General features: G+C 42.3%; 1 protein-coding gene and 1 long non-coding RNA gene across 20 annotated transcripts; one reads left to right on the forward strand and one right to left on the reverse strand.

Annotated features, from left to right (window-relative positions):
* Positions 1-1,539: 1,539 nt before the first annotated feature.
* On the reverse strand, positions 1,540-98,905 carry LOC140845334 (T-box transcription factor TBX18-like). Of its 19 annotated transcripts, none has more exons than XM_073219310.1 (13): positions 98,761-98,879; positions 87,944-88,055; positions 85,830-86,080; positions 85,084-85,344; positions 84,158-84,270; positions 59,546-59,710; positions 49,647-49,872; positions 36,430-36,504; positions 35,247-35,358; positions 14,991-15,158; positions 11,807-11,871; positions 5,983-6,077; positions 1,540-4,419 (listed from the first exon to the last, which is right to left on the reverse strand). In XM_073219310.1, exons 9-13 carry the CDS (start codon positions 35,349-35,351, stop codon positions 3,683-3,685), a joined length of 1,170 nt encoding a protein of 389 aa, XP_073075411.1. In that variant the 5' UTR covers positions 35,352-35,358; positions 36,430-36,504; positions 49,647-49,872; positions 59,546-59,710; positions 84,158-84,270; positions 85,084-85,344; positions 85,830-86,080; positions 87,944-88,055; positions 98,761-98,879; the 3' UTR covers positions 1,540-3,682. The 19 variants fall into 19 exon arrangements, with proteins under 19 accessions (XP_073075411.1, XP_073075408.1, XP_073075405.1 ...); XM_073219307.1 differs by having other exon boundaries at positions 85,084-85,349; XM_073219304.1 differs by having other exon boundaries at positions 85,084-85,349; positions 85,830-86,118.
* Positions 98,906-99,208: 303 nt separating this feature from the next.
* LOC140845337 (uncharacterized) lies at positions 99,209-108,582 on the forward strand. The gene is made up of 4 exons (XR_012124118.1): positions 99,209-99,547; positions 100,297-100,421; positions 102,834-102,953; positions 107,990-108,582. It is a non-coding gene; the product is annotated as an uncharacterized lncRNA (long non-coding RNA).
* Positions 108,583-144,179: the final 35,597 nt, after the last annotated feature.

Here is a 144,179-nt window from a genome sequence, read left to right on the forward strand (position 1 = left end):
AATATATATATATAAATTTTTTTTCCAAAGGATGTATTTTAACAGAACTATTTCCTACTATTAAGCTGAATATTGTTTATATGTAAGGTCATATGAACTTGAAATTGAAAGGAATAGTAAAGATGCTAATCCTAGTCACCCCTTTTACACACAAATAAACTGAGTCCTGACGGGTTATGTTTTTGTCCAAAATCATGTTTGGGAAACCCTCTGAAACCAAGTTTCTAATTCCCAAGGAAATATGTTCTAACCATACCAAAATTGCAAAGAAAGGAAATTTGTTTTTGACATAGATGGATACTAACTTTTTATTTACTGGATGTGTCTGTACTTAGCTGTTCATTTCCATCACTGATGTTTTTAAGCTTTGAGCTCCTAAAAGGTTGTAGTCATATATGTCTACTTACATGTTCACACATTCAACCTTACCCTCCACTTATCTGTGCACTAGTTTTAAAGAATGGTCATTAATGAGATTAAAACACTATGCAGTAATGATTTAATACCCAATGGAAGGCTTAAGAAAACTTCCATAGAGATGAGTCAATACATTCCCCAGGAGGAAATCCACAATGGTTACACTTTGAAATAAAGGGTTCTTTACAAACCTGTCTAATTAGACAGCATCGGGGTAGCATCTGCCAACTCTACCATGACTCCTAAAAGAAGCTCATGACATGATTATTTTTAATGGCTTTACACCAGGTTTGGTTAGAGCTCCCTCTTCCCAAGGTAAACTTTTCCTCCCTATCCCAATCTTCCCAGAATTGCCTTACTCCAAGAATTACTCTTTTCTTTTAATCAGACCTCCGAATGTTTTGTTTATCTCCAAAGCTTTTGTTAATCTATTTCACTGCTGATAGGTTTAAATCTGGGGAGGGATGCCTTGAGAGGAATTCACAATTTAAAAGTGAGGTTCCTTTTGCTCAAAATGTCATTAATTGATATAAAGAATGAGTGTGATCCTTTGCTATGTCAGTACCACTGTGCCTCAGCCTCTTCTGCGAGCCACCGAAGTCTCCTGACCCCCTACATTCCAGAAATCAGGGGTCAGCAACTGGGTGCCCTGCTTGTGAAAAGCTGTTGACCTCTGGGAGGGAGCTTGTATGGAACCGAGTGTTAATTTTCAAAATGTGGCTGGTTTTGAAACAGCAGCAACCTCATCTCATCACAAGTCCCTGGAATGTTTCCTAGTCAAGGGGTCTAGAAATGATCTGTCATCACTGGTCAGTGGTACAAGCATCTCATTTTTGTATCCTTGCCCTGCTCCCCTGGACCTGAAACAAAACATACCATTCTGCCCTTCTCTTTTCACATTTAAATTTTCATGTGCTCAACATTTGTCAGAGCTTCACCTTCAATGACATGACTAGGGCACCAAGAAATTATGTTTAACACATGAGAAATGAATACCAGGCCCATTTCTCCATGCCTTATAATCAAAAGCTACAAAATCTGTGTTTGGAGTAGATATATGCGTGCTTATTCTTGCAACAACATTTTATAGACACTTGAAATGATTACCCTCCAAAGTCATAACCGGGTTTAGTAAAACACTTTAATATATAATTTCTAAAGCACTTTTTAAATAAAATACAGATATATAATAATAATTATCAATGCATGTATGTCATTTAATATAATGATAAAAAGCTAGTCTTTGAAGTGACATAGTGATTAATATTTACAGTAAAACGTAAAGGACACAGCATCTGTACAATACTGCTAAATCTAAAAAAGGATTAAAAAATTCTACTAGTATTGTGCTGTCATCTCAAATTACCAACAGCAAGAAGGAAAATGCTCTCCTTATTAACAGATATGGGTACAGATCATTTCTTTCCAGGTTTTCTCAAGATGGAAAACCCTCCTATTCTCCTTGAATTATACCAAGGATGAACGAACTCCTAAGGACTTTTCCCAAATTTCTGTCAAGCTATTATTACCATATACAAACATCTTATACAGGTCTACCTATTAGAAATATTTCATGTCCCTTCATGCTAATCTTAAATTTAAAAATTAATACTAATTTGATGAACAGTTACAGAACCCACAAGGAAATTTATCAGTATCTATAAACAGAGACACATCCTGTGCAAATGCTATTCATATAGTAATCTCTCCTAAATACCTAACAGCCACGCTGTTTTAAGCAAATTCTACCCTTTCCCCATCTGAACTAAGGTTGAGTTTAAACAATTCTCTGTGGCACTGCTTTAGCTTGGTAAGTATGTGAAATGTAGTGAGTCATTGGAGACACATTAATTTCTCAGCAGGTACATGGTAACGCTCCTCATCATGCATTCTTAGCCTTTCCTATTCACTCTTAGCGTGCCATCAAAGTTACTTGTTTCGAAATCCTAAACCATGTATACATTGGATGGATTTTTAAAAAATTAATGTTGTTTTCATTTTTCCAGTTTTAAGGTTAAAAATGCTGTTGAGGTTAAAAGTTTTATAGCTCCATTATCATTAGTATCTTCCTCCTTCGTCCTTCAAGAGGGCCTTTATAATAATGGGCTTTGGCCTTTGCACCACAACCCCAAAAGACAGATTGCTGGAGATAACCCCCTGAAATTCCTTACAGCGTTATTAACACCAAGAAGCCCTAGAATCTGTTTCCGGAAATACTCAGAGGGACAAGGTTAAGGAAGGGGGAGGTTTCAATTTGTAGGAGTTACCAGACATAAACAAGCAGCACAAATGCCTTTTTCCTTACGTACAGACCGTGGGTCAGAAAGCAAGATGGAAAAATAGGCTGAATGAAAAAATCTCACTACGAAAAAATAAGGGATAGTAACAACATTATTCCCCTTGATTTAAAGAGACAGCCATTTTTCTCACTGGAATCAAAAAATTTGAGGTGGATTTATTTTCTTTTTACCATTCCATTCATATCATATACTCCCTCCCTAGTGAAAACTGGAATTTAAAAATATTTATAGAACTTTCTTTAACAGTCTACTTGATAAGCTAAATAAAAGGAGCAAAAAAATCCCCAAATACTGAAAATTTATCCTCTGCAGATGAATAAGCACTTCTATATGCCCAATGGAAATGAAATGAAAAAAATGACAAACTTTTCCTCCACCTTAAGAAAATAATTATTATGGGTTATGGATTTTTTACAGAACCGAGGTCATCTAATATCTGTGATAAATAAAAGAAAGGAGGAACACAAAGCTAATCCTTCACTACTATAAAATACCTCAGAAATAATGCTAAGACCTCTCACACTGTGCCCAAGAATAGCAGAAATCACAGGACCCCGTATGCTGGTTACTGCTGGTTATCCAAACTTGAGTATGACACTGTGTAGAGTGTTTTTCTGATGAATTAAGTTATAAATCTTAGTCTAGTCAGTATTATTGCTAAGTTTTAAGTTTGCTGTTTGGTTTTTAAGAGAGTCTGAGAACTTTGATGAAACAAAGATTTACGCCATTACTCTGTGCAACTAGATGAACCTGGGGAGAAAAGAGCAGGATGTGGTTAACTTGACGTGCTGTGTATAGTATACAGATGCACCACAGATAATTCAGCGTGAGAAAGTCAAATAACTCAGCGAGCCTTCATTTTCTATCATGTGTACATTTTACAAGCTACTGATAGTTTCTTTTCATACTGCTTGCAAGAAAAAGCAGCAAGAAAATGCATTAGAACGATTAGAATGTCATTTAACTTAAAGGCTTCTGCAGACCATATGTGCCGACACTTGAGATGATGACAGAGTTAAGCTTCCTAGGGTCCTAGAGTCAAAGAAACTCTGCTGACCCCCGCTGCTAAGCAGGTGCATGCCTTCCACAGAGGGCAACATCTGCCGATCGGTCATGGTCCCACTCGGGGAGGACCCCAAGAAACTTCCTTGAGAAGAAACAATTTTCTCAGGACTGGCAGCCAATTTGGGGGATGTGGAGAAGTTATATCCATACAAGGCACAGGGACTGTGCAACCGGAAGGTGTTATAGGAACCCTGATGGGTCTGGTTAGTAGTGAAGGCGTTGCTGGACGGTGAGGGCATGATGTACTGGAGCTGCGGAGACATCCCCGAAATCTGCATGGACAAGCTGGTCTGAGGGCAGCTGAAGGCATCCCCGTCAGTGCCACCCATGGACATGTTCACGGAAGTGCTGCTGCTCACGCCCACGTGAGAGGGAGTCCTGGGCGGGGCGAAGGTCTCGCCGGTCTGGCTGGTGAGCCTGTTGTAGGTCTCGGCCAAGGAGGTGCCGTATCGGTTGAGGGTGAGGCTGGCGCGGGCACAGGCAGAGTAGTCAGCTGGGGCCAGGCTACACAGCTGGCTGGTGTTGGGCCCCAGATGGAAGGCAGGTGAGGAGCAAGGTGAGTCGGACAAGAGATGAGGGTGGGTGGCAGGCACGCCCCTCCCAGAACCTTGGAGTAAGGGGGAGGAACTTATATTTCCTATAAAAGAAGTTGAAAGGTTAAGAGCAACGTCCACAGCCATCTTTTCCACTCAATTTTGTAAAAATGAGCTAGACACAGCTTGTTACAAGGGCAGTGACAGAGGTGAAAGAAGATGGTCTCGGCTGTCAAGGAATTATAGTTTAATTGAATTCAGACTGGAATATTTTAAACACAGATTCTCTCAATGTATTTTTTTCAAAGCAAATTATCCCCCCAGGGAATAAATTTTTTTTTTTTCCAGGAGATATCAGGATACTACCAGATAGAATTTCATTCACTTCTTCGGTTAGCTTTCTCAAAGTTTTCTCATTTACTATAATAAATATTATAAATACTGACTCTGCAACTTTATAAAATATAAATTTCATCTTACTCTATATTTGTTCCAAAAAGAGTAGCCATCACCTCTCTTGTACCCACATTTTACCCTCTCTTTCAGCAGAGCTTGCTCAGGATCAATATATTTTCTTGCCAAGAAAAAAGAGGGAACTCACAGGAAAGCCAAGCTGGCAAAGGACTCATCCTGCCACAGACATATCTGCAGCTCCCCACAGAAAGAGGTGTGCACCAGTGACTATGCCAAGCCTGGCTCCCACAATAAAGCAATAGTCTAGAACTTCAAAGATCTCTTTTCCAACCAGAAAACAGGTTGCTGAATCACATGCTAACATAAGAGCAGAGGGCCAGCAAATAAATAGTCCTGTGAAATAGAGAGGGAGGTCAACCCTGCCTGCAAATAACAGTGGTAGTGCGGGTGATTCCCCCTCTCTGGATCTGCTGGCAGATTGATGTTTGCAAACTTGACAGAATTTAGGGGGAGAGGAGAATTCCAATGGGCAGGACAGGCTGTAAAACCTTCATTGCTCTAGCGACAGTGTTTTATACAGCTTCTCAAAATAATCTAAAAGCCCAATCCAACCAATGATAATTGTCTAAAACCCAGCAGGCTAAATTCTCACTGGGGTGCTGGGCAGGATCAGGCATAAAAAGGCTGAGTGCGGAAGTGGGCTGGGAGGCCTACCTACCGAGCAGAGAAGGAAGGGTCATCTCTTTCCGGGCAGCTCCCTCTGAGGAAACACCAGTCCTGGGCTTGTGGGAAATACTCAGAGGTGAGCCCAGGGAAGTCTGCTGGAGTGTGCCTGACCTTCCATCATAAATCCAACAGGAGAACCCTGCCTAGAGGCAATTCTGCCAAAGAAAGAAAAAAGAGAAGCTGGCTAGAAAGAGTGCACTGGGACCGGCATCTGCACTTTCTTGTGAGGGGCACCAGGCATCAGGGCCCACTAATCCACCTCTAATTTTTACAAGAGATTTCGGGTGAGGTGAAGGTCATGAAATACATGAACAGCCTAAAATATACAAAATTTAACCAACAACCACACAGCCACTTTTCCTGGACCATATCCACGCCACACAGGAAAGATATGAATCCTGTAATAGGAGGATGCTGATGAAGAGGTTGCCACTACAGATGGAATAATGCCTTGAGCATTTTTTCAGTGCCTGAGCTTCTAGGCGGGAACTGGCTGTAGATAGGGCCCAGGAAACCTTGTGATTTACCTTGCTTGGGAATTCCAGGAATATCTTCAAAAGTGAGAGTCCGTAGTGAAGGTCTCCAGAATGCGTATGACTCCACAAGAGCTTCCAAACCCATTCTGAACGGAGGGGTCAGGATGGGGGGAGACAAAAGAAGCCTAGTTAGGAGCAGCTTGTCAGGAGCGTTCACCAGTAATAAGCAACGCAGAAGACAATGCTGGAGTCGACAGCGGCCCCAACCCAGGCAGGTGAGGAGATTGGCACAGGCAGAAAGAAATGCTTCGGAAATGGGCTACCATTCTTTCACCAGTAGCACAGAGGGATGGGAGCCACCCGAGATGCCCAAGATGTCCTGCAAATGTCCTGAGAAATCTAAACTGATCTCAGAGGATAAAAATCTGTTCCTTTGTGCCGAAGAGCTAAGGTAACAATCGTGCAGCTAAGGTAACAATCGTGCATCCGAGTGGATGTGAGTCCAAGGCTCTGCTGTGATCTGGGACACACCCTTCCTCCCCCTGTTACCTTACTTCTCCCTCTGATGAGGAAAGCTTTGCTAAGAAGTATGGCCTTGTAAAGCCACATCTTTTCTAAGAGGCATTTCTGCCCATCAGTTGTTGCCTCAGCAGCCAGCCTAGAAGAGTGTTCATCCAGAAAACACTGACATCTTTTTCAGGGGCACCATCTCCCTGACACCCAGGGCAGCTAGGATGGCTCTCCTTCCAGCAACAGGGCATTCAGGGTGGGCAGCCCTGGCCTCTCAGCCCAGTGTGTGGGATAATGCAGGAAGGTGATCTCACAGGGTGGTATAATAGGCAGAGCTAGCACTGGCATCAAACATTATTTTAAAGCTCCTATATACACTTAATGAATGGATACTGAAAGAGTCAGGGTAAGTTGGTTATGGACTATTTAAATGATTCAGTCTTCCCCTTCTTATATCAGATAACTAAGTCCTCTAGGTTCTGAAAATGGGGCCCTTCACTCAACCAGCCCATGCTCAACTTTTCCCTCAATTGCCTTAGCCATAAGCAATTTATTAAAGTAGATAACATTATGCTTTTCATGAAACATATAGCTCCACTGTAGGAAATGCTTGTTTTCTGAGTGTCAGACAATACTCAGACATCTCTTGGGATCATTAGATACAGTTTTATTTAATACAGATAATCTGTATTTAATGTGGACGTTAAAGAAAGGGCTTATCTTTAATAGCTTAGACTAAGCTTGCTGCCTCCTCTGGACTCCTTGCAACCCCAAGTGATGACCTGTGAGTTAGGACTAGAGGAGGTTCCCCCCAAGTCATACCACCTACACAGCATGGAGAAAGCTTTCTGAACACCCATGTCAAGTGATGTGTGCAGATAAAACCTTCTCACATCAGCTGCCCTTCTATTCCAAAGCTTCACACTCTGAATGTGCTTCCTTAGAGTGTTCAGAGTACAGACTATTAATTTGTTGATTCTGTCATGACTCCGTGAGGAGCACGGCTACCCCATCTTAGCGACAGAAGGAGACAGCTATCTGTGTATGAGTGGGCGGTGTGTGTGCATTCCCAGGCTTGCATGTATGAACCATTCTCACATGAATCTGGCCTGATTCACCCTGAGTCAAAAGTTCAGCAAGGTGCTATTCTGAGAGCACTTTAAAGAGCTGTCACAAGCCCCACAAGGCTAGTCCCTGGCTGCCAAAGGGAAGAGCAGCTCACAGAGGGGGCCTGCATAGGCCTTTCCTGGGCTGTACTGAGAGTGAAGGGAGGAATCTGGCTTCAGAGTTGAGAGTGTGCCACGAAGAGGACTACTGAGTAGTAAGGATACTGGACTGGGGAGTCAGGAGAACTGGGCTGTGACTGCAACTCATTAAAACTTACTGTGTAATCTTAAGTAAATGTCTTAACCTCCCTGGACTTCAGTTTCTCACAAAGTAGAATAAAAAAGCACTGCATCCTCTCCTAACTCTAAAGTTATTTCCTACTAAGTGATTTTTCCCAAACCAGATATCATAACTGTGGTTGACTACAAGCCAATCCAAGATTACTCTACTCAGTAATATTTTATGTACATTAAAATACTAATTTGGGGCAGTTTGGCAGCCAGGTCAATTCCAAAACCCCACATAGCCTGCAAGTTGCATTTTATGTTTAACTAATGAATGATAGGTGCTCTTTAGCTGATTACTCTACATTTAGCCTGCACTAAGTTTTTACGACTTTGTAGAAACAAGCTGTTTTGAATGCTAGGACACAATTTTTTACAAAAATGCTTTTTCATTACCACATAGATGAGTTTAAGTTATCATAGTTTTAAATATTAAGAATACTAAAGTGGTCATGGAGTGGTCTCAATGGGTGTTTATTAAGAGGTAATTAATGAGCATTCACTAGGCTTAGAAATTTATTAACTGTAGAGATGAACATTATTTGCTAAGGTAGTATAAACTTTATTATGCTTCATATACAAATCCATAGACTAAATTCTTGGAGAGAAGTTATTATCATCACAAACATATAACCCTTAAGCATTAAGGAGATGCTCTGAAGGTGATGTATCTACAAGTGATCTGATTTGGAGCTATTGATATTTTTCCTGAGGCTGTTGTTTCACACTGGAAGTTCCAGAAAGGATTTCAGATATTTTGCAGGAAACAGTTATAAAATATTTATTAGCTGAATCTGGACTTTTTAAAAAAGGCCTTCATTTTCCCCAGTAATGGAGACTTTTCACATCTAGTTAAAGAAAAGATAAAAGGCACCTCCTGCAGGAGTGTAGCCAAGGCGATAATTTATACAAGATGCCTTTGAACAATTTCCACATTTTATCACCACCCTAATTTATGCTATCAAACGGCTAAGTTTATTTAGTAAAATGGTTATGTTTTTCCTGAAGTATTTAAAGAGAAGAAATTTCTGTACCTTCCTGAGTAAAAAATTTTATAGGGTCAAACCTAAAGCCTAACTGAAGAATGAAACTATTCTCAGCACATAAATTCTCTTTCACAAATGTCTTACAGGAGAGCTTTTAAGGTCTGAAGCTACTGATTCCTATAAAATAGGCTGTAGGACCATAAATAGCCAGGAAAGGATAATTTTTAATTAAAGCAAATTGTTTTATAAAGTTTAAAAAAATCACAAGTCTGTTAATTTCTTTTCCTGATTAATTCATTTATTTCACATATGGGGAAAAGTAGAATTTATATTAAAAAGCAATAGCACAACAGAACCAGGGATATTAAAGAAATACATTGAACTTTTTCTCAAGGGCTTTCTTCTTTATCAATATATAAAAAAAAATCACCCCTTCCCCCAAGCCCCTATCACCAGTGAACCCTCTAAGTCTTAAAAAAAAATCACCCCTTCCCCCAAGCCCCTATCACCAGTGAACCCTCTATAACTTAGCCTCTTTTTTTAAGAAAAATGATATATTAAGTTATAAATCTTTAAAGCTGACCAGATTCTTTCTTCCCCATATAAGGGTCTTCTGCATTCATCAATGGATAATATTAAAATCAGATTTTTTTAATGGGAAATGTTGATTTATAGATATTCAACATTCCAAAATGAGCACCGAAAAGCTTATCTACAACAACCAGGAAAAGTAATTAAAATGAGAAAAAAACCCTATTTCTTTCACTAACACGCAAGCTATGTACAGGCTCACTATGTTTTTCTTGTACTAAGATATTGTTCAAATACTTAGAGCAAAGTTTAAATTTTAAATTTTAACAGAATTTAAGAAGTGTTAAAATCCAATTCATTATTTTCTGTATGTCCACTGAAAACTAAATTTTAGAGTCAGGAAAGAAACAGTTGCAAACACTATGGATGCCCTTCCTATATATTCCCGAGACAGCCAAAGGGAAAGAAAAAAATCGTATCAAACCCAACATTTTGACCTCATGATACCAAACAAAAGACTAAATAGTTTATCTTCACAAATGCCACCGATTTTTTTACTGACCAAATTTTAAAAACCAGATGCCTTTTCATTATGCTGATGTTTCTAGAATTCTTCCTGGAAATTTGTCATACACAACTTACCACACGCTTCTACTTGTAAGTTTATTTATTATTATTGTCTGCCCAAAATATACATTTAAAAGTATTTTTAAATTTATTGCTTTGAAAAAGAACCAGCCGAGTAGAAGCAGCACCATCCCCCAGTGTCAAGAGCAGTGAGGTCTTCCCCAGAGCAATCCTGCAGGACAGCCTGGACGTGGTTCCTGCTACTACTCTCCCAGTGTTCCTGCTGCTCTCCTGGTTCCTTATCTACTCTCCAAGCTTCAGGGATGCCCTCCAAGAGTTTCAGTGAGTTTTAATACATGTATTCTATGCTTTAAAAACATAACAAACTGGAAGTAATTAAAGACTTAAGTGGATAAATAATGTTGGGTTATACCCAGAACGACAGGAAGATTCCATCAAAGTATTTGTCAAGGAAAAAAGGAATCATTCCAAAGGCTGCTTTACCTCACAGTGACCATTTCAGTTACCTAATTATTCAATTTTCAGAAACTCCTCTGAAAAGCACATCTAACCAGGAGCTAATGAAACAGAACAAAAGCCAAGCAAGTTTTTCCTCTCCACACTGAAATACACACCTAAAAATAGTAATTTCAATACAGCCAACAACGTGTAGTAGGTATACCTGCAAATCTTTCTACAGGGTGAAGAATTTCAGAGGGAAACCCTGTTATTAATTAGTCTTGTTGACCACCTCGACTAGGTTAAAGGCTACTCTACTTTCAATGCATTTGACTCCTCACATTGCATGGCGTTTAAAAGCCATTGCACATGAAGATGAAATCAAGTCTGCAAACACTTGAGTGTATTCTAAGTAAAGGTCTCTGTTGACACAGACCCTGCCCAACTTAATCAGAGGAAAGAACTAAAAGTCTGGACTATGACCTGATTGTTTTCTCTCTACAATTTTAAATGAAATTATCCCTAAAATAAGTTAATCGGGGATTTTGACTTCATGTAGACACAGCCTATCAATACCAAGTTTTCAAAGAGTATTAGAATAATTTCTGGAGTAAAGTAATAAAAATTTCTCAAATACTTCCCTTTAAAAACAAAATGTTTTAAAAACATTTAAGTCAGAGCCTTACCCTGAAAAGGCATCTGGAGAACATTAGTCTATTATTACTCTCTATTACTAGCAATAGTTATTTTAGAAAATGTTGCACCAAGCTGTATTGGAATAGAATTATATCAATAAACTCAAGAACCTTTGGCACACGGAACTGGGTGATCTGCTTTTTGATAAAAGTAATAGAGTGGAACTCATTCTTGTAGCTCTCTCACTTAGTACAAATACCATAAATCATGACACAGAAAAAATAAACAAGTGTGTGGCTGTCAGCAGAGCCGAGACATATTTGGAAAATCAAGAACAACAGCTCTCTCGGCAATGGGGAGCAGTTTCATAGTCTAGTTGGGGGAACAAGAGACTCCATCATATTCAGAAGACAGAATCAATAGATAGCTATGACATCATAAGCAAATCCTAAACCAAGAACAAATTCAGAGAGGATATTCAGTTGGGATATTGCTGCCCCTAGGCCTGCAGGAAAGACTTCCTCCAGGCCCTGTGAGAGGCAGCGTGCACTACACTCCCTGACAACTGTTTCCACCCAGCGTCACACATCAAACTCACCTTGAGAATGGGCAGGCCACAACACTACTCCCAAAAATAAGTTACATCCATGGCCCAACACTATTAAACAAGTCTAAATCCTCTTCAGAAATTATCTCCAAACCACATCAGCAAATTCAACTGTTTCTTTTGTAATGGAAAATCCACAATACAAAATCAAATATGTTTATCACAGGGTGTTCCTCACTAAGACTTACCTGTTCCTCCCAGAGTCTCGGAAGCCTTTGGCAAATGGATTCCTATCTATCTTCAGACGAGTTATCTGCAGAACAGGAAAAATAAACCATGTCAAATCACATTATAAATGTCAAGTAAGGTCATTACAAAGAAATGATGGAAGAAGTACAAGTTATTCCAAAATTAACTGTCAGCAGATTCTATTGTGCTCCTCCACCCTATTTCCCAGGTATTTTATTATCTTAGCAGCAAAGCTAGAAGAAAATCTCAGAAATCATCCAGACATTCATCTACTTTGAAAAACATTCCCCATCTCTATTCAAGCTCTGTAAATAAAGTTTGTTTTGCTTTTAATAACCCTAGAGATGGATATTCGAATGGTCTACTGAGGAGCTGTCCTTTGTTTGATAATCTCTCTGAACTAAAGTTCTTCCTTTTAACTCTGTGACATGGTTTAATACTGTTTCTCTTGCAATAGTGGTGATGGGAAACAGCTAATATCCAACGTCTGCTTCACAGCCATTTCTAAGCCTCAGTGTTAAGCAACTATGTATTCTTTTCTTCAGAATTACATGATATATAGTCCTTTAAATGTTCTGCCTCTATATTTTGCTTTGTCTCTCCTTGAATCATCTTTATGGCTTTCATCTGAAAGTTTTATGCTTTCCTCTTTTATCTGTGCAGTCCTGATCTGGTCAGAGCACTACAGTGAATGTCTAACCAGAGGTAACCACTACTTGAAGGTTCTAATGGGATTAAATCTCAGGCATGTAGTTGAAGTAAATGATGCGTTAATTTTAACTACAGCTCTAATTTGTTGACTAAGAACCAGCTTTTTGACCACTAGAACCCCAAGTTTTAGGAGGGAAAATTGTGCAAATTATCTAGTCTCCATTATAAACAATTTTTTTGATATACATTTTGAAATTGACACTGATTTAGTTACACGCATCTTAAAATTGACACTAATAAACAACATCCGGTCTATTTCTTAACAGAGCTCTACTTTGCCTAGAGGAACTTACAGCCTATTTCTAAGAAGCACATCATGCTTTGTTTTCTGTGTTTATTGTCTTTGTGGAATCTATAAAGTTAATGAATATACTTCTGACTGTACCATTTTGGCTAAGTACAAATGAACACTGTTGGATAACACTAAGGCAAAGAAAGACATCTTTGAAGTCTTCTCCAGTTTCCTTATATTTCCTGTGTGCACTCTCAGCCATCCTCTAATTAGTAGTACAACACCTAGGATACATATGTTCCATAGGATATTGCTTACTATGTGGATAAAACTACATTATATATAAGGGAAATAATGTAAGGCTTTGCCAATTAATTCACCATATCTGCCACTTTGTCATTGAATGAATTATTTATTTATAACTTACGATAGCTCAATTCTGTGTTCACTTAAATACATTTAAATAGCATTGAATAATTTAAATGTTCATGTAAAATAGTATTTTTAAAAGAGTTCAGACTTACAGAGTGGTGTCTTGTCAAAATAGATATATCATGATTACTATAATTTTACTACTGACATTACATCTATTGAATGCATACCATTCATGTTATACCAAGAGTTTTATGCATATTATTTCACTTAATTCTCATAGCAACTTACAATAGTTACTATCTCAATATTATGTTTTCTTTTAAACTAAGGCTTAAGTTTCCTACAATGATAAGGTTACTTGGTGGTAGAACTGGGCTGGGAGCTCATGCTGTTAACCATTAGGCTAGGCTCCTTCCCAATTTTCCATAAGTTCTTCAAAATAGTAGCTGGGAAGTTAGAAAATAAACATGATTGTTTTTTATCATTATCAACTTCCCTTCTAATTTTTCCACCCTCTAATAATTGATTTGTCAACATTTGCTAATTGGTATTAGTTACCAACCAACATATACCGAAAGCCCACTAAATCTTATTTATTGTATCACAGAGGCTGGGAGAAAATACACGTTTAAAACAGTTAATTTGTGTGTGTTAGAGAGACAGAGAAACAAGATGGACTGGGTTGTTCCAAAGATAGTAAATACCTCTTTTCTCCTTATGCATTATATTTTTCCTAAAAATAAAAAATCATCATCTGTACTCAACATACTTTAAGAATTATTATTTAATTATCGCCAGCCTTCCTAAAAGTTAATTTCATCTTCCTTCCTAAAAGCCTAAATAAAAGCATGGCAATATGCATGTGAAAGGACAGGACAGCTTTGGCTGTGGGACTGGCTTCTTCTCCACACAGAGGAGAGCAGGTGAATCTCTCAACCTTAAAGGAGGACACCTGGGACAGGATCTGAATCTCCTAAGAAGCCTTAAAAAAACAGAAACCACAACAGAGAGATTAAAAGCCTTAAAATTTTAACTGAGATGTATACAAATCTACAGAGAAGTGGAGACCTTAAGTAATTCTGCTGACCATTGGAATTTATTTTTAAATCTACCCACAAACCACATCAGCCTCCACTACATTGCTATTTCTTATGAAAACCATACAGATTGTGTGGATTGAATAATTGCCTGTATTCAATTCTCTACCTACTTGACACAACTTCTATAATAAAGATATATATATATATATATATATATATATATATATATATATATATGCTTGCCATACAGAGAGAAATATTTCACCTTTCAAATTATTTCTTATTTTATGAAAGGGTCACAACCACAATTGCTAATCTTTCAGACTATAAGCATATCCATCACCCTCTATCACAAAAATAGCATATCTTGAAAGAAATAGCTCTTTTAGTATATACACCAAAATGACTACATAGGATGAATGCTTCTGAAATACTGTGTATAATACATGCACTATAGTTTCAAAATGAGCAAACAAATCCCATGTTCTATGATACAATTCACTTTTCATATTCTACATGTCTACAAGGCAATTTGCATGGTTTCTAATTTTAATTATGACATCATGATTCACCATCTCAAAATGGAGAGTAAACATACACTGTGGTATGAGACACATTCTTGCTTAACAAAATCCTCACTAGAGTGGCCTTACTTGGGAAATCATGGATAAAGTATTGTTATTACAATATATGTGCTCTGAACATCACATATTGCAAATGCCTTATGACAATTCATAACATTTAGATACAGTGAAAAGGAGAGCTAGCTTTCTATATACACCAGAAATGAAAAGTCCAGGAAGATGCCAATTCTGAGAACAATACCTGCTGATTCTGATAGGCAGCAACAGTTGTGAAGACAGTTTCCGGAAAGGAGAATGCTTTCACTCCTTCCCCAGATGGAACAGGCTTGACGGGAGAGAGATCATCTCCACAATCTTTACGGACGACATGGACCCGCAGTTGATATTTGTGAATAGAATGAAGAATAATCTATGGCAAGGAAAGAAAAGCCAAATTTATCAAGAACTTCTGCCCAATATCAGCAGCATGACTAAGCGTTTAATGTGTAAAATCCCAGTTGGAAGTGAAGATTTTCAAGAATGCAGAAGCACTAATTAAATAAAAATATAATCAAAATTAGAGAGAGAAAGTTAGGAAGTTATTCATAAAATATGCATCAAAACACACACCAAAAAGGAAAAAGAAAACCTGAAATTTTAAGTATAACCAGGTTCTGCCTTAAAGTGGCTCACAGAGTCTCTGGTCTGCCAGGATAGCCTAGGGTCTGTGGCCACATCACAATAAGGTTTCTCAAACCCAGATGCCTGGGGATAGAAAACTTGGAGCCCTCAGATACTACTAGAACTGGAAAATATGGTTCAACTCACTTCTACCCAATGATCCTACTTCTGAGAATTTATCTGAAGGAAATAATCCAAATACAGAAAAGCATTTTGTGTACAAAGATATACAGTATACTATTTATGACAATGGAAAAACTCTAAACTACTTACATGAGTAGTTGGTTGGGTGAGTGAAAATCCACACAATGGATACATGTTATTAAGCCATTATTAATGCTATTTGAACACAATGAAATGCTTCTTTTCAAATCTTAAATGACAAAAAAGGATTCAAGTTGTTAATAAGCTTAGCACAACTACATAAAAATAGACATTAAAAGGGACCCATACAATTATATGAACAGTGATCATCTTGGATAGGATTGCTGGTGACTATTTTCTTCTTTATATGTTTTATACTTTCAAGGTTGAGAAGGTGGGGTAAAGAAATAGCCTCATTTAACAGGATTTTCTATTTGCTGCAGAGAGTCCATATTTAGGTATTCATTAATGAATTTAGTTAACAAACCTGTATGTTTCCTGAGCTACATGATTTGAATCCAGGTTCTCGGGTGTTAGGAATTTGAAGGGGAGCTGCTTCCACAAAAGTGTTGGAAACACACAGTGGTTGACCTGCCTCATGTCTTAGGATGCAGGCAGTTTAGTAAGCCAAACTCAGAATCTGTGAGCAGCCCAGAAAACAAAGAGCCTATATCTGAACAATGGGTTTGCTGCCACAAGGAGAAGTCTTTACCCTCTGGCAGTAACCGGTGCTATAGTCAGTTTTGTTTTGTAAACCCTAAAGTTTCCTTTTTATCAATGGAAGAAATGCCTGGATAGCAGATCTAATAACAGTGCTTGATGGGAAGGCAGCATAAGTATGAGAAAAGGATAAGAGGGGACAACAGTTCTCATCTTCACCTGCAGACACATGCACAAATCTTCAATCCTTGTAAGTTTCTTTCCAAGTCTAAGAAAGGACAGAATTTCAGTAACCTAATAGTGACTCACAAAATCCACTTGAAGGGTTACAATCAGAGGTTTTTCAAATCAATACAATTATAAAAGAAAGTAGAAAAAAAAAGAGTGTGCTCCTCAGAGTAAGGAAAGATACCATTTTACAAAACACTGTTTTCTCTGTTAGTGTGTGCATGCGTAACTAGGTCATAACATAGGATGTATGTCTGATTATAAGTCAGGTAAAAAGTCTGAAAAACACACAAACTTTAATTTTAATGATTCCAATGATCAGCAAATTCCAGGACAAAAGAAAAATTAGAAAAAGCTCCATTATACTAAAGGAATTTCAGAGGACTAGAGCAAACTGACTTGGAATAAAGGAAACAAATTGATTTGGGTTTCTGTTTATTAGTCAATGAAAAGTAGGTTCTAGTTTTATGAAGTCTTTGTTCTCTCAAGCAGACTTCTACATACAGCTTTGTACATTTAATTTTATCTGTTTATATACTTACCTAATTTCCAAAATGAATTAAGATGGGGTATATTGGAGTGGGATAAATAAATGACTGATCCCTGCTTATGTTTGCCCATTAAGAAACAACTGCCAATAGTAATCTAGAGTATTCAAGCAAAATAATGTATTTTCAAGATTATCTATAGGAACTTAATATATGCCTAGAAATTTTTAAAGAATGCTAAACAAGCCTCAGTTCTTCCTTATAAAATAACACTATTTGAATTTTAATAAACTATCAAAATTACAATGATGAGTGGTCAATAGTATTTCGCTTATTTAACAGAACAAGTAAAACCAGAAGAAACACTGGCATTGGAAACAAGGAAACCACAACGAAAATGCCCATTACACACACACACACACACACACACACACACATGGCAAGGTCCCAAGTAAAGGAGCTTCTATCCTCCCGGGAATTGGGGCCTGCCATGGTGGCATTTCCGGCGACCTGGTTCACAAAGCATGGAAGCACTGACAGAGAAGCAGGAGATGAGAGAGAGAGATGTGCTCTTCTCACAGGGTTTTGAGAGTGCTTCACTGCAGAGTCATGACTGACTCAGTCGCTGGCCATTGCTGATTCAACCTCCAGCCCTCATCACTTTCTTCTTCCTTCCCTGGGGGCTTGGGGCTGGAAGATCCCACCCTCGAACCACAAGCCTGGTGCCCCGGCAACCAACCTCTACCCTGGGCTAGGGCCCCAAAGCCTCTGCACTAACCTAACAAGATACCCATTGGACCGTTATAGCTAAGAAGAATTCTCAGGAACTGCGGAAGAATAGCAAAAATAACTAGGAAATAAACAAAATATTAGCAAACCAAATTCAAAAATACATTAAGAGGATCAAACACCATGATCAAGTGGGATTCATCCCAGTGATGCAAGGATGGTAAAAACATTTGAAAATCTATACACACCATCCACCACATAAACAGAAAGAAAGAACAAAACCACAAACTCCAGAGATGCTGAAAAAGCATTTGACAAACTTCACCATATTCATTCACGATAAAAACCCTCAACAAAATGGGTATACAGGGCAAGTACCTCAACATAACAAAGGCCACATATGATAAACCCACAGCCAACATCATACTGAACAGCGAGAGGCTGGAAGCTGTTCCTCTGAGATGGGGAACAAGACAGGGATGCCCACTCTCCCCACTGTTATTCAACATAGTACTGGAGGTCCTAGCCATGGCAGTTAGACAAAACAAAGAAATACAAGGAATCCAAATTAGTAAAGAAGAAGCTAAGCAGTCACTATTTGCAGATGACATGATACTGTACATAAAAAAACCCTAAAGACTCCACTCCAAAACTACTAGAACTGATATCGGAATACAGCAGAGCTGCAGGATACAAAATCAACACACAGAAATCTGTGGATTTCCTATACACTAACAATGAACCAATAGAAAGGGAAATGAGGAAAACAATTCCATTCACAATTGCATCAAAAAGAATAAAATACCTAGGAATAAACCTAACCAAGGAAGCGAAAGACCTATACCCTGAAAACTGTAAGACACTCTTTGAGAGAAATTAAAGAGGACACTAACGAATGGAAAATCATCCCACGCTCTTGGCTAGGAAGAATTAATATCGTCAAAATGGCCATCCTGCCCAAAGCAATCTACACATTGGGTGCAGTCCCTACCAAATTACCAACAGCATTCTTCCATGAACTGGAACAAACAGTTCAAATATTCATATGGAAACACCAAGAATTCCGAATAGCGAAAGAAATCCTGAGAAGGAAGAACAAAGTGTGTCTGTGTGTGTGTCGGGTGGGTGCGGTATCTCGCTCACCAACATGAAGCTCTACTACAAAGCCACAATCATCAAGACAGTTTGCTACTGGCACTAGAACAGAGCCACAGACCGGCAGAACAGAACAGAGACTCCAGACATTAACCCAAACATATGTGGTCAATTGCTATATGATAAGGCAGCCAGGGACATACAATGGGGAAATGACACTCTCTTCAACAGATGGTGCTGGCAAAACTGGACAGCTACACAAAAGAGAATGAAACTGGAACACTGTCTAAACCCATACAGAAAAGTAAATTCAAAATGGATCCAAGACATGAATGCGAGTCATGAAACCATAAAACTCTCAGAGAAAAACATAGGAACAAATCTCCTAGACATAAGCATGAGCGACCTCTTCAAGAACATACCTCCCAGGGAAAGGAAAACAAAAGCAAATAAGAACTGGTGGGAATACATCAAGTCAAAAAGCTTCTGTACAGCAAAGGACACCATCAATAGAACAAAAAGGTACCCTACAGTATATGAGAGAATACATTCACGAATGCCCGATTAAAAAATGGGCAGAGGACCTGAACAGACACTTCTCCAAAGAAGAAATTCAGGTGGCCAACAGGCACATGAAAAGATGCTCCACATCGCTAATCATCAGAGACATGCAAATTAAAACCACCATCAGATATCACCTCACACCAGTCAGAACGGCCACCTTTGGGAAGACACACAACAACAGACGTTGGCGAGGATGCGGAGAAAGGGGAACCCTCCCACACTGCTGGTGGGAATGTAAATCTCAGTTCAACCACTGTGGAGAGCAGTATGGAGGTTCCTCAAAAAGCTCAAAATAGAAATACCACTTGACCTGGGAATTCCAATTCCAGGAATTCACCCTAAGAATGCAGCAACCTGTTTGAAAAAGACAGATGCACCCCTATATTTATCGCAGCACTATTTACAAGAGCCAAGAAATGGAAGCAACCTAAGTGTCCATGAGCAGATGAATGGATAAAGAAGATGTGGTACATATTATATACAGTGGAATATTATTCAGCCATAAGAAGAAAACAAATCCTACCATTTGCAACAACATGGACGGAGCTAGATGGTATTATGCTCAGTGAAATAACCCAAGCGGAGAAAGACAAGTCCCAAGTGATTTCACTCATATGTGGAGTGTAAGAACAAAGAAAAAGCTGAAGGAGCGCAACAGCAGCAGACTCACAGAACCCAAGAATGGACTAACAGTTACCAAAGGGAAAGGGACAAGGGAGGATGGGTGGGAAAGAAGGGATAAGGTCCGGGGAAGAAAGGGGGCATTATGTTTAGCATGTATGATGCGTGGCATGGCGGGGCATGGGGAGTGCTGTGCAACACAGAGAAGACAAGTAGTCATTCTACAACATCTTACTACGCCTGTAATGCGGTATGTGGGGGGAACCTGGTGATAGGGAGTGTCTAATAAACATAATGTTCCTCATGTAATTGTAGATTAATGATATCAAAATAAAAAAATTAAAAAAAAAAGATATTGGCTTTGAAAAGGTTTAAAGATGGCAGTGAGAAAAATGAGGCAGTAACCTACTCTGAAAATGCAATTTAAGACGAAAATACAGCAAAAACAACTAATCCTGACAGAGTGACACAAAGATGGCAGAACAGACTGCTTACATCTGGGGAAAAGAGAAAATCTCACAGAAAAGGGTAAAGTACCAAAGCCATGATCCAGAGGGACCCAAGCCCTTTCCCCATCCCAGCTCACAGGCAGGAGGAAGAAAACGGAGCAGGGAGGGAGTAGAAGCCCATGACTGCTAAACACCCAGCCCTGGAGACCTGCTCTGGGAGCATGAACCCGCTACATGGTGCTCTGGAGATTAGGGTGGTTGGAAAGCAAATACAGGCAGAGTTCTCAGAGAGACTGAGATTCCGGCCACTTGTGAAGAATAGGTGTGCACAAACGGCAGCTCCAGGACAAAAGAAGAGCGGGAATTTTGAATGACTTCCCAACAGTGAGAGGGGCGCTAAAGGGGCAAAGGATACACAGAACTTGCTGAAAAGGACAGGTGGACAAAATCATCCCGGCACACTCCGCCCAGTATGTTGGAAACTTTCAGGAGCTTCAGATGCTCCAACCCCCTGGCTGGCAATGCAGTCCCAAGGCCCCCGAACTGCGGTATGCAGCCAGCCGCTCCTTCCTCCAGGCAGACACCGATTCGCACAGCTGCTACCCCATCTAACACGCCAGGCCGCCCAGAGGGTGGCCCCACCTATAGCAGATACAGGTGCGTAACACAGAAGCTCCTACCAGCACGCTTGGCCCAGTGGCCCTGGTAGTGGAGGCAGGCACAGCAGCCAGGAAGCAGGAAAGAGCTCTTTCCTCCCGGCAGGCACCGGTACCACTTGCCTGCGACCCCCACCCTCACTGTAGGTGCAGGGCAGCTCCAGAGAGTAGAGCTTCTGGGCACTAGAAAAATGAAATGGCAAAATAATTTTGTACAAAGAAAGAATCAGAAGAAGCCAGAAAGAGGGCTAAATGAAACTGAAATCTCCAATCTTTTGATAAAGATTTCAAAATAAAAATCAAAAACATGCTCATGGAGATACAAAAAATATATTCACGATCTCACGGAGGACATCAGGAAAGAGACAGAAACTTTGAAATATACAGTACATGAAATGAAACATACAATGGAGGGATTTCAAAGTAGATTAGGCAAGGTAGAGGAGATGGTAAATGAAATAGAAATTAGAGAAAAGGAACACAAAGAAGCTGAGGCACAGAGAGGAAAGGATTCCTAGGAATCAAAGAATACTGAGAGAACTGTATGGCCAACCCAAGCAGAAAAATATTCGCAGTATAGGGTTACCAGTAGAAGAAGAGAGAGAATAAGGGATAGAAAGTCTCTTTGAGGAAATAATTGCTGAAAAATCCCCCAGTCTGGGAAAGAAAATAGTGTCTCATGTCATGAAAGTGCACAAATCTCCCAACACAAGGAACCCTAGGAAGACAACACCAAGACATATAATAATTAAAATGCAAGATCATCATTGAATTTGAAGCGGGGATTAAACAATTTCCAAATAAGCAAAAGTTGAGAGAACTTACCCCTTAGAAACCAACTCTACAAAGTATTTTAAAGAGACTGCTGCAGATGGAAGTGCTCCTAAGGCAAAGTAGCTGTCACGAGGGAAACTGAAACCACAGTAAAAGAGGTAGACCAATTAATTACTAAGCAAATACAAAATTAAATCAGCTACCGAAAAACTCACTCAATGGATACACAAAGAGTATAGAATGATATCTAACATATAAAGAGTGGGAGAGGAAGAAAAAGAAGGGACCAAAAAAAAATGACCTTTAGATTCTGTTTGTAATAGCATAATAAACGAGTTAAGTCAGACTGTTAGACAGTAAAGAAGCCGACCTTGAACCTTTGGTAACCACGAATCTAAAGCCTGCTATGGCACTAAGTACATACCTATCAATAATCACCCTAGATGTAAATGGACCGAATGCACCAACCAAAAGACATACAGAATGGATAAAAAAAACAAGACCCTTCTATATGCTGCCTACAAAAGACTCACTTCAACCCCAAAGATAGACACAAACTAAAAGTGAAGGGATGGAACACGTATTTCATGCAAATAACGGAGGGAAAAAACAGGAGTTGCAGTACTTGTATCTGACAAAATTGATTTCAAAACAAAGAAAGCTGCAAGAGACAAAGAACGACAACACATAATGATAAAGGGGTCAGTCCAACAAGAGGATACAACCATTATAAGTATCTATTCACCCAATATAGGTGCACCCAAATACGTACAACACATACTAACAGAATTCAAGGGGGAAACAGAACGCAACACATTCATTCTAGGAGAGTTCAACACACCACTCACGCCAAAAGACAGATCAACTGGACAGAAAATAAGTAAGGAGACAGATCCATCGGTTCTACTGTGTTGTTCATTGCTGTTAACAGACAGCTACGGAACACTCCACCGAAAAGCTGCGGAACACAAATTATTCTCAAGTGTACATTAAATGTTCTCCAGAATACATCAGATACTAGTCCACAAAATGAGTCTCAGTAAATTCAGAAACACTGAAATTGTGCCAACCAGCTTCTTAGACCACAAAGGTATCAAACTAAAAATGAATTCTACAAAGAAAAGAAAAAACAGCACAAACACAGGGAGCCTTAACAACATGCTCCTAAACAATCAGTGGATCAGAGACCAAATTAAAACAAGGTCAAGCAATATATGGGGACAAATAAAAACAACTCCACAGCCCCAAACCTGTGGGATGCAGTGAAAGCACTTCAAAAAGGAAAGTATATTGCAAATACAGGCTTACCTCAAGAAAGAAAAAAAAAATCCCAAAAGAACAGTCTAAACTCACAGTTAATGAAACTAGGAAAAGAACGAATGAGGCCCAAAGTAGATGAAGGGACATAATAAACATCAGAGCAGAAATAAATAAAATTGAGAAGAATAAAACAATAGAAAAAAAAATCAATGAAACCAAGAGCTAGTTCTTCAAGAAAATAAACAAAATAGATAAAACCCTAGGTAGACTTATCAAGAAAAAAAGAGTCTACACACATAAACAGAATCAGAAATGAGAAAGGAAAAATCACTGTGGACACCACAGAAACACAAAGAATTATTAGACAATACTATGAAAAATTATATGCTAACAAGCTGGATAACCTACAAGAAATGGACAACTTTCTAGAAAAATACAACCTTCTAAGGCTGACCCAGGAAGAAACAGGAGAATCTCAACAGATAAATTACCAGCAATGAAATTGAAATGGTAATCAAAAAACTACCTAAGAACAAAACTCATGGACCAGATGGCTTTACTGCTGTATTTTATCAAACATTCAGAGAAGACCTAAGACTCCTTAAAGTTTTCCAAAAAGTAGAAGAGGAGGGAATAATTCCAAACTTCACTCTAATACCCAAACCAGGCAAAGACACCAGAAAAAAAAAAAGAAAATTACAGACCAATATCCCTGATGAACAGAGATGAAAAAATACTCAACGAAATATTAGCAAACTGAACTAAAAAATACATTAAAAAGATCATTCATCCTGACCAAGTGGGATTTACTCCTGGGAGGCAACGATGGTAAAAATTCGAATATCCATCAACATCATACATCGCATCAAATTAAAGGAGGACGAAAATCACATGATGATCTCTATAGATGCTGGAAAAGCATTTGACAATATTTAACATTCATTCATGATAAAAACTCTCAACAAAATGGGTATACAGGGCAAGTACCTCAACACAATAGAGGCCATTTACAACAAACCCACGGCCAACATCATACTTAACAGTGAAAAGTTGAAAGCTTTTCCTTCAGGATCAGGAACGAGACAAGGATGCCCACTCTCCCAACTTTTATTCAACATAGTACTGGAGGTCCTAGCCATGGCAATCAGACGACACAAAGAAATAAAAGGCATCTAAATTGGTAAGGAAGAAGTTAAACTGTCACTGTTTGCAGATGACATGATATTATACATAAAAAACCCTAAACTAAAGAATCTACCCCAAAACTACTAAAACTAATAAGTAAGCAAAGTTGTACGATACAAAATTAATACACAGAAATCTGTTGCATTCCTATATACTATTAATGAATTAGCAAAAAGAGAAATCAGGAAAACAATTCCATTTACAATTGCAACCAAAAGAATAAAATACCCAGGAATAAACCTAATCAAGGAGAAAGACCTATACCCTGAAGATTATAAGAAACTCATGACAGAAATTCAACACACCATTAATAAATAGAAATACATCCCATGCTCATGAATAGGAGGAATTAGTGTTGTCAAAATGGCCATACTGCCTAAAGCCGTCTATAGATTCAATGCAAGCACTATCAAAATACAAACAGCATTCTGCAACAAACTAGAACAAATAGTTCTAAAATTCATATGGAAAGACAAAAGAGCAATCCTCAGAGGGAAGAACAAAGCTGGGGAGATGATGCTCCCTAACTTTAAGCTCTACTACAAAGCCACAGAATTCAAAACAATTGGTACGGGCACAAGAAAAGACACATAGATCAATGGAAGAGAACAGATACCCAAGATACAAACTCACACATACATAGCCAACTAATATACAATAAAGGAGCCATGGATATGCAGTGGGGAAATGACAGCCTGTTCAACAGCTGGTGTTGGCAAAACTGGACAGATACATGAAAGAGAATGAAACTGATTTATTGGCTAACTCCACACACAAAAGTAAACTTGAAATGTATCAAAGACCTGAAGAAAAGTCTTGAAACCATAAACCTCATAGATGAAAACACAGGCAAAAATCTCTTCGACATAAACATGAGCAACCTTTTCCTGAACACATCTCCTCAGGCAAGGGAAACAAAAGAAAAAATGAACTGGTGGGACTACATCAAGTCAAAAAGCTTCTGTACAGCAAAGCACACCATCAATAGAACAAAAAGGTACCCTACACTATAAGTGAGAATATATTCATAAATGACAGATCCGATAAAGGGTCGACATCCAAAATATATAAGGAGCTCACGCGCCGCCACACACGAGAAAAGCAAATAATCCGATCAAAAAATGGGCAGAGGATATGAACAGACACCTCTCCAAAGAAGAAATTCAGGTGGCCAACAGGCACATGAAGAGATGCTCCACATCGCTAATCATCAGAGACATGCAAATTAAAACCACCATGAGATATCACCTCACACCAGTCAGGACGGCCACCATCGGGAAGACACACAACAACAGACGTTGGCGAGGATGTGGAGAAAGGGGAACCCTCCGACACTGCTGGTGGGAATGTACATCTCAGTTCAACCATTGTGGAAGGCAGTATGGAGGTTCCCCAAAAAACAAAAAAGTACAAGTACCATTGGACCCAGGAATTCCACTCCCAGCAATTTACCCTAAGAATGCAGGAGCCTAGGTTGAAAAAGACATATGCACCCCTATGTCTATCGCAGCGCTATGTAGAATAGCCAAGGAATGGAAGCAACCTGAGTGTCTGTCAGTAGATGAATGGATAAAGAAGAGGTGGTCCATATGCACAACTGAATATTATTCAGCCGTAAGAAGAAAACAAATCCTACCGCGTGCAACAACACGGATGGGGCTAGAGGGGATTATGCTCAGTGAAATGAGCAGGATGGAGAAAGACAAGCATCAGATGGTTTCACTCATCTGTGGAGTAAAAGAACAAAGCAGAAACTGAAGGAACAAAACAGCAGCAGACTCACAGAACCCAAGAGTGGACTAACAGTTACCAAAGGGAAAGGGACTGGGGAGGATGGGTGGGGAGGGAGGGATAAGTGGGAAAAAGGGGCATTACGGCTCGCACACATAATGTAGGGGGTGGGGCGGTGGGGGTGCCGGGGCCCGGGGAAGGCAGTGTAACACAGGGAAGACAAGCAGGGATTCTACAGCGTCTTACGACGCCGACGGACAGTGACTGTCATGGGGTATGGGGTGGGGGGGGGGGGAAGTTGATAAGATAATGGGAGGGGGAGGCTAGTAACCATGCTGCTCATGTAATTGTACATCCACGGTCACAGACACACAAAAATCACAACGAGCTATCACCTCACACCAGTCAGAATGGCTAGTACCAAATAAGAAAAGAAAGAAAAAAAAAAACAAGAAATAACAAGCGTTGATGAGGAAGTGGACAAAGGGAACCTCGTGCACTGTTGGTGACCATGTAAATTGGTGCAGCTACTATGGGAAACAGTGTGGAGGTTCCTAAAAACATCCATAGCGGTATCATGTGACCCAGCGTTCTTTTTCATACACAGCACTGGAAGTCCCTTCAGGATACCGGACCTGTTTCCAATGCATACAACACCAAGCAATTCTCCAACAGCAGCAGGGTTTCTGAGAACTCAACTCTGAGGATATCTGCCTGGACGCAGCACCAGATTCCCCAGGGTAAGGTTTCTATCCTCAAGACTGCCCTCCACCCCAACTCCAGAGCCCGGTTGCCAGGCCCATGCAATTAGCTCGTGCTTGCCACCTACATACAGGCTAGGATTGGAAGTTCCAACGACCTCCCCCTTAGGTCTGCCCAAGTTGCTAGGGTGCCTCAGCAGCTCAGGAAAACACGTTTACCAGTTTAACAAAGAGTATCATAAAGGACAGAACAGCGCACGCGCGCACGCGCACACACACACACACACACACGGCAAGGTCCCAAGTAAAGGAGCTTCTATCCTCCCGGGACTTGGGGCCTGGCATGGTGGCATGTGCAGGCGACCTGGTTCCCCAAGCATGGAAGCTCTGACACAGAAGCAGGAGATGAGAGAGAGAGATGTGCTCTTCTCATAGGGTTTTGTGAGGGCTTCACTGCAGAGCCATGACTGACTAAATCACTGGCCATTGCTGATTCAACCTCCAGCCCTCATCCCTTTCCTCTTCCTTCCCTGGGGGCTGAAAGTTCCCACCCGCTAACCACAAGCCTGGTGCCCCCGGCAACCAGCCTCTACCCTGGGCTAGGGCCCCAAAGCCTCTGCAGTAACCTAACAAGGCACCCATTGGACAGTTATGGCTCAGAAGGATTCTCAGGAACTGCGGATGAGGAGCAAAAATACCTAGGAAATGAACAAAATATTAGCAAAACAAATTCAAAAATACATGAAGAGGATCAACCACCATGATCAAGTGGGATTCATCCCAGGGATGCAAGGATGGTAACAACATTCGAAAATCCATCCACACCATCCACCGCATAAACAGAAAGACCAAAAGCACATGATCATCTCCACAGATGCTGAAAAAGCATTTGACAAAATTCAACATCCATTCACGATAAAAACCCTCAACAAAATGGGTATACAGGGCAAGTACCTCAACATAACAAAGGCCACATATGATAAACCCACAGCCAACATCATACTGAACAGCGAGAGGCTGGAAGCTGTTCCTCTGAGATGGGGAACAAGACAGGGATGCCCACTCTCCCCACTGTTATTCGACATAGTACTGGAGGTCCTAGCCACGGCAGTTAGACAAAACAAAGAAATACAAGGAATCCAAACAGGGAAAGAAGAAGCTAAGTGGTCACTATCTGCAGATGACATGATACTGCACATAAAAAAAGCCCTAAAGACTCCACTCCAAAACTGCTAGAACTGATATCGGAATACAGCAGAGTTGCAGGATACAAAATCAACACGCAGAAATCTGTGGCTTTCCTATACACTAACAATGAACCAATAGAAAGGGAAATGAGGAAAACAATTCCATTCACAATTGCATCAAAAAGAATAAAATGCCTAGGAATAAACCTAACCAAGGAAGCGAAAGACCTATACCCTGAAAACAGTAAGACACTCTTTTGAGAGAAATTAAAGAGGACACTAACGAATGGAAACTCATCCCACGCTCTTGGCTAGGAAGAATTAATATCGACAAAATGGCCATCCTGCCCAAAGCAATCTACAGATTGGGAGCAGTCCCTATCAAATTACCAACAGCATTCTTCCACGAACTGGAACAAACAGTTCAAAAATTCATATGGAAACACCAAAGATCCCGAATAGCCAAAGCAATCCTGAGAAGGAAGAAGAAAGTGCGTCTGTGTGTGTGCTGGGTGGGTGCGGGATCTCGCTCCCCAACATCAAGCTCTACTACAAAGCCACCGTCATCAAGACAGTTTGCTACTGGCACTAGAACAGAGCCACAGACCGGCGGAACAGAACAGAGACTCCAGACATTAACCCAAACATATGTGGTCAATTGCTATATGATAAGGCAGCCAGGGACATACAATGGGGAAATGACACTCTCTTCAACAGATGGTGCTGGCAAAACTGGACAGCTACACATAAGAGAATGAAACTGGATCACTGTCTAACCCCACACAGAAAAGTAAATTCAAAATGGATCCAAGACCTGAATGTGAGTCATGAAACCATAAAACTCTCAGAGAAAAACATAGGCACAAATCTCCTGGACATAAGCATGAGCGACCTCTTCAAGAACATACCTCCCCGGGCAAGGAAAACAAAAGCAAAAAAGAACTGGTGGGACTACATCAAGTCAAAAAGCTTCCGTACAGCAAAGGACACCATCAATAGAACAAAAAGGTACCCTACAGTATATGCGAGAATATATTCATAAATGACAGATCCGATAAAGGGTCGACATCCAAAATATATAAGGAGCTCACGCACCTCCACACACGAGAAAAGCAAATAATCCGATCAAAAAATGGGCAGAGGATATGAACAGACACTTCCCCAAAGAAGAAATTCAGGTGGCCAACAGGCACATGAAAAGATGCTCCACATCGCTAATCATCAGAGACATGCAAATTAAAACCACCATGAGATATCACCTCACACCAGTCAGGACGGCCACCATCGGGAAGACACACAACAACAGACGGCGAGGATGTGGAGAAAGGGGAACCCTCCGACACTGCTGGTGGGAATGTAAATCTCAGTTCAACCATTGTGGAATGCAGTATGGAGGTTCCCCAAAAAGCTCAAAAGAGAAATGCCATTTGACCCAGGAATTCCACTCCCAGCAATTTACCCTAAGAATGCAGGAGCCCAGTTTGAAAAAGACAGATGCACCCCTGTGTTTGTCGCAGCGCTATTTACAATAGCCAAGAAATGGAAGCAACCTAAGTGTGCATCAGCAGATGAATGGATAAAGAAGACATGGTACATTTATAAACAATGGAATATCATTCAGCCTTAGGAAGAAAACAAATCCTACCGTTGGCAACAACACGGATGGAGCTAGACGGTATTATTACTATGCTCAGTGAAATAAGCCAGGCGGAGAAAGACAAGTGCCAAGTGACTTCACTCATATGTGGAGTATAAGAACAAAGAGAAACTGAAGGAAGAAAACAGCAGCAGAATCACAGAACCCAAGAATGGACTAACAGTTACCAAAGGGAAAGGGACTGGGGAGGATGGGTGGGAAGGGAGGGATAAGGGTGGGGAAAAAGAAACGGGGCCTTACGATTATTAGCATGTATAATGTGGGGCGGGGGGGGATGCGCATAGGGAGGACTGTGCAACACAGAGAAGACAAGTAGTGATTCTACAACATCTTACTACACCGATGGACAGTGACTGTCACGGGGTTTGTGGGGGGGACGTGGTGAAGGGGGGAGTCTAGAAAACAATGTTCTTCATATAACTGTAGATTAATGGTAACAAAATGAATAAACATAAAAAAATAAAAGTAAGAAAATAAAAAGTGTTTCCCAGTTTACTGTGTTGTGTGACTCGTATACCAGACACAGGCCCCAACATGAGACCAAAGAGAAAATCTGGGCTGCCAGGCTCAGTCAGAACGTGGCATGTAGCTATGCTGAAACCTCGTGGTCCCTGACCTACGCTTCCTGGGAAGCGAAGAAAGAACCTGCCTACTAGCTAGAAAGGGAAGTCACGCAGACGGTCCCCTCCTCGGAATCTGTCACCCGCCTGGCTGGCCATGGCGGAGAAAGCATGTCTGGCTCCAGGCCTCCCAGAGAAGATGGGAAGGCCCGGGGCGAAGGCGGGCGGCGCCCCGGCCTCAGGGACCGCGGGGGCGCAGCATTGGCCGCCGCACCCCGGGTGCTGAGCGCGTGCAGAGCTGACACCCGGGCGGGCCTAGCTCTGACAGACGAGGGCACTGCGGCCCTGAACAGTCTGCATGGAGGTCTCGCTGGCCCAAACACCTGCACGGCCCTCGGCGGGCAGTCCCGGGGGCTAGGGACTCTACTGGGGTTGGCGTTGAGGCCACGCCCTGTGACACTAGGCCACGGTCTCCTCTGGGTGGTGCTGGTGTGCTCACGGCAGTGGGGGCTCCGTGACGCATCCCCCCCCTGGATGACATCACGGTTGCCCGGGCGGCTGCTCTGTGATGCGTCCCCTGGCTGACCTATCAGAGGCTGCACTAGCTGGGCAGCTCAGGGTGCGCCCGGCCTGAGAAGGAGTTGGAAGCTCTCCCTAGCTTCGTACCCTATTCTCATGCCTGCCGCAAACGAAGGACGTATGGACAAGATGCCGCTGGGGCGGGACTCTGACGTGGGGGGCGAGCCTATGAACACCACGCCGCCCCCGGGGGCAGCGGTTCCACTGCCGGACTCTGATACGGAGGGCGAGCCTAAGGACACCACGCCGCCCCCGTGGGCAGTTGACCTGGGGCGGGACTCTGACACAGAGGGCGAGCCTACGGACACCACGCCGCCCCCGTGGGCCGCTGTCCCAGAGAAGGACTCTGACACGGAGGGCGAGCCTACGGACACCACGCCGCCCCCGTGGGCCGCGGTTCCGCTGCCGGACTCTGACACGGAGGGCGAGCCTACGGACACCACGCCGCCCCCGTGGGCCGCGGTTCCGCTGCCGGACTCTGACACGGAGGGCGAGCCTACGGACACCACGCCGCCCCCGTGGGCCGCGGTTCCGCTGCCGGACTCTGACACGGAGGGCGAGCCTACGGACACCACGCCGCCCCCGTGGGCCGCGGTTCCGCTGCCGGACTCTGACACGGAGGGCGAGCCTACGGACACCACGCCGCCCCCGTGGGCCGCGGTTCCGCTGCCGGACTCTGACACGGAGGGCGAGCCTACGGACACCACGCCGCCCCCGTGGGCCGCGGTTCCGCTGCCGGACTCTGACACGGAGGGACTCTGACACGGAGACTCTGACACGGAGGGCGAGCCTACGGACACCACGCCGCCCCCGTGGGCCGCGGTTCCGCTGCCGGACTCTGACACGGAGGGCGAGCTCTGACACGGAGGGGGAGCCTACGGACACCACGCCGCACGCGTGGGCCGCGGTTCCGCTGCCGGCCTCTGACACGGAGGGCGAGCCCACGGCCACCACGCCGCCCCCGTGGGCCGCGGTCCAGCTGCCGGACTCTGACACGGAGGGCGAGCCTACGGAGACTCTGACACGGACGGAGGGCGAGCCACCACGCCGCCCCCGTGGGCCGCGGTTCCGCTGCCGGACTCTGACACGGAGGGCGAGCCTACGGACACCACGCCGCCCCCGTGGGCCGCGGTTCCGCTGCCGGACTCTGACACGGAGGGCGAGCCTACGGACACCACGCCGCCCCCGTGGGCCGCGGTTCCGCTGCCGGACTCTGACACGGAGGGCGAGCCTACGGACACCACGCCGCCCCCGTGGGCCGCGGTTCCGCTGCCGGACTCTGACACGGAGGGCGAGCCTACGGACACCACGCCGCCCCCGTGGGCCGCGGTTCCGCTGCCGGACTCTGACACGGAGGGCGAGCCTACGGACACCACGCCGCCCCCGTGGGCCGCGGTTCCGCTGCCGGACTCTGACACGGAGGGCGAGCCTACGGACACCACGCCGCCCCCGTGGGCCCCCGTGGGCTGCGGTTCCGCTGCCGGACTCTGACACGGAGGGCGAGCCTACGGACACCACGCCGCCCCCGTGGGCTGCCATCCCGCGGCTAGACTCTGACACGGAGGGCGAGCCTATGGACACCACGCCGCCCCCGTGGGCCGCTGCCCTGGGCTCAGACCCGGATCCGGAGGGCGAGCCTATGGATACAACGCCGCCCCCGTGGGCCGCCGGCCTGGGACCAGACTCTGACCTGGACGGTGAGCCTATGGACACCACGGCGCCCTTGCGGGACGTCTTCCCGTCCCCACGGGCTCGATGCCACACGTGGCACAACCGCCGGACTCAGCCCTACCCCCGACGACGGTGACGCGCTGCACATGCCGCCACCCTTGCGGCCGTCTACCGGTCTCCCCCAGCCCCGTACAAGGCCTATGTCCTTTTGTCAGGGCTTCCTATCCTCCCTGTTATCCATTAAAGAAAGTCTTTCCCTGTTCTTGCTAATATGCCTCTGGCTGTCTTTACTCTTTCACTCTGCTAGAGGAAGAACTCACATACACGAGTGATAATGTTTTGAGCCACACCTAACAATGTAACATGCCCCATGCCCCAGTGACTGGGATGTGGAAGTAGCCGCGTTTTATAACTGTGCGTGCTCAACGCGAGGTCTGCGTGCTGCGCGTTTAAGGGAAAACAGCCCAGGGGGAGGCAAGTCCAGAGGAGGGAGACCGGGTTGGCTAACGAGGTCCCTTCCCTCTTCTCTGACACTGCTCTGAGCTCGCCGCAGGCTAGGGAATCCCTGCTGTGACACAGAAAACCACTCTTTTCATTTTGGTTTTTAAACATGTTTAATTCTATGTGTGTGTGTGTGTGTGTGTGTGTGTGTGTGTGTGTGTGTGTACCGCTGCCCCTGTCGGTCTAAAAGTAACAAAGAAATGCACGATAGAGCGAAAAACTTGCAGTGACCAGAAGGAGTAAGCTTTTCCACTAGCCTCTGGGGATATAGATATCCCAAGGGTTTCTATGCAATTGTAGAAAGATTTTGCTGGAAATGTCGCTGGGACCACTCTGAACCATCACGTTAGTTAAGGCAATAAGCCAGGACAGGCGAGCAGCAAAGAGCACCCACGGTGCGTCTCCTACGTATAAGGCCAAGGGGTACAGGCTTTAATTCTACTACCTCACTTCATCTCACCATGACTGACGTGGGGTGACCTTACGCACCACCTTCGTACAGGAGCAAAAAGTTACTTCAGAATCACTTCCCTTAACGGAAAACAAATAAATGCAAGGACATAAACATTCCTACAATTCCTGCCACCGCCACCCAACTCCTTATGCTCAGCACCCTTCCCATACGAACAGAAAACATAGCTCTAAATGCTACTATTCCATTTCAGATAGACCTCACTCACATCTAAATGCCTAAATGCACTGAAATTCCACCTCCACCTTGACAACAGAGGGGAGCAGTTTCCCCACGAGCTAGCTGGCCTGCCACCTCAGCAAGCCCACGGGCCACTAGCCCACACCAGCCCCGCGTGTCCCCAAAAAGGCGGCTCACTGAACCTGTGACTACACATGCTCTCTGGAGATGGGCAGGCAGCCAAGCAGGGCCACCAAGGTGACATCGGCGCGCAGGCACAAAGACCTACTACTGGGCGTGCACCTGCCTCGGCCCCAGCAGGCCAGCCGGGGTGCTCCCTGTGTGGGGCCTCAGATCTGCCCCGCAGCTCATGCAGCCGCCCCCGGCAGGGCCAGCCCCAGGGCAGAGCACCCGGAGGGCCCCAGCCCGCACTGGTCAGAGTCCAGCCGGCCATCTACACCCAGAGGACTCGGGCCACCTACCCAGGTGTTCCAACCCACGGCCACTCCTCTCAAGACCCAAAGACACAGCTAACTCACAGAAACAAACACAAGGAATCAAGAATGAGAAGGAGACAGAGGAATGACTGTGCGCCTAGTGACGGTACGTTCACAAAAATGGACAAAATAGATAGACAGATAGATAGATAGATAGATAGGTAGATAGATACATAGGCAGATACATTAGATAGATGGATAGATTAGATTAGATTGATAGACTGATAGATAAGATAGATTACATAGATCATATAGATTCATATAGAGAGATTAGATAGAATAGGCAGACAGACAGATTAGATAGATGATACATGATAGATCAGGTGGACAGATTAGACAGACACCTATAGATACACATAGATAGATGACAGGTAGATTGATAAGATGATAGACTAGATAGACGATATAGATACATATAGATTAGATAGACACATTGATATAGATACATATAGATGACAGATAACAGATAGGTGATAGATTAGTTTGGATAGATAGACACATAGATGACAGTAGATAGATGAGAGTGGAGAGATCAGACAGATAAGTTAGATAGATAGATAGATAGACAGACAGACAGACAGACAGACAGACAGACAGACAGACAGACAGGAAAGCATTATACTAAACAATGCTATCGCTCATAACCAGGAGAGCAAGGATGAAAAAGCACAGAGAAGAACTATGAGCAAAAAGAAGAGAGAGATCAAGTTGAAGAAGTGCAATAAGGACACCGCTATCAATTATCACAGTAAAGGGAAAGACTTTAAATGCTCCAAACAAAAGACACAGGGTTGACTGAATGGATGAAAACTCACGACCGCCTACGTGCTCCCTTACAGGAGGCTCACTGAAGATCCAGATCCAAGCACACAGACAAACTACAAGTTGAAGGGGTGGGAAAAGATAGCCTACACAAGTGAAACTGAAAAAGAAAAAAAAAATTAAAGATGGTTTGGTGGGATTAAAGACGGCAGTGTGAGAGGGGAGGCAGAAACCTCCTCCGAAGACCACATACATACATACAATGTGGAAATATTAACAACTACACCAGATCCTGGAAGAGAAGCAGGAGAGAAGGCTGCCGCGGCAAGCTGTCACCTCAAGGTGAAGGGTGACGTACCAAAGCCGTGATCCAGAGGGACCCGGCAGGCCCTTCCCGCACCCGAGCTCACCGGAGGGAGGAAGAGAAATGGAAACAGGGAGGCGGGTGGAGGCCTAGGACTGCTGAACACCCAGCCCTGGAGATCTGCTTTGGGAGCACGAACCTACCTTACATGATGCTCTGGAGGATCGGTGTGGTTGGAAAGCAAAGAAAGGCGGAGTACGTGGAGAGACTTGAGATTCCTGCCACTTGCGGAACACAGGGATCCACATCCGGCTGCTGTGGGATGAAAGAGAGGCGGGCAGTCTGAGAGACCTCCTAATGGCGGGAGAGCTGCTAAAGGGGCAAGGATTGCGCAGAGAGCTTGCCGCTCAGGAGAAAGCACAGGTGCGCAAAACTGTCCGGGTGTAGTCTGCCCAGCAGGTGGGGGAACTTTTAGGAGCTCTGGGCGCTCCACCCCCCTGGCTGCCTACGCAGCTCCAAGGCCCACCACCGTGATGTGACTGATACACAACACGGCCTGCTGCACCTTCCCCCACCGCCAGCACCAGCTCGCAAACCGGCTGCCCCACCATCGCGTCAGGCCAGCGACAGGACGGCCCCACCTACGGCAGCTATGGGTGCAAAGCACAGAGGCTTCTCCCTGCGTGCCCCACAAACTGTCCCTGGCAGTAGAGACGGGCACTGCGGCCGGGAAGCAGGAAAGACCTCTTTCCTCCCGCGGGCACCATCGCCGCTCCCGTGACCCCTGCCTGCCATCACCCCAAGGGCTGAGCAGCTCCAGAGAGGAAAGCTTCTGGGTGCTACAGGGTGCCACCTACAAATACGAAACGTCAAAGTCAAAGGAACCTGGTTAACTGGACTCAATCAATCTTTGTGAAAGGGATCTCAACATAAAAATCAGAAACATGCTCACGGAGCTCCAGCAAAAAGTTGCCCCTGCCTCTTGGGCATGATTCTCTCTCTCTGTCTGTCTCTGTCCCTCTCTCTCTCTCTCTCTCTCTCTCTCTCTCTGTCTCTCTACCAGGAGCATTTTGGAGGCCTTGATCTGAGAGGGACGCTGGGACAGCCCAGCAGGAACGGGCAGAGCTCTCAGATCCAACCCAGCCAGTGCCAGGGCAGCCCCACACGGGGTCTGACCGAACTGCAATGGGGGGACGCCACACGTGTAACTCCGCAGGAAATAACAGTGAGGCATGCCAGCCTGCCCATTAATGGCTAGTGGCTAGGTGGCTCCACCGATAACCAGGTGATGTCCACATCCCAGGCCTTAACTCCGTGGCAACCTTTTTTCCCTGTGAACCTTGAAAGCAGCACATGGAAAGATACTACCAGTCTCCACCATCTCACCTCTCAGTTTAGGCTCGATGTTCCTGTATCACATCTTCTCCTCTTCGTTTCAGTTTTCTTGGTGGGTTGGGTATTCTGAGGAAAAAAAAAAAAAAAATTGACTCAGAATTGGAATGAAATGTCAGGGGGTATAACATTCTGTTTAACCACCATCAGTAGAACAAAGACATCCGACAGTATGGGAGGACAGATTCATAGATGGCATATCCGATAAGGGGTTGACATCTAAAATACGTATTAAGTGCCCACGCATCTCCACACACAAAAAGCAAATAATCCAATTAAAAAATGGGCAGAGGATCTGAACAGACACTTCTCCAAAGAAGAAATTCAGGTGGCCAACAGGCACATGAAAAGATGCTCCACATCGCTAATCATCAGAGACATGCAAATTAAAACCACCATGAGATATCACCTCACACCAGTCAGGACGGCCACCATCGGGAAGAGACACAACAGACGTTGGTGAGGATGCGGAGAAAGGGGAACCCTCCGACACTGCTGGTGGGAATGTAAATCTCAGTTCAACCACTGTGGAGAGCAGTATGGAGGTTCCTCAAAAAGCTTAAAATAGAAATACCACTTGACCCGGGAATTCCACTTCCAGGAATTCACCCTAAGAATGCAGCAGCCCCGTTGGTACATATTATATACAGTGGAATATTATTCAGCCATAAGAAGAAAACAAATCCTGCCATTTGCAACAACATGGACGGACCTAGATGGTATTATGCTCAGTGAAATACCCTAAGCGGAGAAAGACAAGTCCCAAGTGATTTCACTCATATGTGGAGTATAAGAACAAAGAAAAAGCTGAAGGAGCGCAACAGCAGCAGACTCACAGAACCCAAGAATGGACTAACAGTTACCAAAGGGAAAGGGACAGGGGAGGATGGGTGGAAAAGAAGGGATAAGGGCGGGGGAAGAAAGGGGGCATTATGTTTAGCATGTATGATGCGTGGGGTGGCGGGGCATGGGGAGTGCTGTGCAACACAGAGAAGACAAGTAGTCATTCTACAACATCTTACTACACCTGTAATGGGGTATGTGGGGGGAACTTGGTGATAGGGAGTGTCTAGTAAACATAATGTTCCTCATGTAATTGTAGATTAATGATATCAAAATAAAAAAATTAAAAAAAAAAGATATTGGCTTTGAAAAGGTTTAAAGATGGCAGTGAGAAAAATGAGGCAGTAACCTACTCTGAAAATGCAATTTAAGACGAAAATACAGCAAAAACAACTAATCCTGACAGAGTGACACAAAGATGGCAGAACAGACTGCTTACATCTGGGGAAAAGAGAAAATCTCACAGAAAAGGGTAAAGTACCAAAGCCATGATCCAGAGGGACCCAAGCCCTTTCCCCATCCCAGCTCACAGGCAGGAGGAAGAAAACGGAGCAGGGAGGGAGTAGAAGCCCATGACTGCTAAACACCCAGCCCTGGAGACCTGCTCTGGGAGCATGAACCCGCTACATGGTGCTCTGGAGATTAGGGTGGTTGGAAAGCAAATACAGGCAGAGTTCTCAGAGAGACTGAGATTCCGGCCACTTGTGAAGAATAGGTGTGCACAAACGGCAGCTCCAGGACAAAAGAAGAGCGGGAATTTTGAATGACTTCCCAACAGTGAGAGGGGCGCTAAAGGGGCAAAGGATACACAGAACTTGCTGAAAAGGACAGGTGGACAAAATCATCCCGGCACACTCCACCCAGTATGTTGGAAACTTTCAGGAGCTTCAGATGCTCCAACCCCCTGGCTGGCAATGCAGTCCCAAGGCCCCCGAACTGCGGTATGCAGCCAGCCGCTCCTTCCTCCAGGCAGACACCGATTCGCACAGCTGCTACCCCATCTAACACGCCAGGCCGCCCAGAGGGTGGCCCCACCTATAGCAGATACAGGTGCGTAACACAGAAGCTCCTACCAGCACGCTTGGCCCAGTGGCCCTGGTAGTGGAGGCAGGCACAGCAGCCAGGAAGCAGGAAAGAGCTCTTTCCTCCCGGCAGGCACCGGTACCACTTGCCTGCGACCCCCACCCTCACTGTAGGTGCAGGGCAGCTCCAGAGAGTAGAGCTTCTGGGCACTAGAAAAATGAAATGGCAAAATAATTTTGTACAAAGAAAGAATCAGAAGAAGCCAGAAAGAGGGCTAAATGAAACTGAAATCTCCAATCTTTTGATAAAGATTTCAAAATAAAAATCAAAAACATGCTCATGGAGATACAAAAAATATATTCACGATCTCACGGAGGACATCAGGAAAGAGACAGAAACTTTGAAATATACAGTACATGAAATGAAACATACAATGGAGGGATTTCAAAGTAGATTAGGTAAGGTAGAGGAGATGGTAAATGAAATAGAAATTAGAGAAAAGGAACACAAAGAAGCTGAGGCACAGAGAGGAAAGGATTCCTAGGAATCAAAGAATACTGAGAGAACTGTATGGCCAACCCAAGCAGAAAAATATTCGCAGTATAGGGTTACCAGTAGAAGAAGAGAGAGAATAAGGGATAGAAAGTCTCTTTGAGGAAATAATTGCTGAAAAATCCCCCAGTCTGGGAAAGAAAATAGTGTCTCATGTCATGAAAGTGCACAAATCTCCCAACACAAGGAACCCTAGGAAGACAACACCAAGACATATAATAATTAAAATGCAAGATCATCATTGAATTTGAAGCAGGGATTAAACAATTTCCAAATAAGCAAAAGTTGAGAGAACTTACCCCTTAGAAACCAACTCTACAAAGTATTTTAAAGAGACTGCTGCAGATGGAAGTGCTCCTAAGGCAAAGTAGCTGTCACGAGGGAAACTGAAACCACAGTAAAAGAGGTAGACCAATTAATTACTAAGCAAATACAAAATTAAATCAGCTACCGAAAAACTCACTCAATGGATACACAAAGAGTATAGAATGATATCTAACATATAAAGAGTGGGAGAGGAAGAAAAAGAAGGGACCAAAAAAAAAATGACCTTTAGATTCTGTTTGTAATAGCATAATAAACGAGTTAAGTCAGACTGTTAGACAGTAAAGAAGCCGACCTTGAACCTTTGGTAACCACGAATCTAAAGCCTGCTATGGCACTAAGTACATACCTATCAATAATCACCCTAGATGTAAATGGACCGAATGCACCAACCAAAAGACATACAGAATGGATAAAAAAAACAAGACCCTTCTATATGCTGCCTACAAGAGACTCACTTCAACCCCAAAGATAGACACAAACTAAAAGTGAAGGGATGGAACACGTATTTCATGCAAATAACGGAGGGAAAAAACAGGAGTTGCAGTACTTGTATCTGACAAAATTGATTTCAAAACAAAGAAAGCTGCAAGAGACAAAGAACGACAACACATAATGATAAAGGGGTCAGTCCAACAAGAGGATACAACCATTATAAGTATCTATTCACCCAATATAGGTGCACCCAAATACGTACAACACATACTAACAGAATTCAAGGGGGAAATAGAACGCAACACATTCATTCTAGGAGAGTTCAACACACCACTCACGCCAAAAGACAGATCAACTGGACAGAAAATAAGTAAGGAGACAGATCCATCGGTTCTACTGTGTTGTTCATTGCTGTTAACAGACAGCTACGGAACACTCCACCGAAAAGCTGCGGAACACAAATTATTCTCAAGTGTACATTAAATGTTCTCCAGAATACATCAGATACTAGTCCACAAAATGAGTCTCAGTAAATTCAGAAACACTGAAATTGTGCCAACCAGCTTCTTAGACCACAAAGGTATCAAACTAAAAATGAATTCTACAAAGGAAAGAAAAAACAGCACAAACACAGGGAGGCTTAACAACATGCTCCTAAACAATCAGTGGATCAGAGACCAAATTAAAACAAGATCAAGCAATATATGGGGACAAATAAAAACAACTCCACAGCCCCAAACCTGTGGGATGCAGTGAAGGCACTTCAAAAAGGAAAGTATATTGCAAATACAGGCTTCCCTCAAGAAAGAAAAAAAATCCCAAAAGAACAGTCTAAACTCACAGTTAATGAAACTAGAAAAAGAACAAATGAGGCCCAAAGTAGATGAGGGGACATAATAAACATCAGAACAGAAATAAATAAAATTGAGAAGAATAAAACAAGAGAAGAAAAATCAATGAAACCAAGAGCTAGTTCTTTGAGAAAATAAACAAAATAGATAAAACCCTAGGTAGACTTATCAAGAAAAAAAGAGTCTACACACATAAACAGAATCAGAAATGAGAAAGGAAAAATCACTATGGACACCACAGAAACACCAAGAATTATTAGACAATACTATGAAAAATTATATGCTAACAAACTGGATAACCTAGAAGAAAAGGACAACTTTCTAGAAATATACAACCTTCCAAGGCTGACCCAGGAAGAAACAGGAGAATCTCAACAGATAAATTACCAGCAATGAAATTGAAATGGTAATCAAAAAACTACCTAAGAACAAAACTCATGGACCAGATGGCTTTACTGCTGTATTTTATCAAACATTCGGAGAAGACCTAATGCTCCTTAAAGTTTTCCAAAAAGTAGAAGAGGAGGGAATAATTCCAAACTTCACTCTAATACCCAAACCAGGCAAAGACACCAGAAAAAAAAAAGAAAATTACAGACCAATATCCCTGATGAACAGAGATGAAAAAATACTCAACGAAATATTAGCAAACTGAACTAAAAAATACATAAAAAAGATCATTCATCCTGACCAAGTGGGATTTACTCCTGGGAGGCAAGGATGGTAAAAATTCCAATATCCATCAACATCATACATCGCATCAAATTAAAGGAGGAAGAAAATCACATGATGATCTCTATAGATGCTGGAAAAGCATTTGACAATATTTAACATTCATTCATTCATGATAAAAACTCTCAACAAAATGGGTATACAGGGCAAGTACCTCAACACAATAGAGGCCATTTACAACAAACCCACGGCCAACGTCATACTTAACAGTGAAAAGTTGAAAGCTTTTCCTTCAGTATCAGGAACAAGACAAGGATGTCCACTCTCCCAACTTTTATTCAACATAGTACTGGAGGTCCTAGCCATGGCAATCAGACGACACAAAGAAATAAAAGGCATCTAAATTGGTAAGGAAGAAGTTAAACTGTCACTGCTTGCAGGTGACATGATATTATACATAAAAAACCCTAAATTAAAGAATCTACCCCAAAACTACTAAAACTAATAACGAAGCAAAGTTGTATGATACAAAATTAATACACAGAAATCTGTTGCATTCCTATATACTATTAATGAATTAGCAAAAAGAGAAATCAGGAAAACAATTCCATTTACAATTGCAACCAAAAGAATAAAATACCTAGGAATAAACCTAATCAAGGAGAAAGACCTATACCCTGAAAATTATAAGAAACTCATGACAAAAATTCAACACACCATTAATAAATAGAAATACATCCCATGCTCATGAATAGGAGGAATTAATGTTGTCAAAATGGCCATACTGCCTAAAGCAGTCTATAGATTCAATGCAAGCCCTATCAAAATACAAACAGCATTCTGCAACAAACTAGAACAAATAGTTCTAAAATTCATATGGAAAGACAAAAGAGCAATCCTCAGAAGGAAGAACAAAGCTGGGGAGATTATGCTCCCTAACTTTAAGCTCTACTACCAAGCCACAGAATTCAAAACAATTGGTACGGGCACAAGAAAAGACACATAGATCAGTGGAAGAGAACAGATAGCCAAGATACAAACTCACACATACATAGCCAATTAATATACAATAAAGGAGCCATGGATATGCAATGGGGAAATGACAGCCTCTTCAACAGCTGGTGTTGGCAAAACTGGACAGATACATGAAAGAGAATGAAACTGATTTATTGGCTAACTCCACACACAAAAGTAAACTTGAAATGTATCAAAGACCTGAAGAAAAGTCTTGAAACCATAAACCTCATAGATGAAAACATAGGCAAAAATCTCTTAGACATAAACACGAGCAACCTTTTCCTGAACACATCTCCTCAGGCAAGGGAAACAAAAGGAAAAATGAACAAATGGAACTACATTAAACTAAAAAGCTTCTGTACAGCAAAGGACACCATCATTAAAACAAAAAGACCTCCTACAGTATGGGAGAATATATTTGTAAACAGCTTATCCAATACAGGTTTAACATCCAAAGTATATAAAGAGCTCACAATCCTCAACACCCAAAAACCAAATAACCCGATTAAAAAAATGAGCAGAGAATCTTAACAGGCACTTCTCCGAGGAAGAAGTTCAAATGGCCAAAAGGCACATGAAAAGATGCTTCAAATCGCTAATTATCAGTGAAATGTAAATTAAAACCACAATGGGATATCACCTCACACCAGTTAGGATAGCCAACATCCAGAAGACTAGAACAACACATGCTGGCAAAGATGTGGAAAAAGGGGAACCCTCCTACACTGCTGGTGGGAATGTAAATTAGTTCAACCATTGTGGAAAGCAATATGGAGGTTCCTCAAAAAACTCAAAATAGAAATACCATTTGACCTGGGAATTCCACTCCTAGGAATTTACCCAAGAAGACAACGTCTCAGATTCAAAAAGACATATGCACCCCTATGGTTATCACAGCACTATTTACAATAGCCAAGAAATGGAAGCAACCTAAGTGTTCATCAATAGATAAATGGATAAAAATGTGATACATACATACAATGGAATATTATTCAGCCATAAGAAGAAAAATCCTACCATATGTAAGAACATGGACGGAGCTTTGGGGTATTATGCTCAATGAAATAAGCCAGGAGGAAAAAAAAAGTACCAAATGGTTTCATTCATTTGTGGAATATAACAACAAAGCAAAACTGAAGGAACAAAACAGCAGCAGACTCACAGACTCCAAGAAGGGACTAGCAGTTAACAAAGGGAAGGGGGTTGAAAGGGTAGGTGGGGAGGGAAGGAGAAGGGGATTAAAGGGCATTATCATCAGCACACACAATATACCTAGGTCATAGGGAAGGCAATATAGCATGGCAAAGACAAATAATGACTCTATAGCATCTTACTATGTTGATGGACAGTGAATGCAATGGGATCTGCGGGGGAGTTGACAATATGGATGAATACTGAAATCACAATATTGCTCATGTGAAACCTTCATTAAGATTGCAGTATCAATGATACCTTAATTAAAAAAAAAGATGTTGGTTTCGTACTCAAATACCAGTAACATAGTGTACATCTTCATGCTTTAAATTAAAATATTTAAGATGCAAATATATCACTTGTTAATGATTCCCCCCATGATATCCTGTTTTCTTTGATTCCCTAACTCAACTGTGAGTTTCATAAAAGGGCAAATACAATATGGAAGAGAGTAGTTTATAACTCCAGGGGTTAAAGCTAGGAGCAAGAACAACTTTATTTAATACAAGATAGGACTTTCCCTTTCTAATAAAGAAATGCTGTATGATTAGCATCATTTGAGGTGCTGAGCCTGTTAAGGATATTAAGAACTGATTCTTTCAACATACATTTTCTAAAAGTCTGCTATGAATCAGGCATTGCACTGGCACAAAATATTAATATAGTTCCTTCTCTCAAATACTCACATTCCAGTAGGAGACACAGACCTACAAACAAATAAAAAGAACCGTATTACAAATGCTCATGACAGAGTAGTGGTTATAAATTCTCAGGGAGCAGGGTGGGCAGCTCAGACCCCTTTGAAAATTTGATGAAAGCTTTAACCCTTTTCTTCAAACATGCATTCCCACATAAACTCTGCATAGTACTTAAAGGAATTCATGGATCAGCAATACCAATCCATGAATTCGAAGCAATATAAACATTGCTGGGGGGTAAAGTGTTCACGGACTTCAGAGAGGCAGTAACATCTCAGCTGACCTCTGGAGGAGCTCTCTAGGCAATGAAACGAACTAAAGGGCTCCTGGGTGGAGGAAACCATATGAAGTGGGCACCATATCTGTCTAAGCTGCCACTGTACTCCTTGTGTCTGGCACAGAGCTGGACTCATAATGTAAGCTCTTAAATATTTGTTAAAGGACTGAACAAGCATGTTCTGACAACTGTAACACACAAGGCCCCTAGTCGGGTCTGTTGCATACTGACATGAAAGAGTTAGCAAGCCTTTTCCACCGCTGCTTTAGAATGTGACCTCTGGTTTAACCACCTAGCTCTGTTACCCTGGAAACCAGGTAGATGGCAGGTGTCAATTATATTGCTAGGCAACATTGCTTATGGTAAAAATGATCCTGACAGGTAAATTGCATCTGGACCGGGAGGAAGTATGAATAAGCTGTAAATACCTGATAAGGATCCATGTTTGGGACTTCCCTGCATGCAGGCCTATGTGAAGAACCCTAGGAACTATGCCAAAGAATCACCACAAGGATACTGGCTGGTCAGGGCACGGGACTGCTTCTCAGCATAGCTCTTGCACCAGCTTGATGCGGATCTGGAGCCGTGTACCTGGAACCGTGTACACAGGGAGACAAGAGTCTGCAGACGAACATGTGAGCTCTCATGGCTGGAAGTGAGACAGGACTCCTACCAAGAGGAATTCCCGATGCTGTCCGACCGGCAAGCTGGCGAGACATGCGACCTGTGCTTGTGTCACACACCCGTACCTTTGGTTGCTCAAGCAGACCTCTGGTGGGCACCACACACACCCAATTCCATGTATGCTCCCTACAGCTGTGTGAGGTAAGAGTTTCCATTCCCCTGTTACAGAGGAAGAAAGGTAGGCTCAGAAATGTGAAATGATCTACACAAGTTCACAGAGCCAGAGGGGATGAGTGAAGGCAGGATCTTAACCCAGGTGTTTCTGGCTCCAAAACTATAAACTCTCATTTGGAACATATTCCCTCCCCTGGCAACGCAGAATGCCAGTAAAGAAGCCTGGGTGCTGGCAAACAGTGTGGGGTACTACATGTGCCAACCTAAGGGGCAGGCATGTGGTTCTACAGGTGGGTGGGATGTGTTACAGAATTTTAAGCAGGAAGTTATAGGTCACATTTGAATTTTTACAAAGAAGAGGAAGAAGGAAAAGAAAAGTGCCTGTTTAGAGTGGGAGGTAGGCCTAAAAAGGATCCTAGATCTTCTCCATTACTAAGATTATGTCTTGTGACATTTTGCATGTAGTGCCAACAGATTCTCAATACAGTGCAAAAGACAGTAATGACAAAATCTCATACATGATCAGAGATATGAAAGTGCATCAAAATTTACAGAGATCTGGGAGACTTGACGCACGTTCGCACAAAATGCGTTATTTCAAACTTAACTTGAGCCTGTATCACAGTGTATAAAAGTTTTAACATATCCCATAACTATCGACATAAGACATCAGGAGCAAGAAAGTGCCTAATTCACAAACCACTGCAAAGATCAAAGTGTCTTTATAGCAGAAAGAATTGTTTCTGATGATTTGAAAAAACATAAAATCTTTAAGAACAGAAGATTATTTTAATCACAGGTCTACTGAAAGTAAGTACTGAAAACGCTAAAACTTTGATATAATCTACTTCCCAAGAGAACTTTCAAAACAGAAAACATTTTTTTCAAGGTAGTGTTTAGGTAAAAAGCTCATAAAAAAGAGTCAAATGATTTCTTGAATTTTCTTTCAGCTTAGGATTCTATGACAAACAGCAATATATGTTTATAATAAATTGAAATTTGCTAGTTATTTTTAATGCATGAAGTATAAGCTTTTGAGAAAAATAATGTAAAATGTACTTCTAATCAATGCTATTAATTATGCTTATTTAAAACTTAAAGGTAGAGACAAGAAAATGAAATGCCCCTTAACTTTAAAATCAATTATTGAAAACAGTGGTAATAACATGAAGTTCTTATAGATTGGATAACAACCTTCCGGACATTAAGAATTTTAAGGATATCAAATATCTAAAGCTCAAAATATGGCTGCTGGAATTCAGATAAATTGAGCTGATATTATCCAATTGGTGAGCTACAAATCCTATGAACTTGGCTTTGCATTTTATTAACATTGTGTACATAGTATCGTTAGACCCATAAAGTATAGTGATTTTATTCCAAAAGTCTGTACAGTGTTGCCAACAATCCTTATTCTTTTTCACTTCTTTGTTCTCTTTCACAAAGAAGATTATATTCAGGGGAATAGTTACTTCCAGAGACTACAGCTGGTCTGTCAAGTGGATATATTCTGACATGTCCTATGTTTCCAGAAAGTCTATTCTGCTCATTTCCTTCTAGAGTTTCAATGCCCTCACGAGCTTCTGGGCTGATTCCTAGCTCAGCTGGTGTACGCAGAATGGGGAGGCCTGTCCAGAGACCTCAGGAAACTTCTCCGATGGAGTGAAAATCGAAAGCCTTGCTTCAAAGTCTGGCAACTGATGTAATTCAGATCTGACATGAATTTATTCCTAGGAGACATAACAAATTCCAACATAATGACTATTTAAATGTTTCTGAGACTATTCACAAAGAAGTAGATTTTGTTATTATTGTTGCTTAATATTAGAGCCTGTTAGTCTCAATAACAGCATAATCACAAACTATATATATATGTTCAGATAATTTTTGTAGAAAAACTCTGCTAAATTGGTGAAAATGTAAACTGGAGAGTTTTGTATTAAAGAAGCATTATTTACTTTCAAATAACCAAAACAAATAGGTAAGAGCATGTGGTTCTAAATTAGCAAAAAAAAGACTGTTGTAATTAGCAGATTTCTTACACCCTGGTACTAATAAGTATTAAAAGCCACTAATGAGTCTTAATAAACAGTCCCCCACACCTTATTTCTACAATTTGCCTGACACATTTTATTTTGTTAAAAAAAGAGGAACAAGCATTCGTCTTGCATTACCCAAACAATCATGAATCATAGAACCTAAGGTACAACTTCATGAGATTCACCAGTCACAGAATTTTCATGCCAGCAGGGCTCACAGGCTTACCTAATCTATCCTCCTCACTTTACAGATGAAAAAAACTGAAGCCTAAGGAATTAAAGTGACTTGTTCCCACATAACAAGGCTAGTCAGCAAGTAGATTCTAACTCTGCACCATGGCTGCTATTTGAGGAGCTCCCAGTACAGATAAATCAACATATTCCTAGGTACCCTCCTGGGAAAATGGCTTACAATTAATTAGTTGATTTTTGATTATAGCACCTACAAGCCTCTTCTGAAATAGCTTTGTTTCATTTTCTATTCAGTAAGCACAGAGGTCCTTACCACCCGCATAAAACAGATAACTGAGGGAGGAGTGAGAAGACCACCAGGCTAATGAAAACAGTCAAGATAAAATCCTTGTGCAGATACTGCAGGATGCTTTTTTTCCCATAAAATAGTCAGGGGGTATGCTGCCTAAGAGGGAAACGTAAGCAAAGCCTCGGATCACTTACTAAGGGGTTTTCTGCATTGTTCAAGAGGCAGTCACATGCCAGACACACAGGTGTGACAGGAAAAGGCGTGCGGGTAAGTAGGCCTTGCCTAATTGAGGCAAGGGCTAAGTCAACTCCACAATTTGTCTTCTCACTAAGAAAAAGGGGGAAAGGTAGGTGATTTCCCTGACACACTTGAAAAATAAGAGTTCTGAATCATAAGATCTGAAATACTAACAAACAAGATAATTTGTTAGTCTGCTAATAAAACCGATTTGGAAAACGGATTGGAAGGCGTCTCTAAAACCAATTAAGAGACTGTTAAGCATTTACTATTATACATGTTACAGACTTAAACTTTTCTGGCAAGTTTGGGAAACAGGCCTGCCTTACTGTGCTTACTTAAGAGGCTGGGCAGCATATGGACGAGGCTCCCCAGCTACTACGTGTAAAGCTGCAGGTCACTCCCCATTCCTGCCTCTACACCACATGGCCTCCTGATGGCCTGGGTCAGGGAGAGGGAAACTGTCCTTGGTGTTGGCCTCTAAGAGCCCTACTAGTTATCAAATCCATAATCATAAGAAGGATTTTTGTGTCAACAAAACAGAAGATACAGTTCCTGAATAGGAAAAATGGGGGCTACACATAATGACTTCACATCACTCTTTTCCACAGAGACACAAATTTCATGAATGAGCCTATCATTTACTGTAAGAAGCACCAGGAAATACTGTTATGCTGAACGTAACTTGTTCCTACTGTATCTCTTAGGTCACCTTATTTGTAGTATAGACGTGCATGTTTCAGCAACTTTATATGAGAGTTAAACCAAAGCCTGAAGTGGACTGGGAAAAGGAAAAATCTGTACATTGGGATCCCTTGGACATTTCAGGCTATGGTGGGCCTTCCACAGAGAACATACTCTACTGCAACTTCCGCCCTCAGGTAATCTGAGCAAGGATGTTCTCCTCTCCTTTACAGCTGCTGTTACCTCATTTCTTATCCAAGATAATCATTCAGAGGATATGCTGTTCACAACGCCCCACCCAGGTAACTTTCCGTGATCTCACCTACCTGGGACATTGCCAGGAATTACAAAGCAAGCATAAGAGGTTGGTGGAGGGCCAAAATAAGCACCCTCACATTTACTCAATTCAATCCAGCAGTAACTCACTGTGAGTGCGCTGTTCACAATCTGCCCAACGCTGGAGATGATGAAGATGGTGATAGTGATGATGATAAGAATAATAATCGTAGCAGTGGCTATCACATCGCTCACCATGTGCCAGGCACTGTTACAAACACTTAAAAACTCATTGGATTCTCCTAGCAAGCCTATAAGGTACCTCCTATTGTTACCTATATTTTTATAGCCGTCAGCAAAAATCCTCTCAGTCAGAAGCTTACCCCACCTGCCTTAACACTGATGTTTCCTCTTAGTAATTTCCAACTACTAATCTCCTTAAATATAAATTCCTACTTTTCCTTGTATTCAGTGCCAAGCCCAATCTCTCTCCCCTGCAAAGCCCCATTGCAGTGGTTCCTAAATCTATCCCAGCAGTCCCCCTGAATAAATTACCTTACTGTCTTTAACAAGTGTCGTGAATAACTTTAACAGAATTACATTATTTTTCTTTAAAACAATCAATAAACATGGAGAAAAAGTATAACATCTTGAGTCTCAAACCTCAGTATCCTCAAATTCCCTTTCTAAAGCTTCTTCAATATGCATATCGACTCTACAAATATACAAAATATCTGGTATGTATATGTATATACCAGATATACATTTAGCATGTTATGTGTACCGGAAGATTAAGTGGAATTTACTTACTCCTTCATTCTTCATCTCTGGCTCCTTCCCATTTGACTGATGTTCTGGTTATCCTTCCCTTGCCCCCACCTCTCCTCACTGGCAGGGTATTGTGGGGATGTAAGAACCTCAGCCCCTCCTCTCTGCCAAGCCCGTGTTTCTGACCCTGTCCCATCACTTGGATCTTCTGCCGAGGACTTCTCTCATGGCTCCAGATTCTCTGGTTTGGGATGGTATCATCTTCAGCCTGCCATTCAGACAAAAAAATGGTATGGGATTCATGCTGGTAGACTTCCTATGGCCTCATCATCACCCTGTTGTTGAAAAAGATACCTATATTTATTTGAGTGCGGTGGTTTTACTTATCAAATATTTGCTTATCAATACAGGCATCATTACTTAAAATGGCCAAGGGCAAGCCTAGGCGAGCCTTATGAAGGATCTGACACGGGAGGCCCCTCTGGCTTCCAGATCCCTCGGCCTTTCTAGATCCTTGTAAAGGGCAGGATGCAATTCCCTTGCAGCTCAAGCTTAACTCAGATTGATCTCTGATTGTGAATTTAGCTAGAATGTTTCCTTCCTTTCCTTTTTTTATTCTTTTCCCTGGTCATTAGTTTAGTGTGTCTGTTAGATACTCTCAGTGATATCACTGTGTTTTTAATTTCCAATTGTAATGTAATTCAACCTGCTTAATACAAATAGATTTATATTTATTTCCTATCTCTACCCTCAGTTTTTTATTTATTTTGAGTACAATGAGAATGAAATCACACTTCAGAAATTTCCTTTATCTTGTTTATCTTACAGTGACAAGAAGAATCTGTTTTTGCCTGGACTACTCATTTTGATGAAATTTCTAAATGTATTAGATTTCTGAATAGATATTTCCATTCACTATAAATTCCTAGTAGGAAAAGTATTTGGGAATATCAGCAAGTTGCAAATGATTATATAATAATACGTTGCTCATTAGCAGAGCCAAACTCATAGTCTTTATCTTGTGTTTCATTTTCTCTTCAGTTTCTAAAACTTGCCATTTTAAGTAATGATGTCTATATTTACAAATGTCTGGGTCAGAAAAACTACCACAGAATTTTGGAGGGGAAAAAGGTGAAGGAGCAATTTATGTGGGGTGGGAGGGGGTTCCATGTTTTTCTCTCATTTTCTTGCAACATTCCCCTCATGGGTGGGCCTAATCTTGGAGTTAAGTAGCAGTGGTGGTACCAGAGAATAAAAACCCACAGAAACTTTCTCTTTCTATCCAAAGAATAGGCAGCAGGGCCTCTTTTTGTGCAAAAAACTCTTTTTATGTTGAGGGCAGAATCCTGTTGTTTTTCCACCTTTCCTTCTGCACCTTTACTGAGCCACCAGTAACAGAGGTCCTCATGGCAATGGTATGCCCATCTAAACTCTAAAAGAAACTACAACTGTCAGGCCAGAGTACCTAGCAAAAAATTACCATCACGGGCTTGAGAATGATAGTAAAATTCCAGAGAGGAAAAAGCTCTAAAGAGTGCCAGTAATCTTTTATGTGGTCCTTCACAAGTCTGGGGTTCAGCCCTGAGCTGAGCATGTGGGAGAGACCCAAAGTATCACAACAAAGGCACTGGGAGATTTCAGCCTCTCTGTGAATGTCATGTGTGCGTGACAGACCGAAGCAGCAGAGCCGCTGCCAGCACTTGATAAAGGTTAAAACCACCAGTCTGAAAAGGGAGTGAGAGAACTCATGGTCTTCAAAGCTAGTGTTTTGATTGCCTGAAAACAAAACAAAATCAAATCAGGAAATGAGCAATTATAACACCATAAGTGGACCAACTATGCTCCATGAGTTTAAAATTTTAAAAATTAGTAATAAATTGAGGAAACTTCTCAGCAGCCAAATAAAAACCATAGCAAATAATCAGATGGGAATTTTAGAACTGAAAAATATAATATCTGAATTAAAAAACTTATTGGCTAGGCTCATTATCAGAATGGAGATGACAGAGGAGACAGTGAACTTGAACAAATAACCAGTTGAAAGGATTCATTCTGAAGATCAGAGAGAAACGGGAAAGTAACAAAAGGTCTAACACCTGTGTCATTTTGAGTCCCAAAAGAAGAGTAGAAAGAGATTGCTGCAGAATAAATATTAGGGAAAGTGGCTGCAAACTTCCCAAATTTGGTGGAAGATCCACTTATAAAACCGAGAAAGCCAGCAAATGTCAAACAAAATAAACTCAAAATCATGTTTAGATACAGCATAATCAAACACCTGAGAGCTAAAGGTAAAATATATAGACAGACATACAGATCTAGATTAGATAAAAAATATTTATATGTAATATGTATTTCTTTATATCATTCTAAATGTACATCTGTGTACATGAATGTATCTTGAGAGCTCCTAGAGGAAAATGTCACTTTATATAAAGGAATACAGTGATTTGAATGACTGAACACTTTTTAAAAATCCAATATGGCACCTGAAGACTGTAAAACAACAGTTTTGATGTTCTGGAATAAAATACATGCAACAATCAAAAAAAATATCTACCCATAATTTTATGTCTAATGAAAATACATTCAAGAATTAAGGCTACAAAATACATTTGCAGAGGATGGAAAACTAATGAAATTACTCACCAGCACGCTTGCTGTTAAAGAAATGCTAAGGCAATAACTGGAGAATGAAAAGAAATTATAACAAAGGGAAACTTGGAACTCCAGGAATGCATAAAGATCAGTAGAAAGTATACAAATCTGAGTGTGTATAAAAAAATTAATTCTTCTTTCTTCAGTTTTAAAAAATAAGTCTGAAAACTGTATCAATTCAACATATTAATTATACATTTAATGTAAACTACACATTTTCTGTTAGCAGTAGTATAATATATATGTTTAGCTTTGTGGGTCATGTGGCCTCTGTTGCAACTGATCAACTTTGCCACTAAAGTTCACAGCAGTCATAAACAATATGAAGTGCATGGATGTGATCAGGTTGGTCTGCAGTAAGCTGGATTTGACCCACAGGCTGTAGTTACTATCCTAGGTCTAAGCATAACAAAGAAAACACAGTGTTGACACATTACATAAAAAACACAATGCTCAGTTATGCTCTCTACAAGAAACTTGTCACAAATATAAATAAATAGACTAAATGATGATCAGTTGCAAACAAAATCAGAAGAAAGCTGGAGTGGCTATACTGATAACAGACAATATACACTGCAGAACAAGGAATATTTCTAGAGGCAAATCATCATGATAACAAAAGATTCAATTTACCAAATACTCGTAACACACTAAATGTGTATACAACTAAGAGCAGATCTTCAAACCAAAAGCTAATAGAACTGAAAGGGGAAAACAGATACGATTGCAATCATAATTGGGAACTTTTGTCTTCTTCTCTCAGCAATAAATAGAACAAGTAGAAAGAAAATCAGCAATACAAGAGAAAAACCAAACAAACCTTAATAAGCTTGACGTAATTGACATTTATAGAACATTCTATCCAACTACAGTAGAATGCACATGTATATAAATCATCTCGATGTTCAGCCTAACAAGTTGTAAAAAGAAAAGCAAATCAAAAGAAGCAGAGGAAAGATAAAAAGTGATAAGGTACCAATAAAGTTGAAATGGAAAAACAATAGAGAAAAACAACTAAACCCTTTGAAAAAGATCAATAACATCGATAAAACTTTAGTCAGACTGATCAATTAAAAAAAGGAAAGACCATAAATACAAATACAGGAATGAGAGAGGATATAACTACAGACTCTAAAGCCACAAGAAGGAAAATAAGGGATATGACAAACAACTTTTTGCCTTTAAACTTGACAACTTAGAAGAGCTAGACTAATACCTTGAATGACACAAACTCTCAAAGCTCGCTATTTAAAGAAAACCTCATTATTTCTAACTCAATTTAAAAAATTGAATTTAGAGTTAAAACCCTTGCAACAGTAACAACAAAGAAAACAAATCTTAGCCTCAGCTATGTTACTGGCATACACTGCCAAACACTTCAGGGGGAAATAACAATTCTATATAAATTCTTCCAGAAAAGGGAAGAATCAGAAACACATTCCAACTCATTTTATGAGGCTCTGTTCTTGTGGTTCCAAAACTTGACAAAAATATTACAAAAACTGAAAACCAAAAACCAATTGCCATCATGAAGAGATGCAGAATGCCTTAAAGTATTAGCAAATCTAATCAGTAATATACAAAAAAGGATAAAAATATGGTGGCAAAATGCTGCTTATCCTTAAGAAGCTAGGCCGGTTTGATTCAACATTACAAAATTAACCCGATGTAATTTATTACATCGAAAGACTAAGAAGAAAAAGCATATGATCATGTTAGTTGATGCAGAAAAAGCATGTCACATAATTTAATACCCACTTATGAGAAAACTGACTAGAAAGGAATTATTAAACATGACACTGAACATCTACAAAAAAACCTACACCTACTGTAGTATTTAAAACCAGTGTCGTCCTTAATAGTGCTTTCCTCTAAGACTGGAAACGAGGCAAGGATGTTTATTCAGCCTTATACCGGGGATCCCAGCCAATGCAATAAGGTGATAAAAAGGAATTAAAAAATAAAGATAGGAAAATAATGGATACAAATGCCTCTATTTTTATTTATTATTGCAGACCACATGATTCCCTAAGTAGAATAACCCAAAAAAATTTACAATAGAAAAGAACAAAACAAAGTGACTAGAACAAGTAAGTGAGTATAGCAAGGTTTCAGGATACAAGGAATAAAAATAAATTCTATTTTTAAACACTAATAATAATCAAAAATTTAAAAACAAGTGTCATTTTTAATAGCTAAAAAAAAGAAAATAATAAACATGTTGTACTTTGTTATACACCTAACAAGTGTGAAGGATCTGGATGCTGAAAATTACTCCAGCAGGCAGTCAATTAGCTTGGCTTCACTATGCACAGATTTCAAGTATCATGACTTGGTTTAATAATGCCAGTACCCCCAAACACTGTCAGATTCATTTGCCACAGTATATCAACAGTGACTAATTGCATAAAGTATAAACTTCACTGCTACTTCTTTAGTTCACAAATTACTGTGTAAATACAGATCTGCAGCATGATCAGCGACCAATGATGTCATCTTTCGAACTCTGTTCATGATTGGTCCCTGTGCATCTGTTATTTAGTTCACACTCACCAAAATGTATAGTTGTTTTATCTCGTCTCCCCGTGACAAATCCACATGACATTTTACAAAAATAAATAATCAAAAGACGGAGTGCCCAAAAGAGGGAAAGTGCAGCAAAGGATCAAAAAGTGATCATGCTGGAGGTGAAGTTATACTCAAGCATGAATGGAGTTACAGGAGTAGCCAAGGAGAATGCTGACAGTACCGTTTGAGAGCCTCTACCTAAGCAGCTGGGGGAACTCAAAACAAAACTTACCAAAAGAAAGAAGAACATAGTGAAAAAGATGAAGACATCCCAGAGGAAGTAATATTGGCAAGAAACTTCCTATCAAGTGAACTCTTGAGAGAGATTTTATACACCATAAGTACCAAATACAAGGATGGAAGCCAATCCAAGCTTACAAAGAAACGCGACAACTCACGAAAGCACAGAAAAATGCTTGCTCCGTATCGTTACTGATATGACAAGAAGTAGGCATGGATGTTCAAACATCTCCAAAATTGTGGCAAGAACATAAATCTGTAAAAGTAAACATGAAAAGTAACGCAGCTTGCTAAATAAAATAAGATTGCTACTTACCTTTGCCATAGCATGTTCACTGACTTTTCTATGATATTCCTCACATTTTTACACTTATTTTATGTGATTATCAATTAAAGTGATATAATTATTTCTTGTTCGTTTACTGAGCAAAGCACCATGGTCAGTGAAATGTGTTTAATTTATTGTAATCAACTTCAGCAGAATATGAGTTCAGAATAATTTTATCAAATCTGCTAATGAAATTCTTTTTTATAAATTGCTTTCTTTTCCTTCATGGTTTAAACCATCAGTACCACTACAAATCTACAAACTGTAACAAAAGTTAGAAGAATGTTAGAAAAGATGTTATTTTAAATATCAATAGACTACACTTTATTTTTGCTCTCCATTATTATAATTCCACAATATTTTATATTCTTTTAACTAAAATCAAACTCTAAAGAAAAAATCAGGAACAGTTCTTTATAAATACTCATTTCTCTGATAATATTCTCCCCTGCTATCTGTGGAAAGGTCCTTTAATGGTTTCCACAAACCTCAAGGACTGGTTTTAGTTCAAATAATTCATCTGATAGATGAATCTAATGGTAGATACCATTAGAAATATTCTTTCAATGGTTTTGAAATTCATTTACAAAAAGGACAGTATTTTTAACTCATTTATTGACTTTGGCATTCATCATAGTTCAGAACCATTTTCGGTTCCTATTGATTTGTTTATTTTGAGGCAACCAACTACCGTGTGTGTGAGAATATTTGGCATATTCAGACACCCTGGAAGGGAATACCTCATTGTTTCAAAGCCATCAACAGAAGGTATCACCACCACCATTACCAAAAAAATGTGCTTGTTTCCTATTATTATTTTCTTATAGGCCTTGGCCTAAGCACTTCAGAAATTTTAACTCCCTGAATCCATACAAAAGGAACTGTTATTATTTCCCCTAGTCTACAGATGATAAGACAGAGGCACAGAGAATCTAATTGCTCACTGTAGCACAGGCAGTGGGGAAGCCAAGAGTCAGACCTAAGCATTTGGAATCAGAATTCATGATCCTATCCACCAAACTGACTTAGGACAAGTCTTGGGAGGAAGTCCAGTGCAGGTAAAATGCATTTTCTCTGCCACTGACATCAGTGTGATCTCAGACCAAAGTGCTTGCTCTCAGTCGAGTTCATTTCCTATAAAGTGTGATGTTGGACTGAAGCACTATTGATGACTTGAACAGCTATTCTTTTACTTGTAGATGATTCTGTTTATTGTGGCTGGTTTGAAGTTTCTTTTGAGCAGGTCATGCTATACAGACCTTGCAGACTATCTTGCAAGCAAACGGTTAAGCACTTCATGTTTATTTTCTTGAAACCAGAAGGATGAGTAGATAGGAGTGCACAAGAATCTGGATGATCTTCACTTATTCAATGATGAAATCATGTGGTTGAACTGATGAAATATGAATATTTCTCTCAGCACTATGCTCTCACCCATCCTGTCAACTAGCATTGGAGAAACCCTTACTATACTTTGAAATGCATACGTATATACACATACTGAAAACCCACATGAAATCAAGCATAAACACAGAAAATTATATAAGAGCCATACAAAATTTTATCTGTTTATGGAAGACATCTGTAGTTAAGGGAACAATGTCAAAGAAACATTTATTTTTCTGATGGTGTCTCCTTAAGACTTCTCTTAGGGACAGATCAACTACCAGATGAGGGTGTCCTTAATAGAGGTGCAGTTGGAGCATATGACCCCAAAATTCTACCTAATGTAGAAAATATAGTTTATTGGTCAAGCCATGTCAGTTGTGTAAGTATGAGTAAGTCAAATCAATGTCACCTTCACAAATTAGTCAAACAAGGTGGCTGGCATTCTGTTCCCTTATTTTCCCTAGGCCAAGCACTTCTGTGTAGGGCAAATACTGTGCAAACACATTTGACAGCCCTAATCAAGATTAAAGGGCAGGCTGTTACACTGTCCCCAATATCAAGAGTTCTTTTTAATTTTTTTTTTAACAATTTCAAGTGAACGGAGTAGCAGCAAGCAGATATCCATCTGTGACTTCAATCAATAGAGACCAATTCCTGTAACACACAGGTGACATGGCAAAGGTCAGTGAGGTCTTATCGATCAATTTGCTAAAAGAAGCTGTAGTCAAGCAGAGCCAGGACCTAAACTATTTGCTAACATTTGAGAAGAATTATAGAATGTTAGAGCAGGAAGAGTCTTATATATGATCATATGTAGCCCTTTATTAAAAAGATGAAGGAAATTGAACTTAAATACATTTGGAAACTTTCCCTAAGATCAACTGTACCACAAAGGCCTTGCAAATGACTGACCCAAGTATACTGTAGAGAATGCATGTATAGAAACATGAGTAAATTTAGTATCTTAAATCTTTCCCCTTTTGTGGCAACAGTAGTCAGTTTTTTCTGCAAATAAGAAATGCAACAAATGTGAGTAGTGGTTTCACTTACTGATAGATATTTAGTAAGTGCTTACCAGCCCATTCACCTTGCTTTTTATACTGTAGATACCACTTTAAGAAAAAGGAATCACCAGTTAAAGATTGGCCATGTTGATTATACAATATAAGCCTTCTGCCAATACAATAGAGCTTATCTGCGCAATATAGTGCAGTTGGTTAACATATGGCCTTATTCATCTGTTCCCACCCTTATTTCTCTTTCTTCACAATACAGCATAGCAATCTAGAACATTGTATCTCTCATCATTTTCTGGTCTTCCTTCAGAGTCAAAATTGACCAAGATTCAGCTATTTCTAGACTCAGGGAGCTCTGTCAGTGCTCTTTCTAGACCACATCCTAAGTCAGATCAGTGTTATTACAACCACTACACTTTTCTAGTAACTATGCTAACCTACAGCATACTTGAAGAGAGACTGTAAGTATTCCCCTTCATTTAAGTTTGATCATGAGGTTTCCTTATCTCAGAATATTTTTCATTTCCTTTTCTACTTTTCAATTCCTAAAAATAAAATTATTTTTGAGCTGTGGGCGAAAGAACTAATCTTTAGCATATAGTCTCCTCACAGACTGTGACAGTGTTATTTCTCTGCATCAACCAAGACTCAGTAATTACTCCTTCCATGAGTTTGATTCTCTGTAGGGAACTAGAATGAAGGAAAATTTGAGGTGCGTATTGGCAGTAAGCAAAGATGCCAGAGTGATCAGAATCTTTAGTTTTCCCAAACTTCAATCTTTAGTCCAATATTAATCTCTGACTGAGCCATCCTTTGTCCTGTTCTTTTTCAGAGTTCGGAAGCTTTGCTGACTAGGTGCTAGACTGACACTTTTGCAGAGAAAGAGGCATCGTTTCCTCTTGCCTCTGGCATCTTCAAATGTCTATCTGTACTATGTGAGGATATGCAGTAACTGACCACCAAGGAACTACTTAAAAGTGCACAGCATGCCACTTTTGGAGGATCTGCCTCGTGGTTCCCACAGGGCTTCGGCTTTGGAGTCTCTGCCCTGGGAGCCCCCGCGCCTTGTCTCTCCAGTCTTTGGGCCAGTGGTTTGACTGGTGTCCTCCTCTTTTATGTACCAAGTAGAGTTTTTATTTTTCAATCTGTTCAGCTTTCTACTTGCTGTTAGGACATAGTGGCAACTTTCATGCTCCTTATATATAGAATCAGAAACCAGAAGTCATTATAAGCATTTTTAATTCATTTTAGAGTGAATTAAAAAAATAATACTTCTTTCAAACTATTTCTATTGCAGTTTATGTCATTTTATGTTCATATATATTATAAACAATACAATGTATTCAAATTTATAACACTTTTTAATAGATTAAAACAACTTCCAATTTATCACTGCCTCTTTTGTTCTTAGTGGTAAAGATCCCTTTATCTGGCTATTGATCGAATTAATATATATCACAGCTTACTCTCTTTTTCAGTGAAGAGTTGGCATTTTGACAGAATTCTACTTAAAACTATTGCATTTAGCTTTTCAAAACTTGTAATTGCTAAGGTAATAGTGGATTAGCAAATACTAGACGATTAAGACAATGCCACTGTCAGATGTTATGGGGACAACACATAAGCAAAGGCAAGCATTAGCATTTGGTGTCTCTCCCATTGATTGTCTCCATAGTTTCCGCGTGATTTTGCTTTTTTTTTTCTGCAGTAGATGCTGCTTCCCTCTCTGGTTGTTCCATTCTTACCTCATTCTGTAGTTTTCTTTCAGTGAGACTGACTGAGAACATCACAACTGTATGCATCTGAAGTCAGCAGACCGAAGGCCAGGGCACAAGTATGACCGTCCGTGTCAAGCTGTCCTCTCTGCGATATGACACATTGGCTGAAAGGTCCATAGTCTTCAACACAGACTTTAAAGAATGAGGAGAAAAGAAGACCACAATAATACAAACCAATTCTATTATTCACAGAATACTGCACACATATAAATAATAATTAAGTTCATAATCATGATGAGAAGAAGAAAGAGTGGGAAGCTTGGCTCCTCAATGAACTGGCTACAAAATGATAAAAAGGAGGAAAATCAATCCAATGATAATTAAATTATAAGGGAATTGGTCAAGAGGTAAAATAAGCATTCAAAAAAGTATGTGAGATACACCCTAGCTTCAAGCATCCCTAAGCTTCCCTGCAGGAGCTCATCCCCTAGGCTCCCCAACCAGCCTCCCCCTAAGAAAAAAAAAAAAAAAATTACGTGAGAGCCTGGACAGCAGAGACAGAGCAGGATGTTGAACCAGACAGTGATACTGGCTTTGGATTCTCGCTCCGTTCAGTTACTGCCCAGGGTAAGGAGGTTTGTTAAGTATTTATTATGCCTTGCATTTATATAGTACCTTATAATTTACAAAGCATTTTCATTTTTTTGGCACATTATATTCTCATTTTGCATATTAAAGCATATTAAAAAGAGAGAGATATAGGTTACATTTTGGTCTAAAATTCATTGCTAGTGACAGAGGTGGGCCAAGACCTCAGGATATTTGACTGTGCCCAACATCTGTTACAGTACACATCATAATTTTATGCCTAATTCTTCCTATTTATCCCCACCCATCGCAGTCCTTCAGTAAATTCACCTCCTATTAAGGGCAGCTGTTTAGAAAGGATCTGGGCACTTGTAAAGCAATCTGGATCCACTGCCTCTTTCTCACCCTCCTTGTCATCTGTGAAAGAATTCTGATACCATGCAATCAGTGCTTGCTGCTGATAGTTTTGACATTACTTCTGAACAGGAAAATTTGTGTGCTATTGAGTATCTTGAATAATTTTTTATACTAGTAAATTCTTGATATCTAGTAGCTAAAATGCAGAATAATTATTTTTACTATCTTTAACAGATTGTTGGTAGATAGAAATTTAAATTGGGGTTTCAGAGACTAAGATATATTTATAGATTCAGAATTGCTAATCTAGCATAAAGTGTGCATATAAATTCAGCTAAAAATTAAGGTAAGTATTAAATCATTAGACTCAAACAGCTTCTTCACTATTCCTCACACATCTTTAAAAGAGTTAATAAAATAGTGTCATCATGGCAATTTTTTATTCAAGGACAGAAATGACTAGAACAATTTGTATTCCCCTGTCGCTAATTTTCGAACTAAGACCAAAAATCTTTTTTAAATTCATAAAACTCTTCCATTAATTATTTTTAATAAATACTTACTTTTGGAATTTTAAAAATCATTTAAAAAATCATTTTAACTCACTACAGTTTTAAACAAACCATAATTCTATTTGTAATTACTACTCTTGTGAGTCAACCAGGGCCACCAAACTATAATTTACTGACAGATTGTTTTCTAAAGACACAGAAGAGTTTCAGATTAAGCAGAGTAATGAGAAGACTCTAAAGTAAAGTAGGCATAAGACACTGGCTGCAGACACAAACACTTTTCCATATATACTATCATAACACTCAGATAACACAGGGGAAAAAAATCTTATAGGGGTAGGACTATAGTCACATTTTGAGTTTTAATAGACGGGGCATAACTTATAAACAGCAATTACTTTTGAAAAGAAAAGTAACAGCCAAAGTTAATTTTGGCATTACTATGGACTTTTTCAACTATTCAAAGTACACTGCATTACAGAAATCAGGAAACAGACATATGTAATTCATCAGTATATTAAAGAGAAATCAAAATGGTTTTATGTGATAGCTTTAGCACCTTTACAATCTCATATAAAATGTTTACCAATGTCACAAGATTGGAATCTGCTGAAAAAGAAAATAAAATATCATTATATTATACTTTAGAAGGAGTACCTCAATAGCATATTTAAAATGCTAGTTTCTCTGGGTCTTAAAAAAGATTTCCAAACTTCCCAAAGACTGTTTCTGGAAATCACACTGTAACATATTTGTATTTAAAGGACTAATTTCAAATAATATGTTATGATAGCAGCTCTGAAATCTAGGAACATAATAAGAAGTCAAAACTCATCTCATCATGACATATTAAGATCTAATCCTAATATATACCTGGGAATATCGTCTTAACATCCTTGTCAGCTGTCCAAGGAGTCTTCCAACTTTGAAAGACCCACGTAGGAAAATGCATCTCTGGTTATTAATTTATGGTTACATAAAAGCTTTTGCCTAAAAATGGCTTTGTGGGCAGTAAATGAGTATCTCGAAATTTATGAGTATGATTATATAATGGTGTACCCTGAATGTCCAAGTGAAGTAACCGAAATTAGAAAAAAAAAAATTCAGTAGACTTGAAATATGCAAACTCTTTATAACAAAAAATTTTATGACATAGTAAATATATAATATAATGGAAATAATACAAATGATAAACTACATAGAAATACATTTTTAAAAGTAGTAAGAAGTTTTTCCATTGTAAATATTACAAAATTGACTAGAAACGTAAGAGAAATCTAGATGAATTATAATTATGTAGCAGTGTATTCATGGATAGGCAAGCCTCACTACTGTTAAGACGTTTATTCACAAAATAATAAAGAATATTTTGAGGGCAATAGGATTTGTATCCCACTAAGACTAGTGTGTCTATGTTATACTATTTATTTATTTATTTACCTGCTGAATTGCATTGTAGATGTAGAATGTCTCAGCTGTACTTTCAGAAAAGGGTCTTCCCCACTGGAGATTAAAGCCTTAGAAGCTCATTTAAGGGTAAAAAGAACAAACTCCTAGGCCAAAACAAGACTCACTGCTACAAGATAGTGCAGCTACTCGCGAAATTATACCCACTTAAAATTTCTTTATGAGGATAGGGGTGGAGCCAAGATGACAGCAAGAGTAGAGCAGCAGAAATCTCCTCCCAAAAACATATATATATTTGAAGATACAACAAATACAACTAAATTCCAAAAAGACAGACCAGAAGATACAGGACAAGAGCCAGACTACATCTACACCTGCGAGAACCCAGCACCTCGCAAAGGGGGTAAGATACAAGCTGCAGCCTGGCGGGACCTGAGCGCCCCTTACCCCAGCTCCTGGCCGGAGGAGAGGAGTCGGAGCGGGGAGGGAAAGGGAGCCCAGGCCTATTAAACACCCAGCCCTAGCCATCTGCACCAGAGCGCAGACACACAGTGCGTGGGGTGCTGGATATTATGGGAAGGGGGCAGCAAAATCTGCAAGCGGGTCCCCGCAGCTAGTGCCCCTGGGACAAAGAAGAAAGAGTGCCCTTTGAAAGTCTTACAGGACGGAGGACGGAGGCATCCTGGCACAATCAGCTCAGCAGCTGGGAACCCAAGGAACTCCAGGTACCCTAAACCCCTGGGTGGCAGCACAGCTCCGAGGCCCCTCACGGTGATAAACAGCCTCCCACCTGTTCCCGCTCCGGCACGACCTCGCCATAGCAGAGACCACAGCAAGAACAAGCAGAGCTTCCTGCACAGCGGCCGGGCAGGAATCAGAGACCCCATTTGCGCACAGCTGCCCAGGACAAGCCGCTAGAGGTGGCTGTTCTCCCAGAAGAGGAAGGCCACAAACTAGCAAGAAGGGACATTCACCCCACTGACACGTGCCAACAAACCATGACTATCTCTATCGCCATGAAAAGGCAGAAGAATTTGATACAGACCAGATTAACCCCGACAGTCTCCCTTGAAAAGGTATCTGGGGAGATAGACCTAACCAATCTTCCTGAAAAAGAATTTAAAAGTAAGGTCATAACCATGCTGATAGACTTGCAGAGAAATACGCAAGAGCTAAGGAGGGAGAATACAGAAATAAAACAATCTTTGGATGGATTTAAAAGCAGAATGGATGAGATGCAAGAGGCCATTGATGGATTAGAAACCAGAGAACAGGAATGCATAGAAGTTGACGAAGACAGAGATAAAAGGATCTTCAGAATTGGAACAACATTAAGAGAACTGTGTGACCAAATCAAAAGGAGCAATATCTGCTTTATAGGGGTGCCAGAAGAAGAGACAGAAAAAGGGATACAAAGTGTATTTGAAGAAATAATTGCTGAAAACTTCCTGAAACTGGGGGAGGAAATAGTCGCTCAGACCACAGAAATACACAGAACCCCCAACAGAAGGGACACAAAGAGGACAACACCAAGACACATAATAATTAAAATGGCAAAGATCAAGGACAAAGACAGAATTTTAAAGGCAGCTAGAGAGAGGAAAAAGGTCACCTACAAAGAAAACCCATCAGGCTATCATCAGACTTCCCAACAGAAACCTTATGGGCCAGAAGAGAATGGCATGATATATTTAATGCAATGATACAGAAGGGCCTTAAACCAAGAACTCTGTATTCAGCACAATTATCATTTAAATACGAAGGAGGGATTAAACAATTCCCAGACAAGCAAAAGTTGAGGGAATTTGCCTCCCACAAACCACCTCTACAGGGTATGTTAGAGGGACTGCTCCAGATGGAAGCACTCCTAAGGCGAAATAGATGTCACCAGAGAAAATAAAAACACAGCAGAGAAAGCAGACCAACCAACTACAAACTAAAGGCAAAAAATAAAATCAACTACCCACAAAGGCAGTCAAAAGAAAACACAAAACAGCACAGAATAAAACACCCAACATATAAAGAATGGAGGAGGAGGAATAAGAAGGGAAACAAATAAAGAATAATCAGACAGTGTTTATAATAGGTCAATAAGCAAGTTAAGTTAGACAGGAAGATATTAAAGAAGCTAACCTTGAACCTTTGGTAACCACGAATCTAAAGCCAGCAATGGCAAAAAGTACATACCTTTCAATAATCACCCTAAATGTAAATGGACTGAATGCACCAATCAAAAGACACAGAGTAATAGAATGAATAAAAAAGCAAGACCCATCCATATGCTGCTTACAAGAGACTCACCTCAAATCCAAAGACATGCACAGACTAAAAGTCAAGGGATGGAAAAAGATATTTCAGGCAAACAATGAGGAAAAAGAAGGTGTTGCAGCACTCGTATCAGACAAAGAAAAGTATCAAAACAAAGAAGTATCAAAACTCGTATCAAAACAAAGAAAAGTAACAAGAGACAAAGGACATTACATAACGACAAAGGGCTCAGTCCAACAAGAGGATATAACCATTATAAATGCACCTAACACAGGAGCACCAGCATATGTGAAACAAATACTAACAAAACTAAAGTAGGAAATAGAATGCAATGCCCTCATTTTAGGAGACTTCAACACACCCCTCATGCCAAAGCATAGATCCACCAGACAGAAAGTAAGGACACAGAGGCACTGAACAACAAACACACTAGAACAAATGGACCTAATAGACATCTATAGAACTCTACATACAAAAGCAACAGGATATACACCCTCAAGTGCACATGGAACATTCTCCAGAATAGATCACATACTGGGCCACAAAAAGAGCCTTAGTAAATTTAAAAAGACTGAAATTCTACCAACCAACTTCTTGGACCACAAAGGTATAAAACTAGAAATAAACTGTACAACGAAAGCAAAAAGGCTCACAACCACATGAAGGCTTAACAACATGCTCCTAAATAATCAACGGTCAATGACCAAATTAAAATAGAGATCAAGCAATATATGGAAACAAATGACAACAACAACACAAAGCCGCAACTTCATGGGATGGAACGAAAGCAGTCTTAAGAGGAAAATATACAGCAATCCAAGCCTATTTAAAGAAGGAAGAACAATCACAAATGCATAGTATAACGTCACAAGTATCAAAATTGGAAAAAGAAGGATAAATGAGGCCTAAACTCAGCAGAAGGAGGGACATAATAAAGATCAGAGAAGAAATAAAATTGAGAAAAATAAAACAATAGAAAAAAATTAATGAAGCCAAGAGCTGGTTCTTTGGGAAAATAAACAGAATAGATAGGATTCTAGCCACTTATTAAAAGAAAAAGAGAATCAACACATCAACAGAATCAGAACAAGAAAGGAAAAATCACAACAGACCCCACAGAAATACAAAGATGAGAGAATACCATGAATACCAATACAGTAACAAGCTGGAAAACCTAGAAGAAATGGACAACTTCCTAGAAAAATAAAACCTTCCAAGACTGACCAAGTAAGAAACAGAAAATCTAAACAAATCAATTACCAGCAAAGAAATTGAATCAGTAATCCAAAAACTACCCAAGAACAAAACCGCTGGACCACATGGATTTACCTCGGAATTTTATCAGACATACAGAGAAGATATAATACCCATTCTTAAAGTTTACCAAAAAACAGAAGAGGAGGGAATACTCCCAAACTCATTCTATGAAGCCAGCATCACCCTAATACCAAAACCAGGTTAAGACACCAACAAAAAAGGAAATTATACACGACTATCCCTGATGAATGTTAATGCCAGAATACTCAACAAAATATTAGCAAACCAAATTCAAAAATACATCAAGAGGAGGATGGCCGCGTGAGTAGAGCAGTGGAAATCTCCTCCCAAAAACACATAGAGCTATGAAAATATAACAAAGAAAAGTCTTCCTAAAATAGAGACCAGAGGACACAGGACAACATCCAGACCACATCCACACCTTCAAGAACCCAGCACCTTGCCAAGGGGGTAAAATATAAGCCCCGGCCCGGCAGGACCCGAGCGCCCCTCCCCCCGGCTCCCGGCGGGTGGAAAGAAACCGGAGCGGTTTTTTTTTTTTTTTGGTGAGTGCTTTTTGGAAGACTTAAAGGGACAGGGACCCCGTTGCTAGGGAGGCAGGGCGGCGGGACGGGTGAGCGGGTGCCTGGGACCGGTGCCTGGGGAGAAAGATTATCGCGCGTTTTTCCCTATGGGACCCGGTGGGCGGGTGCCTGAGACCAGCACCTGAGGACGGAGGAAATCGCGCATTTTCCCCTTTTTTTTCCTCTTTTTGGCGAGTGCTTTTTGGAAGCCTTAAAGGGACAGGGACCCCGTTGCTAGGGAGGCAGGGCTGCAGGACCAGTGAGGAGGTGCCTGGAACTGGTGCCTGAGGACAAAGATTATCGCACATTTTTCCCTACGGGACCGGTGGGCGGGTGCCTGAGACCGGTGCCTGAGGACGGAGGAAATTGCGCGTTTTTCCCCTTTTTTTTTTCTCTTTTTGGCGAGTGCTTTTTGGAAGCCTTAAAGGGACAGGGACTCCGGTGCTAGGGAGGCAGAGCAGCAGGACCGGTGAGCGGGTGCCTGGGACCAGCGCCTGTGGACAAAGAATATCACACGTTTTTCCCTGAGGGACCGGTGGGCGGGTGATTTTTGGAAGCCTTGAAGGGACAGGGACTCCGGTGCTAGGGAGGCAGGGCAGCAAGACCAGTGAGCAGGTGCCTAGGACCGGCGCCTGAGGGAAAAAAAAAAAAAAATCGCGTGTTTTTTCCTTTTTTTTTTTTTTTTCTGTTCCCTCTCTCATTGTTGCTGTTCTTCTTTTCGTTTGGAGAGTGCTTTTTGGAAGTCTTAAAGGGGCAGGACAGGATACTTAGACAAGAGGCAGGGAATCTGGGGATCTCTGGGCACTCTAAACCCCTGGCCAACAGGGAGCACAGACGCCCCTTACGGAGATAAATAGCCTCCCAGCCGCTCCCCCTCCAACGGGGCTCCACCACTTTGGAGGAGCAGCCCCAGCCAGGCCAAGCCCACAGCAACAGCGGAGATAAACTCCATAGCAAATGGGCAGGTAGCAGAAGCCCTCTCTGTGCACAGCTGACAAGCATAAGCCACTAGAGGTCGCTATTCTCCCAGGAGAGGAAGGCCACAAACCAACAAGAAGGGAAGCTCTTCCAGAGGTCACTCGTACCAGGTCTGCAAACTATCTGTCACCATAAAAAGGCAAAACTACAGGCAGACAAAGATCACAGAGACAACACCTGAGAAGGAGACAGACCTAACCAGTCTTCCTGAAAAAGAATTCAAAATAAAAATCATAAACATGCTGACAGAGATGCAGAGAAAAATGCAAGAGCAATGGGATGAGATGCAGAGAAAAATGCAAGAGCAGTGGGATGAAGTCCGGAGGGAGATCACAGATGTCAGGAAGGAGATCACAGAAGTGAAACAATCCCTGGAAGGATTTATAAGCAGAATGGATAAGATGCAAGAGGCCATTGAAGGAATAGAAGCCAGAGAACAGGAACGTATAGAAGCTGACATAGAGAGAGATAAAAGGATCTCCAGGAATGAAACAACACTAAGAGAACTATGTGACCAAGCCAAAAGGAATAATATTCGTATTAGAGGGGTACCAGAAGAAGAAGAAAGAGGAAAAGGGATAGAAAGTCTCTTTGAAGAAATAATTGCTGAAAACTTCCCCAAACTGGGGGAGAAAATAATCGAACAGACCATGGAATTACACAGAACCCCCAACAGAAAGGATCCAAGGAGGACAACACCAAGACACATAGTAATTAAAATGGCAAGGATCAAGGACAAGGAAAGAGTTTTAAAGGCAGCTAGAGAGAAAAAGGTCACCTATAAAGGAAAACCCATCAGGCTAACATCAGACTTCTCGACAGAAACCCTACAGGCCAGAATGGCATGATATACTTAATGCAACGAAACAGAAGGGCCTTGAACCAAGGATACTGTATCCAGCATGACTATCATTTAAATATGATGGCGGGATAAAACAATTCCCAGACAAGCAAAAGCTGAGGGATTTTGCTTCCCACAAACCACCTCTACAGGGCATCCTACAGGGACTGCTCTAGATGGGAGCACTCCTAAAAAGAGCACAGAAAAAAACACACAACATATGAAGAACGGAGGAGGAGGAATAAGGGAGAGTAGAAAAGAATCTCCAAACAGTGTATATAACAGTTCAATAAGCGAGCTAAGTTAGGCATTAAGATACTAAAGAAGCTAACATTGAACCTTTGGTAACCACGAATCTAAAGCCTGCAATGGCAATAAGTACATATCTCTCAATAGTCACCCTAAATGTAAATGGACTTAATGCACCAATCAAAACACACAGAGTAATACAATGGATAAAAAAGCAAGACCCATCTATATGCTGCTTACAAGAAACTCACCTTAAACCCAAAGACAAGCATAGACTAAAAGTCAAGGGATGGAAAAACATATTTCAGGCAAACAACAGTGAGAAGAAAGCAGGGGTTGCAGTACTAATATCAGACAAAATAGACTTCAAAACAAAGAAAGTAACAAGAGATAAAGAAGGATACTACATAATCATAAAGGGCTCAGTCCAACAAGAGGACATAATCATTCTAAATATATATGCACCCAATACAGGAGCACCAGCATATGTGAAGCAAATACTAACAGAACTAAAGAGGGAAATAGACTGCAATGCATTCATTGTAGGAGACTTCAACACCACTCACACCGAAGGATAGATCCACCGGGCAGAAAATAAGTAAGGACACACAGGCACTGAACAACACCCTAGAACAGATGGACCTAATAGACATCTATAGAACTCTACATCCAAAAGCAACAGGATATACATTCTTCTCAATTGCACATGGAACATTCTCCAGAATAGACCACGTACTAGCTCACAAAAAGAGCCTCAGTAAACTCCAAAATATTGAAATTCTACCAACCAATTTTTCAGACCACAAAGGTATAAAAGTAGAAATAAATTCCACAAAGAAAACAAAAAGGCTCACAAACACATGTAGGCTTAACAACATGCTACTAAATAATTAATGGATCAATGAACAAATCAAAATAGAGATCAAGGAATATATAGAAACAAATGACAACAACAACACTAAGCCCCAACTTCTGTGGGACGCAGCAAAAGCAGTCTTAAGAGGAAAGTATATAGCAATCCAGCAACACTTGAAGAAGGAAGAACAATCCCAAATGAATAGTCTAACATCACAATTATCGAAACTGGAAAAAGAAGAACAAATGAGGCCTAAAGTCAGCAGAAAGAGGGACATAATAAAGATCAGAGAAGAAATAAACAAAATTGAGAAGAATAAAACAATAGCAAAAATCAATAAAACCAAGAGCTGGTTTTTTGAGAAAATAACATAGATAAGCCTCTAGCCAAATTTATTGAGAGAAAAAGAGAATCAACACAAATCAACAGAATCAGAAATGAGAATGGAAAAATCACGACAGACTCCACAGAAATACAAAGAATTATTAAAGACTACTATGAAAACCTATATGCCAACAAGCTGGAAAACCCAGAAGAAATGGACAACTTCCTAGAAAAATACAACATCCCAAGACTGACCAAGGAAGAAACACAAAAGTTAAACAAACCAATTACGAGCAAAGAAATTGAAACGGTAATCAAAAAACTACCCAAGAACAAAACCCCAGGGCCGGACGGATTTACCTCGGAATTTTATCAGACACACAGAGAAGACATAATACCCATTCTCCTTAAAGTGTTCCAAAAAATAGAAGAAGAGGGAATACTCCCAAACTCATTCTATGAAGCCAACATCATCCTAATACCAAAACCAGGCAAAGACCCCACCAAAAAAGAAAATTACAGACCAATATCCCTGATGAATGTAGATGCAAAAATACTCAATAAAATATTAGCAAACAGAATTCAACAGTATATCAAAAGGATCATACACCATGACCAAGTGGGATTCATCCCAGGGATGCAAGGATGGTACAACATTCGAAAATCCATCAACATCATCCACCACATCAACAAAAAGAAAGACAAAAACCACATGATCATCTCCATAGATGCTGAAAAAGCATTTGACAAAATTCAACATCCATTCATGATAAAAACTCTCAGCAAAATGGGAATAGAGGGCAAGTACCTCAACATAATAAAGGCCATATATGATAAACCCACAGCCAGCATTATACTGAACAGCGAGAAGCTGAAAGCATTTCCTCTGAGATCGGGAACCAGACAGGGATGCCCACTCTCCCCACTGTTATTTAACATAGTACTGGAGGTCCTAGCCACGGCAATCAGACAAAACAAAGAAATACAAGGAATCCAGATTGGTAAAGAAGAAGTTAAACTGTCACTATTTGCAGATGATATGATACTGTACATAAAAAACCCTAAAGACTCCACTCCAAAACTACTAGAACTGATATCGGAATACAGCAAAGTTGCAGGATACAAAATTAACACACAGAAATCTGTAGCTTTCCTATACACTAACAATGAATCAATAGAAAGAGAAATCAGGAAAACAATTCCATTCACCATTGCATCAAATAGAATAAAATACCTAGGAATAAACCTAACCAAAGAAGTGAAAGACTTATACTCTGAAAACTACAAGTCACTCTAAAGAGAAATTAAAAGGGACACTAATAAATGGAATCTCATCCCATGCTCATGGCTAGGAAGAATTAGTATCGTCAAAATGGCCATCCTGCCCAAAGCAATATACAGATTTGATGCAATCCCTGTCAAATTACTAGCAACATTCTTCAATGAATTGGAACAAATAATTCAAAAATTCATATGGAAACACAAAAGACCCCGAATAGCCAAAGCAATCCTGAAAAAGAAGAATAAAGTAGGGGGGATCTCACTCCCCAACTTCAAGCTCTACTACAAAGCCATAGTAATCAAGACAATTTGGTACTGGCACAAGAACAGAGCCACAGACCAGTGGAACAGATTAGAGACTCCAGACATTAACCCAAAAAAATATGGTCAATTAATATTTGATAAAGGAGCCATGGACATACAATGGCAAAATGACAGTCTCTTCAACAGATGGTGTTGGCAAAACTGGACAGCTACATGTAGGAGAATGAAACTGGACCATTGTCTAACCCCATATACAAAGGTAAACTCAAAATGGATCAAAGACCTGAATGTAAGTCATGAAACTGTTAAACTCTTGGAAAAAAACATAGGCAAAAACCTCTTAGACATAAACATGAGCGACTCTTCTTGAACATATCTCCCGGGGCAAGGAAAACTACAGCAAAAATGAGCAAGTGGGACTACATTAAGCTGAAAAGCTTCTGTACAGCGAAAGACACCATCAATAGAACAAAAAGGAACCCTACAGTATGGGAGAATATATTTGAAAATGACAGATCCGATAAAGGCTTGACATCCAGAATATATAAAGAGCTCACACACCTCAACAAACAAAAAACAAATAACCCAATTAAAAAATGGGCAGAGGAACTGAACAGACAGTTCTCCAAAAAAGAAATACAGATGGCCAAGAGACACATGAAAAGATGCTCCACATCGCTAATTACCAGAGAAATGCAAATTAAAACTACAATGAGGTATCACCTCACACCAGTAAGGATAGCTACCATCCAAAAGACAAACAACAAATGTTGGCGAGGCTGTGGAGAAAGGGGAACCCTCCTACACTGCTGGTGGGAATGTAAATTAGTTCAGCCATTGTGGAAAGCAGTTTGGAGGTTCATCAAAATGCTCAAAACAGACCTACCATTCGACCCAGGAATTCCACTCCTAGGAATTTACCCTAAGAACGCAGCAATCAAATTTGAGAAAGACAGATGCACCCCTATGTTTATTGCAGCACTATTTACAATAGCCAAGAATTGGAAGCAACCTAAATGTCCATCAGTAGATGAATGGATAAAGAAGATGTGGTACATATACACAATGGAATACTACTCAGCCATAAGAAGTAAAAAAATCCAACCATTTGCAGCAACATGGATGGAGCTGGAGAATATTATGCTCAGTGAAATAAGCCAAGCAGAGAAAAAGAAATACCAAATGATTTCACTCATCTGGGGAGTATAACAACAAAGGAGAAACTGAAGGAATAAAACAGCAGTGGAATTACAGAACCCAAAAATGGACTAACAGGTACCAAAGGGAAAGGAACTGGGCAGGATGGGTGGGCAGGGGGGGATAACAGGGAGGAAGAAGAAGGGGGGTATTAAGACTAGCATGCATGGGGGGGAGGGAGAAAGGGGAGGGTGGGCTGCACAACACAGAGAGGACAAGTAGGGATTCTACAACATTTTGCTAAGTTGATGGACAGTAACCATAATGTGGTTGTTAGGGGGGACCTGATATAGGGAGAGCACAGTAAACATAGTACTCCTCATGTAAGTGTAGATTAAAGATTTAAAAAAAAAGAAAGAAAGAAAAGGGGGATTACTCCTTGATAGGATAAAACTATTGGTAAATCAAACATCAACGCATGCTTTAAATATCCTTAATGTTGATCACTTAAAGGGTGTCAGATGATCAGCTATGGAGGTACTCTTTTCTGATAATATTCCTTTCTCTAAATAAAAAAAAAAAAAAAGAAGCAGTCCCTGTGTGCTGACCTCCAATGAGTTCTGCACAGTGGTATACAGGGCATGTCAAAGTGTGGGCAAAGGGTCTGTTTGTTTCTATGCAGAAGATCAAGGCCTAGCTTGGATACCCAGAAAATGAAGTAAGATACAATATGAGGAGGAGCTTCCGGCATCAGCACTCTCTGGACGACTCGTGCCGGGGGATGGTCATCAAAAAGCCTCCACAGGGATCCGGGCGATGCTGCGGTTGTGGCTGTGTCCACCCCACCGTTTCCTGGACTTGCCACTGGAATGAGGAGGGAGATGTCTAGGCTGGCATGTGCATACAGTGAGACAACGAATTTGACCGGATCTGTACTGTTTGAACTCAACCAGGAGTTGGGAGGGGTGCAAGTTGTAGCACTCCAAAATCTTATGACTATAGACTATCTACGGTTAAAAGAACATATGGGAGGTGAACAGATCCCAGAAATGGGCTGCTTTAATTTGTCTGATTTTTCTCAGACTGTTCAAGTACAGTTGGACAATATCCATCATATCATAGACAAATTTTCACAAATGCCTAGGGTGCCTAAATGGTTTTCCTGGCTTCACTGGAGATGGATGGTAATTATAGATTTGCTTTGTTTATGTCACTGTATTCCTATTATGTTAATATGTGTGTGCAAATTAGTTAGTAGTTTAAAACCTATACATACTTAAGGTACTCTACAAGAAGATATGTCAAAGAAATAATCAATCCTCCCATGTTTTCTTCCATATGCTACCTCTATAGCTTTTCTTCTTCCTTCCTAATTACAACCCTTAAATAGAATTCGTGCCTCATATCGAAGTTACCGAGCATCATAATTCCTCCAGGTGGTAAAGATACCTCGAGACAAGTGCTGGGCATAGAAGCCACAGGGCAAAAATATGCAAAGAAGTAAAAAGCTAACCTTTTCAAACAATATGGCTTCTCTTTCACTTACCAACTTTACATTTCCCTGTATGGCCCCGGAAGATGACTGGTTAGCCAGAGACGGGTAAGATTCCTCAAGGGAGGAACAACCTAAGACAGGCACAGTCGCAGGGGGGCCATCAGGTGAGAAATTGGGGATCAACAGAGGTGAGGCTCAGAACCTCATCCCCCCAGCTTTGAGAGAAATCTTTTGCATCCGTGGATGGTTTATTGCCCTTGTCTAGCTTGGATTAACACATAGTCTACAGGCACACACCTGATCATCTACAATTGCTCTCTTACAACACTAAACTATGTTTTCTACCTTTATCTTGCATCTACCTACCACTTCAGCATTTTATTAAAAACAAAAATAATAATAATAATAAAGGGAGAAATGTGGTATCCACATATAAATCAAGTATAAAAATCAAACGAATATTCATATTTGACCTGATTGTTTATAGTTCATAATGCGTGATCAAAACCGAAAGTTTCTGTGATGAATGCCCTTGTACTGTTCACCATGTAAGAATTTATTCACTATGTAAGAATTTGTTCACGATGTAAGAACTTGTTCGTTATGCTTCAGAAGATTGGAGACTGAACGCAGTTAGGCTTGAGATGGATTCATGATTGTACATTGAGCATTGACCCCCCTATACTGAATTTTATTGTTGTTAACAACCATTTGATCAATAAATATGAGAGATGCCCTCTCAAAAAAACAAAAAAAAAATACATCAAGAGGATCAAACACCATGATCAACTGGGAATCATCTCAGGGATGCAAGGATGGTAAAACGTTCAAAAATCCATCATCATCATCCACCACATCAACAAACAGAAGGACAAAAACCACACATTCATCTCCACAGATGCTAGAAAAAGCATTCAACAAAATTCAACATCCATTCATGATAAAAACTCTCTCAACAAAATGGGAACAGAGGGCAAGTAACTCAACATAATAAAGGCTGTATATGACAAACCTACAGCCAGCATCATACTGAACAGTGAGAAGCTAAAAGCTTTTCCTCTGAGATCGGGAACAAGACAGGGATGCTCACTCTCCCCACTGTTATTCAACATAGTACTGGAGGTCCTAGCCACGGCAACTAGACAAAACTAAGAAATACAAGGAATCCAAACTGGTAAAGAAGAAGTTAAACGGTCACTATTTGCAGATTACATGATATTGTACATAAAAAAACTCTAAAGACTCCACTCTAAAACTACTAGAACTCATATTGGAATACAGCAAAGTGGCAGGAAACAAAATCAACACAGAAATCTGCGGCTTTCCTATACACTAACAATGAACTAATAGAAAGGGAAATCAGGAAAACAATTCCATTCACAATTGCATAAAAAGAATAAAATACCTAGGAATAAACCTAACCAAGGAAGTGAAAGACCTGTACCCTGAAAACTGTAAGACACTCTTAAGATGAAATTAAAGAGGACATTAACAAATGGAAACTCATCCCACGCTCTTGGCTAGGAAGAATTAATATCCTCAAAATGGCCATCCTGTCCAAAGCAATCTACAGATTGGATGCAATCCCTATCAAATTACCAACAGCATTCTCCCACGAACTGGAGCAAATAGTTCAAAAATTCATAATGGAAACACCAAAGATCCCGAATAGCCAAAGCAATCCTGAGAAGGAAGAAAAAAGTGTGTCTGTGTGTGTGTGGGTGGGTGCGGTATCTCGCTCCCCAACATCAAGCTCTACTACAAAGCCACACTCATCAAGACAGTTTGCTACTGGCACAGACCAGTGGAACAGAATAGAGACTCCAGACATTAACCCAAACATATATGCTCAATTAATTTATGATAAGGGAGTCATGGACATACAATGGGGAAAAGACAGCCTCTTCAACAGACTGGTGCTGGCAAAACTGGACAGCTACACATAAAAGAATGAAACTGGATCACTGTCCAACACCATACTCAAAAGTAAATTCAAAATGGATCCAAGACCTGAATGTAAGTCATGAAACCATAAAACTCTTAGAGGAAAACATAGGCACAAATCTCTTGAACATAAGCATGGGCGATTTTTTCCTGGACATACCTCCCTCAGCCAAGGGAAACAAAATAAAAAATGAGCAAGTTGGACTGCATCAAATTAAAAAAGCTCTGTACAGCAAAGAAGATTATCTGCAGAAAAAAAAGGCAACCTACATATAGGAAAATATATTTCTAAATGATTTATCCAATAAGGGGTTAACATAAAGAATATAGAAAGAACTCATATGCCTCAAGTACCAAGAAAAGCAAATAACCTGATTAAAAAGTGGGCAGAGGAGCTGAACAGACAGTTCTCCAAAGAAGAAATACAGATGGCCAAGAGGCGCATGAAAAGATGCTCCATTATCACTACATACCAGGGAAATGCAAATTAAAATCACAATGAGGTATCACCTCACACCAGTTAGAATGGCCACTATTCAAAAGACAAACAACAACAAATGTTGGTGGGGTTGAGGAGAAAAGGAAACCCTCCTACACTATTGGTGGGAATGTAAATAGGTGCAGCCACTAGGGAAAGCAGTATGGAGGTTCCTCAAAAAACTAAAAATAGAAACAGCATATGACCCATTAATTTCACTTCTAGGAATTTGCCCAAATAAAACAAAATCCCTGATTCAAAAGATATATGCACCCATACGCTTTTTGCCACATTATTTACAACAGCCAAGATATAGAAGCAACCAAAGTGTCCATCAGTAGATGAATGGCTAAAGAAGATGTGGTACATATACTCAATGGAATACTATTCAGCCATAGTAAAGAAAGAAATCCTGCTATTTGCAACAACCTGGATGGACCTGCAGGGTATTATGCTCAGTGAAATAAGCCAGGTGGAGAAAGGCAAATACCACATGATTTCACTTATTTGTGGAATACAAAAACAAAATGAAATAAAATGAACAGCATAGCAGTAGACACATAGAACCCAAGAGTGGACTGACAGTTACCAACTGGGAAAAGCACTGGGGAGGATAGGTGGGAAGGGAGGGATAAGGGGGGAAAAGGGGGCATTCCAATTACCACACATAATGTTGGGGGGGCGGGGGAGTGTTGGCACACAGGGAAGGCATTACAACACAGAGAAGACAAGTTGTGATTCTATAGCATCTGAGTACGCTGATGGACAGTGACTGTAATGGGGTATGCGGTGGCGACTTGAAATGGGGGGGAGTCTAGTCACCATAATGTTGCTCATGTAATTGTACATTAATGATAACAAAAAAAAAAATTCACAACAAACTATCACCTCACACCAGTCGGAATGGCTTGTACCAACAAACAAGAAATAACAAACGTTGATGAGGATGTGGAGAAAAGGGAACCCTCGTGCTTTGTTGGTGACCATGTAAATTGGTGCAGCTACTGTGTAATACAGTGTGGAGGTGCCTAAAAATATTCATAACAGTATCATATGACCCAGCGTTCTTTTTCATACACAGCACTGGAACTCCTTTCAGGATACTGGACCTGTTTCGAATGCATATAACACCAAGCAATTCTCGAACACCAGCAGGGTGTCTGAGAACTCAACTCTGAGGAAATCTGCCTGGACGCAGCACCAGATTCCCCAGGGTAAGGTTTCTATCCTCAAGATTGCCCTCCACCCCAACTCCAGAGCCCAGTTGCCTGGCCCATGCAATTAGCCTGTGCTTCCCACCTACACACTATGACTGGAGGTTCCAACGACCTCCCCCTTAGGTCTGCCCAAGTTGCTCAGGGTGCCTCAGAAGCTCAGGGAACACGTTTACCAGTTCAACAAAGAGTACATACCATAGGCACACAACAGCCAGATGAACACACACATAGGGCAAGGTCCCCAAATAAAGCAGCTTCTATCCTCCAGGTGCTTGGGGCCTGTGCAGCGTGGTGGCCTGTGCAGGCGACCTGGTTTCCCAAGCATGGCAGCTCTGATAGAGAAGCAAAAGTTGAGAGAGAGATGTGCTTTTCTCATGGGTTTTTCTGAGGGCTTCACTGCACAGTCATGACTGACTAAATCGCTGGCCATTGCTGATTCAGCCTCCAGCCCTCATCCCTTTCCTATTCTTCCCTGGGGGCTGGAGGCTGAAAGTTCCCACCCTCTAACCACAAGCCTGGTGCCCCTGGCAACCAGCCTCTACCCTGGGCTAGGGCCCCAAAGCCTCTGCATTAACCTAACAAGACACCCATTGGACAGTTATGGCTCAGCAGGATTTTCACGAACTGTGGATGAGGAGCAAAAATACCTAGGAAATGTATTTTGGTCATCTGAATTACCAAATATTTACTTCTTATCAATCATTACATCACAGCCGGAGTCTCCACGTACCGGTAATGCTGCAGGAACCTCCCTCTCCCCGAGAGGAGGCACAGAGCTCCCCACTTCCACTATTATTTCCTTCCTTCTTATGTCACTGATCTGCACCAAAGACGATCCCTTTCAGGAAAATAAAGTCAAGGCTTCCGGCATATGCCAAGGCCAAGGCCCTTCTCCCCAGGGACATGAGCAGAGAGATGGGAGAAATGGCTTCAGGAGTCTGTTTTCCTGTCAGCTGCTCTCCCCTCCCCCAGCCTCACCTGTCACCTCACCGTGACCCAGCCTTACACACAGGACCCTATGAAGAACAAAATCTTGGAGTCAGAGCAGCTGAACAGCTGCCGTGTGTGCTCAGCTTTGCAGTGCAAGGGGCTCCGCTCCTCTCAGGGTTCAGATTGGAAAAACCCGACAGGGAAGAGGAGGTGGCCCAGCGACTCCCCGTCGCCATGTCGAATGGGGCAGCGCAAGCTCCACTTCCGCTGGAGATGCTTCCTGGCTGTCTGAGCACTTGCAAGGCAGCACGATAGGGTGTAGTTAGGGGGGGAATTTCCCAAACCTAGAATTTTAATTTCCTGACTATGAGCAGACTTTATGCTGCTCTGACTACAATGGAGCACAAAGAATATCTAAGCAGCAAGTCCCACTTCTGAGTGACAGCACCCACGTCACCCGTTCGCAGCTGCCTCGGGTGACCAAGATGAGAACTAACTGGATGTTACTGGGAAGTTTTGACTGTCAAAGAAAGTGCAGAAGTTTTTGAGACACCTTCTCAATCCACTCCCTGCATTCGCAGTGACACAGAGCAGGGAAATGGGATGAGGGTCGTGCCACTGTAAAATACACTCAGCCTAAAAAAAGCCCACTTTATACTTTAACTTCATCTACATGCTGTTCTGCTCTTCCAGCCCCTCTATCAATTAAGGAACATTGTAACCACGATGGGAGAGACCTGAGAAGGGCTAATGAACCTAGGCGGATAAAAAATGCTGAGAAATGGATCAACACAGTCCCCTGAATAACTCTACTCTTAAGACAAAACTTCAAAGGAATTAGGAATCAGCTGTATGCAGCATGCCTTACGCCCAGAGCTACCCAAAAGGCCCTTAACTGCGCCTCCTCTCTCAGGTCACCTCCATTCCCATCTGGGTGTGTACATTGTCTGACAGAAATGAACCTTCTTGTTGCACAAGCCAACTGGACTTGTCTCTGAACTATTTACCCTAAGACAAAAACCCTCTGACCTCCACGTCCAGAGGTAAATGTCTCTGTCACTTTGCTACTTTATCCAGCTTTCTAGTTTTATAATCCTTTTCTCTCTCCCTGTTTTATTTAAGGCCAATGGGGAAGCAGTAGTTCTTAGGACATAATCTCACTCCATCCAGTGCTCCATGGCTCCCCAAATTCTGGGACTGTAGGGATATAATTCTCACGCCATGCAGATCAAGTGGACACCGGATGCCAGGAGTTGCCAAGGAATATGCCCTGTGCCAAGCAGCAATTCAGTGAACTTTTTTTTCTCCCTCTGCTCTGCCTTGCTCTCTACAGCCTGCACAGCTGCTGACATTCGCTTTCTACTCTTGCTTTAATGAATTCCTTTCTTCCCGGCGCACATTTGACCTGGTCTAGAATTCTTTCCCTATCAGAGTCAAGAAGTGTCCCTGATTCGGGGTGAGGTTTCACCTAGTACCCAGGGAGAGACCTGCCCAGCAACACCAGCATTCAGCTGCTGCTGTATAAGAGAGGGACCCACATGGGCTGAGTCTACACCCACAGCCACATTCCTGGAAAAGCAGGTGAGGCCACGCTTCCACTCCTAACCCAGGGCCTTGGGCTCCTGAATTCTCTCCAATTCCCCTTTCCCGTCCGTCCCTGGACAGTGTCTGCCACTGCCGCACCTTCTATAGCACTGCAGTCCATCTGGCTCTCTCCAGGTCTCCCTCAAGAACTCCAAATAAAAATACTTGCTATAATTCCTATTTTAATGAAAAAATTCAATCCACGATCTATAGAGGCAACAACAAAATATTTCCTAGTACGAGCTACCGCCCGCATCTATATCACTAATGCTAGCCATCACTACCAATCTCATATTCTATGGACAATGAGCTATTACAAAAATGTATGATACCATGGTATCTATCATCATTACCACAGCCATAGCCATAAAACTGGGAATAGCCCCATTCCACTTCTGAGTTCCAGAAGTAGCACAAGGAACCCTGCTGTCATAGGGCATACTACTATTAACCCGACAAAAAATCACACCCATCTCAGTTCTGTGTCAAATTTCACCCACAGTTAACATAAACTTAACACTCTCAATTTTAATTGGAGGCTGAGTGGGTCTAAACCAAACACAATTACAAAAAATTACAGCTTACTCCTCAATTGCCCACACAGGTTGAATAATAATAATAACAACATATAACCCAACTATTACTATTCTAAATCTCCTAATGTATATTATAATGACCCTATCAATATTTGTAATGCTAGTACACAACTCATCGACAACAACCTTATCTTTGTCTCACTTATCAAGTAAGACACTGCTAACTACAACGATTATGCTCACAATCCTAACTATCACTTGGATGCCCTCCACCATTATCCAGATTTTTACCAAAGTGCATGATCATTCAAGAGCTTAGCAGAAACAACAACATAATATTGCCACTAATAGCAGCAATAGCTCTACTAAACTTATATTTTTATATGCACTGACTTACTCCACAACACTAACAATATTCCCAATAACCAACAGCATAAAAGTGACAATTTGAAACTATGAAACACATAAAATTAGCCCCACCCCTAATTATTCTATCCACAATAAATACTTCCACCAATTCCGACCATATCAATTCTAAACTAGAAATTTAGATTACACAGACCAAGACCGTTCAAAGCTCTAAGCAAGCATAAAGCACTTAATTTCTGATCCTAAGGACTGTAAGACTCTATCCTACATCACTTGAATGCAAAGCAAACACTTTGATTAAGCTAAATCCTAAATCCTCACTAGAGTGATGGGATACAAACCAATGGAACTTTAGTTAACAGCTAAAAACCCTAATCAGCTGGCTTCAATCTACTTCTCCCGCCATAAAAAAAAAAAAGGGTGGCAAGAGAAGTCCCGGCAGAATTGAAGCTGCTTCTCTCAATTTTCAATTCAGTATGTAAAACACCTCAGGACTTGGCAAGAAGAGGACTTTACCTCTATCTTTAGATTTACAGTCTAATACTTATTCAGCCACCTTACCCATGTTCATCAATCGTTGATTATTTTCAACTAATCACAAATACGTCGGCACATTATACCTTCTTTTTGGCACTTGACCTGGAATAGTGGGACCTGCTCTAAGCCTCCTTACGGTGCTGAACTAGGCCAGCCTGGGACCCTCTTAGGTAGTGACCACATCTGTAACGTAAGCATAACCGTGCACACCTTTTTAATAATTTTCTTTATGGTGATACCTATTATAATAGGGGGCTTTGGAAACTGACTAGTGCCTTGAATAATTAGTGTCCCAGACATAGCATTTCCCCATATAAATAATAACATAAGCTTTTGACTCCTCCCTCCCTCCTTTCTTCTTCTCCTAGCATCCTCTACAGTCGAAACAGGAGCTGGAACCCGGTGAACCGCATATGCCCCCCTTCGCAGGTAATTTAGCACATCCAAGGGCCTCAGTGGATTTAACCTTCTTTTCTCTTCACTTACCAGGTGTCAATTCTAGGGGCTTTAGTAACTGCATCACAACTATTATTAACACAAAACCTCCCACTATAAGCCAATATCAAACTCAACTACTTGTGTGATCAGTTCTAGTTACAGCCGTACTCCTACTACTGTCTCTACCATGTTCTAGCTACCAGCATTACTATGCTTTAACAGATCTCAACCTAAACACATTTTTGATCCTGCTGGGGGAGGGGATCCAATTTTATATCAACACTTATTCTGATTTTTGGTCACCCCAAAGTATATATTTTAATCCTTCCTGGCTTTGGAATCATCTCTCATATTGTAACCTACTATTCTGGGAAAAAATAACCTTTTGCGTATATGGGCATAGTCTGGGCAATATGTCCATTGGTTTTCTAGGCTTCATTATATGAGCATACACATTTACAGTAGGCATAGATGTTGATACACAAGCCTGTTTTACATCCGCCACTATAATTATTGCAATTCTAACAGGTGTGAAAGTATTGAGTTGATTAGCAACTCTGCATGGTGGAAATGTAAAATGATCCCCGGCCATATTATGGGCCCTGAGCTTTATTTTCTTGCTTACAGTAGGGGGCTTAACTGGTATTGTACTACTTAATTCACCATTAGATATTATTCTTTATGATACTTACTATGTACTACATTTTATTTATGTGCTCTCCATAGGTGCGGTTTTTGCTATTATGAGGGGATTTGTACATTGATTTCCTCTGTTTTCAGGATATACCTTCAACCCTACATGAGCAAAGATTCACTTTGCAATTATATTTGTAGGTGTTAATATAATTTTTCCCCCCTCAACATTTTCTCAGACTTTCAGGAATACCACATTATTCTGATTACCCAGATGCTTACACAACATGAAATACTGTGTCGCCCAGAGGATCCTTTATTTCACTAACTGCCGTTAAAGTTTTTATAATCTGAGAAGCTTTAGCTTCTAAATTGAGAAGTGCACATAGTAGAACTAACTAATACCAATCTTGAATGATTACACAGCTGCTCCCCACCTTACCATACATTTGAGGAGCCTGCCTTTGTCAACTTAAGCAAACAAGGAATCAAACCACCAAAAAATGCTTTCAAGCCAATATCATAACCTCTTTCTCAACTACTGAAGTATTAGTAAAATTTACATAACTTTTTCAATGTTAAATTATAGGTCTAAGTCCTTCATACTTCCATAGCATGCCCCTTTCAACTCAGGCTAAGGCCTTGGGAGCCACAAGCCTAGAGGGAGAACGAACTCGATGCTACCTGACATTTACCCCAGGAAACTGACCCTCTGGCTGGGCTTCCCGGTGCTCATCAGGGTCTGTAAGTAACGCCAAGGAGAGGGGGACCAGGAGTTTATGTGTGCTTCAGGCCTCCTCACCTCCTCTGTCCAAAAGCTACCCTCTCTTTTGATAGCACCATGGGACAAAATTTTAACTCCTATACTGTACTTCATTATTTATTAATTTTCTAATAGCATGCACCAGATTGGGTTGCATCAGCAAGCAGGAATGACCACTTCAGTAAGTAGCCTGCCTAGACAGCTGCACGACAGAAACTACCCACTCCTACACCCACGGATGCATGTATATTAGAGCAGCCCAAGTTCACCTCCACAGAGTGCCACAATACACGGTGTGTCTCTCCAACACTGACCCTTGTCAAAGGACCATAATTTTTGTTCTTAAAAAAACTTTACACCGAAATACATACAATAAAATGCACAAATCACAAAGCTCGATGAAGTCTGATGTATGTACACACATCACCATCGCCTAGATCAAGTTATCAAATGTTCTCATTTTCTCACCCCTCACCTACTTCAAAGACATTTTTGCCATGGAGGCATACAGATGGCCAACAGACATAAAAAGATGCTCAATATCACTCATCATCAGGGAAATGCAAGATTAAATCCTATGAGATGCCACGTCGCATTAGTCAGACCATCCAAAATCCAAGAGACAAAAAATTACAGGTGTTGGCAAGGATGTGGAGACAACGGAATGCTGGTGGGACAACGGCTGCAAGTTGATGCAGCCACCACAGAAAGCAGGAGGGAAGTTTCTCAGAGAACAGCTGTGCTCTCTGTAATGCTATGGGATGAGGAAGGACACTGAATGGTGGCTTGCTAAGGATGCTAAAAGGACTTACCTACCTGCCTCGTGTAACCCTGAAGGTAGGGAACAGCAGATGTTTGCAGAAATGGATCAAGTAGAACTTTCATGAGTTGACCTCAGACAGACGAAGTTGTTCCCTGTGGAGACCTTATAGGGAAAACAAAAATGTCACTAAGAGGGTGAACCTCACCCACTGGGCTTCCCCACTAAAAAGGGACAGTCCACTACCAGATGGCTTTTTCGGAGGCAGGGGCAGTGGGTCACAGGGGAAGCCCTGATTTGCAGGCAACCTGCCAGGTGGAAGGGGGTGGGGAAGGATGCTCTCGCCTATGACTATGCATGCTCCAGGGGCCTCCCTGCTGAGGCCAATCTCCCCAGCAGCCCGCCCCCGTCTCCCCACCTGACTTCTCTGCTAGGCAGTTATGGAAAACCAGCTGCCTTCCTCAAGCTCTCCTAGTGCACAGGCACCCAGAGACACAAACACTGTCCCAGGCCGCACAGTGCTCTCACACAACACCACACGTGCAAGAGCTACCGCGCGCGCACACACACACACACATGCGTGCGCGCGCACAGACACCAGAGCGACACACTCACCAGTGGGCCAAGCTGCCACCACGCAGCCGCAGGTACCTTGACACACTCCCTGGACTACTGGCCTACTCCCGCGCTGACCCGTTTGGGAGCACAGGAGACCCCCCCGAACCCCGCGGATGCACCCTCGCAGCAGCCATGCCCGCGTATCCACGGACCAGACATCCGAACCATTACCCGAAGTCAGAGAAGCTGGCGGGCCTGGGGAGCTCCTGGCTGAGACCCAGTCACCTTCCTGGCTGGGTAGGTGCATGCGCTGCCCATTGCTTTCCAATGCCCACCCACAGCTTTCCACTTTCCTCCCAAGGACCATGCAACATCCCCAAACTCCCTGATAGAAAAGCCAACATGGGGGTGGCTACTTACTATGAACTGAGGTTGCTGCAAGGCGGTGAGGCCTGCATGGGAACCAGGGAGCCGGGTCCCTGGCAGGGGGGCCCCTGCTGGCGGTGGTACGAGTCTGAGGGATCTCGCAGTGGAGGGCCATGAGCGCTGGCGAAGGCAGCAACGTCGGCATCAGCGGAAGAAGGTATTGGAGGGCGGTGGTAGCGGCAGGCATCTAGGGCGGGTGTCAGCGGGAGGCGCCGGCAGGCAGGGCAGGAGAGAGGCGGGCTCCAGGACGGGTAGCTGCGCTTTGGTGGAGAGAAGCGGCGATGGAGGCCAGTGGCTTTGCCTGGCGCGGTGGGGGGCGGGGGGGGGGGGCATGCTGGGCGTTGGCTGCGGCCGACTCCGCCCCCAGAACCGACACCATCGCCAGCCATGGACGCTGCCCTCCCACTGCCAACGCCCCCGTCGCCTTGCTCTCGTCTCTGGCTGCGCACCTGCCGACGGCAGTCTCGGAAGTCCGCCTCGGGCACAGACACCCGCGCAGCGGACGCCACGGCCCACCATGGAGCGCAGCCTGTCCACGCTGCCGCCCACTGGAGACCCTGCTCCCCGCCACCGCCTCTGCCACCTCTCATGGCGCACCTGCAGACGGTGGGCTGGACTCCGCCCCCGGCCGCAGACCCCGCCACCGAGAAGCAACAGCCTGCAGCTAGCCGCAGCGGACTCCTTCCCCGCCCCATCCTTCCCCAACCCGAAGCCGCCTGACCCTGGGGATGGCTGCTTACGGTGAGCTGCCGCTGCGAGGCCAGGCCTGCGTAAGAAGGGCGCAGGGACCCTGGCAAGGTGGGGCCCTGGAGCCGGCGGTAGGCAGCCGCTGTTGGAGGGCTCCGGCCGGCGGTGCAGGGCTTTGGCGAGCGACGGTGACATCAGCGGGAGGAGGCCTTGGCCGGCAGGGACGGTATGAGCGGGGAGCACTGGCGAGCGGCAGGCGCGATCAGGCAGGAAGCTTCCTTCTCTGCAGCAGGTGATGGCGCAGCTGGAAGGACACGTGCCGGGCACCGGAAGTAGGTGGCGCTGGCCGGCGGGAGAGGCGTGAGCAGCAGGCACTGGGAGTGGGCGGTGCTAGTCGGTGGGACTTGTGTGCGTAGCCTTGGTTGCGGGCAGACCCCGCCCCGCTCAGGCGCTGCCCCCAAACCCCAACGACAGAGCACGCACATCAATCCCACACTCCCCTTTCTGTGCAGCATCCATGTAAAATAAAAGATGGTACTCACAGAACCCAAGAATGGACTACAGTTGCCAAAGGGAAAGGGACTGGGGAGGATGGGTGGGAAGGGAGGGATAAGGGGGAAAAGGAGGCATTACTATTAGCAGACATAATGTAGAAAGGGGCACGGGGAGGGTTGTACAACACAGAGAAGACAAGGAGTGATTCTATAGCATCTTACTACGCTGATGGACAGTGACTGTAATGGAGTATGCGGGGGGTCTTGGTGATAGGGGGAGTCTAGTAAGCAATGTTCCTCATGTACATTGTAGATTAATGACACCGAAATTAAAAAAACAAAGATGGCATACAACAAAAATTCAGGAGCTCAAAATAAGTTAGCAGAAACAATATTCTGGGAAAATCTTGGTAGCCGGAGTCCAAGCTTCATGCCAAAGCCTCCTCACCATGTCTATATATATGGAGAAGCTGGAAGGACAGGGTGGGAGGGTAAAATATGGGAACCGGAGACAGTACTTGCACTGAGCTGACGGAATAGACAAGTATACTGGGGACGGACGGACGGATGGACACACACACACAGACACACACACACACAAGTATACTGGGGACGGACGGACACACACACACACACACACACACACACACACACACTTCCCCTAGAGAAACCTAGTCAACAAAAAGGAAAGGTAACTTAAAGGCCATTAGCTTGGGGTTGGTTTGGCCCGTCCCCACAGCTCAGCAAGGCAGGACGTGGCTCTAATAGGGCAGGGGGATGTTATCAGGCCAGCCCAGAAGGCTTGGGAATGGCTCTCTCAGGAAGCCAGCTCCACTCAGACAAGGCACACGGACGCCCACACATGTCAACAAGCATCCCTCGGAGACTTCAAGCCCCAGTTCAGTCCCTGCCCTCGGAAAGTATGATCTACAGGGAGAAGTCTCAACAAGTCCTGACCTGGGGTGTGGACAGGCCACCAGGAAACTCAGAAGGGTGTCAGAAGGAAGTGAGGTCTGAGCCGGGCTTGAGGAATTTCTCCAAGTGAGACTCCAGGCAGAAGGGAGCCTGGACACAAGTGGTGTGTGTGTGGTAGGGCAGGGGCAGAGGCTACCACAGGACGTGGGCAGCTGTGAAGGGACTGAGGGACCCACTTTCAGAGGCCTCCAAGCCCAAGAGCGGACTCCCTTGGCCCAGTGGACAACAGGAAGGGAGTGGTATTTACTGCACACCCCTGGCTTGGCACCACCAGCAGTCACCTCACTGAGTTGGACGCTCCCCCCTACACCCAGCTGCCTTGATAGAAAACACTGCTTCCTTGTTAGGCTGGATCCGACAAGGGTCAGAGAGGGCAGGTCTCAGGGAGAAGGCCTCACAGCAAAGCGGCTGAGCCACCCATATGTGAGGAGAGCAGGGCAGGAATGGTCAGCAGAACATAGGAGGCCCAGAACACCCCTGAGAAAGGCTGCTCAGCAAGGGTGCACCCCACAGTGCACAAAAGACATGGGGAGAGAAGGTCACAGGCATTCAGTCAGCCCAAATAGCAATCCATCAGCCACTCAACCCCAGGAGGGCAGGGCCCCACACAGTCCCCCTAGGGATGACACCAAGAGTCCTAGCATCTCGGGTGACCCCACAGCCCTTGTCCTCTACCACTGCAAGCCCTGACCACATACATGTATGCCCAGCCTCGGTGTCCTAGACTTGAGCATAAGGATGGTCTTCGTGATCACTGCATTCCAGGTCCTCAGGACAGGGGCTGACACACAGTGGGGGCTCAGCAGGTATCTGATGAGTAAATGAACCCAAGTTAACTCCTTAAAGGCTGAGGCTGAGTTGTTCCTTTAACAATTAATTGAGAACCCACTGTGTGCCGGACATGTTATTGGTGCTTGCTACATAACCATGAGCAAAAGAGCACAAGAGCCCTGCCCTCCTGGGGCTGACAGCCCAGTGGCCACATTCACCTTTGTGTCCACATCACATCACATGTCAGAGCATCCCCACCCTCTATGCCAGGCTCACTGAAGCAGAATGAATGGACTGTGGGAGGTGGGGTGTCTCAGAACTGGGTTGAAGCCCTGGCTCTGCACTGACTAGTTCTGAGCCCAGCTAACACCAACTGTCATCAGACACAGGCGGTAAGCAGCATGCAGTGCACCAGAAGCCCCATCCGCATCCACACTCCCCACCCCCACCCCCCCTGCGGCCACTGCTGCCCTGCCGGCTTCCTCCCCCTGTACAGGACTGAGTATCTGGACCTTTCCATCAGTCAGGCTGCTTCAGACAACACTGATGCCCAAAACATGGCTCTCTCAGGAAGCCAGCTCCACTCAGACAAGGCACACAGACACCCACACATATCAACAAGCATCTCTTGGAGACCTCAAGCCCCAGTTCAGTCCCTGCCCTCGGAAAGTATGATCTACAGGGAGAGAAGTCTCAACAAGAGAACCTTAGGCCCCCCAGGAACCCAGCTGCACCCTGCAGTCCTGGAAACGATGCTGTCATTGCTCTCCTCAAGGAGACATTCTGTCCGACCACTTGGACAGTCATGTTCACAGTCTAGTCCTGGAACTCCCGGAGCCACAACCACCTGGAAGCTAGTTAACAATCCTGCTTCCTGAACTCCAGCCGCACAAAGACCTCCCAAAGCAGAAGACCACCCTCCACTGGCCAGCATCACTCCTAGGCCAGGTGCCCTCATGGCCACAAGATGGCTGCAGCTCCAGGCCTCAAAAGTGAACAACATTCTCAGAGGAAAAAGACCATCCTTCTTCCCTCTTAGGCATGTACGGTGCCCACTTCTACCACCAATGCCTCTAATGTCTCACTGGCAGGAACTAAGTCACTCAACATGCTCATACCTCAGCCAATCCCAGGCAAGGGAGCGGACCCACGAAGCCAGAGCCCAGGGCCACTGTCTCGACAATAGGTTTCAACCCCGGGCAAGTTCGCTATGGATTCAGCGTGACCAAAGAAAATGACAGCAAAACGTTCTTGGGGTGAAAAGGTTATACCCAACTTTATTTCCAGGTGGCAAGTCAGTCACTAAAATCCTGTTCACTCAGAGCGAGTCTGCATGCAGCAAGCTGGTCTCTGCCTCTGGGCCCCTCTGTCCACACAGCTGTCCACTGGGCCCCTCTGTCCTCACAGCCATCCTCAGGGCCCCTCTGTCCGCACAGCCATCCTGCACAGCCGTCCTCAGGGCCCCTCTGTCCACACAGCCATCCCGCACAGCCATCCTCCGGGCCTCTCTGCACAGTCGTCCCCCAAGCCTCTCTGCACAGTCGTCCCACACAGCTGTTCTCTGGGCCTCTGTCCTCGGCACTGCCACCACTCCAGCCTCTGCTCTGCTCTCCTGCAGCCCTGCAGCCCTGCCACCGTGTCGCACGCAGAGCACTAGGCGGAGCTCTTTATATAGAGTCAACAGCCATGTATTGCCCACAGGTGTGCAGTGAGCTTAGTCAACAAGGGCCAGGTGAGAATCCTGGCCACAGGAACTCTCATTTTATCCACAGCCACCAACAGTGAAGCAGAAGGCAGGCAACTGGAGAGGCTGAGAACTGAGCAAACCTGGGCTCAGTCTGGAAAACAGTGAGTGCAGTGGAAAATGTTGGACTGACAACCAGGGGGCCTCTGGATGTCCCCAGGCCACCTGACAACAGCAGCCCCGGAAGTAAATACCAGTCCTCGCAGGACACCACTTCTCAGGGACAGCCACTACCTGTACTTTGGCCCTCACTTCCATTCCAGAAGGCCCTTGGCCTCACTTCTCTAAGCCTGTTCCGACTGCTGAGGCCTCTAGAGAAAGTCCTGTGGGCCAGTTCAGCATGGCACACCAAGTGTGAGCCTGACAGCTCATGACCACACGAACAGCCCTCTGTCCTCTCGACACCGACCACCTGCGTGAGGAGACAAGGCGCGCACTGAGATAGCCAGTGTCGGGGAGAAACAGCCCTGAACTGGGAGACAGGAGAGGGGACGACAACATCCACCAGAGACAGTGGCTGAAGGCTCACCCCGCACAGGCATCTGACTGGCACTTACAGGCAGGGGTGCTGGTTGGGGTTTTTCCTTCCCACTCATCTGGCCTTTACAATCACCCTAGAAGTTTGGCACTATTATTACAGGTTCATGATCCCTTATCCATAATTTTTTAAATCCAGAACTCTCTAAAAACCAAAAGCTGATTTTGTTGTTAATTGATTGGGCAGCAGAGCTTCAACTGAACCAACACAAGACTATGACCTATCTACCCCTTCTGCAATGACTGCTCATACGTTTTGAATCAGAAATAGTGACATGTTTTACGCAGTGTTGCCCCTAAACCCCACCAGCAGCGCCATATAATCCAGTATATGTTCCACATTCTGAAAAGTTCTGCATTCAGAAACACATCTGGCCCCAAGGGTTTCAGAACAGGGACTGGGGGTGTGTATTACTACTCTACACAAGATAAAGTAACTCTCTTAGGAAAAAGCAGAACCGCACTTGGAACTAAGCAACTGAACTCACAGGCCAGAGCTATGACCCACTGTGCTTCCATCACCCACCCACTGGTGATTTTAAGGAAGACACCCCCCCCACCCCACCCCACCCCGTAGACCTCATCTGTCTTCTCATCCATAAAATGGGGAGCTTGGACTAGATCAGCGGGTTTCAAATGTGGTTTAAAGCCGATTGGCCCTTCCTTCCACCTTAAGGAAAAGTGTCACTGCTCCAGTGAGCATGTTCGCAGCAGGGTTCCTCAATAGCACAGTTTGAAAACTGCTATGCAGTGATCTTCTTCTAGGGCCATCTGGTTTCTAACATTATATGGTTGTCTTCTCAAGGCAAACAGCCTTTCCCATGAAAGAAGGATACCTGGAAAGAACTTGAACCAGACCCTGACGGACAGATAGGCTTCTGACCTGCAGAGAGGACTCCAGAGCCAAGCAGTATGCATGCAGGTCGGAAGACCGTAAGTAAGGTATGTGAGAGGTTCCGGGAGGCCAGGACAGCCAAGGGGGTTCCTGGGCCAAGGTGACAGGAGGACGTACATGCTGGAAAGGTTGCTGATCAGCCAGATGAGTGTCAGGAAGCCTCCTCCCTACCCCTATGGAGCCTGAAATTCTTCCTAACAGGAGGCCAGGGGACAAGTTGGGCAGTCCCGGCCCCACTGTGTGCAACCACAAATTCACAGTCCTGTCCTCACTATAGCAACCAAGAGCCTCAAAGCTTAGTTCACAGTCATCAATATGTTATTGTCAAATAAGTGACTCTTGTGATTCCAAAAATCAAAGCATATGATCTGCCACAAAGACACATCCTTCAGAGGACAACAGGACAGAGTAAGAGCAGGACGGCGGCCCTGGGCAGGCCAGAATGGAGGGTCACCAAGGTCCCACTGGTGTCCTTCCCACTGTCTAGGGGCAGTATGACTCCCAGGAGTCTGTAGCAGCCCAGGAATGTCCACAAGCCATTCTCAACAACAGTGCCGCCTTCTCGCCTCAGCCCTGCAGACTCTCAGGCTGTTTCCAAAGAGGCCCTTCAGGCCAGTGGGCAGCCCCCCAGTCCACCATTAACTCTTCCCTCTCTGGGAAGGCTCCAGAGGCCTTACTGAGACCACTACCACATTCCTGTCTCCCATTTCTGGGTGCCATTCTTCCTGCTTTACAGACAGAGGGAACAAGACTCGGCTTCCTAGGTCGCTTGGTAACTTGTCTTAGGGCAAGAGAAGCCCAGAGGCTATGAGTATCTGTAACAGTGGGGCTGTGGGGCCCAAGGAGAGGCAGAAAGGCTTCCTGGAGGGATGGAGGAGAGGTTATCTACCCTAGACTTACCTGATTCCCAAATCCATGCTTTCTCTAGCCCCGCAAATTAGAATACATCTAGAAAGGAGTAAGAGGTCAGCAGAACTGCAGACCTACAAGAAGTCCAAGAGATGGGGCCTGGAAGAGGCAAAAAGTCAGACAGAATGGAGCCACTGTGACCCTCAAGGTGGGCTCTCTGCAGACCATGTGAATGGGAATGAGACCGGGTGGGGGATATGTGGGAAGGAACAAGAGGCTGTAAGCACCGATCATGTGTTTGAGAAGAGTGGCCAGGAAAGGAAGGAGGAAAATGCTTAGGGGTAGTGGGTTTGTGTGGGGGCTTTACTTTTTTGTTCAGTTATAAGTTTTTTTGGAAGAGTAAGAAGGGTATGAGAAATTGATAGTATCCAAAAACAGGACTGTTTTCCTGACCAAAGATCAGAATGGAATAATCACAGGCTCCTGGCAGAGGGTGAGGAGGGAGGAACTTACTTGGCAGGGTGCTCACCCAAGTGAGAAAGGTGGGTTTGAAACCGGTATTTGAGGAAGAGGCAGGAAAAACCTTGACTGAAAAAGAGGAGCCAAATGCTGTGGAGACTGAGTAGATAAGGAAATGGAAGCACCGCCAGGGTAGCAGCCTGGAAGCCTGTACAGGAAAGAATAGGATTAAATCTCATGGCTCCGTATTACTCTGTAATGTGGCTATCACAGAGAATAGCCAAAATTCAAATAATTGTATTTGATAAATACAACATCTATTACTATTGAGTGTTTCCTAAGTGCAAGCTTACATGTATTACCTTTCTGCATGGCATTCAAATGAAATGAAACTGAAGTTTCAGGGAAATTAAGTTAATTTACTCAATTCATACAAGTTTGCATAACGAGAAAGTTGCAGTCGAAACTCAAACCCAAGTTTGTCCATTTCCTAAACCATCAGCCCTACTGAGTCTTCAGGCTGGCAGAGATGACCTGAGGGAACATATCTGGATGGAAAAGATGAATATCAATAAGAATTCCTTTCTGAAAGGCAGTAACCAACAGAGGCAGTAAAGAATGAACTTGGGACGTCTGGGAAGAGGTATATCTGAGTGGGGATTCATACCCTTGGGGACAGAGGTTGGGTGGTGAGTCACTGGACAGGAACTCATCATAGGAGAAGCTACAGGTTACAGGTTCTTGGCCCTTGAACACTGTGGATAGGGAAGATGTGGCTTTCCTAACATGGATCTCAAAGCTGGTCTAATAGAGGCAAGACAGAATAGCTTCTTCTACCATCTTCTGAGCAGTAAAAACCTCATGTACTATACTATAAAGCAGAGCTTCAGATTATTTCTTGAGTTTCTCAGTAGACAATTCGATCTCCCGAAGAATACAGACGGCAGCAAAAGAAAATCCCATCTTGTGCTGAATTCAGCTACTTCAAAAAGAACTAGTTGTGAAGTGGAAGGAAAGGCACTTTGGGGAAATGAGTTACTTCATATGAGCCAGGCAGATCATACATAAACCTGGACGTTAAGAAGGCATATTAAAAAGCAGAGAAGATTTAGGCCAGAGACTGTAAAGAGAGGATAGCTTGAGACCAAAAAGTTCACAAAAGCAAAGTTGTGAAGACACAACCACAATCAATAGGCAGAAATAAGTAGAATAAGGAGAAAATGGACATGCTGGCATATGTATTAGTAGTTTTTCAGTCACTCGGAAATGGCAGTTGTATAGTGGTCAAGTTATTGAAGATCAGAGATGGATTTCCAAGGGACAGGCACCATGAGGGAGCTCTGGAACACAGGCAAGATTATGACATGATTCCTAGCTCTGAGTTGTATACAAAAGTGTCTCTCTCAGTACTTAAAACAGAGTAAGGACACAAAAAGTGTTCAGATCAGCTTGGGGAAGAACCAAGTGAAATTCTATAAATCGATTTTATTGTGCTGAATCTGATAAAAAGATATTGTCAGTATTACAACAGCCATCATTTATTAAGTGGATCCCACATGCTAGGCATTGTTTGAACTATTTTCCATGCATTTAATATTTACAATAACCCCAAGAACTAGGTGTTATTAATATCCATATTTTATCCTCATATGACGATAAAGAGTTGATTAACTTGTCCTGTAGAAGGTGGATTACAGTCATTACTGTAAGTGAAAGTGTTACCTTCACCAAAGGCTGATTCTCTTTGAATGATATTCAGGAATCCTACTGGAAGGGATTTCATTATGGTGGTTTCTGTGTCTGTTACTGCATCATATGGATCCTGCTTTACTCATGGTGAGACACATATCCTGTTAGAAGAGAAATTCTGCTTTCCAGATTTGTTCTCATTGTTGAGTCAGTTGACTTTGATGCTCAGCTTCTATGCTGTAATTGTTCCTGGGGATCTGAACAGTGCAGCTGAGGCACAGTGGTCCTGGAGGAGGAAGACTTGGCATACAGGGCCTGCCCTAGAACTTGGACAGGTCACCTGACACCATGGAGACAATCAGCAGCAAGCTTAGGTCAGGACTTTGGTTCATGGTCAGTTCTGTCTCACAGATGGTGAATGACTGTGCAAGTTAATGTCAGCAACACAACCCCACTGCTATGGGCTGGAGTGTATCCCCCAATTCATATGTTGAAGCCTTAACCCCCAGTGTGACTATAATTGGAGTTTGGGCCTACAGGGAGGTCCTTAAGGTTAAATGAGGTCATAAGCGTGGAGCCTCATCCAATATAACTGATGTCTTTCTAAGAGGAAGACAAATTAGAGATCTCTCTCCATACATGCACAGAGAAGAGGCCATGTGAAGACACAGCGAGAAGGCAGCCACCTACAAGCCCAGAAGAGAGGCAGGCCTCACTGATAATCAACTTGAATGGCACCTTGATCTTGGCCTTCCAGCCTCCTGAACAGTGAGAAGATAAATCTGTTGTTTGAACTGTCCAGTCTCTGGTATTTTGTTATGGCAGCTCTAGATGATTAACACACCTGCCAAGCCTGCTTTCCTACGAGGTGGGGATTAATGATAATACATACTCATAGCCCCTGTCTGCACCTGTGGTCTAAGAAAGGCCATGTAAAAAGCTGAAGGTAGTGCCTTGTACACAGTAAGAGCTTGATGATTTTCAGTTATGTTATTAATACTGAAATACAGTTCCTTCTCCAGTATCCTGGACATGACAGTCCTACTTCCCGCACAGTAGTTATGGGGATGCAATGAGATGTGTTTCTTAAGTCTTCCTTCCCTGACAACAGTCCAACAGGAGACAGTGCACACACCCACCTGGGGACAGGGGCGTGACAAGAAAGGTCTACTGGAATGATTTTTGGTCTCATGTTTTATCTTAAAAACACATATGCATCTTGCACTCTAATTCATATATAGTCATGTTTGCTTTAATTCGTAAGATGTTTGCCGTTATTTATCAGGTAGACAACTTATGATCTAGATAGATAACTTTGGTCTTGTACACCCTCACCCACATGACCACTTCATTCAAAATTTAAGAAGGCCTTTGCAAGTCACAAAGAACTGTCCTGATGTGAGGGATTTAGTTATCATTTTTGAAAAATCAACATTGCAATTAATTAATTTGGGGGGACCCATAAGGTGTGTTTCATATTACTAATTAACTAACTGAACCAACCACTGTTAGTGAGCTTCTACTATGTGCCAGCAGAGCAACCACACAGATCCATTCCCAGCCTTCCATTAGCTTACAGTCAGGCAGGCAGGTGGACACCAAACACACAGTCCAATAACTAACTGTTAAGAGTTATGGCACATCATGACAAAAGCTGTGAAGGAAGAATGCTAGGAAAGCCTGCAGCAGCAAGGGAGATGGTAAGAGCCCTATAACATTCTGAGTATGAACAGATTCCTGGGAAGTCCAGATTCCTAAGGAGAATGCTCTGGAGGCAGCCTCCTGAAGTGAGGTGTCAATTATTACACTTTCAAAGCTCAGTTATTGTCACCCTTGATTTGTCTAAGGAGGATATTGTTTCCACAAGTCTGGGAAGGCTAGGTATGAATTTTTATACTGGGGACCAGACAGCGTGATATTTGACAACTTTCAGGGAGGTGATGGACTTGGGGACAGTGCTCTTTGCCTTAGATGTATGGTATGATGTTGGAGGTGGGAAAGTAGGTTTGAGGGACATTAGAGGTGCCTCCTTTCTCTTCCTGTTTTTCTTCCCTAGTGAGCGTGTATGCACTTTGCAGACTTGTCCAGGAGTCACTTAACACATGAGAACTGCTTGACAGATCACAGTCTTAGTACCCGAACAGCCAAACAGAAGAAGCCCCATCCATTTCCTGCCTGCCCTTTCAGGCCCTGAAAGAAGGAGGTGTTTGCAGTATTTTGTTGGGATTGGGGAGGGGGGGACGTTGTCGCCAACATATTGGACTGGAAGCCAGGGGTTCCCTACAGAACTCCTGCCGCCTGGCTTTGCCTGTACTAGGAGTGCAGGGAAGCTTATGCCAAATCCTGCTCATGTGCTCATCCCTGTCACCAGCCCTCCTGTAGCTTCCACATCCCCGGTCAGTGCGTGTTTCCTTCCTGGGGGCCTCAGCACAGCAGAGAGGCAGATGGAAGAAAGGTGTAAAATTAATGTAGGGAGGGGGAGGGACTTTCACAACATTTGGCAACAATGCTTCAGTATGTTGGCACAGCACTCTACAACTTACAAGTACATTCACACCTGCTTTCTGTCTGGCTCTCAGAGGTGGGCACTGATCCCCAGCCTTAGATTCTGCCTCCCATTTCTTTACAGACACATGCCCTTTGAGATGTCTAGGTCTTTTCTAGACCACAGTCCCAGAGGAAGAATGAATTCTTTCCTCATGTCAATTCCAATTTCTGCAAGCCCTCACCACTTCTGTGAAACTTCTATCAAACACATTTCTGAAAGAGTAGGGGCAGGAAGGGACTGCAGAGACTATCTAATCAAACTTACTCACTAGCACAAAGAAGAAAAGTGACTGAGCTAAGGCCCCACAGCCAGTCAGGAACCCAGCAGGGCTCAGACACCAGAAGGTAGACACGCACACGTACACTGCCCCCATTCTCCCAATGCCTTACATAAGCTGCAAACTTCGCCCTCCTGGGGCTTCTCACGGGCGCACAGTGGGTGCTTCCTAAGTCGGGGTGTTTGGGAGTGTAACCTGTCAACCTTATTTTACCCTTCCTGAGGGGAATGGGGTGGGAGGAGCTCGCCATTCTCAGGGATCCTGTAGGGAATTCTTTTACAAAATGAAGACTCTAGTATGAAAACTGGTTTTGCACACAGGAGGCGACTCAGTCCCGGGACTGAGGGACTGACACACACGCGGGCTGCCCTAGCAGGAGGCACCTGTAAACACAGCATCCGGCCTTCCAAACCCTGATCACGCGACCCCTCTGAACGCTGCTCAGCCCCACCCCACTGCCACCTCTCCCTTCCACCTCCACCTCTCCAGACAGTTCTCCCAAGGTGGGTTGAGGTCTTAAACGTCTGTTTGCTGAACAGTAAGTTAAGAATCTGACTTCTTAACTTCCTGGGTGTTAAAATGCAATCTTATCTTTAAGATGGGATCCATTCTGCCTTTTACTATATATTGTTTGTGGCTGGGCTTACTTGCTATATTAATTGCCCAGGTTATACATTACTTGATTAGGGGCTGGAGGAGGAAAAGCAGCATCTAGGCAAAGTTAAAGATAAACTGGGACTTTTAGCAAGCTAAAGTAAATTTTACAATAAGCTCATTTAATTGACACAATGCAGACATGGGCTAGGCAGAGGTATTTTCTTATCTGGGGGATGTTCAAACATTCCAGGCCAGGTTACTCCTGGCATTTTAGTTTTAACTCATCTTCACGGAAGAATGCTTATACGACCAGTTTGATATTTTACTTTAGAGAATTAATGTGACTCTGACTCTGCTGAATTGTTTAATACGGAGTTTTGGTAAGGGTCTTTTTCCAGAGGCCCCCACCCTACTCTGACTACACCCATGGTCCCTGTCTCAGAATCCCTGTGGCTAGTTATAAGTTAGTTACTCAGCTGCAGATTTCAAACCGAAATGACAGAAAGATACTAATTTCTAAATACAAGAAAATGAACTGTCAGTTCCCAGATCAAAGTAAAGAAACTTCATTACCAAATAAAAATTACGAGAGATACCTAATGAAAAAGATTTTAATTTTAAGGGCGCTGCTTCCAGGCGGCCTCTCCCCCGCCGCGGGTCACACTTGAACTTCAGTCGGCCCGGCCCTCGCCGAAAAAACCCACACACGGCAAAACGCCCGCCGGCCTCCCCGTCTGCGCGGCCCCGGCCCGGGCGGCGGGAGCAGGTCGGCGGCGCGACCCCGGGCCGAGCGGACGCGCGCCGCGGGGCGGAGCAGCCACCCTCACAACCCGGGCCGGGACGGAGGAGCGGTGGCTCCGGCGGGCCCCTCCCCCCTGCCACGGCGAACTTCGGACGCACGCCCTGGGCGCACCTGCTCCGCACCCTCCCTCCACGGGCGGCCCCTCCGGCGGAGCGCATCAACTCCCGGCCCCGGCCGGGCCCCAAGAACCCACCACCCACGTCGGCCCCTTCCCGGCCCCGCGGGCCACACGCTGCCCGCCGAGCCACCTGCACGGCCGCCCCCTCGTCCGGCTCCACCACGCCCTCAGGTGGAGGCAGGGGTCCCCGGGCCCCATCCGGGTTCCGCCGCGCCCCGCGGCCACGTACCTTCCACCCCGCAGGGCTGTCGCCGTCGCCTTCACCCCTGAAGTAGGGCCCTCTCTGGACCCTCCACTGCAGATCTGCGACAGAGGGAGCCGCTTCTCGGCCGAGCTCTCTTAAGTCCGTCCGGAGCAGCGGCTCCAAGTCCGGGTCGATCGCAGCCCTCCGCCCGCCGCGGGAGACCCGAGAAAGGCGAGTGCGGCACCGGGAGCCCAGCGGGCGCGAGGCGGCGATCCGAGGCCGGGGCACGAGGTCAGTGCCGCCCCCGCATGCGCGCCGGGAGGATGGCGCAGCCGAACACGGCGCGGGTCCATCAATATCTGGTCTTCGCAGGGCCCGTTGCGCGGACAGGACGGCACGGGCCGCACCTGCCCGGGCCAGCGGACCGAAGCACGGAGAGAGCAGCCGAAGATGCCTCGCCCGCTGCGCTCCAGACGCTACTGACTTAAATATAGCGGTAGCGGAGCCTACAGCTACTACGCAGCCGCAGGACTTACGCGCCTGCGCCCAATGACTGCCCGCCCCCGACTGACGGCCCTTGCTACCAATGAGAGCAGGGCGGCGCGGCGCAGGCCCGCCTCCGACTGACGGCCCTTACAGCCAATGAGCGCGCGGCGCCGCGGCGCTGGAAGACGGGTGTGTCTATTCCCTACCTTCCAGGACCCACCGAGACCTGGGGAGCCCTGTGAATCAGGCACTCAGGGGCTGCGATTTCCTTGTGCGGTTCCAGCCTTGCTCTAAATAACACCACACATTACCAGGCAGGAAGACAGGCCCTTCTACCTACAATGTGGTATGAACCCCATTAACATCTGCTCTGACCTGCGCTGATTCCATCGTTAGCCGTACATACATCTCAAAATCTCCCTAATGACAAAAAGTAGTAATGAGCGTCTGCCATGCTTGTTTAGTGAGTCGTAAAATGAGCCAGTGGGACCATGTGTTTCTTCCCATCCAGCCCCCAGCGAAGTAATAGCCAGGAACTGGAAGAAGGGCAAGATGCACCAGACAGTAGCTCAAAGCGTTGGCTCTTCTAATCACAACTGATTAAAAGGCAAAAATATTTACATGCACATACTGTTTTCCATTACCTTAAAAAAATCTCAGTAATTACTTCTCCATCATCATTTTGGGAGAATGTTAACAACATTGATCTTTGATCCTTTAATTATGGTAAGCCCTGATACGAGAATCCTAGGGGCTGGCTCCTCCCCACCCCCGCTCCTCTACTCAGACCGCTCCTGCCTGCCTCACCTGTGTCCGGCTTCCCTCTGCGGTCCCCAGTCCCCAAGGCCGTTCCAGCTCAGCAGGGATCCCCTGACCTGAACTCCCTTCATGTCTTATACTTTAGCAAATGCTGACTTTTTGTGAAAGAGAAATTTGAGATGAAAACACACCCATAATTCTTTTACTGTACAAATTCGTGCTCCCATTTGCTCACATCCACTACCATTTTCATTACTAATGTGGACGTTTTACGTGGTCTCTCCCTAGTGCACATATCAAATTGTTTTTACATCTACTCGGCACTATTTTCTCAAGATCTAGGTCTCTGAAAACGACCACTGTATGAACTGCATCATATCCCAGCACCCTTGGAGCCATCATTCATCTTCCATCCCGCAGGTGCAGACATCGTTCTTCTCCCCCCATGTGAGCACTCACAGGTAAAGCCACCAGGGTCTCCAGGAACGCGAGCCTACCTCTTGTTGTTGTTACTAAGCTTTCCTTTGTTTCTACAGTTGATTTCCTCGTGGGGTCCATGGGGATGAATAGCTTTGTGGGTCTTGATTCCCAAGGAGGCCATGCAGATCTGCCGTGACACCTGTGGCACCTGGGTGGGTTTCCCAAGGACAGAGCTGGACAGAGCCAGGTGACAGGCTCACAACAGGTGACTCGCAGGGCTCTGTGTCGGATAGGGTCCCCTCCCTTGTGCGTGGCCAGCCCCTAGGGACTGAGTTCTAATAGGCGGGTGACAGGACAACGGCTCTTCCTGGGGCATTCCATGTCTCTCTCCTACCCTCTGCTGCTCCAGGGGCACTGCAGCTCCTTTGTCAGGCTGTGTGACAGACAGCGAGTCTCAGAGTGCTGGCACCGGCCACTAGCCTCCCTGCCTCAGGCCTCTGACCATGCAGCCCACTGAGAATCTACCATCTGGGGCCCGATGCACATCCCTGTTCCTCATGGCCCATGACTTCCTAGTTCTCTGTGTCCCAGACTCAGGGCAGGCCAGGCTCCTCAAAGGCCTTCCAGGATGGCTGCTTAGTGAGCTCAGGGTCAGGGAACCAGATGCAAGGCCACCGTGAGCCCCAGAGGATTACTCCCAGCGGCCCACAGTGCTGCCATGGGCCACCAGGAGCTGGTGGGTCTGGGATCTGCAGGCAGGCTTGCCCCCAGTGGGTCACTGGACATCCTGTTGCGGTGCCCCTCCCATCTGCTTTCCAAGGGTCCAGAAACTTGGCTCTGCCTGAAGCCAAACGATAGCTTTGAGACCTAGTAGGGGGAAGAGAAGAAGTGCTTGGTGGAGACAGCCCTTTCCTGAGCCGTACTCCAGTGACCTGGGACCCGCCCAGGTGGTTCTGAGCCAGGCAGGAAGAGCCCTGCAGTTCTGTCCTCTCCGTTATTCATCTCCGTGCAGCGGCTCCAGGTGGGGGCTGACGCCCAGCCTCATGCGGTGGGAGGAGCCGGGGTCTGGCTGGGGCCTCCAGACCCATCCAGAGAAGTCCTGTTTCTCCGGGCCTGGGGACATGGCATGTACATACATATATGAGTTCACATGTACATACACACATATGCACAGAAGAGACTCCCAGGTGTGTCCCTCATCTCTCAGCTCTTCCCCCACAGGGCTCATCCTAGCTTCTTTGTGCAGGGGTCATGTCTAAGTTCTGAGCTCTCGGAATATGCTCCAGAAGGCACCTTAAGGAGCTGGGGCACCCGTCGGGGCAGTCCTGTTCCTTCCCCCTGCCATCAGACTCTCTGCAGCCAGGTCTCCCTTCTGGGCCTGCATTTCAGAAGGACCAGTGCGCACTGTTCTGAGGCCTCTCTCCATGTGTGACCTTGGTATGTGCCTGCCCTGGCTTGCCTTAGTTTACCCACTGGTGCAGTGAGCAGGTGAATCAGAGCATCGCCAGGGGCTACTGTAGCCTTGCTGGTGGAGGACTTAATGCCGCATTGCCCCAGTCCTGGCCAATTCTCCCTGCATCCTGCAGTTTTCTGACAGTGGGGGGCATGTAGCACTTGAAGTGTTCTCACATCCTGCTATTTTTGCAAGAGGCCTGAACACAGTTGTTAAAAATAGAAATAATGAGGGAAAACAGCCACTTCTGACCTTGAGTCATGAGGCAAGGACAGGATCCCAGTATCCTCTCTGGCTCCTGATGATAAATGATCATCGCACTGTGTCTGCCCTTAGCTAATTTATCCTTGGCCCAGAGAGAAGTTTCTGCATTTTTTTTTTTTTTTAGAAATCTGGGAGTTTCTCAAAGCCTAACAGCTTCACCTGCTCTATTCTGTGTGTTCTTTGCTGGAATGCCATGAGGAGCCTGTTCCCTCTGCTCTGGGGCATTGCCAGAAGCCAGCATGGTCTGGCAGACCTGGATGTGCTGGGGTGATGCCCCTGCTCCTTCAGTTGTGTCTGGCACCCTGCAAAGGGGCCCAGGAGGCAGGGCTTTCAGCACCCTCGGGGAGACTGTGTCAGAGGAGCTGCCAGGGCAGGGTACATGGTGTTCCAGGCCCCCATCCTCTGGCTACTGTGTGTACAGTGTCTCTTGAAGATGCAGAATTCCGCACCTAAAAAACCCTTACCATCTGCCCCAGGTGGCTCCTCCTGAATCCAGGAGGATTCAGGTGTTGGTGTCTCTTTTAACTCCCCACACACACACTGCCACTCCCTGCGCTGTGCTGTCGCTCTTCTGATCAAGAGGAACCCCAAGCGCCCAGGACCCTCAGAGTGTGGAGGAGGTCATCAGAGAGGCTGGCACCCACCTCCAAGGCACCCAGAAGTGAGGGCAACACTGCCTCCCCTGGCCTTGGGCTCATGGTCTGCACTGATATCAGCTTCAATTTTTAAATTCCAGGTAGCACTAACAATGGTGCCTTCTGTCTTCAGAGTGCTAACCCAGGAGAGACTCAGGAGGAGACAGACTAAGACTCTCCTGGAAGTTACAGGGAATGCATGCACAGCTGGGCAGCAAGAGGTATGTCCCTGGTCCACAGGGGTGCCTGGCCCTTGTTAGCACCCCAGTGTGTTTGGAGAGGGGGCAGGTTAGCCTTTTGTCCTTTATAGTTTACTTCCAAGGGAGGTTTGGGGTCCATGACAGGAGCTACCTAAACAGTTGCTTCTGCCCATCTGCTGTGTCTGCTGGGACATGGACATGGATGTCAGCCTGCTGTCATACCTGCCTTGCATTTGTGTCCATTCACAGTTCTCAGTGTAGTTCCTGCTGGTGCAAAGAGTGGGTGTGGAGCTGTACATATATGTGAGTACACAAACAAGTGCATGCACATATATGTGAACATACACGCACACGTGTGTGACATACATGCGTGTGTGCACCTACCTATCTCCTGTGTGTGCACATAGGCACATGCTAGATGTGGAAAGGCATGTGCAGGTGTGTGTGTATATCTGCCCAGCCACTCAGTAACACTCTGCCCTAATTCCCTGGGGCCTTGCAGTTGACAGCTGGCTGGTAAGTCCTGGTGAGCCCGTCCTTGGCTGGCTCGTCCTGCTGCTATGACAGAGTAGCTCTTATACTAGATGAGTAGGAGCTGAACTGCCTACTGGGGATTCCCAGGGTTTCTTCTGGTCCACCAGGAAGATGACAGCATCGAGACAACCTCATACAACAGTGATGCCTAACGTTTGCATAATCTTTCATGTCATTCAAAATAATGTAAAAATAGTAGCGCAGAAGATTAAAGGGCTAGCCCAAAGTCACACAGCAACTCAGCAATACAGCTGCTCCCAGGAAGCCTGCCCTCACAGCACAATTTAACTGGCCAGCTTTCAGAGAACTTGTGACTCCGATAGAGGCCCAGGGAAACACACCCTGTGCCAGTGAATTCCTCCATGTTCCAGGAAATGATGCACAGCCATAGGCTCAGCGGCTTCCCAGGTAGGGTATGGCATGCACCCCCAGAGCCCGAGGGTGGGTGACCTGGCTGCCAGTGGGCTCGAGGGATAAGGGGAGGTTAGAGGGCCCAGGGGTCTTGCTTTGAAACCAGCATCAGCCGCTCAAGATGGACAGGAAGGTGGTGCCAGGTGGGTTCAGAGGAAGACAAAAGCCTGCAGTCCTTGTGGGGCTGAGAGTCTGTGACGTGACCCCAGTGAAAACTGCTCTGTGCTTTGTGCCCGGCCAACCCTCCTGTCTGACTCCACAACCACCACGCCAGAACAGCACATCGAGAGCACACACGACCACACACGCCTGGGCCCAGCCAGCCTCATGGGCAGTGCCCAGTGCTCTGTCTCCACTGGGCTCTCTGGGAGGGCCGCTCCCTGAGGGCTCACAGGCAGACGTGGTCCAGGGGAGGGTGGACCTGAGTGGACTCCAGCAGCATGGGCTGGGTACTCCCGGGAGTGTCCAGGGCCTGACACTGTCACCACGTTAGCTCCTGCCTTTCCTCCTCAGGACAGGGAGGCCCCACCTGAGGCCCTACGGCTACTAGACACCCCTGCTATGCTGCCTTCACTGGTTTCCTCACTTTCAAAACCTCTCCACTTCCAGAGCACAGCCCAGCCACCCTTCACGGGCTCCTCTAACGTGGCCATGCCTCCCATGGGCAGGAACCCTGTTCTGAGCACTTTTGGGCATGCCACACTTCACACACCCGCTCTCCAGGCCTGCTTAGCTTGTCATTTCCTCCTGTGCCCTAAAGAGGAAACTGAAGCTTTGTGCCACAGAGCTGGGCTGTAGGGTCTGGGGTCACCTTACTGCCCAGGACGCCAGGTAGCCTCAGAGAAACGCCAAGATTGGCTGTCCCACAGGCCACGCACCTGTTCCCTCCATCCATCCATGGCGGAACCTGCAGCACCAGGCCAGTACAGGGTGGCACAGAGGTGGCAGCAGAGGGATGTGAGGAGAGTCCTGGAAGAGGGGCAGTGGGCACATGGGCACACGCCTGGGTGTGAATCCCAGCAGCAGCATCATGCCCAGATTTTAGAAACGGGCAGATTTGTTGGGATGAAACCCCCACATTGCTCCTCACTGTAACTGTGAAGATTCTGAGGATGGGGGGCCAATGCTCTTCCCCTCCGCAAAGGTCAGCCAATGAAGAAGGGTCTGCCACTCACCCTCCTCATCGCCTGGACCCACCTTGTGGTGTCTCTGCTTCCACACCTCCTGCTGGGGATGGGGCCCACCTGTGGGTGTCGTGGTGATGAACTGGCACCAACACTCAGCATGTGCTCGGTGGCACTAACTCCTGGGTCCCCAAGTCCCCGGCCTCCATGACCCTGGCCCCCACAGTCCCTCTGCCAGCACCTTTCCCAGGCTTGAGCCCTCCTCCAGCACTGCTGGTCTCAGCTCCCTTGTGAAGAGGCCAGGCCAAACCACGCCCAAGTGAAGATGGTGGGCCACCCGAACAGTCAGAGAAAGTGGGGAGGCAGGAGCTGGAGGAGCAGGGAGAATCAGGCCCTGCAGGGAGGGGTCCCAGGAGCAGGGACACTAGAGAGGTCTTGAGGCACGTGTAGGAGTTCACAGGAAGAGGGCCAGTGTGTCCCCAAGAGGACTGGGTCTGCTTTGGCATCCTACCAGGATGCTTTCCCGAAGCTCTTGCACCAGTAGTTCAGCAAATTCACCCTTTATGATTTTTCTACTTCTAGTGGCCAGAGCTACAGGGTTGTTAGGCTTTCAGAAATATGGTGCTTTAAAGCCCATGTCCCAGATCAGTGTCCTCCAAAGAGCAGGCCTGTCTGTGTGGACAGGGAGATTCTGGCTGTGGTGCTGAGAGGGCCCAGCCACATGGGAAATGCCACCCCCAGCCCACCCCAGGGAGGGAAGGGTCAGGGAGAGAAGTAGGACAGACCCCCAGGTCAGGGACAAACCCAAATGGCCCAAAGAGCTCCCCTGAGCACACTGTCCCTCTTTACTCTGCCAAGACCCCGCAGAGCCCTGAGTCAGCAGCACTGGGAAGGCCCCAGCTCCAATGCCTGCATGTGGGCGCCCTTGAGCAGCCGAGGCCCTAGGTTTCTGAGGAGCTGGCACAGCTCTTGATACGAGACCCAGAGTGAGCAGGGTTTGACCTGGAAAACCACTGCTGCTGACACATGCAGCACCCTGGGCCCAAGGGGCCTCATGCTTCACTGGTGGCCCCCTCCTTGGCCTTGGTGGTCTCTGGGGGTTCCAGGGTGGTCTCCTCACCACAGCAAGAGTGGCCAGAGGCTTGCAGATGGTGCAGGGTGGGCGACTGTCCCTTTCCTGGGTGGGGCATCGGCAGAGGTATGGGGCGGCAGGGTGGGGGTGTGGCCCGCAGTGCTCTCATCCTGCAGGAGACTCCTCTGGGGTGCCCTCTGGGTTCTCCCCCTGACTTGCAGCCTCCCTGTTACCCTGTCCTGCTGTCCTAGGTCTGGGTGCTTCCGTCCCTTACCCTGTTTACATAGTGGGTGATCAGGATGCGGCCAGTCAGGCAGGGCCAGTCCCCTTCTAATTTATGGTGGATTTGGGCCCTGGGATGAGATTTGACCCCAGAACATTTCCTGCACCACTTCTACAACAGACTGAGGACTCGTGTCCCCCAAAGCAGATCCTAAAGCCTGACGGGGGGGCCATTGATAAGTGCCTGAGTCAGGAGGGTGGAGCCTCTGTGAGTGGAATCGGTGCCCTTGCATGAGAGCCCAGAGAGCTCTTTTGTCCCTTGGGCCATATGAGGACACGGTGAGCAGACAGCCCTCTAGTGACCAGGCCCCAGGCCCCAACCAGACACCAGATCTGCCATATATCAGATGCCCAGCCTCCCAACTGAGAAGTGAACACTGGCTATTCAGACCGCCCTGCCTCTGGTGTTTGAAATCAGCCATGACCCCACACTCCCTTTGTTCTCTGTCCAGCAACACCAGAACGCCCGTGCACTGGGCTCGCCAGTGGGCTGTTCCCTGGGCCCTGGTCTGCTGTCCTGCCTGGCCCCCTCTGGGGCCTCCATGGTCAGGGGCAACATTAGAGTCCAAACGCCCCTTGGGTACCTGGGTTTGAAAGCTCCAGGACCCAGAGGACCTGCCCGGGAGTTTGGGAATCTGCGCACCCCAGAACAGCCCTGGCCTCTGTGCCCTGTCGTGTTGGCCCTGTGTGGGCCCTGAGCCCACAGCAAGGACAACTCTGGAGCCCAGGGGCAGCTGTCTGGGCAGGCCATGCCCACCACGGGCGACATGGGCCATCCTGGAACACAGAGGAACATGGGCAGGGCCGGGAATGCAGCCCTGGAGGAGGAGGGCCTAGAAGCCAAAGTGGAATGTTCTAGAAAGTTACCCTTGCTTTGGCATCACTGTGGGCACCCAGTGTATTTCCATCCTTTGACTCCTGCTTCTCCACTTCTCATTATGACATATTTATAGTCCAAATTGCTGAAACCTCTGAAAATATCCAAATCTTCACACCCGTGTTCTCACCTGAGGGGCCAAGCTAAGAAGAGAGAAGTGAGGGCAGGGACTCAGGAACAGACCACAGAAGGAGGGGCATGTTCCAGGGGAAGTCAAAGGCAGCCTGGGGCCATCTCCATGGGGCCCCCTGAGGTCTGGGGCTAGCAAGGACTCAGTGTCCCTGCAGCCTGTGTATGTGCTTGGGGTAGTCCTCCCTGGCTCTGCTGAGGCAGTGAAGACACGGCAACAGTGGGGAGCAGGGACCCCAGCGACCTGGAGCACACTCTGCTCAGAGTGAGAGACACCACCTGGCCATGGGGTGGGGAGGCTGGCTTGGGAGGCTCTGGGCTGGGGCGTCAGTGTGACGTGGGACCCGTGGGGCCCTGGAGAAATCCAAGGTGGCCCCAGTGCTGACGGGCTCTTCCTGGCCCAGATAGACTGCTGCTCCCCCCGGACAGCCTCCTTTCACCGCAGCACTGGTAGTGGCTCTCCTGAGGGAAGAAGCCAGTCCTTAGAGTGCCCTGGGCACCAAGACCCCCACCCCCAGCCTGTGCCCCCCTCAGGCTAGGACCCAGCATCACCACAGCAGGTGAGGGCAGACTGGAGCTTCTGGGCTGGGCCTTGACTCATCCCATCCCTGCTCCTCACCTCATGCAGCGAGACCTGCTCAGAAGGCACTGGATCGGCTCTGTCCCTGGGCTTCTTCCTGGACTTCTGGTGTCACCAAAGCAGCCCAGATCCTCTGTGGCCACCATATGGGGAGCCCCACTCAAGACCAGATGTACAGGCTCTGACTGCATGCACCACTCAGGTGCTCACGTCTACAGGAGACTGCCAGTCCCGTTCCCACAAATGAAAATGCGAAGATGTGATAAAAGCCACCTGTCAATCATAGAATTAAACATCGCCTTTCTGTAAAGCCATAAGCCATCTGGGCCTCAGCCTAGAAATGGCCTATAAAATCCTGAGTAATGACCTTTCCAATATAAAGAATATTATAGGCAGCTGTTTCCAGGATTTATCTGTGTGAGTAATTTTATGCCCCAACCTATTATGTGCTCAGTGTCTGATGCCCTGTTCAGCGGCTCCTACACATTTTATTAATTCACATCTTCATTTGGGCATTATAAATATAAATACAGGTAGAATAGAACATAGTGCAGGGAAGACTCAATGTGGGATTCATTTTGTGTCATCTTATGGATTCCTTGCATTGCTTGTACTGAATGTGATTAAGGCACAAAGTAAGCTAGGCCACTTGTAATAAAACCTAGATTAAGCATGGAAATGGGTTGGTTCCAACTTGGGGGTGATAGAAGGACTCCCTCACCATTGCCCGTTCTGTTCGGAACAGTAGGTGACGAGTGACAGGTTTTGCCTAGGTTCTCTGTCCCTATCCAGTGTATCCGTAGTTCCAGGTTATCACATCCTCTTTACCTTACCTTTATAATTTTCAGATTGCAGGGTACAAATGAGGAGTTGAAATGAAGCAAAATGCAGTGGTATTTTTTTCCCTCTGATTTTTCAACAAACCTAAGTAGATAAAAGATTTCATTAAACTTGTTTTTCTTCTATATATGATACTTCATGCTGAGAAAAACAAATGAACTTGATAAAGGCTTTCCAAGAAGCCTATCTTACATGCAGAGAGAATGATGGTAAACTGTCCTTAAATTGTGTTATTAATCTGTATATGTCTCTCTGCTTACTACACGTCTACATACATCCTGGGTAACTATGCCTATTTAGCCTGAACTATCTCTTCAAACATTAATTTATAAACTTCCATCAGTAGGGAATGCCCCTCTGTTCTGTTTTGTTTTTTTTCTGGCTTATCAATATTTTATTTCATGGTTCATACTTTTTTGTCTTATCTGAAAAATCATTTTTTTAATTTTGGTATCATTAATCTACAATTACATGAGCAACATTATGGTTACTAGACTCCCCCTCCCATAATCGAGTACCCACCCCATACCCCATTACAGCCACTATCCATCAGCATAGTAAGATGCTACAGAATCCCTACTTGTCTTCTCTGTGTTATACTGCTTTCCCAGTGCACTGCCACCCCTGCTGCCACACCCCCTACAATTTGTGTGTGAATCGTAATGCCCCTTTTTCCCACGTATCCTTCCCTTTCCTCCCATCCTCCCCATTCCCTTTCCCTTTGGTAACTGTGAACCCACTCTTGGGTTCTGTGAGTCTGCTGCTGTTTTGTTCCTTCAGTTTTTGCTTTGTTCCTACACTCCACAGATGAGTGAAATTATTTGATGCTTGTCTTTCTCCATCCTGCTTATTTCACTGAGCATAATACACTCTAGCTCCATCCATATTGTTGCAAATGGTAGGATTTGTTTTCTTTTTTTCTTGTTGTTTGTTTTTTTATTTTATTTTGGTGTTATTAATCTACAATTACATGAGGAACATTATGTTTACTCGATACCCCCCATCACCAAATCCCCCCACAAACCCCATTAGGGTCACTGTCCATCAGCATAGTAAGATGATGTAGAACCACTACTTGTCTTCTTGGTGTTGCACAGCCCTCCCAGTGCCCCCACCACCACATTATACATGATAATCATAATGCCCCATTTCTTCCCCTCCCTTATCCCTCCCTTTCCACCCATCCTCCACAGTCCCTTTCCCTTTGGTAACTGTTAGTCCATTCTTGGGTTCTGTGATTCTGCTCCTGTTTTGTTCCTTCAGTTTTTGCTTTGTTCTTATACTCCACATATGAGTGAAATCATTTGGTACTTGTCTATCTCCACCTGGCTAATTTCACTGAGCATAATACCCTCTAGCTCCTTCCATGCTGTTGCAAGTGGTAGGATTTGTTTTCTTCTTATGGCTGAATAATATTCCATTGTGTGCATGTACCACATCTTCTTTATCCATTCATCTACTGATGGACACTTAGGTTGCCTCCATTTCTTGGCTATTGTAAATAGTGCTGCTATAAACAAAGGGTGCATATGTCTTTTTCAAACTGGTCTAGTGCATTCTTAGGGTGAGTTCCAAGGAGTGGAATTCCTGGGTCAAATGGTATTTCTATTTTGAGTTTTTTGAGGAACCTCCATAATGCTTTCCACAATGGTTGAACTATTTCACATTCCCACCAGCAGTGTCAGAGGGTTCCCCTTTCTCCACATCCTCACCAACATTTGTTCTTGTTTGTCTTCTGGATGGTGGCCGTCCTGACTGGTGTGAGGTGATATCTCAGGGTGGTTTTAATTTGCATTCTCTGATGATTAGCAATGTGGAGCATCTTTTCATGTGCCTGTTGGCCATCTGAATTTCTTCTTTGGAGAAGTGTCTGTTCAGCTCCTCTGCCCGTTTTTTAACAGGATTATTTGCTTTTTGTTTGTTGAGGTGTGTGAGTTATTTATATATTTTGGATGTCCACCCTTTATCCGATATGCCATTTATGAATATATTCTCCCATACTGTAGGATGTCTTTCTGTTCTACTGATGGTGTCCTTTGCTGTACAGATGCTTTTCAGCTTGATATAGTCCCACTTGTTCATTTTTGCTTTTGTTTCCCTTGCCTGGGGAGATATGTTCATGAAGAAGTTGCTCATGTTTATGTCCAACAGATTTTTGCCTATGTTTTTTTCCAAGAGTTTTATGGTTTCATGACTTACATGTAGGTCTTTGATCCATTTTTAATTTACTTTTGTTTATGGGGTTTGACAATAATCCGGTTTCATTCTCTTACATGTAGCAGTCTGGTTTTGCTAACACCAACTGTTGAAGAGGCTGTCATTTCCACATTGTATATCCATAACTCCTGTATCATATATTAATTGACCATATATGTTTGGGGTAATATCTGGACTCTCTATTCTGTTCCACTGGTTAGTGGGTCTGTTCTTGTGCCAGTACCAAATTGTCTTGATTACTGTGGCTTTGTAGTAGAGCTTGACATTGGGAAGCCAGATACCCTCTGCTTAACTCTTCCTTCTCAGGATTGCTTTGGCTATTTGGAGTTTTTTGTGGTTCCATATGAATTTTAGAACTATTTGTTCCAGTTCGCTGAAGAATGCTGTTGGTATTTTGATAGGGATTGCATTGTATCTGTAGATTGCGCTAGGTAGGATGGCCATTTTGACAATATTAATTCTTTCTATCCAAGAGCATGGGATTAGTTTCCATTTCTTAGTGTCCTCTTTAATTTCTCTTAAGAATGTCTTGTAGTTTTCAGAGTATAAGTCTTTCACTTTCTTGGTTAGGTTTATTCTTAGGCACTTTATTCTTTCTGATGCAATTGTGAATGGAATTGTTTTCCTGATTTCTCTTTCTGCTAGTTCATTGTTAGTGTAGAGAAAAGCAACAGATTTCTCTGTATTAATTTTGTATCCTTCAACTTTGCTGAATTCAGATATTAGTTCTAGTAGTTTTGGAGTGGATTCTTTAGCACTTTTTATGTACAATATCATGATATCTGCATATAGTGACAGTTTGACTTCTTCTTTACCAATCTTGGTTTCTTGTATTTCTTTGTTTTGTCTTATTGCTACGACTAGGACCTCCAGTACTATATTGAATAACAGTGGGGAGAGTGGGCATCCCTATCTTGTTCCCAATCTTAGGTGAAAAGCTTTCAGCTTCTCTCTGTTAAGTATGATGTTGGCTGTGGGTTTGTCATATATGGCATTTATGATGTTGAGGTACTTGCCCTCTTTACCCGTTTGTTGAGAGTTTTTATCATGAATGGATGTTGAGTTTTGTCTAATGCTTTTTCAGTGTTTATGGAGATGAACATGTTTTTTTTTGTCCTTCTTTTTGTTTATGTGGTGGATGATGTTGATGGATTTTCAAATGTTGTACCATCCTTGCATCCCTGGGATGAATCCCACTTGATCATTGTGTATGATCCTCTTGATATATTTTTGAATTCGGTTTGCTACTATTTTGTTGAGTATTTTTGCATCTATGTTCATCAGGGATATTGGTCTGTAATTTTCTTTTTTTGTGGTGTTTCTGCCTGGTTTCAGTATTAGAGTTATGCTGGCTTCATAGAATGAGTTTGAAAGTATTCCCACCTCTTCTATTTTTTGGAAAACTTTAAGGAGAATGGGTATTATGTCTTCTCTATGTGTCTGATAAAATTCAGAGTTGAATCCCTCTGGCCTGGGAGTTTTGTTCTTGGGTAGTTTTTTGATTACCAATTCAATTTTGTTGCTGGTAATTGGTCTTTTTAGATTTTCTGTTTCTTCCTTGTTCAGTCTTGGAAGGTTGTATTTTTCTAGGAAGTTGTCCATTTCTTCTAGTTTATCCAGGCTGTTAGCATATATGTTTTCATAGTATTCTCTAATAATTCTTTGTATTTCTGTGGGTTCCATTGTGATTTTTCCTTTCTCATTTCTGATTCTGTTTATGTGTGTAGATTCTCTTTTTCTCTTAATAAGTCTGGCTAGGGGTTAATCTATTTTGTTTGTTTTCTCAAAGATCCAGCTCTTGATTTCATTGATTTTTTTCCTATTGTTTTATTCTTCTCAATTTTATTTATGTCTTCTCTGATCTTTATTATGTCCTCCTTCTGCTGACTTTAGGTCTCATTTGTTCTTCTTTTTCCAGTTTCAATAATTTTGACTTTATTCATTTGGGATTGTTCTTCTTTCTTTAAATATGCCTGGATTGCTGATTACTTTCCTCTTAGAATTGCCTTCGCTGCATCCCACAGAAGTTGCAGCATTGTGCTGTTGTTGTCATTTGTCCCCTATATTGCTTGATCTCTGTTTTTATTTGGTTGTTGATCCATTGATTATTTAGGAGCATGTTGTTAAGCCTCTGTTTGTAAGACTTTTTGTTTTCTTTGTAAAATTTATTTCTAGTTTTATACCTTTGTCATCTAAGAAGTTGGTTGGTAGAATTTCAATCTTTCTGAATTTACTGAGCCTCTTTTTGTGGCCTAGTATGTGGTCTATTCTGGAGAATGTTCCATGTGCTCTTGAGAATGATGTGTAACCTGCTGCTTTTGGGTGTAGAGTTCTTTAGATGTCTGTTGGTTCATCTGTTCTAGTGTGTTGTTCAGTGCCTCTCTGTCCTTATTTTCTGTCTGGTTGATATGTCCTTTGGAGAGAGTGGTGTGTTGAAGTCTCCTAAAATGAATGCCTTGCATTCTCTTTCCTCCTTTAATTCTGTTAGTATTTGTTTCACATATGTCGTTGCTCCTGTGTTGGGTGCATAGATATTTATAATGGTTATATCCTCTTGTTGGACTGCCCACATTATCATTATGTAATGTCCTTCTTTGAGACCTGTTACTTCTTTGTTTTGAAGTCTATTTTGTCTGATACAAGTACTGCAAACCTGCTTTTTTCTCCCTATTGTTTGCATGAAATATCTTTTTCCATCCCTTCACTTTTAGTCTGTGTATGTCTTTGGGTTTGAGGTGAGTCTCTTGTAAGCAGCATACAGATGGGTCCTGCATTTTTATCCATTCTATTACTCTGTGTCTTTTGATTGGTGCATTTAGTTCATTTACATTTAGGATGATTATTGATAGATAATTATTACCATTGCAGGCTTTGGATTCGTGGTTACCAAAAGTTCAAGGGTAGCTTCTTTACTATCTAATCGTCTAACTTAACTCTCCTAGTACACTATTATAAACACAGTCTGAATTATTCTTTATTTCTCTCCCTTCTTATTCTTCCTGCTCCATTCTTTATATGTTAGGTATTTTAATATGTACTCATTTGTGTTTCTTTTGTCTGTGTTTGTGGATAGTTGATTTTATTTTTTGCCTTTAGTTAGTATTTGGTTGGTGTGCTTTTTTTTTACTGTGATTTTATTTTCTCTGGTGACATCTATTAAGCCTTAGGAGTGCTTCCTTCTAGAGCAGTCCCTTTAAAATATCCAATCAAAAGATATAGAGTCACTGAAAGGATAGAAAAACAAGACCCATCTATAGGCTGCCTACAAGAGACTCACTTCATACCCAAATACTTACACAGACTGAAAGTAAAGGGATGGAAAAAGATATTTAATGCAACTAATGGGGAGAAAAAGGCAGGAGTTGCAGTACCTTTATCAGACAAAATAGACTTCAAAACAAAGAAACTAACAGGACACAAAGGACATTACATAATGATAATGGGGGCAGTCCAACAAGAGGATATAACCATTATAAATATCTATGCACCCAACACGGAGCACCGACATATGTGAAACAAATACTAACAGAATTAAAGGAGGAAAGAGAATGCAATGCATTCATTTTAGGAGATGTTAACACATCACTCACTCCAAAGGACAGATCAACCAGACAGAAAATAAGTAGAGACAGAAGTGCTGAACAACATATTAGAACAGACAGACTTAATGGACATCTACAGAACACTCTGTCCAAAAGCAGCAGGATACACATTCTTCTCAAGTGCACATGGAACATTTTCAAGAATAGATCATATACTAGGCCACAAAAAGTACCTCAGTAAATTCAGAAAGACTGAAATTGTACCAACCAGCTTCTCAGATCACAAAGGTGTGAAACTAGAAATAAATTACACAAAGAAAACAAAAAAGCCCACAAACACATGGAGGCTTAATAACATGCTACTAAATAATCAATGGATCAATGACCAAATAAAAACAGAGATCCAAAAAAAAACATATGGAGCAATATATGGAGACAAATGACAACCAGAATTCAATACCACAAAATCTGTGGGATGCAGTGAAGGCCGTGCTAAGAGGGAAATATATTATAATATAGGCCTACCTCAGGAAAGAAGAACAATCCCAAATGACAGTCTTAACTCACAATTAATGAAACTAGAAAAGGAGAAACAAATGAGGCCCAATGTCAGTAGAAGGAGGGACATAATAAAGATTACAGGATAAATAAATAAAATTGAGAAGAATAAAACAACAGAAAGAATCAATGAAAGCAGGAGCTAGTTCTTCGAGAAAATAAACAAAATAGATAAACCCCTAGGCAGACGTAACAAGGAAAAAAGAGAGTGCACACACATAAACAGAATCAGAAATGAGAAAGGAAAAATCACTATGGACACCACAGAAATACAAAGAATTATGAGAGAATACTATGAAAAATTATGTGCTAACAGCCTGCATAACCTACAAGAAACAGACAACTTTCTAGAAAAATACAACCTTCCAATGCGGACTGTGGAAGAAACAGAAAATCTGAATAGACCTATTACCAGCAAAGAAGTTGAATTGTATGATATTGGAAAATATTCAGCATATATTTGCAATCAAATGCATGTCACAAAGAGTTTCTATAATTTGATTTTAGTTCTTCAAAAAGTGTTTATAAAACACACAAGTAATGTATCTTGCAATCTATCTTCTAACTAGGTGTATTTTTCTTTCTTTCATCATCTCTATCATCTGCCTATTTGTACCTATAAAGAAAACATAGTGGAGAAACATAAAAAATTTAAGAGTATTTCTCCCTGAATTAAGGAGTTATGAGCTATTTTTCTTTCTTATCTACATGTTTCTGCATTTTCTAAATCATCTACAATTCATGTCTTTGCTTTGCATTTTTTTGCATGTATCTATTGACAAAAAAAGAAATATGCATTAAAAAGGATAAATCATGTATGATTTCTCCTTTTAATCTCTTAGTTGATAAAATGAATTACCCGGGTTTTCTTCAAAAACAATGAAAAAATTGAAGAAATATATGCCAATATTAGATCCTATGAGATTCTGTTTGACTTAATCCCTGCTCCTTTGCAAGAAGTAAATGTCAGCTAACTCCAAAACGTTGCCAGATGTTAGGTGTTTATGCGTGCATATTTGCTCATTTGACAATATTAGCTCTGGCTTAAGTCAAATGCTATTTATAGGGGAAGGAAAAACCATTGATATTTAAAGCATCCTCACCTATATATACCAAACACACACACACACATTTTCTCTATTTCTGTTTAGATCATATTCAGTTCCTTCTTCCCTGCCTCCTCTTCAAATAATATTTTGAGGGTATTCCTTGCAAGTTATTCTATATAGATCCTACCATCTAGGTAGTGGTGAAGTGCCACAGTTTTGGTCGTGTGACCAAACTATGGATTTCTAGAATTGAGTTTAATGATTGCTACTGAGATTAGACAGTAGACTTGATTGTTTTAATTCTCACAAGTCTGTACCACTCCTCTGCCCCAGCCAGTAAACTTTAAAAAGGTCCCACGGACAAATGGAGCTTCCACAATTCTTTTAATCGGTATACTTAATAAATGTTGTTCCGCTGCTCTCACGTGCTTCAGCCACAACCATGCTGAGCCCCTTCTTTCAGCACAGGTGAGTCCGAGGGCATGCCTACGCCGGGTGCTATTACTGGCCCTGGAAACACGCGCAACAGGAGGGGACCCGAGACATCATGAAACTCTCATTCAGCTTTCCCTAAAATAATGCCACTGGGATATCTAGAACAACAGCTTTGTATTCATGCCTGTATATTCATTGTTTAATTAAGCCTTGCGTTGCATTTGGCTCATGAAGAAAATTTCTCTCTTCTTCCTTGAAGAGTTTTAAAGAAAATTTAAGGTGGTCTTTTCATTCATGAAAAGAAAGAAAATCTATGTTTACATTGTCTACTCTTTTCCAAGGGTTAATACAAATTTCCAAAATAATACTTGAAGACACAGTATAAATCACATTTTCATTTAGAAAGATGTGTGCCCATATAACCCAAAGATTTCCTATCACTATAAGGAAAATTTGGGTATCATCATTTCAACTTAAGCTCCTTCATAAAGCTTAAAGGTACTATAGATGACTACAGATGAAATGTAAACTTGGACAGAGGCTTTGGACTGACGATCTGTATTCGCTCTCACTGGCTGAAAAGGCAATCAGATATGCGCTCTGATGTGAGGACAGATATAAGTTTGAATATATCCTGTCAATGACTAGTACTATAACTTCTGACAAATTACTTTGTTTTAAGTAATCTGGGGCAGTAATAATCACCTTACAGAATGTGGGGAGGTATTTAACTGAGAGAGCATATATACGAGTTACTACAACATCAAAATGAAAGAGCTCAATAAATGGTAGTTTCTCTCTCTCCTTCTATAAACAGTGCAAGCAGTTTAGAGGAACTTATTCTAGTGTGTAGGGGGATGGAAACAGAGCCCCTTTCAGGGCTCGAATCATATCCTCACCACTATGATACTTTGGTGTCCTAATTTTACACATCACTTTACTCTTAGAGATGGTGAAAGGATTGAATGAGTTATGCTATATAAAGAACACTGGCTGAAGTATAGTTAGTAGCTTTTCTTACTACTGTATTATTATTACAATTATATTTAAGGAATAGAAGGAACCCATCTCACGCTCAGGGCTAACCCATGTGTAGCTACTCTGTCTGCAAATTTGGTGAGATACATGTAAGGAAAGAGTATTTCTTCAATCCCTGAGCTAAAGAAGTTTAAGAAATCAATCAACATTTGAACATGATCAATTCCCCTTTATTCAATTCTTGGTACTTATAACTTGGGAAGCTCATGAAAGTACCAAACCATCTTGTAATTATGCATGGGGAATAATTTTCCTGGTAGAAAAATGACTTCATAACCAAACCAGAAAAAACAGTCATCACTTCTTGGAGTCTTCAGCACCCTCTGGAATTCCCATATGTGTGCCCAGGACATTCCAACTTACTCTGCTTCAGTGTATAATTAGCTCAGTTTCTCTCTTGCCCTTCTTTCTCTCTCCTCTCTCCTAAGGAGCCAATTTCTCAAGATTTTTTGAGCATTCTTTCTTCCCTAAGAGTTATATTTCAGTCTGCCCATCTCTAACTAGTTATTTTATAGCCTCTGAAGATAGTTACAGCTTTTGATAGTCTTCTTTAATTAAGACTTAAGCTATGAGTAATGTTTGCCAGGTATCTTTTATTTACTTGACAAATTCTTAAGAAAAATACTCTTGAGTGTTCTATTATTTTAGATAGACAATAAGAAGAATATATCTGTAAAATTATTTCTTTTCCCCGCTTTATTTTGAAAAATAAGAATTGTAAAAGCACGGAAATTGTAATATGTGTGTGTATTATGCATGTATATATATTATATGCAGTATAATAAAAATATATATAATATTGAACCAATAACCCTTAAAAATATTTTTCTCTTTTTTTCTACCCTACAAACACAGCTTTACCTGCTAAGCATATTTTCTAAATAACAACACACATTTTTAGGAATGAATATGGAAGATAGAAGTTGCAATGTCTTAAACATGGAGTTAGTTGTGAACACTCATATGTATGCATGTGTGTACACCTACGTCCTATTTTTATTGTGCATTCCTTACTTCAGCCTAATATCCATCCATGTCAAACCCTTGGTTGTGTAAAATGAGGGGAATGAGATTACTGACTGACGCCTTGGCAATAAAAGCACAGCACTCTGAGGACTTCAGGAAAGCTTTTTACTCAATGCTTCTCCCTCAGGAGTTTACATTTTCTGTTTTATCTCTGAGATTGAGTTTAGTGACAAGTACACATTGAAAGTCTGTGAGAAATGCCATGGGAACTGCTTAACAGCACTCAGATGAGGAGATGGCATTTGAGTCCCCAGCATCTGGCCTGCCTCTTTTGCATTAGAAATCTTAATCAGGTGAACTCATAGGGTAGTCAGAAAAGAGACCGTCTACATACCTGTTTTCACCAGTAAAAAGATGCATCCTTAGTTTTGAATCATATCTAAACGTTAGACACTGGAATAATTTTCATTTTGATTGGCATGCCTAACGGTAATAAAGTGGCTGGTTCTTTGAAACAACATGTAGAACTTACATTTTACTACAATCGTTCTACGATGTAGAACAGTTTACAAATTGACCCATTTTATAAATCATGTATTTTGCTACAGTCCTCTGCTCTGGGATTCTGCTCAATTTAGTCTACAATTAAGTGGCCAACATGTTTCAAATTATACTATTGTAGTATTTGTGTGGCATTTTAGAGACAAAAATTAAGCTGTTGACTGGTAATCAATAGCAAGCTTTATATTTAATTATATTTAATACTCAGAGCTTGAAATGGGTACACATTTTATTTCAAATTGTAATTTAATTGAGTTGTTGCAGTAATCCTTCCTCCATTAAATATTTCTAGAATTCCAAGTCTGAGCTGTACAGTGTAATGAGCAATGAAGATATTTTTCTCCTTCATTCAGTGACTAAGTAAAATGTAATTCATTCAATAGTGTGAAATTTAAAAAGGGACAAGAAATGAATATAAAAGCAAATGACTGAATTGGAAAAGTAATAAAAATCTAATTACTGAAGCTGTTGAGGTAAGGTACTTAACAATGTTAGTACTCTGAACTGTTACTAAAATATAAAATAATTTCCATTTTGCATGATATTGAAAATTCAGGGAAACCAATTGACTTAAATTTGAAATCTTTGAAGTACAAAGAATTAACCTCACCTTCCAGACAATATACTTGAGGTTAAGTAGAATAGAAACATAAATATGTAAGTCTTATTAAAGGAGAAATATCTGCAGTTTCTGAGTTAGATTTCTTTCAATCAAAAACTCCCATTCTGAAATGCTAGCATTCTGACATGGTGACAAATTGCTGGAACAAATACTAACTAGTTAAATGGACAGGTGATGGATGGCCTCATAAGCCTTGCAGGGCAGCCTGTGTAAGATACTAATTGGTTCTGTGGAACTGGTTTTAGTCAATAAATACACTTGAGAGATTTTTTTTGTGTTAGACATCTTTAAAGAAGGCAGTGCTGTAGGTGACAAAACCTGTAAAATTATTTCTTTATTACACCCAGCTGTGCATGGCATTTCTCTTCTTTGTAGATCCAGCCTACACTCAAACACTAACATTCAATATTAGTGCCCAGGGGAGGTTCTGTATGGGTTCTCAGTTTTACCATCTGACCTTTTGAGACTACTTACTTTTGTCACTCCCAAAGATTTCTTAATTTTTTCTTCTTCCAGCAAGCACCTCAGGCTTTCTCAACTAAAATTTAAGTGATAAAGTTTTAAAATTTTCCTATAGAATCAGAATGCAAAGAATAATATTTTTCTTCCAATGTATGTGAAATCTTAGTAGATCTAATATTTTTAGAACAATTTGAATCTCTTCTTTTTAAAAATAATAAAATCATGTACTATGTATTAAAATTCATTTTCAAATTTCCAGAATCTTATTTAATGGAAGGAAGGTAGAAAGGGAGGGAGAGAGAAAGGGAAGGAAGGGAGAAAAGGATTAATTTCCAAAGGAATACTGTGGCTTTAGGAAGTCACTGAGAAACTAAACTAAACTTTCTTACATTAGGAGAAATAAATACTAACAAACCAATTTGTTCATTTTTTGCAACTGCTTCAAGTCTTTTCGTACAGTAACAGAGAAGGTCAGTTACCAATTCCAGTGGTCCAGCATAGAAGAAAGTTCTTGTGAATCCCAAACTGTGATTCCATTTTCAAAATATTCCAGACAATCCTTCCTTCAAGACTGAGCCAGGACTATGAATTAGAATACTTGTTCTGCCCACAAATATCCCACCTTTGCCAAAACAGAAATGAGACACTTTGTATATGACATGCAAATAAGCTCTGCTGAGCTGAAGAACTGCATCCATTTAAACTTACTCTAGGATTTACTACTGTGTGACCTTGAGCAAGTTACTTTATCACTTTGTACCTTAGTTTCCTCATACATAAAACTGGCAATAGTACCAGATTCATAAGTCTGTAATTGATGTGTGTATAAATTACTAATACCAGCATCCAGAACATAATAAGTACTCAATAAATTTCAGCTATCATTATTATAATTATGATTATTATTCTGTGTATTTGTTTTCATCTCTTTAACAAACCTAGTTTTATAAAAATTCTGTGAAATGGAGTGTTTAATGTAGAGATTTAGGCTTAATATTATTACAGTCATTATAATGTGAATAGGAAACAGGATATATATTAACCTACAAAATATTAACCGTAAACCAATGAAATACTTGTCTTTCTGTTTTAACGATACATTTTGCAGCATGCCCAAGTATTCTCTCTGTATGTATGAGACACAGCCAAAACTGTGCTAGCAAAGTAAAATGGAAGTTTATCAATTAGCTCAGAAATTTCTGACAGAATGTTGAATTGTCTTGGTAACCCTTATTCTACTGACCTGTATTAACTGATTGCTGTTTTGATGTTATGAATTTTCCCAGCAAATCACCACTTTTCCTGCTTTCATGAACAGTGTAAATCTAACCATAACCATTATACAAAATAAAATTTGCTCATTGAAATAGCCAACCTGAAACAAAATAAAGAAAAAGTATTGTAGAGGTTAAAAGTACATTTAGCTGTCTAGAACAACATAATATCAATAAGAATCAACTTGACCTACAGTGTCCTAAACAAATAGGAGTCAATATTTCTCACAGATGAAGAAATAAGGAAATAGGTAGCTTGTGACATTAGTTTGAGCACAAATGTATATCTATGGGTGGTAATGGATGTTACCTAGGCTTATTGCAGCGATCATTTCACAATATCTCAAGACTCAATATCACAGTATCTGAGTCATTATGTTGTACACCTGAAACTAATATAATGTTATATATCAACTATATCTGAAGAAAAAAGGAACTCAATGATATTGGTCTTGGAATCTTGGAGTTTCTCTACCTTTTTGTCATGGTGGCATGAACTATGCAGCAGCTCTAAGCCTCATGTATGAGTTTAAGAGAACAGACATGAATGGCACCGCTGCATCTGTTCCTATTTTAGGAAATGCAAAACCCTTCTTCAAAGTTTTCAGTACCTTCTACTTGCAGTTCATAAATCAGATCTGTGCCCGTGGCCATACCTCACTGCAACAGAGGTGCAAAAAATGACTAGGTAACCTTTCCAGTCCAGAGAGTAGAGGTGGCAGAAAAGAAACGTGGATCTGTGTCTGGTTAGCCAATAAATAGTATCAGCACAATAGTATTATTTGTATTTATAGAAATAAAAATAATATTGATAATACTTTTTCACCTTTTGATAAACTGAGCTTTTTGAAAAATGGTTGTCATCCTTGATGTTTACTATATCAAAATTATATTGTACTTTGGTACATTAAAAACATTTTTTAAAAATTAGATGAAAATGAAAGTAGTTTATTAAGCTAAGAATTAAATGGACCAATAGAGATCAGAAAAATCATTACTGTTGTAACAAAGTTAATCAATCTGTTCACTAATTTATATGTAATAGATTAAGTCAAGAAGTTTTATATATGACTTTGCTAGAATGAATATATTGACAAATTGATCATATTTTGATATATAAAATTGTGAATTTATCTCCCCGTTATTCACACATTTCTCAGAAATAACATATTTCTGTTACTCTTAGAAAAATTTCACAACTTTTTCCACCAGACTATATACAACTATATAAAATTATAGAACTGTATTTTGGGAAGCAAAAGTTAAAAAAAGTAGAATATCAGAAAAAAGGTTAAGCATTCAAATTAGAAACATTTCTTCAGTAACTGAAATTAAAATGGTGATGCATATAAAAGCCAAATCTGAATCATCAGTTTCTGACACATTCAATAATAAAATAGTTTTAATTTAATCTTTAATAGTATCAATCATATTGATGTTAATGGCAATTTGATCTGTTCTTCCAGAAACCAGCATTGCATATTTTGAGCACTCATTTCATTTTTCTCATTTATTTATTCAACAAGAAAAAAAAGTTGTATTTATGACAATGTAAAAGTCATGTTGGCGGTAATTGTAGTTTATTTAGTATCTAGAAAAGGAGAAGTTATCATCTGATATTTGTAAACTGAATATATTTTAATCCTCTTTTCTCACTTGGTTTTTCCCCTCCATATAAAAAATATAGTTAAATAAACATAAGCCACATAATAATAAAAATAAAGCTATAATAGTAACAACAATAGACATGTTAATCTCTAAATCTATTTTTATTACAAGATTATTGTGGAAAATGGTTTATGTAAACTGGCAAATTATCTAATAATTTTTTTGTTCACTTGGAAACATCATGTGATATTTAGCTATCAAGTGAATGAAATTTAAGGGAGGGAAACATACATTGAAGTAAAATATAATCTTTGTGCTGTTTTTAAGAAAATCAAAGTCATTATGTCTATATACTATAATCAGAAATATACAGGAAAGAAGCCTATATCATGTAAATATTTGACTAAAATTGGAATTTTACCTCTATATGTAATTAACAGACAGTAACTTACATTACAGTGGTTTTCATGAAAATTAACAAATTAGCCTGAATATCATGATGACTAATTATTACAAAGAAGATTATTTTAAGCTTAATAATTTGCTATCCTTCACTGGGGACATCTAAGAAACAAAGAAGCATAGATAATATTACCCGATACAATACAGGAGTGCAACAAAATTTTAAAACTGGTAAAATTTAAGCAATAAGTAACATTCCAGCAGGAGCTGGAGGAATATTCTTAATATATTAAATTCAAATTTTATACAAATATCTCCAACTTTGTATCTTAGAGGCTTTACATAATTCAGATTCTTCTTTATGCATTAGACCACTGTCAAAAAAATTACACCAATTATTTTTAAACAGACTGAAACGTAATTGACATACACAAAATTTGACATATTTTAAGTGCATGTTTTGATGTTGTATGTGTTTATACATCCATGAAATGACCACCAAAAGCAAGAGAGTAGCATGTTCAACACCTTCCTTGCAGTTCTCTCCTGCCCGACCCTCACCTCCTTCCCCAGTAGCCCTCTTACTTTCCTTCTTTGTCACTGTAGGTTAGTTTGCATTTTCTAGAGTTTTATATGAATAGAATCATAAAATATGTGCTTATTTTTTCCTGACTTTCTTCACTCAATATAATCACTATGAGATTTATCTTGTTTTGTGTACCAATAGATCAGTCTGGTTTATTGCTAGTACTATCCCATTGTATGGATATACACTGAATTCTTAGTATTTGAGGTCGTTATGCTCTATAAATCCGAGCAAAGACTAAATTAGCAGATACCGAGTCATTGCCCCTAAGAAAGTACAGGATTAGGCTCCTGCCAGTCTCCGGTTACATTTTCATCAATCAATCCATTCATAACCCTGTTTTTTGTGTGTTTCTGCTTAAAGGCACTTTAATATACATTTTAATTCATTAACATTGAATTTACAGTCAATAGCACTATAACTTATGTCCCAAAGCAGCTTATCTGGCACATATTTTCTCTATAAGGCAAGCACCAGAAAATGCTTCAGCAGTATGTTTGGGGTCATTTTAAACAAAAGTCACCAACAAAAATCACAAAAATGCAAAAACATGACATTTAATGTACAGTAAAAAAAAAGGAGACTTCTTTACTAGTTTGAGAGCTGAAACAAGACCTCAGAATATCACCTTGTTCTTTCTCAGCCTGGAAAATATGTGTGTTGAGTGATTCAAAATTTACACTGTTCTGTGCTCTCTCATGCCCTCCCAGGGCCCATGAAAGTGCTGCACGTTTTGATTTGGGGGTTACAAACAAATCTCAGCTGGTAGCAGAATTCATAAATGAAGAAATCTTTAGTACAGAATTAGTCAATAATGAGGACTGAACTATTTGTTTATCCATTTGTGCATTGATGGGTATTTGTGTTGTTTTACAGATTAGCTATCATTATCACAAAAAATGCTATGATGAAAATTAATGTATAGTAAAATTGTTGATATGGACATATGCTTTCTTTCATCATAGGTCAATGCCCAAGAATGGAATGGCCAAATCATATGGCTTGTGTAGGTCTAACTTTCAAAGAGTTTCTAACTTTCAAACTGTTTTCCAAAGTGGTTGTAGTATTTTACATTCTCACCAGAAGGATATGAGACTTTCAGTTGCTCCAAATCACTGCCAATACAATCAGTGTTTTAAATTTTACCCATCCTTGTAGTTGTGAAGTATCTCATTGAAGTTTTAATTTGCATTTTTCTAATGACTAACGGTGCTGGGCATTTTTCATGTGCTTTTTGCTATCCTTAATCTTCACTGTTGACTATCTTTCAAAATTCTCTGCCCATTAAAAAAATTCAACTGTCTTCTTACTGTATTTTGAGATTTTGCATACATTCTGGACACAAGAAATATGCTTATTATTTTCCCTCAACCTTTGGCTTATTTTTTTATTTCCCTTTTAAAAGCATAAAATTGTATTTTTAGAAAGTCAATTTCACCAAAGATTTTCTATAATGAATTAATCTTTTGATGCTGTTTTTTTAAGGAACTTGAGCATAAACCAAGGTAAAAAATTCTCCTGTTTTATTTTAAAATTGTTATTGTTTTAGACTTGACATTTACATAAATGATACATTTAGAGTTAACTTTTGCATATAGGGCAAAGCACAAATTGTTCTTTTATGCATACAGATTTTCAATTGTTCCAGTACCATTTGTTGAGAACAGTTACCTTTTTCCTCCTCAATTCCCTTTACAACATTTTCAAAAATTAGTTGTTCATATATCTGTGCATCGATTGTAGATACTCTATTCTGTTCTTTAATCTATTTGACTATATGCCACAAACCATACCTTTTCTATTTTTTATTCTAGCCTTGATTTTTTCCCAAAGTTATTTTAGCTATTCAAGATTCTTAGCATTTAAACAAAAGCATTTAAAACAAAAGTGTAAATTCTACAAACAAATCCTCCTAGGATTTTTATTAAGGTTGTGTTGAATCTATAGACAGGAAAATTTTATACCATAAGGAATGAGTGCTCTGAATCAGCAACACAGTAAAATCTCAGTGTTTACTTGGGTCTTCTTTACATTATGTCAGCAATATTTTATGGTTTTAAATGTGTAAGTCCTAACACGTATTTTGTTAGATTTATCCCACAGTAATCATATTTTTATTCTATTGTGAATAAAATGAATCTGTTCATTGCTACAACAAATATGTAACAGAACTTCTTTTTATATATTTGATGTCCTATCCCGAAACTTCTAAACTCACTTATTCTAGAAGCTTTTCTTGATATAGATAATAATGACTAATACAAATAAAATTTTATTATTCTTAAAAAATTTACCCTGATTGTTTGTGTTTTTCTTGTCATACTTTATATGGTTTGATGTCAGAGTGATGATGTGATGACGATCTCCTAAGGTGAGCTGGGAGGTACTTTGACTCTTGAATTTTCTGGAAGGGTTTGTGAAGAATTGGTATTATTTCCTTTTGTTTAGTAGAATTAATCGTTGAATCATGTGGGCCTTGAATTTTCCTTACGGGAAGATTTTCCACTCAGTTATTTAATGGATATTGGCCTATTCAGTTTACCTATTTGTTTCTGAGTGAGTTTTGGCATTTAGTATCTTTTAAGCAATTTGTCTACTTTGAGTTAATAAACATATTATTATAAAATTGTTCATAATATTATTCCCTTATCAACCTTTTATGTTGATAATTTTTGTCTTTTTTTTTCCTGAACAGTCTGGCTAAGTTTTTATCAATTTTATTAATTTCAGAGAAACAGCTTCTAGTTTTATTCATTTTCATTATTGCTTTTCTGTTTTCTGTTCATTTGATTTTTCTGTCTGACCTTTATAATTTTCTTTATATTGTTTACTTTGGGATGAATCTGCTTTTATTTTTCTGTTATTAGAGTGGAAGCTGAAGTCATTAATTTGTGACCTTGCTCCCTTTCTAGGACTAGGCACTTAGTGCTCTAAATTTCCCTCTGAGAGCTAGGTTATATTTTCATTGTCATTCAGTACAAAATACTTCCCAATTTCCTGTTGACTTCTTCTTTGACCTATAGGTTAGTTAGAATTGTGTTTTTGGTTCCTAAAATGTTTGGAGAAATCTTTAGAGATCTTTTTGCTATTTATTCCTAATTCAGAGAACACACTGTGTATGGGTTGAATCTTTTTAAATGTACTGACACTCAATTTATGGCCCAAATTTTGGGCTACCTTATCCTATGGCTTTTAGGTTGAATGTGTATTCTCCTGTTGTTGGGTGGAATATTCTGTGAATGTCAAATAGGTCAAACTGGCTGATAATGTTGTTTAGATATTCTGTATCATCAATGATCACTGCATTATATGCCTAGCTGCACAGAGTAAGCAGTAAACTACAGTGACAAGAATAGAAGTCTCATCTTTGTAACTCGTTTGCTTAGTACAAGACCTGGCACATAGTTGGCATTGTTAAGTACTCATTAAATGAATGAATTAAAATAATTTTAGCATTCAGTATTGGTGAGATTATGAAAGAACTGATATTTCTACATTGCTGCTGACATAAACTAGAAGAAGAGCAATCATGGAACAAGCAGTATTGCCCAGTAAATACACAACGGTAAAGGTGTTCATACTCTTTCACCTTTTCATTGCCGTTTGAGGATTTCCGCATAAACAAACTTTTTAGCATTTATTGAGTAAGAGATTTTACCTACATTGTTGCTGATCTTTGCACTGGCCCTGTAAGGTAGGTTTTATTTATATCCTAGTCTTGAGGAAAATGAATCTTAGAGAGGTAGAATGATTTGACCAATTATGGGTATTTTGAGTATGTCCTCTTTCCAGTTATTTTGTATTTAAATTAAAATATGAAATGTTAAAGCTAATACATACATTTACTGAGTGACTAGATAATTTGGAGTCTGATTTTTTTCAGCGCCACATCCTTTGGACAAATTTTTTAAAATATAATTCTATCGTATTTGCAGCCCAACATTTATGAGAGCAACATATTGCCCTCTCTGAAATTTCCTCCCTTTGCTGGTCCACTCTTTCATATCATGTATTTGTTCCCAATTTTCAGAGCTTAGATTCTGTACCTCAAAGGGAGCTACTGTAGATATCATCTCAGGCACCCTGGGAAACATCCTTGTGCAAGTACAATATTCCCAACTATTGTAAAGTGGTTTGAGGAAGCATTGCTAACTCACTGACTGATGCATTTTGTCAAAAATCTATTCATCCTGACTGCTTTACCTCTACCTCTTGCAGTTCCTGAAATTTGAAAATTGCAGCCTCTCATCCAGAGCATTTTCCTGGGCTTTAACTGCTATGATAATATGTTTGAATATTAAAGAACCGACTAATCTTAAATGAACATTATATTCTTCTAAAGTAACCATGCTAGACTCAAAGGTAAGAACATTGTCTCTTTAAAAATATGCATAGAATATATATTTTTTTAAAAATACATTTTTGAACCAGTGTTATGCCAATTAAAGATGTATAGGAATGAAATTTCTCATGGTGGATGATATTAACATGACTCAGAATTGCAAATAATAAATGTCAATAAGAGCAATCTATTTTCATCAAAAGTATCTTGAATTTAAAACTTACTAAAATGGAATTATTATTCAGTTAAACACCCATATAATTTGATTTGAAGTCAAAGTAAAAGCACACTGCTGATTCATGTGTATGTGTTTTATATAAATGGGAGGTTTATCCTGCAGTTTAGTAATTAAAGACATACGCTAAATTGAATCGATTTGTAGTTGAGTTTTCAGGTACACTTCTCTTGTTTCAGTGCTGTGTTCAAATAGGGGACATATTACAGGAGTTAAGAGCTAAGCTGTAAAGAAAATGAGCTGAATTTGTAGCCACCTGAGAGCCTTTGGTCATGCTATCTATTTCCTTGCATTTTATCAGACTGTGTGGCTCCTCAATATAGGCCATGGGTCTCTTAGGAACTGATCTATAATAAATATTTAATTTTATTAATACTAAGAACTGTAGCCATACACCAAACTGGACAAACAACTGTTATGTGATTTCCAATAAAATGCTTTACATGTATATGTCATAAAAGCCAAGGGTAGACTTACCTAGAATATTGAACTATCAGCTTAACTACTGAATCAAATATAGCTGTGAGATAGAAATTGTCTAAATAAGTAAAATAATTTTATAGAAACACTTGCCTTAGATTTTGTTATTTTTATAAACTCTTGCCCAGGATTTGAACTATTTTAAAATTCATAGATTCTAATATTTCCACAATCTATTCAAACTCAAGCTTGGCAACTAATAAATGTTTCTTTATAGTGAGATATAATGTGCCATTTCCAATTAGCTTTTATAAAATTGGGGAATACCAAGTTCCAATAATGCTATTGTTTTTTAAGAATAATATCATAAGGCTTTTTTTCTTTAGAAATTCATAATAATTTGTCTTTACTATTATTCCCATAGTTAATAATTGATGTCAGCTAGTACAAAACTAAACCCAAGTAAAGGCTCCTGAAAAATTAGGATTTTAATATAAAAATGTAGCAGATAACGTTAGGCAGCATTTAATGGTTAGCGTTTATCCATAAGAAACAAGGTTTGTGGGTTCTTCTGGAAGATAAGCTTACAATAAACATTAACCAAAGTCTCCAAGTCATGTTAGATTTTTGGAAGATATAAAAATGAAAATTACCTAGAATTTACCATTCTTTTTCCTCCCCACAAATTTCCGTGGCTTTTCAGCTATAATCGTTGTTAGTTAATAATAATCATGGGAGACTTACTTTCATGTCAGTGACTTTTAAGGAAAATTTAAGTTAACAAAAATGAATGCAAGTAGCTAAAAGATGATGGGTTTGAAACTGGAGAAAATAAGCTAATACTGCTACTACATCATAGTAATGTGTTTGTTCTTTCTGCCTTTCTGGTCATTATAAATGAAGAAAAGGTATACTTTCATGTACTTGATTTTGCTTTGCTTATTATTAGCATTTTGCTTTTTACTAAAAATCATATCCAAAATTACAGTGCATATACAAAAGTATTCTCTAAAAGGAAACAATGATCAGTTTGATATTTTTAAAGAATATAAAAATATTTGTGAATTGCTTTTCAGCTGTAGTGGAGAAAGTCGTGCCAAAATCCAGTAAGTTTTTCATCTTTGTTTTCCAGCTAACATGTTTAGGGTGTTATCAAAGGAATTACAGGAAGTGGAGGAAGCAATAAGGGAATAAATGGTGATGATATGCTTTGGAAGAAAAAGGTGATCTAAACATCATTTCTTTGTGCTTGTCGTATCTAAGGCCCATCCATAAGCCCCCATCAAATTTACCAATTGCTGCCTTAATTATGCTATTCAGAAATCCAAGACAAATAAAAGCAGTGGTGTCACAGTCATTTTTCTTCAACATTTAACTCTTCATAACTGGAATGTCTCCTGAGAATGCCAAGCTGAGTTTACTGGGGAATATTTCTTGAGAGATACTACTGAGGTCAATACAGAGATTGCAAACACTGTACTGCTGGGCTAAATATATCAAAGCCATGCTGAGGAGATAAAGTGTATTTCTTCTCTAAACTATGAGATCAACTGTATCTCAATCCCCTTGAGCCTTCTAGCTTCTATCATAGTACCCACAATGCACCAGGGGCCATTTGATACACTGACTTCAAACTGTTACTTGGGAGGTTAAGTAGTAGAGCAAACCTTGAACATGCAAGCAGACCACACTGTAAAAGTTCGAAGTGGGGCTAATAAAACTAAGAAGCTGGAATGGTATGAAGGAACTGGCACTGGGGCAAAATATGAATGAAGAGAATTCTTATCTTGAAATTCAAACAGCAGCATTGCTGTGACTAAGCAATCATGGGATGTTTCAGTGAAGAGCTTCTGATTCTACCTCTGTCTGTGCTGTATATAATTAATAATGAGGTTATGGTTTCTTTACATTTTCCTCACCATACAGCCCCAGTGAAATGTCCTAGTCAAGTTAGGCTTTATAGTTGGTCCCATAACCCAGAATAGTATCCTCTCCCTTCCCATTGCATCTGTCTCTCTTAAAGAAGGTACCAGCTGGTTCCTCCTCTCCCCACAGTTTCCAGGTTGTGGTCTGGTAGAGTGTGTGTGTGAGCATTGGGAAGACAAGGGGGGAAGGGTCTAGGAAATGATTTGAGGTTTTCTGTGGCTGTGCTTAAGCAGAGCCTCCTTTCATCAGAGAAGGAAGTGTGATCTGGCAGTAGAGACAGTGGAAGACAGACAGATAGAAAACAGGACAGGCAGGTACTGTGAGAAATCAGCAAAAACAGAAAAAGACAAAGGGGTGTAAGCACAGACAAAGAACAGTGAAGAGAAAGAAAATCTGGGAGAGAAACTGAGTAAGAGAGGCAGAGAGGGACACCTTTGGGGATACTTAAAGTAATGAGTGTCTACCTGCCATTATTTTAAGATTGGAAGGCCTGAGAAGATTTTGATTTTGATTTACTTTGTAGAGATATAATTTACATATACTAAAAGCCAGCAGTTTATGTGTATAATTCTACGATGGCTGACAATATACTGAATCATGTGACCACCACCACTCTCAAGATGTAGAACACTTCCACCAAAGCAGCACGTTCCCTCAGACCCCCTTGCGGTCAGTCTTCTCCCCCACACGCAGCCTAGACCTGGCTCCTATCTTTTGCTATTAGTAGTCCTTTATTATAAAATAATTTTCAGCATGAAAAAATATATAAGGAATAATGTAAAACTCTGCCTACACAGTTACTGCCTGGCTTCCTCAGTCTTAGCTTTCTTTTTAAAATCAAATAAAGATAAATTCCATGCTTACCCCTTGCAAATTTCTTTCTCCTGTCTTAATTTGGCATATATCTTCCCTCTGCATATTTTTATTAATTTACTATGCACCCCAATGGGCATAAATTATATATGATTATTTTCTGTTTTTAAAGGCCAGTATAGGTAGCACACTACTGAACATATTATGCTGTTGTTTTTGCTCAACATTTGTTTCGACATGTATTAATTATACCTGTTACTATAGGTCATTCACTTTATCCCCTTTAGATTATTCTACTCTACTCTCATTTTTTATATTAATAATAATTCAGGTTATTTCCAATATTTTATTATTCTAATCTATGAAATAAACATTCTTGCACATATATTCTTGTACAAAATGTAAGAGTTCCTCTAAGATGTGTATGTGGTAGTAAGTAGCTGATCCACAGAATATATTCCTCCTAAATTCTCTCATATTTTGATAAATAACTCATAAAAATTATTGAATATACTTACACAAACTCAAAAGTATATACGTGTACATGTTATTCCATTATTTACTAATGTTGATATTAAATTTTTCTTAGTGTTCTGACATTCTAATGGGTATGAAAAAGTATTCACTATACTGTATGTAAGCCATTATATGTTTTCTCCTCTTTGAAAGGCCTTCACATTTTGCCATTGGATGTATCATCTTGTTCTTATTGTCTTGCAGCATTAAAAAAATGTATTGTAGACATTAACTGCAAGCTATTCATGTGAGTCGCATCTATTTTCTCTGAGTCTTTGGCACATTTTGATTTTTTCCCCCCATGGAATTGAGGGAACACAGATGATTGTCCCCAGAGGTGGTGGCACCAAGTGTTAAATAACATGAAAATGTCAAGGAAAAATGCCTCAACCACTGTTGGCATTATTACAGTCCTGTTGGAAGACACTGTATCAGGCCACAATATTCCTTTTCTTTTTTTTGGTAGGTGTATACACAGAACAGAGTTCATCTAATGGTGAAAAATGAGATTTCCTAGGCTCTGCTATTAGAAACTATGCTACAATGAATAACTGTGTGCATATATCATTTCATGTGTGCAAGTACATGAATACACCATTTTTAAATTTTTTTTACCTTTTCACCCTTTCACTTGATTTTTTAAGTATAAAAATATTTAATTTTAATGCATTCTTAATGCACATATATATCATCCTTTTCCTTTAAGTAATATGTCCTTTTAGTATATAGTTTTAAAATCCTGTATTCATGAGTAGTTATAAATAGATTCTTCTAGGTTTTCCTTTAGGATTTTCATTTTAGTTCACATTTTTCAGTCTTTAATTCAACTGTAGTGCAACTAAGTGTAAAAGAAAACATGAGAAGTCTTTTTTCCCATGCAGATAAAAACTTTCCAAGCCCCACTGACTGAATATTTAAAGTACAGTCTTTTCTCAATGAATTGCAGTCCTGCCTCTGTCTTGTACTTGGATTCTCTATGTTCATAGGCCTGACTTTTGGCTATTGTTCCTCTTCCACTGGCCTATTTCTCAAGACCACACTGTCCTAATTATCAAAGCAATTAGGACAATTTCTGATATTTCATAGAGTAAATCTGCATCTCATTCTTCAGAATTCTTTAAGATATTCTTGATTTTTTGCTCACAAACACACACATTAGATTTTTATTAAGAATTTAAAACATTTTGTTGCTATTGTATATGATATCTATTAAAATTTTTTTTACTAAGGTATTATTGATATACACTTATGAAGATTTTACATGATAAAACAATGTGGTTATTACATTTACTCATATTATCAAGTCCCCACCCTTACCCCAATGCAGTCACTGTCCATCAGTGTAGTAAGATGCCACAGATTCACTATTTCCCTTCTCTGTGCTACAATGTTTTCCCCGTGACCCCCCACACCATGTGTACTAAACATAATACCCCTCAATTCCTTTCTCCCTCTCCCCTCACCCACCCTCCCACACCCCTCCCCTTTGGTAACCACTAGTTCCTTCTTGGAGTCTCTGAGTCTGCTGCTGTTTTGTTCCTTCAGTTGTGCTTCATTGTTAAACTCCACAAATGACGGAAATCATTTGGCACTTGTCTTTCTCTGCCTGGCTTATTTCACTGAGCATCATGTCCTCCAGCTCCATCCATGTTGTTGCAAATGGTAGGATTTGTTTCTTTCCTTTGGCTGAATAGTATTCCATTGTGTATATGTACCACCTCTTCTTTATCCATTCATCTACTGACGGACACTTAGGTTGCTTCCATATCTTGGCTATTGTAAAAAGTGCTGTGATAAACATAGGGGTGCATATGTCTTTTTGAATATGAGAAGTTGTATTCTTTGGCTAAATTCCAAGGAGTGGGAATCCCGGGTCCTATGGTATTTCTATTTGAAGTTTTTTAAGGAACCTCCATATTGCTTTCCACAATGGTTGAACTAGCTTACATTCCCACCAGCAGTGTAGGAGGGTACCTCTTTCTCCACATCCTTGCCAGCATTTGTTGTTCTTAGTCTTTTTGATGCTGGCCATCTTTACTGGCATGATGTGATACCTCATTGTGGTCTTAATTTGCATTTCCCCGATGATTAGTGATGTGAAGCATCTTTTCATGTATCTGTTGGCCAGTATATGATACCTATTTATAGTTAAAATTTCTAATGCTTACATGCTGATTTGTAGATAAAACTTTATAACTGATTATTAGTTTTGTATCATGAAACCTTATTAATCTCTTCTATTGGTTCTAGTACTTTGTGGTTCTGTGGGACTACATGGGCTATCATTTTATATGCAATAATGGCAATTTCTTTTCTCCCTTTCCAAATGTTGCATACCTTTTTTTTCTCAGTGTGTCATTAGAATTGCTAACAGTATTAAAGAGAAATGGTACTGCTAGCCATCCTGCCTCATTCTTGATTTTTAAAGGAACTGTTTTTCATCCTTCTTTGAAAATGAATTTGCTGAGATACAGTAGATCAATTTTATCCAGTGAAAGTAATCCCATCTATTACTAGATGGTAGGAGGATTTTTAAAAATTCAAAGTTATTGTTGTATATGTTGATATCTCTTCCACTTATCGGGATGATCATATATTTTCTCTTTTTTAAATTGCTGTATGTGTGATTTAGCTTGATTATAACTTTAAACAAACATATGTATAAGTCTCCATTTATATGTACTTACATGCACATAAATGTGTACAGACACATTTCTGCATTTAGTTTTTTTAATATTTTGTTTATAATTTTTGCATCCATATTTACATGTGATATTGGCCTGCTGTTTTCCATTCTTCTTGTATTTATGCATAGTTTTGGTACCCAGCTTTTACTATTCACATAAAAGTGATTAGGAGACTTTTATTCTCTGAATTAGTTTGTATAAGACTGAGTTTATATGTTTAGTTAACATTGGTGGTATTTTGCCTGTAATATAGATAAGGGATGAAATATATGTATGAATCCTATAGCCTAAAACTCATCAGCACTCACCTTCTAACCTGCTCTTAATGTTACCAGCAAACCAGAGGGGTTATTCTGTTGGTTTCCCAGTGAAACTCCCTTTGCCATTTTTAAGGTGAGATTTTATACATTTCTGGTTTCTCCTGACTGATTTGGAGCTAATCTCTGATACCAGTTTCAAGTCACTAGTAACAACCTAAACCATTTCTGAATGTTTACTCAAACAATACATAATAAATCCATTTTAATGTGTTCACTTATTTGATGTACCAGGCATATGTTAAATACTTGATAAATATTATTTCATTTAAATATGAAGAAAATTTGTGAAGCTAGATAAAGAAACTGAGACACAGATAGGTGAAGTAATTTCCTGTAACTCCACAGGGAGGTGGGGGGGATGGCAGGAATATGTTACCTGCCTGGTGCAAATTACCTTTGAAGCTGAAATCATTCAAAGAGAGAAATGAAGAGGGAGAAACCCATTTGTGACTTACAAGCAGTTGTCTACTTCTGCTCGCCCACCCATGTCTCTCACAACCCGACTGCAAAAAGGGACCCCACTCAACTTCTCTGGTCCAGGTATGCCCTGCTCTGCCTTAGAATCACCTATTGATATGGAGGTGCACTAAGGCCAGGCCAGAGATTCTGGAAATATTGCAATTTTAACCACACTTCCAAAGGTCATACGGCTAGTGACAGAGACAGGATTCAAACTCAGGCATTATGTATCCTTAACCGCTGTTTATCTCCACAGGTGATGTGCCTCCCCTCTATTTTCCAGGTACAGTATTCCCCTAACAGACCCTGACTTTAGTACTTCCTAAAGGCTAACTTTTGATACTTAATAAATGTAAGATGAGGTACCATTATGTTTTCCAAATATTAACAATTACTAACAGAAAATTAATAGTAAATATATATATGAAAAGCAAGATACTATATGTTTATATGTGTGTAGATTATAAACTATAGAAATGAAAACTTTGCTTTATGCAAAACTAGTGCACTTAGGTGAATCCAGAAAGCTAATTGTATTTAGAACATTCTGAGCTGAGAGACTGCTGTTCACAGAGAAGCATATTGAGGAAATTAAGAAATCAGGTACTTTACATAGAACACATTGCACATATTTGTGCTTCTGTGAATTCTTATGACTTTAAATGGCAAGTACAGTTCTGAGGCCTCTGGAGTTGGCTATTATTTGTCGCGTGCCCTGTCCTCGCCGGCAAGAACAGCATGCAACAACAGCAGGATTCTTCTGCAGAAAGCTTTATTCTTCAGCTCTTTGTGAAACAAATGAGTTGGGCAGGACCCAGAGGGGAAGGAGAGGCTTGCTTATATAGTTCTCATGCTCTGACCTGGTTGGTGCGGCTCCATATGCCTTATTAGCATAACCATTTGGTGGGTCTCATTGGTCCTTATGCCAAGGCGCAATTAGCATGTAGTTTAGTGGTGTGGGATGATTTGTCATTAGGAAGTTCGGGGCCTTCCGGCTGCCCTGCATTGGGCGCTATTTTCTGAGCGCGGCTGCCAACATCTCCCCCTTTTTTGTCTAACAGAAGCTCAAGGCGGAACTTGCCAGCAGAGGCGGAGACAGAGGCCTGACCTCCATCATACTTCCTGATGCCCCCTTTTTGGAGAGGGGTTCTGGGCATCTACCCCTATGCAGTCAGGCATGCCTCTCAGAGGGGTCCAAGACCTCTTGCAGTGCTTTGCCTCGCATCCTCTGGCTGGCGTTGGGACTGCTTGGTACAAAGGGTTTGGACCTTTTTTCTCAACCCTCTTGCACCATGAGCTTCTTAAAGAAAGCTGTGATTAAGCATTGAGGTATTCGGGCCTGGTGCAGTGCCACATGGGCTCAGGGTGCAAGAGCTACCTCAAGCTAAAGCCGAGCTTCCTTCTTAAGCATGTTGAGCCACACTTGGGGAGAGGCACCAACGTCTATCGCCATTAGGGCTTGAGCAAGGATCACCTTGTCCTGCTTATGTTGGTTGCGGAGTCTGCATAACAACCAGAGTAAGAGCATGAGACCTCCAAGCAGGAACACGCCCATCCCAGCCATGCCCGCCCACTCCTTGACATGGGAGAGAGCTCTGAGGAACCAGGAAGAGAGTCCTTCCGCTACGGAGATATCTAGACGGGTGGAGTTGATGTGGATAATTTCTCGCCGCAGCTCTTCTAGTGTCCCATCGAAGTCTTGGGACCAGTTTCCTGAAAGAAACTGGGACAGGTCTCGTGACAGATTAGCTGCCCGTGTAAAATTTTTATATTGAATGCTAGTGATGCAGAGGGCATGATATTTCCGCTCACATCCCAATTGGGCCATTTGCCAGAGCACCTCTATTTGTTCCTCCACGAGATCTATGCGTTGATTGAGGATCATTATTCCTCCTTTCAGTTTGCCATCAAGTGTGGACTGTTGGTCCAGGGCAGAAGCTACTGAGGCTGCAAGGTTATTGAGCTCTGTAGCCGATTTGATGGAGGTGTCTAAAGCTATACCAGCGGCGGTGGCTGCGACCGCGGTCGCGGAGATCAGGAGCACTATGGCGGCTGTAACGCCGAAATCGCGCCTTTCTCGAAACAGAGTCATGGTGTTAGGGGCGTCTACGGGAACAGGGACCCAACGGGGGATGCGGACTACCAAAGCATTGGTAAAGTTACGCGCATCCCAACACTGAGACAGAAAGCAGGTTTCATTGGAGCAGGAGTCAAAGCTACTATTGGATAAGATAAACAGAAATGGGGGGTATACGCATACTGGAGAAGGTGGAAAAAGGGAATTAGGTGACTCTGGACCTGATTTTGCTGAACACGTGTAGTTCTCGTTGTTATGGGTCATGATCATGCTCCAGTGTGCGCTCATGTGGTTATTCTCGCACCAAAAGGTGATATTTTTTACACCGATTCCCCCACCCTGGAGGGCGGAAAAGGGGGAGAGGTCAGTACACGAGCCATTGACTCCACACAGCATCCATTTATGGAAGGGGTTCATGCTCAGCTGCTGACGAAACTCGCCTTCGAGCACCTTTACTGGCCACCAAGCCTCATTGGCTGGCCGTCACTCCATATCTGGGGAGATGGTAAACTCCTGCCTCTCAGTTGCCCACGTTACTACAGTTGACTGACAGTCAGTCCAGGGCCACAGCTCTCCCTCATAGTCGCCCACACAATGGGAGGCATATTTGGGTTGACGAGGCCTGTCGGTGGAATTGTTCCTGGAAGAGTGTACAAATGTGCCATTGATCCAGAGAACCATCTGGTGGATAGTCATGTTCTTATAGGGCGGGCTCCCTTCCTTATTAGGCCCTTCAAATTTAGCTGACATAATGGGGAGGCCACTGGCCTCTAGAATTATGTCACTGAACCATCCGTATTTCCTCCGTTTCAGGGAGATACAGCCAGCTAGATTCTGAGTGGTGAAGCATAATGACCCATTAGTTATGAAGGATCGGTTTTCCCCCAACGGGGCTGTTAGGGTGTCCTTTTCTAGGTAGGGCAAGTTCATACTAGAGTTGGTGGTGAAAAAGCGGGGAAAAACGGCTGCATTGAAATGGACAGGCATAGGCTTAGGAAAGGCAGACAGGATTCCCCATCTCAATACTCCCTGAGTCGGGGTCTCCAGTGTCAGGAGCAGGGTCAGGAGGTACAGCGAAGTCATCTCCTTTGTTTAGGACTTTCCTCGTTAGGCGCTCCGGGATACAGAAGGGATTTTCTTCACCCTGGGGGAAAACACACACAGCTCCCCTGGATCTGATTATGATTGGATCCGGGCCCTTCCATTGGTTAGATAACACGTCCTTCCATTTTACTAGTTCTTGTGGGTCTTTTGGCCACTGATTATGGCGATCCGCTGCTGTATGGCCTTGAGCATCCAGATTCAAAAAATTTATAGTGAAAAGTGCTAGGGCTATGGCAGTTTTTGGTGTGGGGGGTATATCTTCAATTCCCCCTTTTTGTTTAAGTAAATAGGATTTGAGCGTGCGATTCGCGCGTTCCACAATCCCTTGACCCTGTGGGTTGTAGGGAAGGCCAGTGATATGTTTTATCCCCATGTGATGACAAAATTGAGCAAATTTTGTAGAGGTATAGGCTGGGCCATTGTCTGTTTTCAGAATCTGTGGTAACCCCCATGCGCTCCAAGCTTCAAGGCAGTGCTGGATGACATGGGAAGCTTTCTCTCCTGACAATGGGGAGGCAAAGATGACTCCTGAACAAGTATCCACGGATACATGTACATATTTCAGTTTCCCAAAAGACGAAATATGCGTCACATCCATTTGCCAAACTTGTAAAGGCCTAATACCTCTGGGGTTGATCCCAACATGAGGTGTGGGAAGGAAGCTGCAGCAATGTTGGCAGCTAAGGACAATGTTCCTAGCTTCGGCCCTGGTTATGCTAAACCGCTTGCGCAGTGTTTCGGCAGTGACATGAAATTGTGTATGGAATTTTGAAGCTGTGGTGATAGGGTCTAGCAGGGGAAAAGCTATATTTCTGGTTGCGAGGTCTGCCAGGTGGTTGCCTTGAGTCATAGGCCCGGGAAGGCCTGAATGTGCTCTGATATGAGTTATATACAAAGGAGATTGTCTATGAAGTAGTGCTGATTGTATCTGTTTGAACAAAGTGGCTACTGGGCTGGACGCTTTGATTAGCCCGGCCACTTCTAGAGATTTGACTGCATTAACTACATAACAGGAGTCAGACACAATATTTAAAGGTTCAGGAAAGATTTGTAGGACCTCTAAGACTATGCGACATTCCACTATTTGTGGAGTGTCAGGCGTGTAGCCTTTTGTCACAACTTTGCTATCATGGACATAGGCACCTGTGCCTGTCTTAGACCTGTCCGTGTAAACTGTTTTTCCATGAGGCAGCGGGGTTAGGCTAGTGACCCGAGGGAATACTAGGAGATGATTTTTGGCGAAGTTGATGAGGGGATGTTTAGGGAAATGATTATCAAAGGTTCCTGAGAAACTGTAAGCAAGTATGGCCCAATCATCGTTCATAGCACATAATACTTGTATCTGTTCTACGCTGTAAGGGGTTATAATTTTAGCTGGAGCCTCTCCGAAATGTGTCATGGAGGTTTTTACTCCTCTCAAAGCAACTTTGGCCACGGCTGCCGGATAGTACTCTATTGTCCTAGCCTGAGAGGCTTGGGGATGAATCCAGATCAGTGGGCCGTACTGCCATAAGACTGCTGTTGGCAGCTCTGGGGTGGGAAGGACACACAACTCAAAGGGTTCATTCAATTGAACCGTATTTAGCTGTGCTGTCATCAAAGCCTGTTCTACTTTGCGAATGGCTTGTAATGCCTCAGGTGTGAGGGAGCGCGGTGACGTTAGTTGTGGGTCTCCTTCTAGGGTTTTAAATAGTGGAGTCAATTCAGTGGTGGGTATCTTTAAGTATGGGCACAACCAATTAATATCCCCTAGGAGTTTTTGGAAGTCATTCAAATTTCGCAATTGATTATGTCTTATCTCAAGCTTTTGGGGGCAAATTACATCTGTGTAAATGGTTGCTCCTAGGAATTTGCTAACACTAGATTTTTGGACCTTCTCGCTTGCTATATTCAGTCTCCAATTTTCTAGGGATCTAGTGAGATCTATATATGCTTCTTCTATTTCCGCTGGTTGTGGGGAGCAAAGAAGGATGTCATCCATGTAATGGATGATCTTTAGCGTGGGATAGGTCTTACGAATTGGGTCTAGCGCTCGCTGAACGTACAGTTGACATATGGTGGGGCTATTTGCCATTCCTTGAGGGAGGACCTTCCAGTGAAATCTGGCATCGGGTTGTTCATGGTTAATAGCTGGTAAAGTAAAAGCAAATCTTTCCCTGTCCTTGGAGCTTAGAGGTATAGAAAAGAAACAATCTTTAATATCTATTATGAGCACTTTCCATTCTTTGGGTAAGGCAGAGAGGAGTGGCAGTCCCCGTTGTACGGGTCCAAGCATTCTCATTTGAGCATTTACTGCTCTCAGATCATGAAGCAACCTCCATGATCCTGACTTTTTCCTGATTACAAATATGGGTGTGTTCCATGGGGACACAGAGGGTTCTAGGTGTCCCACTTGGAGCTGCTCTTGCACTACGCAATGAGCTGCTTCTAATTTTTCAGAGGATAGGGGCCACTGAGGAACCCATACGGCCTCCTCTGTGAGCCAAGGTATGGGTATGGCATCTTCAATGGCCCCTATGAAAAACCCAGGCCGTGACGGTCATTATTTACTTTGGGCAGGATGGGCTCTATGCGTCCCTGTTGGTGTTTCCCCAGCCCCTTGCCAGGGATGTATCCCATGTCCATCATCATGCCTTGGGCGGGGGTGGAGTATTCATTAATGAGTTTGAGGCCTAAGTCTCTCATGACATCCCTCCCCCATAAATTGACCGGTAGAGGGAGTACATAAGGGGTGACTGTACCCTCTTGTCCTTCAGGGGCTCGCCATTTCAATGGTTTGGCACTAATTAAAGGGCTTGACTCATATCCTAAACCTTGTAATGAATGTGAGGATTGGGTCACAGGCCACTTGGAGGGCCACCAGGTTGCAGAGATAATACTTTTATCTGCTCCAGTGTCTAGGATTCCCTCAAAGCTCTTTCCCTCTATTTGAAGAGTTAATTTTGGTCTGTCTGCTAAATCTAATACTATGAAGGCTGAATCCCAGTCAGAGGAGCCGAAGCCCCTTTCTCCCCTCTCCGTGTTGGTAGCAGGATAATTGGCATGGAGACTAGGTAAAACTAAGAGCTGGGCTATGCGGTCTCCCGGAGATATAGGGTAGATTCCTCTAGGGGCCGAACACATGATTTTTACCTGTCCTTCATAATCTTGATCTATGACTCCGGGATGAACTACCAGGCCTTTCAATGCAGCAGAAGAGCGCCCTAGGAGTAACCCAATGGTATTTGGTGGTAGGGGGCCTTTAAAGTCTGAAGGGATAGGCTGAACTCCCATCTGTGGAGTCAACACTATTCTGGTGGTGGCACGGATGTCCAATCCCGCGGAACCTGAAGTGGCTCTCCTTGGGGGGCCTGGTTGTTCCCGAATGACACTTGTGTGCTGGTTACCCCATATATTTGCGGGCCCTGGTGACAAGGGCCCCTCTGGGCGTTTTTTGGCAACTCTAAGGGCTTCCCCTCTAAGTTTTTAGTAGATCGGCACTCATTGGCCCAATGCCTACCTTTCTTACACTTAGGGCATAACCCAGGGGTCTTTTGGGTTGTTTGTTCTGAAGCTGGGCTCCTACACTCTCTCTTTATATGTCCTAATTTCCCGCATTGAAAGCATTTGATACTTCTGTTAGTGATCCTGGCTTGTTTGTGGCTCTGTAATATGGCCGCAGCTAGGCCCGCATTGGTGAGTGGCCCTCCTATTTCTCTACAGGCTTTCAACCAGGCATGTATCCCTTTTTGTTTCCAGGGTGTTATCGCCTGTCTGCAGTCCTTGGTACATTGTTCAAATACTAATTGCTCTACTAGGGGCATTGCTTGTTCCTGATCTCCAAATATTCTGCCTGCGGCCTCCATCATACGAGCGACAAAGTCAGAAAATGGCTCGCTCAGCCCCTGAATAATTTTTGTCAAATTGCCTGATACTTCTCCTTTGTTGGTGAGGGCTTTCCATGCCTTGGCGGCGCACGTGTTTATTTGTGCGTATACCTGTAAGGGGAAGGCGGTCTGGTTGGCTACCCACTGTCCTTGGCCCGTCAGCATATCATATGACCACACAGGCTGTCCTTCGGCCGCGTTTGCGCGTGCCTGGGTCATGCTGATATCATGCCACAATGCCTTCCATTCTATGTATTGCCCCATACTAGAAAGGCATGCCTTAGTTACATATTGCCAGTCTGCGGGTGTCATGGCTGTCTCTGTTAATCTCTCAACTTGTGCTATGGTATAGTTGGCACTGACCCCATATGCTCGGACGGATTCTGCTAAGTCTTTAACTTGTTTATGACTCAGGGGTTGGTGAGAGCGTACACCGTTATCCTCAAATACAGGAAACATTTGTCTAATTGCCTGAAGAGTATCTGGGTGGCAAAAGGAGAGTGCGCCACTCACGTAATGTGGCGGGGCAACGGGCGTCGGGGGACACCCTGCTTCCATTTTTTCCTTGGTCCGCTTTTCAACTTTGCTGGTTCCCTTACTTCTACACTCTGCGGTTTTATTTTCTTCCCCTTCCTCTGCGGACGTTAATTCCTCCTCAGATTCCCTATTGGAGAGTTGGAGGTCCCTCAACTCTTTCCAGGGCTATTTACTATTTTCTCCGAGGCGATTGTCACTCGCTTCTCGGGGCTCTTTCACTTTTTCCCTAGGCGGGCTTTCTCCCTCACTCTGGGGTTTCTTTACCTTCGTTTTTGTGGCCTTTTTCAGCCGCGCGCACTCTCTGTTTCCCGTTCCGTTTCTGACATGCTCTCTTGGATATCTGTCAATGCTCTCTGACCTTCTTTTATTACCTTTTCACATCTCTCATCTTGCAGACAAGCTCTAATCAGTTTCCAGAGGGGCCTGGTGCCTCCCCTCAGGCTACCCTCCTCCTCCTCTCTATCAAGATCTTTCCCCAGTTTGTCCCAGCTCGGGATTGAGAGGGACCCTGAACAAATGAACCAGGGGGCCACACGGTCTATCTCCTTCACAAAAGATCCTAAGACTTTGCTGGAGACCTTCAAGTTTCGCTCTTTGAGAGCTGTCTGCAGCGCCGTGACTAATGACAGTGCATTCCCCATGGTGCCTCCTTATTTACAGAGAACCATCAACCATCATCCTAAAAAGCAGGGGCCTCTCGGAACTTACCCCTCCGGGCTTTCTTCTGACCTGCAGTTCTGAATCCTCTCCAGATGTCTGAAGGGTCCTCCCTGTGC

Source organism: Manis javanica, chromosome 13, assembly GCF_040802235.1.
Source record: "Manis javanica isolate MJ-LG chromosome 13, MJ_LKY, whole genome shotgun sequence".
NCBI classification, from domain to species: domain Eukaryota; kingdom Metazoa; phylum Chordata; class Mammalia; order Pholidota; family Manidae; genus Manis; species Manis javanica.

Bases quoted from the DNA above. Each gene is read 5' to 3' on its own strand.
- LOC140845334 (XM_073219303.1), bottom strand. From the start codon at position 35,810: ATGGTGCCCGCGGGAGGAAAGAG. The intron at 35,359-35,787 runs GTCTTTCCTGCT...TTCATCCCACAG, and splicing joins GTGCCCGCGGGAGGAAAGAG to CAGCCGGATGTGGATCCCTG. The intron at 15,159-35,246 runs GTAGGTTCGTGC...TCCTTGCCATAG, and splicing joins CCTCCAGAGCATCATGTAAG to ATTATTCTTCATTCTATTCA.